This window comes from Papio anubis, chromosome 4 (assembly GCF_008728515.1).
Source record: "Papio anubis isolate 15944 chromosome 4, Panubis1.0, whole genome shotgun sequence".
Taxonomy (NCBI): domain Eukaryota; kingdom Metazoa; phylum Chordata; class Mammalia; order Primates; family Cercopithecidae; genus Papio; species Papio anubis.
Genome location: NC_044979.1, coordinates 95,147,451 through 95,291,629, shown reverse-complemented (window position 1 = coordinate 95,291,629; position 144,179 = coordinate 95,147,451). Strand labels below are relative to the sequence as shown.

Below are 144,179 nucleotides of genomic sequence, written 5' to 3'. Positions count from 1 at the left end.
AATTAACTTAGAAATAAAATTTCCTGGGCATCTGTGCAATAGACAATGAAAATACTCCTATGTTCTACACAAGCAAGCTCCTTCCCTCACAAAGTTTGCGGAGCCATGGATGGTTCAGGACAAGTCAGAGTGATAAGAGCAATGATTAGCAAAGAAAAACCAGTTATCTCTTAGAAATGGAAGTCAAGAGAGACTTTTCACAACATATCATACCTCAGCTGAGGCCCAAACAGTGAATAGGTGTGAGAAGGAGAGTGGCCAGTGGACAAACATTACATGCACCGGAAAATCATGGGCAGAGGCCTGGAGGTGAGAGAAAGCTCATCTATTTGGAGGAACAGAAAGAAGTTCATCATCAAGCAAGAAGCTGGTAGGGGGTGGCAAGAGTCCATGCGGGCAAATAAACAGAGATAAACAGAGTACAGATCATGAAGGATAGGCAACCTGAGTGATTCTGAGGGAAATGGGAAACAACTGAAAGACATTAAGAAGGAAAGTCATAAATGTACTTTGGGATGCCAAAGAGGGTGGATCACGAGGTCAGGAGATCGAGACCATCCTGGCTAACATAGTGAAACCCCATCTCTACTAAAAATACGGAAAATTAGCCAGGCGTGGTGACACGTGCCTGTAGTCTCAGCTACTTGGGAGGCTGAGGCAGGAGAATCCCTTGAACCCAGGAGGCGGAGGTTGCAGTGAGCCGAGATCACATCGCTGTACTCCAACCTGGGCAACAGAGCAAGACTCCATCTCAAAAAAAAAAAAAACTTTGTCTGATTGCACCATGGAGAAAGAATTGGAAAAGATCAGAAAGGATCTAGAGCAAGAAAAATAACAAACTAAGGTTATATGCATGAAGTGGAAAAGAAGCAAGCAGATTTAAAACCATTAGAAGTTAGGAAGAGAAACGGAAGTAGCAGTGGCTCAAGCCTAAGTCCCAGCATGCAGGAGGCCAAGACAGGTGGATCACGAGGGTCAGGAGATCAGAGACCATCCTGGCTAACACAGTGAAACCCGTCTCTACTAAAAATACAAAAAAACTAGCCGGGGCAGAGATGGCGCCTGTGAATCCCAGCTACTCAGGAGGCTGAGGCAGGAGAATGGCGTAAACCTGGGAGGCAGAGCTTGCAGTGAGCTGAGATCCGGCCACTGCACTCCAGCCTGGGCGACAGAGCGAGACCCCATCTCAAAAAAAAAAAAAAGAAGTTGGAAGAGAACAGACTTTATCAGGCAGACTAGTATAGTCATTAAGTTCAGACTGCTTGTGTTCATACCCTGGTTCTGACACTTACAGGGAAAGTTGTTTAATCCCTCTGCACCTCAGTCTCCCTTTCTGAAGAGCAGGCACAATAGTAGTAGCTGTTCATGGGATTATTATGACAGATGAGTGAGTTAATTCACAAAATACTTAGAAGAATTTGTGGAACATGATAAATGCTTTAAAAAATTGGCTTTTATTATTATTGAGTATAACAGTCCGAAACTAGAAACACAATTATCATCAACTGTAGAATAAGATGTGGGAGGAAAAAGGAGGAAATAGGGATCTCACAAGGGAATTTAGCCTGGATAAATGAATGGATGATAGTAACCTTGCCAGTTATAGACCTGTTGCTGCTCAGCTCCACAACTACCCTTCAATGCGTGCTTCGAGATAAGGGAGATGGACCCAGTAAGCATTTCTCCTTTGCATAAGGGATAATTTTAAGTTCCGTCAGTAGAACGTACTGAAGGGTTACTAAAGCAAAGAGGTACTTTTCCTGATCTAATCATGCATCCACTTGCTTGCTTCTCTGTGTGCAGTGGCCAGTAGTGCATGTGGGGTCATCCGATCGTGCTCACCCCCATCAGGTTTCAGTGAGAGATTCCTAGGAGTCTCACAGATATTCTAGAAGTTGCCTGGCCTACCTACATTCCAAAAGGTCTCCTGCTTGAGACTACAGATAAGTTCTGGCCTAGAGCAACACAGCAAACCTCCCTGCCATCACACTTTCTCCAATATGATCTAAATTCCAACCAGCTTGTTCTTTCCTTGGATATTGTCTCTCAACTGTAGTGTATTCTTCACCCCTTTATAGTTAATTTCCTGTTATGATTAATAATTATTTATATTAATCACTTTCTGTTCAAGTTACTGTGTGTTTTCTGTCTCCTGATTGGACCCTGACTGATGCAGTACTATTCATCATAATGAGAAACATAGGAGGAAAAATAGGTATGGAAAAGATAAATTCCATTTTGGACATACTGAACTTGAAATGCTTATGGGATGTCCAAACAGCACTGTCTGGTAGGAAGCTGAGTGTTTGGGGGGTTCAAAAGCTCAAGAGAAGTGACCAGACTGGAGAGATAGGCTTAGAATTGAGTAGTCCTAGAGCCACTAAAATCTTAGCAAATGAAGCGTGTATTTAAATGTCACAAGTCCGAGAGAGAGATTTTTTTTTAATTTTTCATATGCTTATATGTCTCATCAAGAGATCCTAAACCAATTAATCTGTATGTATGTATACAGTAGCACATTTCAACAAAAGATTTATGGTGATTTCATACTGTATATGTTCTATATCTGTTAACACTTTCAAAGTTAAATGAAGATATAATTGAAAAGAGCCAAGCCCCATTTTGTTTGTTTGTTTTTTCTTTTTATTGAGATAGAGTCTCACTCTGTCACCCAGGCTGGAGTGCAATGGTGTGATCTCAGTTCACAGCAACCTCCGCCTCCCGAGCTCAAGCGATTCTCCTGCCTCAGCCTCCCGAGTAGCTAGGATTACAGGCATGTGCCACCACTCCTGGCTAATTTTTGTATTTTTAATAGAGATGAAGTTTCAGCATGTTGACCAGGCTGGTCTCGAACTCCTGACCTCAGGTGATCTGCCCACCTCAGCCTCCCAAAGTGCTGGGATTACAAGCATGAGCCACATGCCTGGTCCAAGCCCCATATTAATAAGAGAATTCTAATTACCTTCCAAACTTGGAGGCCCAACCTGGTGAAGGCAGGGAGCAATTAGTCATATGTGGATGCTGACCGTAATCAGGAAAACTCTAATGGATATGCCAACACCCCAAGTAGCAGCACTGAAAACTGGTGAGCTGCTAAATTTGCATTTTATTTGAAAATGACAACTAGATAAAAATATATTTTGAAAAAGACCCAGGCTGATGCCTTCTGCTTTTTCTGGGGTATGAATTCAGTCAATAAAACTTGCCCCTTGATTCATCCATTTCTCAAAAGTTTGGATCTACTGACTACACACACACACACACACACACACACACACACACACACACAGAAATTCCATCAGCATTTTGCAAAAGAACAATTTGGAAGAGGAATGTATTAAATCCTCAGGGAAATTAAACCCAAATAATCCAATAATGGCATTACAAAATTAACACTAGACTATGAATTGAATTAATTGCCTCCTACTGTGGGGTTCTTGGCTACCACAGACCAAAACAAATGAAGCCAATGATGTCAAATGCCTTAAGAGAGACCACAGGCAAGTTTGTATCACAAGAGTTCACCCACTGTAGTTTTTCAACTTTCTGGCTTGTTCTGGAGATCAATACGAAGAAAGATCTTCACTTCTGCCATCTCATGTCTCAAATTACATACGGTAGGTTGGTGAGAGATGTGAGAGGTGGCCCAGTGCTAGACACAACAGAGCAATTTTACAACTCTTTGTGAATTACCCCTAACTGTCTGTGTCTAGAAGTAGCTGGACTGTTGGAAATCCATGCAAGTCTTTTTCTCCTGAAAGGGCTGAGGGACTGGTGGGAACAAGTAAAGGTGTCTCTAGAACCCAGGCAGTCTAGTGATAAGGCAGATATTTAAGAACAATCAGCTGCTCCAAAAGAGATTCGCTTTGGCATTTCAGTAAATACGCATTTATTTCTGTAAATTCTCTTTTAATGCCATGATGTCAGCATGCCTTTGGCAATACGTGATTACCTTTGGCAATACGTGACCAACAAAATTAGCATGTATATGACTTACCAGGCCCCTGCTCATCTTCCTAAGGACTTTGAGAGGGAAGGAAGGATGCAGCATCTTGATGGAAAGAAAATTTTGGTGATTTACACAGCTTTACAAAATAAGACCCCTAGAGCAAATACAGAGGGTCTGACTGCCTCCAGCTTCTCCTGAGACTCCAGTTTGTCAAAATGCCTCTCGAGTATTTGCTCGTATACACATCCTTCACGTTACAGCTGACACTGACCCCTGAAGCTTTTTAATTACCAAATAGCATTTTACAAAAAACTAATTCATGGCATTTTGTTGGGATATTATAATTTTTTCACATTCTTAATTTTGCTTGACATTTTGAAAATACTATGCCTGACTCTTTTGTGCAGATTAAAGAAAAAAAAAAAAACATCGCTAGCATGGATTAAATACTTCTTTTTCCTTCCCTCAAGAATTGACACAAACACCAAAAACAAAATACTTTTTGTTTAAGCTTAGAGAAATGAAGCATTCTGTTTGTTTGGAATCTTAATTACTATCGCCCCAAACTTACCTAATTAGAAACTCTTTTATAATGAGGAAAATTATTTTCAAAGTTAATGAATTTGCAAGCACAAACATTGCTGTCTTCCCAGAATGAATTATTCACATTCCTTACATGCATATTTTAGTTGTACACTCTAATTAATATTAGTACTTAAAATGTGTGAGATGGATTTCACTGTTAAAAAAAAAAACTTGCCTTTGTTTTTAGACGATATAAAAACACCACAATTTTTTTCTCCTCTCATAAACATTGGGCTGCACATAGAGACTTAATTTTAGATTTGGACAAAATGGAAATTATTTCATCAAAACTATTCATTTTATTGACTTTAGCCACTTCAAGCTTGTTAACATCAAACATTTCTTGTGCAGATGAATTAATGATGTCCAGTCTTCACAGCAAAGAAAATTATGACAAATATTCTGAGGTAAGTTTTTAAAGTCTCTCTGAGTAGCATTAATTATATAATATTAATCCTAAGTCTAATGATTTTGTAAAGAGTAAGAAGTAAGTTGGTGTGTACTCTGTTTTATTGTCAAACTTCAGCCTTCCTCTGACAATGTATACATGTAACTTGTATTATTTAGCACAGCAGCGATCAGGCTGGCTTCTGTCATAACAATTGTACTGGTGAGTATGGTACTTAGCAAGCATACAGCACATTAATAATTTTCAATCAACTCACAAGTGCATATTTGTAGTGAATGGTTGGCAGAACTAAGATTTGGATACATTTCAGCTGGACATTCAAAGTGTTTTAAACTGAAAACAAACAAAAAAAACACATTTATTTTGGGCTTAGCAATGACAAACTGGCCAATGTGTACTAAATCTATACCTTAATAAAGTGTCTACCCCTAGATGGTAAAATTGCAAATCATTTTTATTTTCTTTTACATGTTTTGCAAATCTGCTGAAATTAGTGTGTATACTCATTTTACTCAAGCAATAATCAGAAAACAATCATTTAAAAATCTCCATATGGACAAGCTCCTACGGTAAAGACTAAATCTAATTAAATATTCTCTGTATTTGAGATGGTTCCTACAAAGTTGGCATATTTGTGATGCAGTAACCCATAAACCAATGGGTTCTTTACTAAAAATGTATTTTGTATTCTAATAAAAATGCAATTGGTTTCTTGAGAAAGCTTTAGAGTGGAACCCTCAGTAAGATGGAATAAAAAAAAGAAATTCACTGGGCCTCCTACAACTATACCCCAAAAACTGGCCAGCATCTCTGTTTCGATGTACCATGTTTCCATGTGCCACTTTGGCCTTTAAAGAGAACCATGAAAAAGGAGTGGGAAGTTTCTCCAAAATCAAATTACAAAAATATATAAAATATTCCATAAACAACATGAATCAAAAAAAAAACAAAAGAGAATAACTGCATGAAATAAACTTTTGCCTTATTTCAGAACTTCATTATGTTCCTGCTGCTTGAACTCATTGTTGTATTCACTATATATATTTTATAAATATTTTATGGTTGTCTTACAATAGTCTAGGGACAGAGAAACTAGATTGCTTTAAAAAGCTTAACACAAATTATTTATTAAAAAAATTCTGCACATAAGAACACAAATTTTGTTTATAGCTTTAACAATTCTGCAGATTAAAGTCTAGATTTCAGTTAATTGGGGGCTTAAATCTATTACTTATAACAACAGTATGTTATTGTAATGGTCATTTCTAATTATAGCCTAGAGGCTACCCAAAAAGGGAAAGAAGCCTTAATTTTGAGGAATTAAAAGATTGGGGACCAAAAAATGTCATTAAGATGAGTACACCTGCAGTCAACAAAATGCCACACTCAGTCACCAACTTGCCATTGAGATTTGGGAGGACCACTGAAGAAGAAAGAAGCGCTGGAGCAACAGCCAACCTGCCTCTGAGATCTGGAAGAAATATGGAGGTGAGCCTCGTGAGACGGGTTCTTAACCTGCCCCAAAGGTTTGGGAGAATGACAACAGCCAAAAGTGTCTGCAGGACGCTGAGTGATTTATGTCAAGGATCCTTGCATTCACCATGTGCCAATGACTTATTTTACTCCATGACCTGCCAGCACCAAGAAATCCAGAATCCCGATCAAAAACGATCAAGGTAAATACCTGAAAACCAGTCAAAGTGCATGGGCAGTTATATAGAGGTGGTCTAGAAACTTTAAAAATGACTACACCTTTTCAACATAAGTTTCTAAGACAGTAAGTTTCCTAGAAGGAGAGGCAAAGACACAAGGAACTGAATACCTGTACATTGGGAACTATAGAAGGCCAGGTATAATAAGCATGGCTCAAGGTATAAAATCATAAGATGGCTTCCCCTAAGCCACATATGAGCATTAGTCTCATTATCCTATAGCTGCTCACTGAGTCCATGCAATGACAGGATATTGTCTGACACGGGACCTCTCCCACATAAAAAGCCTCACAGGAGAGAGTCGTTCAGGTGTAAAGGACCCCATCTCAATAACCCAGGTCTCAAATGCAGCGGGTTTTCTTTCCTGACTTTTAATCAAAGTGTTTTCTTTTTTCTGGATCTCATCTTATAAACTCTGTTATAATCATTATTTATATTAATTAAGAAATATGTATTATCTCCTATGTATACATCAGAATGTAAGATTTAAAAATTAATAAGCTACCTATCTATTATTTTACAGTAGAGAGTGTATGCTTTAAAAAAAAATTTTTTTATATGAAGTAGAACATGATGCTTTAGTTAAGACTTGAAGAAAGTACAGTGGCAGACTGTGTCACCTTATCTGAGAGACCTTCTCAGGACACTCCAGGTTTGTTTTTTTTCCATGGTACTTATCCCCATCTGACATATATTTAGGGTCCATGTCTTTTCCATTTCTTTTCCATGTGACTTATCCCTATCTGACATATATTTAGGGTGCATTGCCTTTATTAGAATTTCAGTCTTACAAATCCCATAATTTTAGTCCACTGCCATATCCCCAGAGCCTAAGAACTGTGTCTGCCACATAGTAAGCCCTCAATATTTGACAGAATAAATGAAATAAGAGAGGCACTAATAAGGTCCTGCAGAGTCAGAAAGGTCAGAAAAAAAGAGGATGTTTCTGTATGTGGAAACCTGCCTTTGAGAAGCAGCTTTCTCTTGAACATTCGGAGACTGGTGGGAAGAGGGAGGTCATTTTTAGGCACTAAAGCAAGGTGAGCCAAGAACAGCCGAGGCACCCTTTGGCAAGAGCAAAATGTATGCGAAGAGGAGAGAAAGAAGGCTAGACAGAGTAAGAACAGAGAGCGCAGATATTGAGGACCTGGACAAGGACTTGGGGCACCATTCATCAGGAGAGGGAGAACCACTAACTTTTCTGCTGAGGTTCTGGGGTGTCATACAGAGGCACAATTGACAGCTAATCAGATGTTGGGAGTGGGGCGGTATGGAGGGAGAGAGATGAATCAATGATAAGTGTTTGGGCCTGAGTGCCCATCACAGATTCAGCATCTCCCCAATATCTCACTCATGTCAAGTGCAACACAATTCAACTCAAGTATAATTAGGCAGTTAGGACTACGGCTTGTATTTGTATGGACTCTTGCATGCTGTTGTTCTGATGGGTGAGAACATTTTGCACTGCTTACATTTTAGGAGACTGGTATTCCAGAAAATGGATGATGCAGAATTGAAACAAGAAAAATAAGAAACCTGGAGCCTGTCCCTAAAGCTGTGGCCTGTAATCTACAAATGGCTCTATAGCGAAGACCACAAGGAAGAGCAGCTACTTACATTTCATCAGCTATGGATCATCAACGGCAATTTTTCCTTGTCAGTACGACTATAATAGTATCTTGAAAGTTGTAAAACTTTAAAGCATATTTGTTATGTAAAGTTAAAAGGATTTTTGTCTGAATAAAAAAGAGCATTGCAAATACTTTAGAAATCTCTGGTAATTGAGAGAGAGAGACAGAAGACCCTCCTCACTACCCTATATAAAAATCATAGACACAGTTACACTTAATTAAAAAAAAATTAAACAGAAGAGCACCCTGAAAAACATTATGATGGAAATTAAATAATTTTCCAGAATAACATGGTTGACAAATAAGTGAACAAGGATTACAAATCACTTATAAACATGTTTCTGTACACCCTTTCTATCATGTCAAATGTTAATGAATCTGTGATCAATTGAAATGTAAATATCATGTAATACTACAAAATAAAAACTCTTAGACTTTAGGGAGATAAAAGAAAAAGGCAACTATGAGTTACCTCTTTCAGTGTCTCCTCTGTCTACATCCAGAAATTTGCTTCTGGTGAGTTTCTTTTCTCCTCATTTAACATTTCAAGTTTTTGGTTTGCAAAAAGATCTGGCTATTCCTCAACTAAGAATTTATAAATTCAGTACCCCACAACACAAATGCACAGTGACGTGCCTTTAATCCTAAGGTTATGAAGTCCTTAATCAGATATAACTAGTTTATTGAACAGTCTCAACTCCACTGGGCGCACACAGGAAATGGTTTTATTTTTCTCCCATTGTGCCCCCCGCTGGGCTGTGTTGAATCTCCTGCCCCTGCTGATCAAAGTTCCCTTAATGATACCCTGGACATACTGCATAACTCCCTCAGTCACTTCCTGATATTAAAAAACTTTGTCAAGTCCAGTTGAAGACACCAACCTCATATACAAAAATAAAATGTCCCCACCCACCCCCATGGCTGGCTGGGCTGGAGGAAGGGCCTAAAGTGGGAAAGGGGCAGGTCTGCTCTTTCTCCCTTCCTCCCCTTTCTCGCCTGAGAGGTAGGGTGCTGGGAGGGAACACGGTAGGCTCTGAAAAACAATCTCCCCTCCTATCTTCTCCAGGGCACAGGAGGAATGGGGATAGTGGGGATGGTCAAGAGAAGCGGTCTCCTCCTCTCTATATAAAGTTGCTGCTTCTACAAAAGCGTTCTTCGGGAAGACTTGCAGGGGCCTTCACACAGGTCACCTACCTGGGGGCTCTGGATGCTACTTGATCTCTTCCACTACCCCCATCTCATCTGTTCTCCCCATAGTTTTTATTGCCAGACAGAAAGGCTCAAGCCAGCCACCCTCCCAGTGCCCGCTTGATGCATAGAGAATGCAGATATCCCAGCCAGCCCAAGGGTGGACTGCAGGTTGCCACTCCACTGCCCCCCATTGTCTCCACCCCTCTTGTCCCTGTTTAGGAGGGGGCAGGCCGGTCATAAGTCTACTGCCTAAGCAAGCAGCCAGTCAGAAGTAGCATGCAGTGCGCCTGTCAAAACCCCATATTCTAGAAGTGGTTTTCTAGGAACCACTCTTACTTGGCTTCTTGGGGGAGCAGCAACTGCAGCAGGCCCCCTCCAGGGCAGATTCTCATACCTGCACATGTTGGAAGGGCACGGCCAAGGCAGGGAGGGCTGCTGTGGCTCTGCCAGGTCTTAGCAAACCACGAGCGGGTGTCTGGCTCCTGCCATCCATGGTTCTCTTTACTTAGCATCTCTTCTAAAGTATTTAGCCTCTCTGCACACCTCCAGTTGTGGTCCCCAGTTGCCAATTCTGAGTGACAGAGAGAGTATCCTGCAACATCCTGCTACACTAATAAATAAAAGACCACCTGGTCCCGTGAGAGTGTATGACACAGGGAAACTTCTTGTTATAAAAATGGATTCTTTATCTAAGCCCCTAATCTACGGGAAATGTTAGCTGAATAGCCAACTGTTGGCTGTCCCCTCATCTGCTTGGCTTACTCTGTTGTGCCACCACAGCGGCTCCTTCACCAGCTTCCATAAGAACCCCACTCACGTAACTCAATGTGGAGCTTGCGATTTTGCAGAGGATTTGCGGGATTGCATGGTGCAGCATTTCACTGGGAAAGTCTCCATCAGGCCTCTTCCGGGTCCCTCATTAACTGGACCACTGGCAAGTTCCCCTCCTCTCTGACCTCTGTTATTCACTCCAGAGTGGCTTCATGGGTGTGCAATCCCTGCAGTCACACAAAGCCCCACGCTTGGCTCAGTGCTCTGCTGTCACTGTCTTGAATTTCTTAAGTATTTCAAGGGGCCCCACATTTATATTTGCACTGAACCCTGCATATCATGTAGCCTGTCTTGCTTTCCCCAGACTCGGCCCTGCTGGATCCCACAACACCCGTGTTTGTTAATCAGAGCAGCTTCCATTTTCTACATCAAACCCAAAAGCCAGCTTCATGCAGGCCTGCGAGGTCTGTTCCATCCTACAGTGGGTATCAAATACAACTGTATGATTCATGAAGTGTGCTCAAAATGCAAATTTATTTTTGTGCCCCACTGCCGCTTTCTAATACAAGGGATGGGGAAGAGGGTGTGCAGAAATCTTCCTCTGACCCTCAGTGAAAACTTGGCCAGATGCCATGAACTTCACCTCTCTCTTAAGTAATGTCAAGCCTTTGGCCTCTCTGAGTCAAAAACACACAGTCTCAATTCCATTGTCATCAACCTTTCAGCCTGAATTCAGCTGCTCATACATTCATTCTGCACCCTTCCCTTGTTGAGGCCTAAGTCTGGAGACAGGACCGTGGTTGGCTTCTGTTCTCTCTTCCACCCTCATCTGCTGCTTCTCTCCCTGGCTGCCTTTTTGGACTGCACTGGGAGTTAAGAGAATTTGGGATGAGAGGAGAGGGGATGAGATAGTTCTCACCTGGATGGACTCACTCTCAGGACTCAGGGGATGGCGCTGCCAACCATTACCAGACCCTCTCCCTGCCATTCTGTCGTACTGTGAAACCTTCCAGGCCCCACCATGGCCTCGGCCCTCAGCCCTGGGGCATGGGCATCCACTCCATACATGCTTATTTCTCTTCCGGGGTCCTCCTGAGTAGGACTTGAAACATCTCCAGTAACTCTCTGCCTGCCGCAGCCTGTGGCTGGTTGTGCGCAGCTCACCCTCCACACCTGGCTGTGATCCCAAATGGCTCCTCTGTCCTGCTGCCCCCAGGCTCTTCAGCCTTTTTGGCTTTTGTTTTTCTCAACCTCATAGAATACATTTCCTTATCTTGTGGAAGCCCCTCCCTGATGAAGGGTGAGGAAGCAGTAATTCCAGACCCCTGGGCAGGGACACAGGTACCAGCTCACAGCGACCATGTAACAGCTCTCTCCAAAGGAATCTCTCCTGAACCCAAACACTATCCTTTTATTGTCTCCAAGTCAGCGAAGGAAATGAGGACTGGTGGAACCAGTTTCCAACCACATCCTTTAGAAAGTCTGCAAATAGTGATCTGACTTCGGAATTGTGTATCTATTAGTTTTGGGGGTTTTGGTTAAAACTTCACTTTTCACATCCTTTGCAACAAAGATGAATCTCTCCGTAAGCAGAGTGCTCACGGCTGCTAAAATGATGTTTTGTCTGAATCCATAAGCGTATATATACATTTTTCTGGAGAGTTCATAATTCTTGTGGAGATTCTCAAAGGGGTTTGTAAACCCATAAAGTTTAAGAATCACTATAATAAAATATTATGTCTAGAATTATTTTAAGTTAATATCTAATCCAACTTACAGACGAATACTGTTATCTGATTGGCCATTTAGGTGTTGAGAACATAATACCAGAACAATCAAAATCATTTCAGTAATTTAGCTTGAACTTCCTCCAAATACTGGTATTGACAGTGGGATAAAATAGAAGTGAGGTGGTCATTGTGTTTTTCTCCTTAATGTGCTTTTCCAGGCACTTCCTTCCAAATATCCATTCCACCCTTCTCTTCTCTTCCAACACTTCCCTTTCCCAAGGAAACTCCATCTGGACTGGTCCTAACCCAAGCTTCAGCTGGCCTGTGAAGGCAGCAGAGTGCGGGGCTTCAGAGGGACGCTGGGATGGGACACACCAATACACAGCAAGGGTTTTCATGGAAGGTGGCTTTCACGTGCTCTCAGGTCCGCATTTCATACATCACACTATGACAATGACCTTGAGAAATACAAAAAGGAAAAAAAAAGTATTGACTCTGGGACAAATTTCTCAGTGAGAAAAATGAAAGGTCAGTGTTCACCTGACTGTGACCAACAAAATGAAATGGACAGGGAAGGTGAGTGTGTTGCCCTCCGTGTGTTTATTCCTTTTTTCCCCTTGAAGAGCTTCTTGGGAACATTATGTGAGGCTCTGTGACCCAAGTTTTCTTATTACATAATTAACACACCAATCCACAAGTTATTTCCTGAAAACATACACTTTCACATTTCCGTGCCTTCGTTCCTGCTAGTTCCTTCAGCTCAAAGGTCTTTTTTCTACCAATCAAAATCCTTTGAGACACAGGTCAAATTTGGATGTAACTGCATATAATAAAAACCTAAATAATACTGTTTTAACCAAGAGAAACTTTTTTTTCTCCTCACACCAAATGGTCGGGAAGGAAGCAGTTCTGGGCTGGCATGGGAATTCCACACCCTCATCCAGGATCCAGACCCTCCCATCCTGCTGCTGCACCGGCCCAAGTACACGGCTCCACCAGGCCGGCACGTCCCTTTCCAGGCAGTAGAAACAAAGGGGCCGGGTAAAGGGGTGCTCTTGCCTTAAAAAAAAAAAAAAAAAAAAAAGCCTGTTTAAAGAGGACCATCCAGTGGGGTGGAGAGCAAGGGGAAGGAGAGCATTAGGACAAATAGCTAACACACGCAGGGCTTAAAACCTAGATAATGGGTTGACGGGTGCAGCAAACCACCATGGCATATATATACCTATGTAACAAACCTGCACGTTCTGCACATGTATCCCAGAACTTACAATAAAATAAAATAAATAAAGCGCACCATCTGACTACTTCCTCTTTCATGTAATTGATCACCCCACTCTGCAGGTGAGACTGGGAAATGTCGTTTCTCCATTAGGCACATTGTCTCAACCACCATTATATGAAAAAAGAGCATGAATATCAAGTGGACAACTTAATGGGTCCCCCCCCCCAATACGCACTCACTGCTTTGTTATAGAAAATATGAAACATATATTAATGGTTTTTCTTCACTAAACCAGGGTTAACAGTGGTTCTATGGACATCTGGGACTGTGTCATTCTTTGTTGTGGGGACTTCCTGGTGTATCGTAGGATGCTTAGCAGCATCAGAAGCCTCTAACCACCAGAGGCCAGTAGGATCATTCACCTATTGTGACAACCAAAAATATCTCCGGACATTGCCAAATGCTCCTGAGGGTGGAGTTGGGGGTCATCCTTAATTAGAAACCACTGCACTAGACTCCTGTAATCATCTTTGACTCCCCTCCCCCCAGCTTAATAATAATAGTGATTATTAATTGTTATGATAACTATATATTTTAGCATTTAAGGCTATTTTAACCACTTCTGTTAATACTCATTTTTATGCATGAAAACTGAGCTCAGAAAGAACTTTCCCAAGAAATGAGAGCTAACAAGTGGGTTCAACCAAGGTCTGATTTTTAAGTGTTTCTCTTCTGAACCATCATCCACTGCCCTGTTCACTACCACACAACCACCTGCCATCCAACCCTGCAGCATAATAAGCATTCAGGAAACATGCATTGAATTATGTTTAAATAAGAAAAAAATAGATACACTGAAGCCCAGGAGTAAATCCCTGGCATTTTAAAACACTATATAAAGATTTTAGAAGGAAGGGAGGCAGGCAGGAGCGGCAGGGGAGAAAGGAAGAGAGGAGGCAAGGTACGAAGAGGGAGAAGAAGGAAGAGAGGGGAAGGGAGGAAGAATGGGAAGAAAGAAGGACCATAGATTCCTGAAGAGCTTTAGTTTAGTTGTTCTTTAAGGTATCTACTTCTACAGCAGGCAAGGAGATGCCTAACTTACCAGTCATGAGTGATTGTAAAAGGTAAAAGCATCACAGAATACAAGCCTGACCACTTTTATCTTGGACTCTCAAGGAGCAAGTCATGTTTCTTGATTTTTATCCTTTAGCAAACAAGGTGCTATTGTTGATGATAAAATGTGACTGTCAGTTTCTGCTTCAGTAGTAAAACTGAAGTGGTCCAAGCCAGGCACGGTGGCTCACGCCTGTAGTCCCAGCACTTTGGGAGGCTGTTGGGTAGATCACTTGAAACCAGGAGTTCGAGACCAGCCTGGGCAACATAGTGAGATTCCATCTTTATTTTTTTTTTTTTAATTTTGTAATAAAAGGAAATTGCAGCCATCCAGAGAGCCACTGAAATATGCAGTCATGGCAAATGGAGTGAAGGCAAAGGCAGTCAGTAGGTAAACTTCTGCCTGGATGGGTCTTGCCTCCCTGGCTTATTTGCGGTCTGCTACAGATCTCACTTATGAATTAGGACAAAGCAGTAAAGGAATTAAAATCAATCAGAAGTAAGTTTGCTCCTGCGCACTGGCATGAATCGTAGCAGCCGTCCCCTCCCTCTCACTCAGATGGGCGTGCGAAGCTGAATGCTCTGTGGAAAACAGAATCACTTGCTTCTTGGAGTCAGGCCTGTATTCGGAAAATAGTATGTGGTGAGCATTTGTCCCTCTTTGTTATATCCAGTGTTTACCTGGATTTCTTATTAAGTGGCCCAGAGTTCCTGAAATGTTTATTAGATGTTGCACATTTTATTCACCATTGCTAGAAATATTAAAAATCAGAAAGATTTCATTTGCCCTTTTCAAATTTTTTTAATTGTAGTAAAATATATATAACATAAAGTTTACCATTGTAACCATATTGATGTGTAAAATTCAGTGGCATTAAGTACATTTCACTTGCCTTTTTACATAGTCTGATGCTATTCACTAATTATGCTCACACTATTAATACCTACAAAATCACACCCAAAGCTTAAGTGCTATTTTAGCTACCACACACACACACACACACAAAATCCTATGAGAAAAATAAGGATTTATAAATGACAGACTCTTATTTAGTAATGTCACATTTTTCACCAGAACTTTACATTTTTCCTACAGCCCTGTTAAGCTTGTCTTAAAAGGCGGTAGTTGTTGCTAATCTTTTTCTCTCCTGAATTCTTTTATCATCTCACCAGTTTATAATGTATTAGATTCACCTGAGACCAGAGCGACTGCTTCTTTGGAAATGCCTGAGACAGCAAAGGTTTCTGTTAGCAGTCAGAGATGCACACACATTAATTTCAGCACAGTAATGAAAATGAAGAGTTGATTAGTTTAATTTTCCTAAGAAATGAAGAATGGTCAACAATCACTCATCTGCTATTTTATAGCACTTTTCTTTGACCTTCTGGGCTCCTTCACATTCTTCCTAATAGCCTATTTGTACTTTGCTTCTCATCTGCTTCCCTGATCTTTTTACATTGCAGTCAATAAAATTTAGAACCTTTGCACTTAATATCTTAGAATATATAATAATAATAATTAGTCAAATAGATGCCCAAGGATAACTAATAAAAATTATTGCTCATAAAACATGCCAGAGCATTTTCCTTTCATAATATAACACGAATGTGATACATATAATCCTATGTGTAGCTTAGGAAATAGAAAGTATTATCACCCATTATTCTCTTCCTAAATATAGGAACTAAAGTATGAAAGAAGCCAAACAGGAAAATCACGACTAGAATCAGGAGTGGAATTAAATTATAACCAGATTAATGTCAAATTAATACTCTCTTTGTAGAAGTAGAGAAATATTATTTTAATCCTGAAGAAAAATTATCTTAAAATTTATTTCCCTTCTTGCCAGATTTCTAAGCATTGGTATATTGTGGTTAATAAAACATAAAACTATTGTTTCTCTTTCTTAAAATATGCAACAACAATAATTAGCTACAGCAATGCACCAACATAATTTGCAAACTGCTTTTAAAATATCACCTAGCTTCCTCCTTTGTAATTGAAAGCACTAAGATGTAACCAATATTGCAAAATTACTTTTAACCACTAGAGGGCAGAAAATACTCCATATTTGTGCATAATTAATTTTAAATTCTTAGACCAAAACAACAATAAACACCACCAGCACAACAAAAAGACCTTCTTGTTTTATACTGTACACTTAAGGCTCAGTTAATAACCTTAAAACTTTTTAAATTTTAAACTAAAATATAATTCCAACAGTTTAAAGAAGGCAAAAGTAAACATGTTTGTTGCATCTTAAGTCTAGTTACACATTAAGGATCATTTCTTAGCGGCAAGGAATCAGCACATCCTCTAGAAAAGGCAGAGGACTTAAAACAGCACCCACTGAGAATAAGCAAGACTATTTTTACATTAAAATATCTGCAGTGGAATGTAAAGGTGGTATTTATTATAAAATTGAAAGTCACCAAAGTCACAAAGCAATCTAATGCGAAAATACTTACATTTGAATCTTTAATGTCTATATGTATTCTCTTTTACTACAAACCAACTAATTGTGGCAAAGATCTAATTGTGGCAAAGATAGTTTTAGCTTCCTCCTAATTTATCTATGTGACCTAATTAACTTTTGCTTCCCTCCCAATGAAGCCATTTGCATTTCAGTAACTAAGGCATTACTTTGTTTGATTAGAAAGTACAACCTCTTCACTTTTTCACTCTCATTAATTAAAACACATCATGGTAAATTAAGCCATTTGGATTTCAGTGTGGGTGGGTGACATTTTAACTACTGCCCCTTCAACCTTCTCTCTCTGTCAATCTCAGCTATGTCCTACATCATGGGAGAGTGAGAGGGCAATGGCAGCAGGCTGATGGGGGAACGGAGCCAGCAGGGAGCCAGGGGTTATACATCACTGCAGACGGTGACTTCTCTGATGCATGAGGCACTCACTTGCCAATCAAACCTGATACAGCTTTTACCTTGTAGGGTTATGCGTGACTTTATCCAAGACATTAAATCATTTCTGAGGTCTGGTTTCTTAACCTACACAAACCTGCTCTCCCCACTTTTCAAGTCTCCCCGCTCTTCACTCTAACACTAATAAACACAGCACAGTGCTACAGCTAAGGTGGGGTTGGGACAGGGTGGAGGTGTCACTCCTTGCGGACTAAGAAAAGCAATGCACTTTTAAAAGCAGGGCTAGTCACAGAAGAGAAAAGCTTCTGTATTATCATCTATTGGTGGCAGTTACAAACTGACAAATTTGAAAGAATCTTCTAACAATTATAGCTGCCCAGAAATAGATCTAACATGAGCCACAGGAAGGTGTTCCAGGATGGTTATACAACAGGAATATCACACATGTCATTTCTGCATGAAATGTGAAGATTTATGAGTTGACTTCTAAACCCTTATAATTCTTCTTTTAAAATTAATGTTATCTTTCACAAAGAAATACATGTATAAAGATTTAAAATTCCAAAGAATTCCACAAGGCGAATCACCCCAGTTTCCCAGGGACAGTTTGGATGTATATGAGTCAGCTTGAGCTGCCACAACAAATACTGTAGACTGGGGGGCTTAAACAACAGACATTTATGTATTTTTCACCATTCTGGAGAATGGAAGTCTGAGATTGGGATGCCAGCATGGTGGAGTTCTGGCGAGGGCTGTCTTCCTGGCTTGCAGATGGCCACTTCTCACTATACGTTCGCATATCTTTTCCTTGGTGCATGTGCATGAAGAGATCGCTACCTCTCTCTTCTTCTTCTTAGGAGGACACAGTCCTACAGGATTAGGGACCCATCATTATGACCTCATTGAACCCTAAGTACTTCCTAAAGACCATCTTTCCAGATACAATCACATTGGAGGTCAGGGCTTCAACATACGAACTTGGGGCGGTGGGGTGGGGAGAGGCACGACTTAATTAATAGCACAATTTATGCCTATTATCCCAGTGTAATTATTAACAGTGATCCCTTTCACTCTCAAAAATGTCTCAGTTGGATGGAAAATGACCATCCCAAGTCCCAACTTCATCCAATCCCAATTCCTCTTCCCCAGAAGCAACTACTTGCCATTTGTTATGGCTTCCTCTATTTGGCTACAATCGTCTAAAAATCATTATTATACCAGGTGCATCAGTTGAAAATTGCATTTGGATGGCCAGGCATGGTGGCTTGCATCTGTAATCCCAGCACTTTGGGAGGCCGAGGCGGATGGATCACCTGAGGTCAGGAGTTCGAGACCAGCCTGGCCAACAGGTGAAACCCTGTCTCTACTAAAAATACAAAAAATTAGCTAGGTGTGGTGGCAGGCACCTGCAATCCCAGTTACTCAGGAGGCTGAGGCAGGAGAATCGCGTGAATCTGGGAGGCAGAGGCTGCAGTGAGCTGAGGTTGTGCCATTGCACTCCAGCCTGGACAACAAGAATGAAACTCCGTCTCAAAAAAAAAAAAAAAAACTAATTGCATTTGGATACTAATTTAGAGACCAAGGGGGAATATCATTGACTTAAAGAGAAAGGAGTTCCCGAGAGGTAAGTTTCATGAAGATTTATTTATCTGAAAATAAATTGTCCTACCTCTAAATTTTGTTAGAATTTTATACCCAACCAAATTCTCAGCAAAGTGAGGGGATAGGAAAACTTGTGTCCTTGTTAAGACATGATACCTACACCTCCCTTCACAGTAGGATTTTCTACCCAAGCTGTCAGATTTAGCGGGGAATGTTCAGCTGCGAAGAGCTACCTGGCCCACCAGAATGCCTTCCCAGGTCAATGGCATCCAATACCTTGTCAAAAAAGGGGTATAAAGGCCATTTACACCCATCCGGATTGCTCTGGCAGGCCATATGTGCTCCGGAGCGTCACAGAGGGTTAGCCAAGGTCTTGCCAAGGTTTCCTCACAGATGGACTTCTTTTTCTGCCCAGTTCTTCTCTTCCTTATCTTTCTTCCTCAGGTGTTGATCTTCAATAAACATCTTGTACTCCAAACTGCATCTCAGCATCTGCTTCCAGAAAGACCAACCTGTACCAAATGAGCAACACAGTTCAAAATTCAAAAGGTGCAAAAAAAACACCAACACGGCACATGTATACATATGCAACAAGCCTGCACATTGTGTACATGTACCCTAGAACTTAAAGAATAACATATATATATATGTAGTGAAACCTCTCCCTCTCTCCATTCAATTCTAATTACCAATTCCCCTGGCCAAAGTCAACCCATGTGGCCAGGTTCTTGTGCATATTTCCAGAAATTTTCTATGGGCATATAAGAAATTGTGTGTGTATGTAATTTATAAGAAAATATGACTCTCTCCTCCTGCCACCCAAGATGCCGAAAGGAAAGAAGGCCAAGGGGAAGAAGGCAGCTCCCGCCCCCGCTGTCATGAAGCAGTAGGAGGTTAAGAAAGTGGTGAGTCTCCTGTTTGAGAAAAGGCCTAAGAATTTTGGCATTGGACAGGACATCCAGCCCAAAAGAGACCTCACCTGCTTCATGAAATGGTCCCACTATATCAGGTTGCAGCGGCAGAGAGTCATCCTCTATAAGCGGCTGAAAGTGCCTCCTGCAATTAACCAGTTCACCCAGGCCCTGCACCGCCAAACAGCTGCTCAGCTGCTTAAACTGGCCCACAACTACAGACCAGAGACAAAGCAAGAGAAGAAGCAGAGGCTGTTGGTCCAGGCTGCGAAGAAAGCTGCCAGCAAAGGGGACATCTCCACTAAGAGACCACTTGTCCTTCAAGCAGGAGTTTACACCGTCGCCACCTTGGTGGAGAACAAGAAGGCTCAGCTGGTGGTGACTGCACACGATGTGGACCCCGTCGAGTTGGTTGTCTTCCTGCCTGCCTTGTGTCATAAAATGGGGGTCTCTTCCCCTGCATTATCACGAGGAAGGCAAGACTGAGACATATAGTCCACAGGAAGACCTGGACCACTGTCGCCTTCACACAGGTGAACTCGGAAGACAAAGGAGCTTTGGCTAAGCTGGTGAAAGCTATCAGGGCCAACTACAACAACAGATACGATGAGATCTGCCATCACTGGGGAGGCAATGTCCTGGGTCCCAAGTCTATGGCTCACATTGCCAAGCTTGAAAAGGCAAAGGTTAAAGAGCTTGCCGGCCAGGCACGGTGGCTTACGCCTGTAATTCCAGCACTTTGGGAGGCCGAGGTGGGCAGATCACCAGGTCAGGAGATCCAGACCATCCCGGCTAACACGTGAAACCGCATCTCTACTAAAAATACAACAAATTAGCCGGGTGTGGTGGTGGGCGCCTGTAGTCCCAGCTACTCCGGAGGCTGAGGAAGGAGAATGGCGTGAACCCGGGAGGCGGAGCTTGCAGTGAGCCAAGATCGCACTACTGCACTCCAGCCTGGGTGACAGAGTGAGACCCTCTCTCAAAAAAAAAAAAAAAAAAAAAGAACTTGCCACTAAACTGAGTTAAATGTACACTGTTGAGTTTTCTGTACATAAAAATAATTAAAATAATACAAATTTTCCTTCAAAAAAAAGAAAGTACGTAATTATTTTATTATCCAAATGGTAGCATACCCTATGACTATTCTATACCTTAATTTTTTTTTCCGTTAAGATATATCTTGGAGGCCAGGAGCGGTGGCTCACACTTGTAATCCCAGCACTGTGGGAGGCCAAGGTGGGCAGATCACCTGAGGTCAGGAATTTGAACCAGCCTGGCCAACATGGCGAAACCCCATCTCTACTAAAAATACAAAAATTAGCCAGACGTGGTGGCTCACACTTGTAATCCCAGCTATTCTGGAGGCTGAGGTAGGAGAATCACTTGAACCTGGGACGAGGAGGTTGCAATGAGCCGAGATCACGCCACTGCACTCCAGCCTGGGAGACAGAGTGAGATTCCATTAAAAAAAAAAAAAAAAAAAAAGTATATATATATATATGGGAGGTTTCACATTAGTACATAAAATGTATCATCAATAACGCAACCTATGGGATACAACAAAAGCTTTCCTAAGAGGAAACTTTATAACAACACACACCTACAACAAAAAAGAAGAAAGACTGTGTAAAATTTGTGACAGTGAAAAAAAATGTTTTTAAGGGGAAGACCCTAAATAAACCACCTAACATTACACCACAAGGAACTAGAAGAAGAACAAAACACAAATTTTTGTTTTCTTTGAGACATGGTTTCACTCTGTCACCCAAGCTGGTGTGCAATAGTGCAATTGGCTCACTGCAGCCTCTACCTTCCAGGTTCAAGCGATCCTCCTACTTCAGTCTCCCAAATAGCTAAGACCACAGGTGTGTGCCACCATGTCCAGCTAACTTTTTATTTTTTGTAAAGACAGGATCTTGCTGTGTTCCCCAGGCAGATGTTGAACTCCTGGGCTCAAGAGATCTTCCCACCTCAGCCTCCCAAAGCACTAGGAATACAGGTGTGAGCCAGTGTGCCTGGCCTAAACACGAAATTAAACAGAGGGAAGAAAATAATGAAAAACAGAACAGAAATAAATCAAATTAAGCACAGAAAAGCCATAGAAAGAATTGACAAAGCTAAAAGTTTTTTTGAAAAAATAAACAAAATTGACAAACCCTTAGCTAATTTAACTAAGGGAAAAGAAAGAAGACTCAAATAAATAAATCAAAAATGAAAGTGAAGAAATTGCAATAGATGACTCAGAAATAAAAAGGATTATAAGAGACTATTTTGAACAATTATTTGCCCACAAACTGAATAACCAGAGGAAATAAAGTCTTAGAAACATACAACCTACTAAGACTGACTCAGGAAGAAACAGAAAACCTGGACAGACCAATAATAAAGAGAGAGATTGAAGAAGTAATCAGAAACCTCCCAACAAAGAAAAGCCAGGATCTGATGGCTTCACAGCTGAATTCTACCAAACATTCTAAGAGGAATTAATACCAGTACTTCTTAAACTCTTCTGAAAAATAGAACCCAAAGAAATATTTGCAAACTCATTTTATGAGGCCTGCATCACCTTGATACTTATGCCAGACAAAGATATCACAAGAAAATAAAACTACAGACCAATTTGTCTGATGAAAATTCATGCAAAAATTCTCAATAAAATATTAGCAAACCCAATCCAACAACACATCAAAACAATTATACATCATGATCAAGTAGGATTTATCCCTGGCATGCATGGCTGGTTCAACATATGCAAATCAATCAATGTTATACATAACATTAACAGAATGAAAGACAATCACATGATCATTTCAAATGGTACAGAAAAAGCATTGGACAAAGGCCAACATCCTTTCTTGATAAAAGTTCTCAACAGTTTGGGTATAGAAAAAAGCTTTCAACATAATAAAGGCAACTTACCAAAAATTCACAGCTAACATTATAATCAATGGGGAATAATGAAATCTTTACCACTAAGACCTGCTACAAGGCAAGGATGCCCACTCCCCTTGCCTTATAAAAACAATCCTAAAATTCAAATAGAACCATAAAAGACCCCAGACATCCAAAACAATTCTGAAGAGGAAAAACACAGTTGGGGGCATCACACTCCTGACTTAAAACTATATTGCAAAGCTATAGTAATCAAAACAGTAGGGTACTGGCATAAAAGTAGACACATATAGTAGGAGAACAGAATGGAGAGCCCAGAAATAAATCTAAACATATACAGTCAACTAATTTCTAACAAGGACACCAACAAGGCACAATGGAGAGAAGATAGTTGCTTCACTGAATGATGCCTGGGAAAACTAGAGTTCTACATGCAAAAGAACAAAATTAGACCCATATCCATCATACACCATACACCAAAATCAACTCAAAATGGATAAATGACATAAATATAGGAACAGAAAGTATAAAACTCCTGGGAGAGAACATAGGGGGAAATCTCCTGGATATTGGCCTCAGCAATAGCTTTTTGTATAGCATACCAAAATCTCAGACCTAAAAAGTAAAACTAAATAAATGGTATTCTTCCATTTGTTTGTGTCCTCTTTTATTTCACTGAGCAGTGGTTTGTAGTTCTCCTTGAAGAGGTCCTTTACATCCCTTGTAAGTTGGATTCCTAGGTATTTTATTCTCTCTGAAGCAACTATGAATGGAAGTTCATTCATGATTTGCTCTCTGTTTGTCTGTTACTGGTGTATAAGAATGCTTGTGATTTTGCACATTAATTTGTATCCTGAGACTTTGCTAAAGCTGCTTATCAGCTTAAGGAGATTTTGACTGATGATGGGGTTTTCTAAATATACAATCATATCATCTGCAAACAGGGACAATTTGACTTCTTTTCCTAATTGAATACCCTTGCTTCTTTCTCTTGCCTGATTGCCCTGGCAGCCAGAACTTCCAACACTATGTTGAATAGGAGTGGTAAGAGAGGGCATCCCTGTCTTGTGCCAGTTTTCAAAGGAATCCTTCCAGTTTTTGCCCATTCAGTATGATATTGGCTGTGGGTTTGTCATAAATAGCTCTTTATTATTTTGAGATACAGGCCATCAATACCGTAATTTATTGAGAGAGAGTTTTAGTATGAAGGGCTGTTGAATTTTGTCAAAGGTCTTTTTCTGCATCTATTGAGATAAATCATGTGTTTTGTCTTTGGTCTGTTTATATGCTGGATTACATTTTATTGATTTGCATATGTTGAACTCAGCCTTGCATCCCAGGATGCAGCTTCCACTTGATCATGGTGGATAAGCTTTTGATGTGCTGCTGATTTGGTTTGCCAGTATTTTATTGAGGATTTTTTGCATCATGTTCATCAGGATATTGGTCTAAAATTCTTTGTTGTTGTGTTCTGCCAGGTGAATATAGCATGCCTGGGCGGATAGAAGAATCAATATCGTGGAAAACGCCATACTGCCCAAGGTAATTTATAGATTCAATGCTACCTCTATCAAGCTACCAAATGACTTTCGCCAGAATTGAAAAAAACTGCTTTAAAGTCTATGCGGAACCAAAAGAGCCCGCATTGCCAAGACAATCTTAAATCAAAAGAACAAAGCTGGAGGCATCACACTACCTGACTTCAAACTATACTACAAGGCTACAGTAACCAAAACAGCATGGTAAATTGGTACCAAACAGATAAGAGACCAATGGAACAGAACAGAGTCCTCAGAAATAATACCACACATCTACAGCCATCTGATCTTTGATAAAACCTGGAGAAAAACAAGAAAAAATGGGGAAAAAGGTTCCCCTATTCAATAAATGGTGCTGTGAAAATTGGCTAGCCATAAGTAGAAAGTTGAAACTGGATCCTTTCCGCCTTTATATGAAAATTAATTCAAGATGGATTAGAGACTTAAATGTTAGACTTAATACTCATAAAACCCTAGAAGAAAACCTAGGTAATACCGGGGTTTGTGACATGAAAATGGCAAGGACTTCATGTCTAAAACACCAAAAGCAACGGCAACAAAAGCCTAAATTGACAAATGGATCTTATTAAACTAAAGAGCTTGCACAAGCAAAAGAAACTACCATCAGAATGAACAGGCAACCTACAGAATGGGGAGAAAATTTTACACCCACTCATCTGACAAAGGGCTAATATCCAGAACCTACAAAGAACTCAAACAAAATTCTACAAAAAAAACAAACAACCCCATCAAAAAGTGGGCAAGGGATATGAACAGACATTTCTCAAAAGAAGACATGCATACAGCCAACAGACACATGAAAAATGCTCGGCCATCACTGGCCATCAGAGAAATGCAAATCAAAACCATTAATGAGATACCATCTCACACCAGTTAGAATGGCAATCATTAAAAAGTTAGGAAACAACAGGTGCTGAGAGGATGGGAGAAATAGGAACACTTTAAACTGTTGGTGGATTGTAAACTAGTTCTCACCATTATGGAAAAACAGTATGACATTCCTCAAGGATCTAGAACTAGTACCATATGACCAGCCATCCCATTACTGGGTATATACCCAAAGGATTATAAATTATGCTGCTGCTATAAAGACACATGCACACATATATTCACTGCAGCACTATTCACAATAGCAAAGACTTGAATCAACCCGGTGATGTCCATCAGTGACAGACTAGGATTAAGAAAATGTGGCAATTATTGGCTACACCATGGAATACCATGCAGCCATAAAAAAGGATGAGTTTGTGTCCTAGGACATGGATGCAGCTGAAACCATCATCTCCAGCAAACTATTGGTAAAGAACAGAAAACCAACACCACATGTTCTCACCATAGGTGGAACTGAACAATGAGATCACTTGGACTCCTGGAAAGGGAACATCACACACCAGGGTCTTATTATGGGAGGGGGAGGGATTGCATTGGGAGTTATAACACCTGATGTAAATGAAGAGTTGATGGGTAAAGGACGAAAGTTGATGGGTGCAGCACAATTCAACATGGCACATGTATACATATGTAACAAACCTGTATGTTATGCACATGTACCCTAGAACTTAAAGTATAATAATAAAAAAGAAAGAAAGAAAATGAGTGACTCTACACCACAGGATCATTTCAAATATTGAAGAAATAAGATTGAAGAAAAAAAGTTATTTGGAAAGAACATTTTTAAAAACTGAGGAATAAATAATTTTGAAAATTTTGCTTCAAAAAAATAAAAATAAAAGGTATTATATCAAACTATTTAAAAAATTTTTAAAAAATGAAACAGCAGCCTATGGACTGGGAAAAAGTATTTGCAAACCATATATCTGATAAGGGGTTAATAATCAAAACTCATAAAAAACTCATACAACTAAATAGGGGGGGAAACAAATAACCTGATTGTAAACTGGGCAAAAGAGGTGAATAGCCATCTCTCTAAAGGAGAAATAAGAATTGCCAATAGGTATATGAAAAGGTGCTCAATATCATTAATTATCAGGGAACTGCAAATGAAAACCACTGTGAGATACCACCTCACACCTGTTAGGATGGCTATTATCAAAAAGTTAAAAGATAACAAATGTTTGCAAGGGTGTGGAGAAAAGAAAATTTTTGTACACTGTTGGGGGATTGCAGATTGGTGCAGCCATTATGGAAAAGAGTACAGAGGTTTCTAAATAAATTAAAAATATAACTACCACATGAGCCCACAATCCCTCTTCTGGGCATATGATACACCTCAAAGAAATAAAATTGCCACCTCATAAAGATGTCTACACTCCCGTGTTTAGTGCAGCATTAGAATAGCCAAGCTACGGAAACAACCTAAGTCTCTGTGAACAGTCAAATGGATAAAGAAACTGTGGTACACATATACAGTGGAATATTATTCTACCCTAAAATGGAATAAGATCTTGCCATTTATCACACATGGATGAACCTGGAGGACATTATACAAAGTGAAGTAAGCCAGACACAAAAAGAAAACTATGGCATGACCCTGATCTCACTTACATGTAGAATAAAAAAAATAAGTTAAATATATAGAGATAGGGAACAAAACAGTGGTTAACAGAGACGGGGTGGGGAGGACATGGGGAGACATAGGTCCAAAGGCACAAAATGGCAGATATGTGGGGCAAACAAATTTAGAGATCTCATGTACAACATGAGGACTATAGGTAACAAAATTGTACTGGGTATGAGATTCATGCTAAGACTGTAGATTTTAGCTGCTCTTGTCAAAAAAGCAAAAGAAAATGGGTAACTCTGAAATGATGGATGTGTTAATTTGCTTCACTATAAGAACTTCTTTATTTTGTATATATATAACCAGAATAACATCATGTTATATGTCTTACACATGCACAATACAATTTTTTAAGTATCTTTATTTTTAATTGATATTCCATTACATAGACGTAATGTAATTTATTTGGTGGACATTTAAGTTATATCAAAGCTTTTCCTGTTACACACAATGCTGAACTAAATAATCTGTGTGTTCCCACATGTTCTCACTCATAGGTGGGAATTGAACAATGAGAACACTTGGACACAGGAAGGGGAACATCACACACAGGGGCCTGTGGTGGGGTGGGGGCAAGGGGGAGGGATAGCATTAGGAGATATACCTAATGTAAATGACGAGTTAATGGGTGAAGCACACCAACATGGCACATGTATACATATGTAACAAACCTGCACGTTGTGCACATGTACCCTAGAACGTAAAGTATAATAATAAAAAAAAATCTGTGTGTGTTCAAGCCCTGTGAGCGTGTGTGTAAAAGAAAAATTCCTAGAAGGGTAATTTATAGGTCAAAATGCTATACAGTCGTAACTTTGATAGATATTGGTAAATTGCCCTCCATCTACACTGTACTGATTCACACTCCCTTGGAAAACATATGAGAGCCTATTTCTCCATACCCTTCCTTTATGTGTATAACTGAATTAAGAAAGTACCATATTAAATATAAACAAAAACTAGCCAAGTGCAGTGGCTCACACCTATAATCCCAATGCTTTGGGAGGCCAAAGCAGGAGAATTGCTTGAGGCCAAGAGTTCAAGACTAGCCTGAGCAATATAGTTAGACTCCATCTCTAAAAAAAATTTTTTTAATGAGCCAGGAGTTGTGGTGTGCACCTTTAGACCTAGCTACTCAGGAGGCTGAGGCAGGAGGATTGCTTGTGCCCAGAAGTTCAAGGCTGCAGTGAGCTCTGATCATACCACTGCACTCCAGCATGGACAACAGAATGAGACTCTGTCTCTATATAATAAGAATAATATAATAAAGATATAAATTTAAATATAACTTTAAGTGTTTTAAAATTAAAATATAAATTTAAAGTGTTGGGATAAAATTTAAAGTGTTGGGATAAAAAATATATAGTATTCTAATACTTTCTTTCCATGCCCTATTAAGTCATCTTGTGTCATCTTGGTTATGTCTCACCTTGCTTTGGAAGCCAATGGTTTACTAAACTGAAGAGTTTTCTGGAATCAGGGATCAGGCCTGAACAGTAGTTGTTCAAGTAACACTTATGAAATGAACAAAGTAATGGCAAAAAAAGAAAGAAACCAGGTAGCCATAAATGCAAATATATAGTACGCCTCATTGTAATGTACATATTTTATTACCAATATGTGTAAGAGTTGTGTCCATATGTATAGTTTATATTAGTAAAGCGATATGTGTGTGACTAAAACACACACACACACACACATATGCAGGACCTAATGCACAAATTCTTTTACTGAGTATATAATCAAAACATTTTAAACATCTCTTTGCCCACATCAATAAATTTCTATCAATCTTGCTTCCTGGGAGTCAAAATCTGTGATGTGCCTCTTTAGATTAAATAGATTTTTATAAAACCTCTCCACCTATTCTGCCAAAAACTACTCCCATCTTCAGCATATTCCACTGAAATACACATCACTTTGCCATCCACACTTGACATATGTCCAGTTCATTTTTGATCAGCAAAGATTTCTTAAGCTTCTACTATGTATGCTACCTTGGGGATTCATCTGCATAATAAAAACCTTGGTGTTCCTAACCCCTTATCTTAACCCAGACACTAATAATTCCAGGTCTTTAGATAAACTCTTTCAACCAACTGCCAATCAATAAATACCACTCCCTGGAGTTGTCCCGCCTTTCTGGGCCAAACCAGGGTACGTCTTGCATGTACTGATTGATGTATTATGTCTCCCTAAAACATGTAAAACTGAACTGTAGCCTAACCACTTTGGGCACGCATTCTCAGGACCTCCTGTGTCACAGGCCTGCCCTTAACCTTGGCAAAATAAACTCCTAAGTTGATTGAGACCTGGCTCAAATATTTGGTTTACAGCTTCAATGCTGGCAAACTGACCATATTCAGTACCTCGCTATTGTTTTTCTATCTTGACATTTGATTACATGATTATTACATGTAAAGTGATTATGCTCGAATTTTCGTCAATTATAAAATATATGGCCATTCTCCCATCTGCTTTTCTTTTTCTCTTCCATCTCTATTCACTTTGTCACGTAAAAGGATTGATCCTGCAAAAAGATGTACGTGGCTAATATTGTGAGATATTAATTTACATATTTAGCCCTCCCAGTATTTCTCCTTTGCTCTTTCCTATGCTGCATGCCTCAGGGGAGGTATGTGGTAAGGTGCAAAGTAAAGAACTAACTTTCTAGCCCTGTTTCCTAAACTATATGCCTCAGAGCAAGGATAGCATTTTTCTGTTTGTATGTTTGTTTGTTTTTTAAGAAGAAGCAGCAGAATGTCTGAAAAGAGGAGGATGGAGCAAAGCATCCCTTCAAGCTGAGAGGAGCAGAAAGAAACTCGTGGATCCTGAAGCAGTGGGAACCAGGGCACTGGAGTGAGGCCACAGCCAGTTGGGTTTCCTGTGCATCATAGAGTGAAGACATACAAATATAGAAAATTGACATCACAGTGAAAATTGCCAACTTGACTACCAGAATGGTCCTTCTGGTCACTGCACAACACCCTCCACCATCTCCATGAAACCCTGATGAGGGAGGATATACCCAAGTTACTGATGTAAAATCCTCCCATGGCCTGCAGGCTGACAGCTCAGAAACAAAATTAAATTTATATATAAAAAAAGATACAGTTTGGTTTTGAGCTCCTGAATGTTGTATCCTAAAAGATATACCCCCTACAATAGAAATAACTGAGTTGCTCTGGACACAGAAAGTCAAGATTGTGTCTTGGTGCTATTATTTTCCTCCATGGCACAAGAGACAATGTGGATAGTCCTGATGTGGAATTAAGCAATGAACAATGATGCTTGCATTTTCCATATCAGGCAATCGAAAATCATTCCCTTCTCACTTTACCCATGACCTGCATCGGATAAGATGCTTTTGTTATAGCTTTGCATATGAGTCAGATTTGCTGACAATAATGTTGATAATTTGGCTAGCTACTCTTAAATTTGCCATTTTCCTCATTGGAGCACCTATTCACCAAAGGCCATTAGTTTAATAATTAGTGGCCGGTTCTCGACCCTGATGTGGCCATTCATTTATCTTTTAGAATAGTTTAAATGTTTTGAGATAAATGGTTTTCTTTTCCTTTTCTGACATCTGATCTTTATCTTTCTTGCAGAGAATTGCCTTTCCAAAAAGACAAATCACCCGAACATCTGTCAGAAGAATAGCACTTTTTGGTTGTTATTGTTTTGCTTTCTTTTATTTTGGACATCAGGCGCTTGCAGACAGTTGGGTTACTTGTACTCCTGAATTCAGGGCATGCTATCATGCCCCTCTCATTTTATATTCTTCCCTTTATCACTGACTACCACTTCCACTCCCTCTTTCCCCCAAAGGCTCTAAATAGATTCGATATAAGTCTTCGAATATGCATGCATCCTAAATCTGTGTGTGTTTAATTCAACTCAGTGATACAGTGCTTTAGATCGCATTCTGTTTCTTACTGTTTCAGTCAACATTGTTTTCTATCTATCCATGGTGCAATATGCACAGTTAGGAAAACAGAAACCAAACTAGGCATTTCAGCAGAGAGAATTTAATACAGAAAATTGGTTATACAGATGTTAGAGGCCTAAAAGAAAAGCAAAAAGAGGACACAGGAAACCAGAAATAATAATGACAGTAAGCAGATAATACCCATACAGCTGGGGAAGCAGAGGAAAAACTAGAAATTAGCAAATCCTAGAAGCTCAGAGAAGATGCACGGAGCTTAGATTCAGACCTCTTGGGGTATAGGATCTCAAACGTAGAGCAAGACTCCAGGAGCCTGAGAAGAGAACAGCTGCTGGGAGCACGAGTGTTAAGCAGAGATTCTGGACACTTAACAGTGCTGAGGTGACAGAGGGGTTCAGGCACAGCCAGAGGGACTTTGATGAACATCCTGACCCTTTAGTTGAGATCCTTTTGTAAAAGGCCATGTCCTAGAAGTGGGGCAAAACTGAAAAAAACCCACCCTAAAGCCTAAAATGAAGCCTCAACAGAATCAAAGCAATGTGCTGGTGATTTAACTGCTGCCAAAACAAAACTCAACACTTCTTAGAGAATCATAGCATAATCCAAAGCTTCTACAGTCTATATCAATAATATTTGCAGTACAATTTTTAAAAACTTCTAGACATGCAAAGAAGAAAAACATGTCTGATAAGAGATAAAGCAATCACTGAAGCAGACCCAGGAACAATCCATATATCAGGTATTAAAATAACTGTGATTAATAGCTTTTAAATAAATTAGACTCCTAATTCCAGCTCTGACATGTGAAGAGAGTAAAAGATGTCATTCCTGTTCTTACAATAACAGAAAAAAAAGCTGAAAAAATAGAAAATTAATGACTTTTCTTGGACCCATTAGACAATTGAGGCGACAGGGAAAACCACCATCCTGAAATCTAAAGAGACATTTGAATACAAACACACACACACACAACTAAGGTTATGCTTACCTGGAGCAGAAGCCACTGGAGCTGTAAACAGGTAGTAACACACCAGTAGTAATTTTGACAAACTGTTGAGAGCTGAGTGTAGATTAGCATAAGAGTGAAAAATTCCTGAGGGCTACAGTCTGAGATATAACCTTTTGTAGATTTTACCTCCTCAAACCCAACCAAGTTCTTATGGTCCACAGTCAAGAAAGATCCCCTTGTGGCTCTAGCAGGAGAAGGGGAATTATAACCATTTATAACCATACGCCCAATCCTTGTCTAGCATTTCTGTCTCACCTACTCGGGGGAGGAGAGTGATGGCTAAGTAATACTCCTGAAGGACATTGTCCAGGAACACAGGCCCACTATAAAAATGAAATTCAATTATAATATTATTGATAACTTCCCCTCCCCTACACCATACCACCACATCAACAGCCTCCAGTATAATAACAATGAATTATATCTGAAAGAGCTGCAAGGTGCAGATTCTATTTAAGAAGGCATTGTGGCCGGGTGTGGTGGCTCACACCTGTAATCCCAGCACTTTGGGAGGCCGAGGCAGTCACATCACTTTAGCCCAGGAGTTCAAGACCAGCCTGGGCAACATAACGAAACCCCATCTCCATTAAAAGTACAAAAATTAGCCAAGCATGGTGGCACATGCCTGTAGTCCCAGCTAGTGGGGAGGCTGAGGTGGTAAGATCCCTTGAACCTAGGAGGTTGAGGCTGCAGTGATCTGAGATTGCACCACTGCACTCCAGCCTTGGCAACAGAGTGAGATGTTGTCAAAAAAAAAAAAAAAAAAAAAGAGGGAGTTCTTAGAGAAGGCCAAAGACAACAGAGGAGAAATCATGGACACTGGAGTAATTTGAAGCCTCTGGCATGTACAGCTACAGAAGCATTAAATACACTCCACCTGTTAGCCAGATTAACATAAAACTTCACAATAAAGAACTATTTAACCTCAATTCCTATTATCCAACCTAACATAGCTAACTTTAAACAAAAACTTACAAGACATGTTGAAAGAAAGAAAAAAAAACACAGTCTGAAAAGACAAAACAAGCATCAGAACCAGACACAGATATGGCACAGACTTTGGAATTATCATATAGGGAATTTTAAATAACTATGATTAATGTGTCAAGGGCTCTAATGAAAAAAGTAGACAACATGAAAAGCAGATGTAAGCAGAGATATAATTTAATGTAAGTAGAGGGAGAGAAACTCTAAGAAAGAATCAAAAAAGAAATGCTAGCAAAAGAAAAAAAACACTGTAACAGAAATGAAGAATGATCTTGATGGGCTCACTAGTACACTGGAGATGAATAAGGAAGAACCAGTGAGTTTGAAGATAGGTCAACAAAAACTTCCCAAACTGAAATGCAAAGAGAAAAAAGAATAGGAAAAAAAAAAAAAAAAAAAAGAATAGAACATCGAAAAACATGGGATAATTGCAAAAGGTGAAATACATGCATAATTGAATAACAGAAGAAAAAAGAGAGAATGGAGCAGAAGAAATATTTGAAATAATCATAGTCAAGAACTTTCCAAAATGAATGACAGACACCAAACCACAGATCCAGAAAGTTCAGAGAACATCAAGCAGTACCCAAAAAGTCTACACCTAGGCATCGCATACTCAAACTGCCAAAAACCAAACACTTGAAAAGAGCCAGGGAAGACAAATAAATTTTTAATGGGTAGAACGAATAAAAACATGGAGTATTTTGAAACATAATTTAAATCTATAAAAAATCAAATTATAAACTGCAAAATATGAAATCTGAAATTTAAAATACTCTGGAAGGAGCTTAACAGCTGACTAAACTCAGCAGAAGACAGCATGGGTAAAATTCAAGCAGATCAATAGACAGTATTGAAACAAGAGCAGAGATGACAAATAACAAAAATAGAACAGAGCAGAAGAGAACTGTGAGACGCAATCAGAAGATCTCCAAAGGGTAGGAGAGAATTTGATAAAGCCAGTACTTAAAGAAATCCTGGCTGAGAACAATCCAAAACTGATTAACTACATCAATCTAGAGAGTCAAGAAGTTCGAAGAACCCTAAGCAGAAAAAATAAAAACAGACCTACACCTATACACATTATAATCAAAGTGGAGAAAAACAAAGTTGTAGAGGAAATCTTAAAAGTAGGTTGGGCAGGGTGGCTCACGTCTATAATCCCAGCACTTTGGGAGGCTGAGGCAGGTGGATCACCTGAGGTCAGGAGTTCAAGAGCAGCCTGGCCAACATGGCAAAACCCTGTCTCTACTAAAAACACAAAAATTAGCTAGGCATGGTGGTGTGCTCCTGTAATCCCAGCTACACTGGAGGTTGAGACAGGAAAATTGCTTGAACCTGGGAGACAGGGGTTACAGTGAGCTGAGATCGTGCCATTACATTCCAGCCTGGGTCATAGAGCAAGAGTCTGCTAAAAATTACATGTTATTTTCAGTGGGAAAATGTAAATTACAGTTAACTTCTCAACAGAAACAATGGAAGCCAGAAGACAATGAAGAGATACCTTAATGTGTAGAAAGAAACAGTCAACCTATACAGTGAAAACATCTTTCAAAAATCAAGGCAGTCTCCACTCCTGTAATCCCAGCACTTTGGGAGGTAAAGGCTGGTGGATGGCTTGAGCCCAAGAGTTTGAATGCAGCCTGGCCAACATGGTGAAACCTCATTTCTACAAAAAATACAAAAATTAGCCGGGCATGGCAGCACACACCTGTAGTCACAGCTACTCAGAGGAGGAGGAAAGAAGAGGAAGAAGAAAGCGGCAAAGTAAATAAGTTGTCAGACATTCTCAGACAGACAAAGGCTTAAAGAGCTCTTCAGCAGTGTGCTTAGTCTACGAGGAATACTAAATTCTTCAGGCTAAAAGATCATGTTAGATTGAAGCATGGAAATGCAAGAGGGAGTACATGCCAGAAAAGGAAAGTATGTGAGTAAATTTAAGATTATTGATCATTTAGAGAAACAATAATAGCAATGTCATGTGAGCTGTATAACAGAAGTCAAATCAATGAAAACCATAGCAAACAAGATGAGGTTGAGGGCAAATGGAATTAAACTTTTGCAAATTTTCTGCATTGTTCAGGATGCAGGAAAAGCACTAATTACTAATGCAAACAAACTGTAATAAAGATATGTTTTGTAATTTATTTTGCAGCCCTAACAAAATGACACTGAAAGATATAATAAAAAGGTTAATGGAGGAGACAAATTGAATAACACAATCTAGATTAATACAAACGGCAGCAAAACAGGCATGAAGGAATACAGAAGAGATGAGCTAGAAAATTAAGAGCAAGATAATAGACCTAAAAGTATCACTTTGACTTTTGAGTGGAATACAGGCTGTAGATGGCAAAACAGGAAGCAAGGAGACTAGTTAGGAGACTTTAAAAATAACACAGAGAGGCCGGGCGCGGTGGCTCAAGCCTGTAATCCCAGCACTTTGGGAGGCCGAGGCGGGTGGATCACGAGGTCAGGAGATCGAGACCATCCTGGCTAACATGGTGAAACCCCGTCTCTACTAAAAATACAAAAAACTAGCCGGGCGAGGTGGCGGGCGCCTGTAGTCCCAGCTACTCGGAGGCTGAGGCAGGAGAATGGCGTGAACCTGGGAGGCGGAGCTTGCAGTGAGCCGAGATCGCCACTGCACTCCAGCCTGGGTGACACAGCGCGAGACTCCGTCTCAAAAAAAAAAAAAATAACACAGAGAATAGATAATGGGAAGTTGGATCAGGTTGGCATTGTCAGAGGTTGTGTAAAATGGCCAGATTCTGAGTGTATTTTGAAGGTAGAACTAATAGGACATGCTATAAATTGGATGAGGGATATGAGAAAAAGAGAGGTGTTGAGGATGACTCCAAAATTTTCTACTTGAATAACTAAAAAAGATAGAATGTGAATCTAAAAGAAATTTAACGGAATGATCAAGAATAGAATCTATCCATGAGTGTGAACCAAATGGTGCTATTATGCTGTGGGCCATTATTTTGAAGGAAATCAAAGCTTTGTTAAACACAAAAACATATCAAAGATATTTGAAATTGATAGAATTTTTTTAACATTTTATAATATTAATAAATAAACCAAACCACAAAAAATAAAAATAAAAAAAGGAATTTCCAGCTTTCCCTATTCCCAAGACTCAACAAGAGCTGACTTGCTCAATCCAATGGCAAATACTCAACTCAATGCAACGGATTTATTAAGCACCTACAGTCGTGTTTCCAGAGTTACTTGCCTCACTGACATTAACTGCAAAGGTAAAACATCCAACCAGTTGTTCTTTTGGTGGACATTTAAGTGCCTGTTAGGTACCAAGCACTAATCATAGGCATTTGAAACCCAAAATGAATAGAAAAACACAGTTCCTGCTTTCTAGGTACTCCTGGATAAACTCCATATAAACTGGCCTGCAGCCAGGAGCAGTGGCTCACACTTGTAATTCCAGTATTGTGGGAGGCCAAGGTGGTACGATCTTGACTCACCGCGACCTCCACCTCCTGGGCCTCAGCCTCCCGAGTAGCTGGGATTACAGGCGTATGCCACCATGCCTGGCTAAATTTTTTTGTAATTTTAGTAGAGATGGGGTTTCACCATGTTAACCAGACTGGTCTCGAACTTCTGACCTCAAGTGATCCACCCACCTCAGCCTCCCAAAGTGCTGGAATTACAGGCGTGAGCCACCACACCCGGCCAGTCTTAACATTTCAGAAGAAATCAAAAACAGGTTGGTCAGGCGTTGGAGCATAGAAAAAAAGGTTGCAGAAGCATCAATAGGGACCATGCAAGCTTCTTGGTGAAGGAGGAGCCTTAGCAATGACTTCAAATATTGCAATCCCATAAGAAGACCTGCACCATCGTAGCTAGAGACCATTAACTTCCCTAAAACCATTAACTCTTCACATCAGCCAACCCCCATGCCCTGGTTCCATACTCACAAAGCAACCTCTGACAATTATTTGGCTTCTCGTGGGGGTCTGTGTCCAGGGATGGAGTGCTCGAGAACAAAACAAACATTAAAAATTCTCATTTCCCATGGCAAAATGAAACAAAAATGGTAATATTATACATAAGTACTGGCCAGGTGCAGTGGCTCACATCTGTAATCCCAGCACTTTGGGAGGCTGAGGTGGGTGGATTACATTAGGTCAGGAGTTTGAGACCAGCCTGATCAACATGGTGAAACCCCGTCTCTACTAAAAATACAAAAATTAGTGGGGCATGATGGTGGGCACCTGTAATCCCAGCTACTCAGGAGGCTGAGGCAGGAGAACTACTTGGACCCAGGAGGCAGAGATTGCAGTGAGCTGAGAACATACCACTGCACTGTAGTCCGGAAGAGAGAGCAAACTCCATCTCAAATAACTAAATAAATAAACAGGCCTGCTCATGTCACAAGGGGGAAGACAAGAGGGAATATTTAACTTTCCAAAGAGAGGAAAGGAAAATCAGGATAGCAGAGTGGACAAGAGCACAGCTTTGATGCCCAGACAAACCTGGACCATTTTTCTCACATGTCACATGGTAATAATATCTATCTCACAGGGCTGTTATACAATTTAAAGCTACATATACTTACACATTTACAGACATATAATTGTATCACAGCACCTGGCATGGGTATACATTAAATCAACTATCATTATTGTTACAGTGTGTGAGTTATCTGTTTATTGGCTCTCAGCTCCAAATCAACTCTTCTTCACTCTGCTTTGTGAGACTCTGCAAATGTTTCTCTTTTCTCAGCTGGAAGAATTTTAAGCTTCACCAAAAGACAGCACTGGAGTGACCTTAAAAGGCAAAGTTAACAGGAAGACACCTCAGTTTCAGGTTCTCATCTTCTAATGTTTTTATTATTACTCTTATTATTATTATTATTATTAATTATTCAGCATGGGAGCCCGGTGGCCTCATGGTAGAGTTCCAGTTCTGCCCTCAGGCCACTCCCTCCACCAGCAGCCACATCCACCCACACCCTCCAGCAATGGCAGGCCACATCTACAGACCAGTTCTGCTCGGCTCACACCCTCCAACAACAGCGTACCACTTCTAGAGACCAGTGCCACCTGCACCCTGGCAAGTTTCTTCTCCATCTGAAGACTTGGAAGCCATGCTGTCTTCCAAGAAGTTTGCATCTCAGCCTTGATTGAAGCAGGGAGACCCTTCTGGTCCTAAGTTTCTTTATTGTTTACTCTACCTCCAGCCTACAAGTTATAGCTCCTTAAAGTCCTCTTTGGCTCCTCTGAGTAGTTAATCACTTTTCTCTAGTAAACAAGCCTTTACTTATTAAGTTTGTCCTATTCAAATATGGGGTTTCTGTCTCCTTACTGAACACAGATTGATACATAAGGTTTACCAAAGAGAATGAAACTTGGTATGAGTGAATAGCAGGTGGAAAGGTGTAGAGACAAGAAAAAGACTGTCAGGAAATTGCAAGTAGGTGGTTCCATAGAACTGGAGGGTGGACTGTGGGTGAGACAGGGCTGTTGAAGACAGATCTGATTCTGAAGGAATTTTTTTAAGTTATGAATTCAGCTTTCATCCTGTAAACAGGGATCCATGGTAGATTTCAAGCAAGATTCATGACAGATTCGCATTTTAGAAAAATCTCCCTGGTGGCAGTGTAAGAATAACAGCATGAGTATAAAACGTAGACATAGGCAGAGCAGTAAAAAATACTGACTGACATTTCTAGAACTCACGAACCCCTCCACTGCCTCTATTCCCAGGACACAGGAACATTATACTTCCCAGACTGTTAATGTTATGCATGGCCCCATAATTTCCTTTGGCTGCTGAATTATGAAGAAACTGTGTAATTATGTGAATTACTTATGAGTCAAAGCAGTTAAGAACTGGTGCTTAATTATCCATGCTCCCTTCTTCTGCTGATACAAACCCTGAAGCCTCATATTGAGAAGACAGAGTAAGGAGACGGTGGACTTCACACCAACCTGGGCCCTGAATGACACAATGTGACAATACACAGCCCCTTGCTGTCTTGGTTTAAGGAGCATAAGGAGAAACAACCCATTGGGATTTTAGGCCACTTAGATTTGGGACTACATGTTCCTGCAGCATGAACTCGTCTATCCTGACTCCAGACAGAGACTTTCTTCTCTCTCTTTCCAGCCAGAATGATAGTTAAACATGGAGTTTGTGACACAGATGACAAACTCTTAGATGAATACACTGAAGTGTCCCTGAGGTTAATACAGAGTTCTGTCCCTCTCAATATGGAAACCAGTCTTGAAAGAGTAAACATCAACTTCTTGGCACTTCACAGCCTTGATTCAGTCATGGTTGTCATCATTTGCCATCACATCAGTTCACACAAAGATCAAATACTGGTGAGCCACACCAGCTTAAAATCATCTTCTATATATACATATACATATGTATGTTTTTTCTATATACTATTGTTATTAGGAGAAGAATTTTACAGACAGCTTTAACTTGAAGAGAGCAAAAAAATCATCCAAGCTGAGTACTGTCAAAAGAATTTCCCCTATAGCTCACAAACACTGTCCTTAGAGCACTGCTATTCAAATTGTGGTCTCTGTCCAGTAATAAATACAGATCCATGACACAATAAGTAAAGAAATTGAGCTGACTATTGGTGGCCGGGCACAGCAGCTCACGCTTACAATCCCAGCACTTTGGGAGGCCGAGGCAGGGGGATCACTTGAGGTCAAGAGTTTGAAACTAGCCTGACCAACATGGTGAAATCCTGTCTCTACTAAAAACACAAAAATTAGCTGGCCGTGGTGGTGGGCACCTGTAATCCCAGCTACTCGGGAGGCTGAGGCAGGAGAATCACTTGAACCAGGAGGGGGAAGTTGCAGTGAGCAGAGATCGTGCCATTGCACTCCAGCCTGGGCAACAAGAGTGAAACTCTGTCACAAAAAACAAAACAAAAAAAACTGTTGACCATCATCTCTCCAAACTGTTTATGTTGTCCCACAGCTTTGGTGCCCTATTTTTTTGTTTTGTCTTGTTTTTACTCTTTTCTTTGTGTCTCAGTTTAGGTTGTTTGTTTGTTTATTTATTTATTGTTTTGAGACAGGGTCTCACTCTGTCACAGTTTAGGTAATTTCAATCAACCTTTACATTCACTGCTTTGTTCTTCAGTTGTGTTTGACAGAGCAGGAACACCATCATTTCAGACAAACACCATCACTTTAAATCCTAGCTCCCTTTCTAGCCTCATGCATTTCAAGGAAATCACTTCCCTTCTAACTACTATCAACCAGAAAGAGCAAACAGTAAAACAGAGATAACACAGCTCACAGAGGAAAGTAGGGGAAAGTCTCTTGGGTAACTGCCAAACTTCACTCTCATACAATGGGTCCAGTAAAACAGTGGGCCTTAATAAGCACATTCCTTTCCCTTCAGGTGCACTAAGCTAGGGAAGCTAAACGCAAACTCAGGGGGTAGGCCTGCAGCTGCAAAAAAAAAAAATGTGTGGAAACAAACTCACAACTCTCCCCCCCAAATAAACACAACAAAAAAAACACAAGAGTCCAAGCCTCCAATAAACTCTCCTACCCTAAATCCTTAAACACTCTTAGTCTGTAAAAAAAAGTGCCTCCAACCTAACTCATCCAAAAGCCCCTCTCAAGTTCGTTTTCTCTAAAATAAACCTGTCCTTAACTGCCAAGCCACCTTTCGTGCTTCTTTCCTTTTTCTTTAATTCTTACAGGGTTGAGTCTACTGATAGGCCTGTCAAATGCATACTTCATCTCTGCTACCATCGCTTTTTTTTCTTCTGGCATTCCCGTTAGATTCTTCTTTACAACTTCCATCTCTCAGTTGACATTCCCCATCTATTCATGTGTGTGGTCCACCTGAGTCTGGTTCTGTTGATTGATTTTTCTCCTGATAGTGTTTTTAGTTGCTCTTGTGTGTCCTGTGATCTTTGATTGAACGTTTGACATGTGTAAGACAGTAGAGACTGAAGCAAGAAGTATTTATACCTGGAAATGGGCATGCCTTTCCTTCTACTACCTGCTGGTGTGAGGGGTTGAGTTGATCTAGTGATGAGTTGAACTGGGTCTGCGTTTTGCTGTTGCCATTTTAGTTCAGTGCACCACTGGCTTCAAATCCCCCTAGTGCTACTGGGTCCCTGGTAAGGGCTGGGCTCACAATATTCATGCTCCACCCTCAGCTTTGTACCTTCCCTGTGTGCCCATCCACATTTTTTGGCTGTCCCTTGCTGTAGACTGCTATTACTTATTACCTGGTGCTTGCTGACCTGGTGTGGGGTCAGGGCCACTGTCCATCATTTTGTTCCAGTCTCAGCATGAGGCAGGCCCAGTGTTTCAGAGTCCAGAGAATGACGCTTTTTTATCCATCCTTCCTTCCCCAAGAGGAGGGGCACTCTAATGGACTGGGACAATTTCCTGCCTGCAATTGCAGTGGGGGTTTTTCTTTTCCTTCCCAGTGTGAACCCCAAAAATCTGAGACAGGTCTCAGTTAATTTAGAAAGTTTGTTTTGCCAAGGTTGAGGATGAGCCCCCATGACACTGCCTCAGGAAGTTCTGATGACATGTGCACAAGGTGGTAGGGTCAGTGCCTGGTTTTACACCTTTTAGGGAGACTTAAGACATCAATCAATATGTGTAAGAGGTACATTGGTTCAGTCTGGAAAGGTGAGATAACTCAAGGTGAAGATGGGACAACTCAAAGCAGGGAGGGTTCTTCCAGGTCATAGGTATATAAGAGACAAATGGTTGTATTCTTTTGAGTTTATGATTAGCCTCTCCAAATAAGGCAATCAGATATGCATTCATGTCAGTGAGCAGAGGGGTGACTTTGAACAGAATGGGAGGCAGGTTTGCCCTAAGCAGTTCCCAGCTTGACTTTTCCTTTTAGCTTAGTGATTCTGGGGCACCAAGATTTATTTTCCTTTCACACCACCAACCTCAGTGGGATTTTTCCTGCAGCCTGAGGCCAGCAGGGTTTGCTGCCCTTTCCCCAGAAGGTATGGCTTTTTTGTTGTTGTTGTTCTGGAAGAAGAGTCTGGAAGAGCTTTGTGCATTTCTTGCAGTGGCAGCTGCTCCCCTGCCCCAGGCTGGCACTGTTGTGGGAGGCTCTCTCTGGTCTCCCACTCTGTGCCCAATACATTCATGTATGAGGAAGGCTCAGTGACCATCTATAGAGAAGCACCTGCAAGCAAGTGTGAACTCCACTGTCCAAAAATCCCAGGAGGTCCACACTTCCATGCTGACTCACACACAGCCTTCAGTGATTCTTTAAAGGCATCGACTGAGCCAGTCTTCCCCACCTGTGTGGCAGGGCTGTCTCCTTCTCATGTTTGGCCATAGGGAGCCGTGTTCACACCTCCTCTCCTCAGAGGCTCCTGCCTTCCTTCAGCCTCAGGCTGAGTGTTTGCCCTGTGTCTTCAGCTTCTGATAGGTTCAGGGAAAGGTATGATCTTGTAGATTATCCGTTGTTTTACTGTTACCAGAGGAGTGAGGCCCATTCTGATTTTCTACTCCTAGGTGACAACTGGAAGCCAGAGCAATGTTTGCAAACATCAGTCAGATTACATCTCCTCATTGCTGAAAACCATGCTGAACACGATCAGAATGAAATCTCCATTTGGTGCAGGGAAGCTTTCAAGCTCCACATGGCCTGGCCCTGGTGTCCTTTCAACCTCAGCCCTCCTGACTCTCCAGGGCCCACTGTCCCAGAACATATGAAGCTTATTCTCAGAGAAGTCCTCCACTTCTCATTCCTGCCCTGAGGGCTTTGGCTGGCTTTTCCCTCTGCCAGGAATGCTATTTCCTCCTTTCTCACTCAGGTCAGGGGGGATGTTCCTTATCCTGGAATCCTCAGTTTGAACATTACCCTCTCTGAGAGCCCTCCCCTCTTTCTAAAGTTTCCCCTCTCCCTGATCCCATAAAAGTTCAAACATCTTACCATATTACATATGATTTTGGAAACTTCCCAAAATTTATTTTTGGAATAAAGGAGATGGATGAGGACAAGGTTTCTCCCAGCCATATTTATTTGGTCCTCAATATTTTGCTCAAATTATCCAGGTTGGTAGTTCTCAGCCTTAGCTGAGACAACAACGTCCACCTGCCGAGGGTGAAGGCCCACGATAGGCTGTTCTGGGCACCTGGAGGCAAATGGGGTCAGGGACCAGACGTCTTTATAGGATCAGCCTCCTGGGATCATTCAGGGACCACGAAGATATCATTTTCTGTAGGAAGCAAGACATCTGGTGACTGCTGTATTCTACTTCAATCCTCACTCACTCTCACCAGTGAAGCTGCCTTAGGAACAACACCAGCCAAGCAAGGAGGGTGTTTGGTTTGGGGAAAAAATGATCTATTGATCCAAAGCAATCTCTGTGCTAGTGGAGACCCTGTCTCAAGAGGAGGGATGGCAGACTCCACAGTTCCCAGCTATCAATATAGGAGGGGGCTTCGTTTTCCTGGGTCACTGAAAAAGAACAGGAGAACTCTGGCGCCTTGGTCCTGGAGAAGACCCGGGGGAACGTCCCTCTCAGAAACACTCTGGGCAAAGGTTGTGGAGTTGTTTTTATCTATAAATGTCCATATCTGATAGTTCAGGATTTCTTGCTTTTTAGGGTTTCACTGAAGTTTTAGGTGACTAAGAATAAAAATTCTAGTTAATACATACTTCTGTATACAAAATATGCTAGAAAGGGTTATGTTATAGGTGAAAAAAAGAATAATTTTGTCTAATTCAGAAGTTATCTAAAAGTTAGTTCAAATTACAGTTTTGAAAAGGTTATGAAACAATGTAGTAAGGAATCATTAAGTAAGGGAGAAAGATGCGAAAAAAGTTTAAATAATAAAACATTCTTCAAAACCTGATAGAGAATTGGAGATATTTGGCTAATTAACACTTTCATTGTTAAAGCCAAGTCTTGATTAAAGTAAAATAAAAGTATTGTAAAGAAATGAATCAGCAGTTTGACAATTCTTTTTTAAATATAGTTAAGCATGAAGCTGAATTGAGTGTGGAGCCAAATTTCACATCCATGCTTGCATTGCTTCGTGCTGTTTACCACTTTGCTTGGATAGTGCTGGAGTACTTGTTGGTCATGTGCCTAAAGTGAATTTCTTGATTGCACAGAATTTATAATAATATTGATGAACTTAAGGATATTAAATTGTGTATCAGGAATAAAATACGTAATATGTGGGTTTTGGGGGTAGGTAACACTGTAGCCTCCAAGGTATACTGAGTAGGAAAATTTAGGGTTGGTCTCCTGTTTTTTGTTTCTGCTTCTAGTTTTCATTCATTTGCGTTTATTCTCCTCTAGCTTTGTATGTATGTATATGTGTATGCATATATGTATAACCAATTTTTTTTTTAGTTCCTAGTGGAAGGCTTTTACTTGGTTCTGTGAATAGTTATTTTGTTTCCTATGCATTTCTAGCAAATCATTATTTGTTCCATTTATCTGGAATTTCTATGCTGCCTTTGTTGGGCCACAGGAGTTAATGGAGCACACCAGCTTCCTATCCTTAAACTAATTTTTTGGATTCTAGGCTCCCTGATACTTTAAGTGTGTTGAGTGTACTCTAATAAATAGAATTTGAGTCACATTTCTCTCTCTCTCTGCCTAATTTCTCCAAAATTTGTAAACTATTTGTGAATATTCTTAATTCATGGCAACGTGTTTGTTTGCATACAGTCAAGCGGGGTCAACTAGGGCTGGTCAGGGAGAGAGAACCCAGAAATGTGGCATGCTGGCAAAAGGGTAAGAATTTCTTACCAGCCAGTCACTGGCCTCTTTCTCTCTGTACAAACTGGTTAAACAAATAGTAAAAGTCACTGTTTATCTTCTCTGTAAAGTTTTAATTAATATAAAAGAGCTTTAATTAATTGGTTTAATAATAATAAGAGCTTAAAACAAATATTTTGTCAGAAAAGTGAAAAATGTAATGCCTTTTAGTTCATGTGACTTGAGTAATCTTTGGGAAATAAAGACAGTTTTAAAGATTATTGGTAAAATACAAATGTCTTCAAAATGTAAACATGTGGCCTAAGTTATGTTCAAATATCAGGTTTGCTAAATGCTTTAAGGTCATAAACTGCTTCTTTAGCTTTTGAAAATTATTTAACTTGTCTGCTTTCCTCCAGGTGAGGCCTGAGGACATGTGGAGTTGGCCACACCCCTAGCTAATGCTGGAAATAGTCAACCCTTATCAGAACATAAGTTACCAGGTTTCACATTAAAATTAAAATTGCTGAGAGTCACCATTATAACACGTAATTAAGACTACTAGAAACAGTTTTACATGCAAGGTGTGTAAGAACATTAGAATTTTTTGTAAAAGATTATAAAAGTTTTTTGCTTCTTTAAAATTTCTGAGTTACAATTTTGGCAAAATAAATAATTTATGGTAATCTGGAATTCCAAAATTAAACTTCAATTTTAAAATTTTCTTTCCTAATGCCTAGTTTTTTGAATGGATCAGGGGGGCCCTTGAAAACATCTGGAAAAGAAGTAAACAAGATTATTTGACATGGTTAGGCATATGGGATTGCCAAAATCATGTTCAATCTTCTTTAGGTTATATTTTTGTGAATAATACTAATATATATTCCAAAATTATATGGGATTTCTAAAATTCTAATGTGTAAGTATATGCTACCAATTATAATTATGGTTATTGTGTTAAGTTACTGTAAACCACAGAAAGAACTAAATTTCCTAATATAAAGGAAATTTGTTCTACCCAAGTAGAACAAAAAAAAATTAAATACCAAGAAAAGTCAGATTTTCATGTTAAACCAGCTGATACTGAAATTGTTTAGATATACAATTTGAATAAATTCACAGCTTAAGTCAAATTACCTTTGATAACTCATCGGTTATCAGTGCTATGCACCTAATTTAGAAAAACAACTGGTATTCAAGAGGATATACATCTGATGTTAATAAGCATGGACTCATGGAGAACCGGGATGACCACCTTGTCCTTTTTGAGTCCTTAAAGCTTTTATTATTAAAAGTTCTGCATTCCATGACTCATCATGGAAAAGATAAAACAATCCAAAGTGAACACATTCATGTAGTAACTTATAAATTACTAAAATAGTTTATAACCAATGTTTGGCTCTATATTCGTGGGAAAACTATTAAAGCTTCAGGTACATTTGGTCACCTGGTGGGCCATTTGAACATTTTATAAAGGGATTTCACTCAATTGTTATTTTCAGTGCATGTTTTCTGGTTGTATAAAAGTTTTCCTGGACAGGCAAGGTGGCTCACACCTGTAATCCCAGCACTTTGGGAGGCTGAGGATCACCTCAGGTCAGGAGTTCGAGACCAGCCTGGCCAACATGGTGAAATCCTGCCTCTACTAAAAGTACAAAAAGTTAGCCGGGCATGGTGGTGGGTGCCTGTAGTCCCAGCTACTCAGGAGGATGAGGCAGGAGAATCACTTGAGCCTAGGAGGCAGGGGTTGCAGTGAGCTGAGATCACACCATTGCACTCCAGCCTGGGTGACACAGCAAGACTCTGTTTCAAAAAAAAAAAAAAAAGCTTTCCCATGCCAGAGGGCTAATGTTTTCACAGCAGATTATTATGCTACAGTGTAGTTTCATCTGGTAAAGAAAACTTTTTATGGTTTGGATCTTCTGAGTACGTCAAAGAAAAACTGTCCTTGCCATCCACACTATTACAAAACTTCAGGACCTTGAACTTTGGGTTCATAATCTCACAACTGAGAAGCGTCCCTCTCACTCTTGGAACTGTACACCCATTGAAATCCTTAAGGTAAAACTAGCCAGGAAAGTTTCTCCCCAGAAGAAGATGGCATCCTTGATGTGAACTGCTTTTTCCACGTTCACAGATTAAGACTTCTATTATCATGAAACTCTTTTCTTTGAATGTTTTTTCTTGCTTATGCCTCTATAAACAATAGAAGTGAAAAGGGAGTCAGTCTGTTATGTGCACTTACTGGGTATAGTTTTATTTGTGAGGAAGTTTACAGCCAGCCCTATACATGGAAAAAGTTATACTTTGATAGATAAAAGATGAAGGCCTAATGTAGATACAAAACTTTAATGGTACATACATTGCCTCATATTCAGTTATAAACAAAACATTGATTCATTCCTTTTAACCCACATCATGGGTTAAAAAGAACACTGCCAGGAGGTCTTCACTCTTCTAGAAGGGCATCGTTTGTTAGGTCCTTTTTCCATGGTTTAAAGTAAAAGAAGCAATGATTAGAAATGTATCCCTCATGATAGACTCAATAGCAAATTATACAGTAAAGGACACAGCAAACTTTAAATTCTCTTGTGAAAGTTATAATAGAATTGGCTGAACAAGAAGTATCTGTTCCGCTGCTGGCACTTGTGGCCTATGGAAAAATACATCAGGTGAAAATTATGGAAATTCAGTGGCAGGGGATTAACAAAGAGACTACTTATTAAGTGAGTAGACTCTTTATCTAGCTCATTCTTTGCTCTATTTGATTTTAGGAGGTTTGACTTATGGAGACCCTCGGTAAGGACCATACTCCAAACTCTTTGTACTGTCCTCCCAATAGTCATGAGAATAGTCTCCCTGGTGCACTGGATTCTCTCGAAGTTTTTATTGCTTGCATGCAGACATCTCTAGAACATCATATGGTCTCTCTTCAACCAGAATGACAAGAGTTGAAAGAAATGTGCAACTTTGAGGACACCGCAACCTATCAATGAAGTGCTGAGACCGGAAACCCAAAATGATGGTAACTGAGAGTGGCGCTAAGGCCCTAAGTTTTGGCCACACTCTCACCTAAGAGAGAACCTGACCAAAAAGGGGGAATATTTTTAAACAAAATTCTGGGATGCCATTGTTTTAGACTAAGATCATGCACTAGGCCCCAGCAGACCAAACCAAGCCAAAAGGGAGTTATCTGTGCTAAGAGTTTAAGGAAACACATAGATTCTAGAACAGACCAGGTTTTGTCTTTTCTCCTGCAATAACAAACATTCCTGACAACATAGATATCCATCCCCTGAAGTTCCCATTACATCTTTTAACCAAATTCATTTCCTCTCGCCTAGAGACCATCAAGCTTCAGATAGTTATGCAACAAAGGTTCCAGCCAGTTCTAGGTGAAGACACCACCCCTGGCCATCAAGGAGCTACTCTGCCTCCACTAGACAGAGCAGGGCGAGAGTTCTGTGATCGCCAACAGGTAGGGACTATGCCCCAAGCCAGCATGAAGCAGTAACAGAAGAAAGACCATTGGTCCTTCTGCCTCCCACAAAGATTTATGGGAATCACATCTCCCAGGGGGAAAATGAGGCAGGAAAATAGGGACAGGAGGCAGGGAACATAAGGCTGATTCACACTTCAGCTACAACAGCAAATATCCTCTCCATAGGGTGTACACCAAGTAAATGACTTTGTAACTTTAATTCATCCTCTTCATTACATAAAGCATATACCATGTAACCAATGGAATCCTCTAAAGGATATTTAAACTCCCAAAAATTCTGTAACGGGGCCCTGGAGCCCCCATCCTTGGGCCCTCGCCCAGACTGTAGAATGTACTTTCATTTTCAATAAATCCCTTCATTCCTTCCTGGCTTTGTTTGTCCATTTTGTCCAATTCTTTGTTCAAGACGCCAAGAACCTAGACACCCTCCGCCAGTGACACTACCTGGAGCTTCCTTCTGCACTTCTTCTTCCTCCTCTACTCAAAGACAGTCACATGGGTCTGCTGGTCCTCAGGGCAGGTGCTGAGCACATGTGTGCTGGACATGCTGGATGCTGGGCAGACGGGTTGGGGGTCTGTGGGCAGGACCCTCCCCAATACCCCTTCTCCACTTTCCACTTTGTCCCCCTCTTCCCTTCGAAGGGCCCTGAAGAGCACTGGGGCAGTCGGACCCATCTGTGGAAGCCCCAACTCCTACCTCCTTAGAGAGCAGCAGGGACCCCTCACTCTCGAGTGCCCCTCCAAGGCTGGCAAGACAACAAGCCCGGGAGACAAGAGAATCAGTGCTCCTGGCCCAGAGAGGATATGGGCAGAGGGCATGGGAAGATCCCCTGGCCCGGAGCCAGAAACAAGAGTTCAGCCAGGTGTGGGACGGGTCCAGCCCCGGCATGGAGCGGACAGCCTGGAGGGCAGAGGGGGCCCCGTGCCCAGGGCCTTCTCACCCACTGTGGAGACAGGCCCCCATGTGAGGTGGCAAGCGGGCTGGGTGACAGTGAAGGCCTCTTCCGTCTGAGATATGAATCAGGGCTGCCGAACCAGGAGTGACCTGAGGCTCCCCGACTCCAAAAAGCTCCCCAACCCCAGACTGCACACAGCACTCCCTCTGGGATCAGCAGCCTGCAGGGGTGTCCTCAGTCACAGACCAGGGGGCCACACAGGGACTCCGAGGACTCCAGAGGCCCAGGCCTGTGGGGCTCATCCCTGAGGGGCCCCGGTGGGCTCGGTGAAGATGCTGACCATGTCTGTTTCTTTTATTCTCAGCCAAACTGGAGCGAGGGTCCTCAAGGGCATCCCCTGGCATTGGGCCATCTGTGAGGGAGACAGACCGGCCCTCCCCGGCCCAGCAGCTCAGCTCCAGGAGCCCATGTCATCAGCCCTCCTGGGACAGAAGCCTTGTCCTGTCCGGCCTGTATTGTACCAAATGTCTCAGTCACAAAGTTTTCCTATTTCTGTCCTGGAGAAATGGAGATTTACTGGTTTGAAGGTCTTAGGGCCCATGTAGAGTGAAGCCTCCCAGAGGGCACACAAAAAATGGTTGCATTTAACATGGAGACCGCATTAAGTCTGGAAGCTGGGACATTCTCTGGTGCCCCTTAGTGTTTCCATGTAAAGGAAGTCAAATAACTTGCCATAGAGGTTTGCAACAGAGGCACCTGAACATGGAGGGGAGGGCTATTTAACTCTCAGAGGCTGACTGAAGATGAGGCCAAGCAGGAGAGTCCTGACTCACTGAGGGCAGGGGAAATGTGTGGGGGCAGGTAGGAGAGCACTTCATAGACATACACCATGGCCTTGTGACCTGTCACAGAACCGTGCACTTAACTAGCTGTGCACATTTTCTCTCCACTCCATTTGCTACTCTCCAATCATGCAGGGAGCTTGCTATAAAATGCACATTGCTATACCACAGCACAGGTCTTGCAATCCAAGTCTGGCAAGGATTCCTGCACATCAATGGCCTCGGTGACTTTCATGCACACCCAAGTCTGAAGGTCCATGGCTGTCCTGACTCCTGGATGTCATCACGTGACCATGAAAAAAGGAACAAGGGTCAGCAGCAGCAGGCCAGTCACAGAAAGGGAAGAAATGTGAGTGCATGGCCTTCTCGACACCCAAACCAGTCTTTGGGCACAAATTGAGACTGCAGCTCTGGCCACTGACTCAGACCAGGGACATCCCCATCCAGGTCGGTCTGCGCTGGCTCTTCTTCCTCCTGCCACCCTCTCTTTGACTGCTTGTGTCAATAAAAGGAGAAGCAGCCAGTTTTCAGAATAAAGTGTAGCTTAATTATGACATAGGAAAGACTGCAAGCCACTAGGGGAGGAGGAGAAGTTAAAAGGCTCCTGAAAATGAGAAGGGAAAGGAAGGGGCAAACATCTTGGTAAATAAAGTCTCCAACCACAGCACAGTCACTGGAATTTTTTTCTTAATTTTTATTTTCAAACTTACAGTAAACAAAGCAGTCAAACTGTCAAAAGAACAGCAATTTTACACAATGAAAAGCATACACACCAAGCCAAAATACAACAGCTCTCGGGTCTATATGTTGCAGTGGTGCTGGCACAAGAGGGAACATCCAGGAAGGTTCCAGTGCCTGCCAGGGAGACCAGCCCCACGGAGGGCCCCGGGGCTGGAGGGAGGCCACTCACACTCCCAACACATCACCCACCTCAAAGTATTCCCTTCAGGCATCTGAAGCAGGAAAGCCCATTTGACTTCCTGTGAAGCACTGAAAGGACAGCCAGCATCTCAGACATGCAGGTGATTTTTAATACACTGGTGGGAATGTGTTGGGGGGGTCACCCAGGGGGTCCCTAAGTGGTCAGATACACTTTGTCACAATTTACACCTACATGAGGTGATTACTGGGCAACAGGAGAACAGGTTTCCTGAATTTCATAACCAGATAGGGAGCTAAAAGGAGAGATTTCCTGAACCTAGAAATGGCAATGTCACAGTGAATAGGGGATTAACTTGCATACAAAAGTTTAGAATAATGCCCACCAGGAATGCATGTAGCTCCATCTCTCTTCCCAGTTCCAGTGTTCTCAGAGCAACAGCCACCCTTGAATCCATAAGGAGACAGGAAGGGGCCCAGGGGGACGTGGGGAGGCAAGGTTTGGCCAAACCACAGCAGCTACCAGAAAGGCCCAAGGCCCTCACACCTGCCTTCCACACTCTTCAGAGGACATCCCTGTAAACCGGGGTGACCCGAGGTGGCAAGCCTTCAAGAAAGGCGCTACCCGGCTTCCAATCCTGCAGGCCAACTTCAGTCAACTCTCTTTTTCATTAGATTTGTTCCTGATTAAAAGAGAGCTCTTGCCCCCAAAAGAGATCTTTATAGCAATGTCACACAAACAGCAGAACTTGGTTATGTAGAGCCTCTTCTGAAAATCTGGGCCCATCCTATTTCTCTGATAATTCTTGTTTTAAAGCATGCTTCCTCTTGAATTCTTTAAATGCAGAAAAACAACAGAAAATGAACTGATCTCATGAGTACCCTAAGGCTTCTGCCACACGTGATGGTTCTGCCAGGTATGATCGTCGTGTCCTGTGTTCTGGTGTTCTCTCCACTGAGCAGTGAGTTCTGTCACTGCCCCCTCCCCAGCCTAACCAGCTAAAGAGCTGGACGTGGTCCCCACCAGCTTCCCTGTGCCTGTGAGCTAAGAATAATTTTCACATTGTTTAATAGTTCTTAAAAATCGAAGTTTCTTGACACTGAACATTATATGCAATTCAGATTTCTGTGTCTAAGAGTTGTACCAGACACAGCCATACTTCTGTAGTTTATGGCAGAGACCATACAGCCCCCAGAGCTGACAGTGTTCGCTACCTGGCTGTCTATGAAAACATCTGCCCACCCCCGAAACAGGGGATCCTATTCTCTGCAGGACTGAAGAGCCCTCAGTTCAGATGCAGACAGGGCTCCCAGACAAGCACAGCTTGAGACACGGTTGTTTCATAAATTATATTAAATATTTTTCCTCCTCCTTGTCCCTAGTTTGCAATTTCACAGTGGACAAATGGACAAACCACCATGTTTGAATTTGAATACATAGATACACGCAAGATATCTTACAAAGAACAACGCACATCCTTCTGCTTCCTCTTTCGGCTCTGCTGACAAGTTTGGTCATGATGTCATTGTACCCCCACTATGCCTGAAAGTACACCAAATGTAAAGCAGAGGCAGACACCACAAGATGCAGGCTCCACCTGAGGCCACTCCAGCTTTGCAACCAACACACTGGCCACCAGGCAGCGGCAGCCAGACAGTGGGACAGAAAGCCGAGAAGGAAAATACAAGAGGAGGATCGCTCAGACACCAGCAACGCTGCATTTACTCCAGACTGAGATGACAGAGACACGTTGTGAGTTGCAGCCCGACTCCTTCACTGCGCCCACTGCCAGCCACCAGCAGACACCAAGGTGGCCAGAGGGGAGCCAGGTGCACAGGGCAGAGGCAACATAAGCAGCACCGATTTAAAAGCAAGACTTGCTCTCAGGACTAAAGGAGAAGCTATCTAAATTTCAGTATCAACAGTAATTCACTCATTTCACTAGTGTTACATGTATGAAGTTCACCTCTGTGGAAAAAGAGAGGAAGGGGCAGTGATGAGAAAATGCCTTTTTAGGCCGGGAGCGATGGCTCACACTTGTAATCCCAGCACTTTGGGAGGCCGAGGTGCACCTGAGGTCAGGAGCTCGAGACCAGCCTGGCCAACGTGGTGAAACACTGTCTCTACTAAAAATACAAAAATTGGCCAGGTACCTGTGATCCCAGCTACTCAGGAGGCTGAGGCAGGAGAGAATCACTTGAACCCAGGAGACGGAGGTTACACCGAGCCGAGATCGTGCCACTGCACTCCAGCCTGGGCAACGAGAATGAAACTCCATCTCAAAAAACAAAAAAAGAAAGAAAGAAAATGCCTGTTTCTAGAAATCTGTGAGAAGCTTCCACCTGCAGCTTGATGCTAAGTTACCTGCAGAGCAGACACACTTGGAAACCCAATGTAGTGTCCTCAGTTGCAGAGCTCTGGGGGCTGCTTCACAGCCGCTGAGAAAACCGAGGCGAAGAGTTCCATACTCTCCGTATTTAACACTAAAAGTCATGAACAAGGTCCTCTGTCCCGCACACTGCATCTCTGTCTTCAACTTACTTCTTAAGGAACCCATAATCTTACAGCACACAGGGGCCTTTCCATACCCAGTGCTAGGGAATGCCAGGCAGAGGTCACTCCACGCTGTGAGGCTCCCATCGCCCACCCCCACTCCTCCGCCATATTATGAGGAGCACAGAAGATGTCCTGGTGATGGGTGCACATTGCTCCTCCCACCTAGAGCACAACCCTCACCTGATCCATCTTCAGTGCAGTTCCTGGAGCCTCCCCATCCATGTGGTCTATCCTGACCCCATGGGTCCCAGGTGCACAGGGGCCACATCTGCATGGGAGACAATGTCACCAGGCCGGGAGGTGTGGGGTGGATGGGGGTATCACTTGGTGAGGCTTGCCAATGTGTTGCCTGAATTTTTTCTGACCAGCTGCAGATAAGTCTACTCTATTCCAGGAACTGTGATCGAACAGCAAGTACCTGCAGAGGCAGAGAGAGGGAGGATGCCCGCATCTAATTCCTAAGACGAGAAAGCCAGAACAACCTGCCTTACATAAGAGCACGCATGCTCTGCACTCTGCACAGGTCTGCCGGGCCTGATTTCATGGCCGGAAGGTTTTGGCTTTTCAGTCCCCAAGGAGGAACAAGTGTGTAGCTGGCTGGTGGCACTGGCCCTGCCCATCACCACAGCTTGACCACCACCCCCACCTGCCACAACGTCACCCATTGCCTCACCTGACCTCACACAGCCTCTCCCCCACCCGTGACAGCCCTGCCCTTGTGTGGGGCCTGCTGTTGTCAAGGATCACGGGGGTCCAGTCCACATCCACCTTGTTGCCCTGAAGGCTGTCCAGTATACCACAGAGCCTTCCAGATGAAACCTCTCAAGAGGGCGTCCATGTTGCTCTGAATGTGAAGTGCAAAGGCCTCAGGGAGTTCCTGACAGCTGGGGTCCCCTTGATCCCTGGAGGGTCAACGGGTTTCTGTGCCATGAAAGAATGAAACTGGGAAAGAAGAGAGGAGCTGATAAAAAAACTGATGTGTCCAGGTCATGTGGTTAAAAACACAACTGCCCGGGTGTTCTCTGCATTAAGGGAACACCGCCAGAGAGGGCCTTCAGTCAGGCACCTTCTCTCCCTCCTGCGAGCTCGTCAGGGCTGGCATCCTATCCAGAGCAGGCCCTCATACTTCAGCAAATGAAGGTCAACACCTTCGAGCAGTTCTACGCTCACATGTGGGTTGGTCTCAGCTATACCAGAGGGGAAGCAGCACTGCCACCACGGGGCCTCCCCTGCCCCAGGGCCTTCCTCCCACCCCACAGGACACACCCTTTGCTGTCCAGCAAGTCTTTGATGCTGGCCTTGGTGATAATGGCATCGTCACACTTGAACCACTGGTCTTTGTGCTGCGGGATAAAGCTGGTGTGGTGGCCGCTCTCCAAGGTCCTTTGATGGTTAATGTCAGCAAATAAGGAAAACGTAGTGCAGGAGAAAGGAGAGGGAGCGCAGCGGACTCAATGCTGTCACTCACCACCTCCAGAAACCAGGCAGCCTGGGAGAGGGAGCGCAGCGGACTCAATGCTGTCACTCATCACCGTCAGCAACCAGGCAGCCCGGGCAGGGAGGGGAGGCCTGTCAATCCCCAGGGACTCAGGCTGATGTACAGAAGGCTACAGGGATAAGGAGAGCCTGGTCACCCCACTTGGCTCTCACCCAGGTCCAGCTGCTACCTGGAACCGTATCTAGTGGGAGTGGTGACTGCAGTCAGCAGCGGGGATCCTGGAACATCCCAGCCTTTCATTCTTTCTACAACCCCAAGGCAAGAAGAATGGACACTGAGCTTTCCAGATGGAACCTCCCTTCTCCCATAGGCCAGGAGTTGAGATGGGCTCCTCCAATAGGAGGGAGCATCTGTGGCCCCGCATGGAGCAGCCTCTCCTAGCAGAGCCACGGGCAGCCAGGCGGGAAGCTGGTCAGTGGCAGGAGCTCTGCTGGGTGCCCTGCAGGGCAGACAGGGGCCCATCGCTGGCTCTCCGCCAGAGGCCCCTGACACCCACACCGCTGAGCACCTCTTACTTGTTGTTATTGAGACTGTCCATGGGCTGCTGGGACTGTCCATTCATCCTGCTCTCTTTGCTATAACAAACGACAGCAGAATTCAGCATCATTCAAAATCATCAGACACAGAGACACAAGGCTCTCGTGATACCAACACTTATCTAGGTCCGACCACGCAGACACTGTACTGGGGTGCACTTTATGTTTCAGGTAGAAATCAACCCACATTTTGTGAGGATACCAAGGCAGAGCACACCTGGGTCCCCAAGTCACCTGGCCTGGCCCCTGGCCCTCCCAGGGTGGGTCCTGAATGGGCTTGGTGATGGGAGTTGGATCTGGGACAAACGTGAGTTTGGTTTGTGACACAGAGATGGTGAGGGCACTCTTCCTCACACATGTAAAGGGTTTGTTTGAAAAGCGTAAGTCAAATCCATTCCACAACCTAGACAGCTGCTTCCTCAAAAGGGGCAAAGATTGCTGCTCATTATTTCATGACCAGCACTTCTCCTGGTGAGATGGGGGAGACACGGGTACTGGGAATAGGAAGTCCCAGGCGTTATTTACTGTGTTTTCCCATGGTTGTGGTAGGCTGAAAACACAAGATCTTTGTGACCCTGACCTTAGCAACAGTACTATCACCTCCCTCGGTACATGACATCATGGTCAGGCTGACAACACGGAGCTCTGACTCTGGTGATCTTGTTTTATTCAAGAGGTCATCTGTGTGCCACAAGACAGGTGGGACAGTCATGAGAAAGGACACCAGGAAGAGGCCGATAACTAACCAAAGGCAACATGCTTTCCACAGTGCTGGCACTGGGATGGTGGCCCTCTAAAAAACAACATCCTCCAAATCATAACATCCACGTCTCAACCCTCAGAACCTGAGACTGGGACCTCATTTGTGAAAACAGTCTTTGCAGCTGGAATCAAGGTAAGGATGTCGAGATGAGATACTCCTGGAATGATCTGCCTGGGCCCCAAATCCAATGACCACTGTTTCTGACAGAGAAGCAGAGGGAGATTGGACACACACTCAGAGGAGCCGGCCCTGTGACCAGGAAGCCAGGGAAGGGACATGGCCACAGAAGGTATATATAGAACCACTGGCAGCTGGAGGCAGTGAGGAATGGAATCCCCCTAGACCCTTTGTAGGAAGTGGGGCCCTGCCAACCCCTTGATTTCAGATTTCCGACCTCTAGAACTGTGAGAAAATTAATTTCTGTGGTTCTAAGCTTCCAAGTTTTTGGTTGTTTGTCACAGATCTGTAGGAAACTCATATGTGTCTCACACATTAGTGAGCAGCATGGTATTCTGGAGGCTTAAATTCCAAGGGCCCCACGATATTACAGATCTGAAAAGGAAAATGCAATCTACAACTACAAAAGCAACGATGTCTGTCTGTACTTCAACACCTGTTCCACCAATTGAAGTGCTGACTTCTCGCTGTGATCCCACCTGACTTTGCCAGTTTGAAAGTGGATCAAAAATTGTTAGAAAAACATTCAAAGCAAAATCAGTATATCTGGCAAAAACAACTCATTAAAGTGTGTCTTATCTTAAGATCAGGATAAATAGGTTTTTGGAAGGTGGGGTTTATATTAATATCAACAGTCATCTTATCACAGGAGCTCCGAGCGGGGTTCCTGTCCTGACCACAGCCCCTCCAGACACAGAACAGGCCAACACCCCCGCCTAGACCTGGAGGCCATGAAAGGGGCCATGTCCAGCTCCAGGGGAAAGAACATGTATGTGGCGATCTTCCGTCACAGCTTGGCTGAGTGTTCACATCACTGCAGAAACAGGAAAAAGGCAGAGAAGAGGAAAGAAGAACAGAAATGTCACTGGAGGCTTCAGGGGCTTCCTTCAATAACATGTGTCTGTGTATCTCATTGTATTTTATGGAATTGCCTTTTAGCTACATCTAGAATTACAGATTCCATAACAATGATAACCCATACAAGTCCTCTTTTACAGGGTTCCAGTCAAGGCTTCAAATGATGGAATTGTTCCGTGATAACACCAAGGGTACAAAAAGTAATTTCACAGCAAACCCAGCAAAGCATAGACAAGCAAAGATCCACGACCCGTAGCAGAATAAATAAACAATTTGTTTCTTTCAGCAGACAGAAGACAGTCTTTTGCCTAGATCAGGAGTCACGCATTCCAGGCAGTGAGCTAGGAATGGGTGCTTTCCACATTTAAAGAGTTGTAAAATGAAACAAAGAACATGCAACAGAGATTGTGTGATCGCATGTGGCCCGTGGAGCCTGGTATCTTCACAGTCTGGGCCTTTAGAGAAAGAGCTTGCCAACTCCTGGACTGGATCTGAATGCTGAGGGCCTTCGTTCTAAAATAAAAGAACAATGTAAAATCTGAGGTGGGAGTAGCTGGAGGAATTTGGGTAGAAGTAATAAAAACGTCACAACCACTCCCTCACAACCACTCCCCTCCCCTAGAAGAGCAGCTCACATCCTACTTTCACTGTAAGACCACTGCTTTTGTTTACCACAGCACAGAGAGAAGGACAATTCACTCACACCCTCTTGTTTCCTCTGTGTTCTTGCTGACTTGCTGCAATTATAAAAAATGTTGGCCAGGCGTGGTGGCTCACGCCTGTAATCCCAGCACTTTGGGAGGCCGAGGCGGGCAGATCACCGGGAGTCAGGAGTTCAAGACCAGCCTGGCCAACATGGCGAAACCCCATCTCTAATAAAACAAAAATTAGCCAGGCATGGTGGTGCACGTCTGCAATTCCAGCTACTCAGGAGGCTGAGGCAGAAAAATCGCTTGAACCCAGGAGGCAAAGGTTGCAGTGAGCCGGATCGCGCCACTGTACTCCAGCATGGGTGAAAGACTGAGACTGTGTCTCAAAAAACAACAACAACAAACAAACAAAAAAAAAACTCTGCACATCAAACCAAACCAAGAGGCTGCAAGTTGTACTATGGGCTAAAAATCGAGTCTGCCACTAGAGTTGGCTTTCTGGAAAACCAACTATTTTGAGATAGGAACAGGCTACGATGGGCAGTTTCTTCATGTTGAGCTGAGCCGTGGACTCCTGGTAGTTATGGCAATCACTGTGCTTGATCTTGGCACTGCTGCCCAAGTACTCTGGTCTGGTGAATCTACAAGGTGTTTTAAAAAGATAGGAGTGGTAAGGGAGATATGAGAGACAGGAAAAAGTGAGGAAAGGGGTATTTTATCTCTTTCAATAGGTTGATTTTTCCTACCAAAAACACCCATATACAACTATGAATGGTTACAATTTCACAATGAAAAAAAGAGAAAATGTTTCCACCTTTGCTGCCTATCTCTTTAGAGAATATTGATCATAAATGTTTTGTTTCAGGGAAAGAGCTGGGGAAATGATAATAATGTTCTAAGTACCACATGACCCAGCAGTCAAATTTGAGCCAGAAAAATGAAAACTAATGTTCACACAAAAACTGTCCACAAATGTGTACCAGTGTTACTCATAATCATCACAGAACTGGAAACAACCTCATTTCTTCCCATGGATGAATAAAGAAACTGTGGAACATCTGTACCATGGAACACAAGTCAGCAGCGAAAAGGAAGAAACTACTAACCGCAGCCGCACCCTGGATGCATCCTCAGAGAGTTATTATGAGCAAGAAAAGCCAACCCAAAGGGCTCCCTGTTGTATGATTCAGTTGACATGACATTCTGGAAATGTCAGGTTTATGGAAATGGAGAAGGAGTCCCCGATGGCTGGGGTTACAGAGCGAGTGGTGAGGAAGGAGGTGATGAAGATGCTGGGTACTTTCTGCATGAATGTCTCTCTATCCTGGCTAGGGCGCCGCACCACAGCACTGCAGGATGTCACCATCAGGGAACCAGGACAAGGGGCAGCAGATTGCTTCTTACAACTGTATGTGAATCTATAATGATCTCAACATGAGCAGTTTAATGTAGAGAGACGAGAGGTCTGGGAAAGGTAATTTCCTGACGGTGCAGAGGCAAGAAGTAGGAGGGCTATGTTAGAAGTGCATCTGGCACAGGTGGCAGCTGCCACCAACAAAACCCACGGAACAGATGATTCAACAAAGCACACATCAAATTTTAAAGCTGAAACACTAGCAAAAATCTCAATCTTTTCACAGCCAGGTATGGAAAGCCTTTGTTTATGGTTTGGAAATTCTGCCATCTCACCTAGGGCAAGATGAAAAGACCCCCGGGCAAAGTGGCACCTGTTTCCTTGCTAGCTTTGGGATCTGTTCTCCACAAGACTCAAAAGGAGCCTTTGCTTGTAATACAAAGTGGGGAAGGGCGCACTCTCCCTCTCCTCCACCTTCCCAGGAGCCAGCACCATGCCAGGTCTCTCCTAACAACACAGGCTTCCTACACATTGTAGTTTGTGAAGTGCGGTTTCTCCTTCATGGCCCACTGTTTTAGCAATGCTTTTTTTTTTTTTTTTTTTTTTTTTTTTGAGACGGAGTCTCACTCTGTTGCCCAGGCTGGCATGCAGTGGCACAGTCTCAGCTCACTGCAACCCCCGCCTCCCAGGTTCAAGTGATTCTCCTGCCTCAGCCTCCCGAGTAGCTGGGATTACAGGTGCCTGCCACCACACCTGGCTAACTTTTTGTATTTTTAGTAGAAGCAGGGTTTCGCCATGTTGGCCAGGCTTGTCTCGAACTCCTGACCTTGTGATCCACCCGCCTCGGCCTCCAAAAGCACTGGGATTACAGGAGTGAGCCACCGTGCCTGGTCAACACTTTCACTTTATTGGAATTTATGACGAAGTTTAATTTAGTTGCAAAGGCCTTCTTTAAGAAGGTTTTGGTTTCCATCGTTTATTTACTAGTTTTCTGAATTTAGAACGTGATACCCCATTTTAGTATGTGGACTTAGTGTTACAAAGTTGATGCTTTCAAAATTCTAAACATGCAAACTTTTGGCAGGGCACAGTGGCTCATGTCTGTAATACCAGCATTTTGGGAGGCTATGTTGAAAGGATCACTTGAGCTCAGAAGTTCAAGGCCAGCCTGAGCAATGTGGCAAGACTCTGTCTCGACCAAAAAAAATGAAAAATTTTTTTAATCACAAAATTATCTGGGCATGGTGGCACGCACCTGTGGTCCCAACTACTGGGGAGGCTGAGGCAAGAGGACGGTGTGAGCCCAAGAGATTGAGGCTGCAGTGAGCTATGATCATGCCACTGCACTCCAGCCTGTGCAACAGAGCAAGACCCTATCTCAAAAAATAAAATAAACATGCAACTTTGGTCCTATTGACTATGCAGCCAGACAGAAACCAAAAGCTTATACCTCTTCTAAGGAATACTTCCACTCAACAAGGACTCTTCTGTATTACCTTTAATTAATGCAAATAAAACAAGGACTATAAAACACTAGACAAAGTTTAGGAAGGTTTTCTGCTCCTTTTACAATTGTATGCTACGGCTACTTAAATACATTTAAAAGAAAAAAAAAAAAAAGCTTCCTAAATGTTATTACTTATCCCAAATAAAGCAGTAAATGAACAATTTCAAAAATGGCCCTAAGCACAGAACATCACAACTAAGTTTTAATCACGTGTAGGGAAGGCTGTGGACCAGAGGGAGAGAGCTGGACGTTTCTCAGCTCACACTCCAGGGTCGGTGTCTACTACAAAGGCTAAAGGAGCATCCAGTTTGGCTCTCAACTTATTTACATGAGGAGGTTGGAATATCAGCTGCTGACAGCAACATCCGGCACTGTGCAAAACTGGGGAACAGAAATATCAGCTGCTGACAGCAACATCCGGCACTGTGCAAAACTGGCCAAAACAGAAGACAAACTAGCCAACCCAGGCTAGTGCTGCATCTTTGCTCAGGCTCTGTCCTGGGCATGTAGAAGAAAAGCCCTCTTTTGGTTCTGATCAAGTACAGCCTACCCGCCAGGAAGACGAGCCCCTTCCACGTGGGTGCAGGCAGGCTTCTCACCTTCGAGGCAGTCCATGATTGTGGTGGCTCCCAGACACGTGGCTTTCCTTGTTCACCATGCTGCCCTTGCTCCCTGGGCTCAGGGGCCAGAATGGGGTGGAACAGCTGGGCAGATGCAAGCTGATGTCCCAGAAGGGATCTATGGTAGTGGAGACACTGCTGGAAGCAAAGAGAGGGAACGATGCCCGTGAGGACTGATGCCCTCCCAGTTCCAGAGGCATCCTGGGGAGGAGGCTGCGCCCACACCCCTTCCCCATGGTGCCCTTTGTCTCAGGGACACTTGGGACTTGGGATCAAGAGCAGGAGAGCTCATACCCGACCTGTCTTGGCTCCCAAGGTGGCCCTGGGGAGGGATGTGTATGAACCCTGAAGCCAAGGGCTGCTCCTCAAGCAAGGGCTTCCCAGCCTGGAGACCATCATAGTCACTAAAGGGCTTTGGAAGAGGATAAACTCATGGGCCCCATCAGAGGCTCTGAATCCACCGGTCTATTTTACAGCTGCATCTGGAATCTGGGGCCTGCGATCTAGGTGACACTGGAGACTTCCTTGCACACTTCACAGAGAGTGTGCCCCAGCCAGGCTGGACTTTTCTTTTCTTTTTTTTTTTTTTGACAGAGTCTCGCTCCATCACCCAGGCTGGAGTGCAGTGGTGCCATCTTGACTCACTGCAACCTCCGCCTCCTGGGTACAAGTGATTCTTCTGCCTCAGCCTCCTGAGTAGCTGGGATTACAGGTGCCTGCCACCACGCCCAGCTAATTTTTTGTATTTTTAGTAAAGACAGGGTTTCACCATGTTGGCCAAGCTAGTCTTGAACTCCTGACCTCAAGTGATAGGCCTGCCTCGGCCTCCCAAAGTGCTGGGATTACAGGCGTGAACCACTGCGTCCAGCCCCCAGCTGGACTTTTTTTTTTTTTTTAATACTTTAAGTTCTAGGGTACATGTGCACAATGTGCAGGTTTGTTATATGTATACATGTGCCATGTTAGTGTGCTGCACCCATTAACTCACCATTCACATTAGGTATATCTCCTAATGCTATCCCTCCCCCCACCCCCTCCCCACAATAGGACCCGGTGTGTGATGCTCCCCTTCCTGTGTCCAGGTGATCTCATTGTTCAATTCCCACCTATGAGTGAGAACATGCAGTGTTTGGTTTTCTGTTCTTGCGATAGTTTGCTGAGAATGATGGTTTCCAGCTGCATCCATGTCCCTACAAAGGACACAAACTCATCCTTTTTTATGGCTGCATAGTATTCCATGGTGTATATGTGCCACATTTTCCAGCTGGACATTTAATGCTGCATTTCACAAGACCAGTTCCTTGCTAGAGATTTATTTGACAACACTAAAAACAAAAACTCACAGACTGGGAAATTTGCTCTCGATATTTATACAAGATTTAAATCTGAGACAATTTCCTGCTGACGGAATTCAGTAGTTGAGGGTCAGCAAGGAGGTCTAAACTGCTCAGAGCAAACTCAGTTCCTAATGCTTAGAGCCAAGGCCTCTAACAGTCTATGCTCCTTACAGAAAATTGCGTCCGTGACACAGCCAGCAGTGGCCTTTCCTGTTTTTCACTGGTCTTATGCAGACTACAGGTGGCAATCCATTATGGGTTCTGAAATTGTTTTAGTGGATCATGTCCAGGGTTTTTAAAACTTCAACTGCAGTAAAGAACAGAGCCAGGCACCGTGGCGCACACCTGTAGTCCCAGCTATTTGGGAGGCTGAGGTGGGAGGATTGCTTGAGCCCAGGGGTTCAAGGCTAGCCTGGGCAACATAAGACCCCATACCTAAAAATAAAACAAAACCCAGCAGCGTGCACTAAGGTTAGTTGAGAGGGTTCCTCTAATCTAACAAAACAGTAGATTCTTCCTGCACTCAATGCTTGGAGCTATAAGCAAAGACCACACCTCAAAAGAATTAGGGCCACTACATAGAGAAAATGGAACAGGAAACCATAAAATAATGAGAACTAACACACTTCAAAGCACATATGTAAATAATCTGCCATACGTGATCCAACCTTTCTTGAAGGGGGTTATTTTTTGTTTGTTTGTTTCCTGGTCAAGGACTAAAAGAAGAGAAATGTTGGGGGAAGCTTCCAAGAACACACTACTGGCTGTGGACAACACCAAGACCTCCACACAGAGGTCTCGCATCCCACCGGGACACCCACCCCAGGATCTCCCCAAGAGGAAGCACCTCTACCCCACGACCTTCGCTCTCAGGGCGTCTGTTAACCATTTCTCTTGTAGCCTCCTTAAAGACCTCTCAGAGCACACACAGTTCTGGAGACTGGCAGCTCTAGAGACTGGGAGATATCAGCACAGCCCTGGTGGGTTTCAACGCCACGAAGCACACGGCCTGTCACTTACTGGCAGACTTGGCAGGTGACGTCCAACTGCAGCCCACCAGTGAAGATCTGATCTATGATGCAGCTGCAGTGTTTGGGGTTGTTGGCCTTCTTCCTGTTGTCGTCACCTGGGGACAGAGCACGGCTCTGGGATTAACGTCTGTGCGCTCCAAAGATGGGGAGTCTCCAAGGGAAGAGCACGTTCACCCAGCAGAGACCCGAGGAACCCTGGGCCGATGCTTTGAAGGGCCACATGAGGCCGGGCGTGGTGGCTCTCGCCTGTAATCCCAGCACTTTGGGAGGCCAAGGCGGGCGGATCATAAGGTCAAGAGATCGAGACCATCCTGGCCAACATGGTGAAACCCCGTCTCTACTAAAAATACAAAAATTAGCTGGGCGTGGTGGCACGTGCCTGTGGTCCCACCTACTCAGGAGGTTGAGGCAGGAGAATCGCTTGAACCCGGGAGGCAGAGGCTGCAGTGAGCCAAGATCACACCACTGCACTCCAGCCTGGTGACAGAGCGAGACTCTGTCTCAAAACAAAACAAAACAAAAAAGCCACGTGAGGACACTCCTCATTTCAGCAGAGGGTCTCCTCATTATTTTAACATGATGAGAAATCACAGCACTTGGATTTGTAATGTTTCTTTTTCTCATTCCCTAAGAAGAGCCCCACAGCTTCAATCTTGCCAAGAAAGCCCTCATAATACCCAAATGACTGAGTATAGGGTAACTGAGCACCTTTTTCATATAGAGAATGATTGAGTCAATATTTTTCTGGTAAGACAGCTAAACATATGGTGGGCCAGGTACACCCAAGGAAGCCCCTACAACCTCCCTCCCTGACTAGGTATCACAGTGCCCTGAGCGCAGAATGCGACACCGCAGGATGCTCTGGAACTGTCCTCATCAGCTGGAGCCCCCGGGGGACAGCATGTCTTCCTGTTAGTTGCATCTGGAAGTGCCATGCCCACCCTCTCTATCCAATACACGTTTAATTCATATCTGTGTGTGTGGGTAAGTGAAGAAGAAACTTAAGTAGTGGAACTTAATACCTAATGTGGAATACATATTCTACATAACTTCACTCAACGAGACAGTAGGGATAGTGCATGGGGCCGTCTGTTTATAGGTCACAGTTCAAAGATGTTGAATCATGACAGAGGAAGAGAGACTGATCACTGAGTCTTCTGAGCAGAGGTTTAAGATTAGAAAGAAAAATGCTACCCAGAAGGAACTCAAATTCATGGGACAAAATGTTAGAATATCCATGTAGGAAGATGCAAAGAAAGATAAATGGAAAGATGCCATGGAGGTCACAAGGACAAACAACTGCATGTAACCAAGGGCACATGGCCAGGTCACCTTGCTAAAGGGTTTCGACGATCATGTTTCTAAATGGAAGAATCTTACATTTCTTTTCAGACATTTCCAAGGGGATGAAATCAGAAGCACAAGAATCTTGGTTAGGAGACTGTGTACCGCTACAGCAAGAGTGCTGGCCCCAGTCAAGCACTTACCTCACTGATTACAACTGTCCACGGCTCCATGTCCCCATAGACTGTAGGTGCTAGGACAACCCCTGATGCATTCTAGGTAACTGGTAACTGTTTACTAAATAGCACATTTTATAAATGTGTGCATCAACGTCACTTCAGTGTTCACTACTAAATGACCACCTCATTCCTTAGCTACTCAAGCCAAAAATAATAATAATATTATTATTGTTTTTCACATAGTAAATTTTTTATTGGAGGGGGAGAACAGCTAAAATCTACATTCTTAGAAAAATTTTAGGCCGGGCGCGGTGGCTCAAGCCTGTAATCCCAGCACTTTGGGAGGCCGAGACGGGCGGATCACGAGGTCAGGAGATCGAGACCATCCTGGCGAACATGGTGAAACCCCGTCTCTACTAAAAAATACAAAAAACTAGCCGGGCAAGGTGGCGGGTGCCTGTGGTCCCAGCTACTCGGGAGGCTGAGGCAGGAGAATGGCGTAAGCCCAGGAGGCGGAGCTTGCAGTGAGCCGAGATCGCGCCACTGCACTCCAGCCTGGGCGACAGAGCGAGACTCCGTCTCAAAAAAAAAAAGAAAAATTTTAGTATGCAACACAAATTTTGAATTATAATCCTTGTGCTGCACATTATATTTCTAGGCTTATTTAATCGATCATAGTTGGCACGACTACAACCATAAAGACTGTTGAGATTACAATGCTCTTTACAAATAACTGTATTCAAGAAAAAAATTGAAATGACACCCACAAAAAAAGCTGATTGCGTTTTTATAATAAACAACAATGAAAGAAAGAAAATATGTTTTGAGAAGAATTTAAAGTACTGAACTTAGGTTAAATTATTTAATACAAAAAAGTATTAAAGTGTCATTTAACTCATTTGTAATTTAAAGCCAGCAGAATATACATACTTCTAATTGTCATCCTACTAAGAAGATACATATACTGAAATCAACAAAGTTTTAAGTTCTTCAGTTTTTAAAGATGCATAGTTTAACATTACTGAGACACTTTCCAACACATCTTCTAAGCAAGGCACCAGACTCCAAATTTTTTTTTTCACTTAAAAAATATTCACTGGGCTGGGTGCATGACTCACGCCTGTAATCCCAGCACTTTGGGAGGCCGAGGCGGATGGATCACCTAAGATCAGGAGTCTGAGACCAGCCTAGCCAACGTGGCAAAACCCCATCTCTACTAAAAATACAGAAAATCAGCCAGGCGTGGTGGCGAGTGCCCGCAATCCCAACTACTTGGGAGGCTGAGGCAGGAGAAGTGCTTGAACCAGGGAGGCAGAGGTTGCAGTGAGCCGAGATCATACCATTGCACGCCAGCCTGGGCGACAGAGACTCTGTTTCAAAAAAAAAAAAAATCATTTTACTAGTCTCTTCATTCATTTTACTGGTCTCTATAACAGATTTGAAGGAAAGTTTATAGACTGTAAGTCATGCTTTCTGTTATTATCTACCTCCTACTTACTCTTTACCTGAAGGTGAAATGTCTAACTGTGACTTGGAACTGTCATTGACCCACAGTATTCTAAGCATATATTATTTTCATTACCAAATTTCATCTTCCCAGCTTGAAGGACTACTAGCAAACTGAGGTAGTGACAAGATTGACATGTGAGAAGTCAAAAGAAGGCAATCTGAGGCTACTGACCCGCTGGCCATGTTATACCTAAGAAGTCAGTCACTTGAGCATCCCTGGGTAGGAGGCTACTGTGTGTTGTTGAGGTCACATCCACATCACCTGCTGGCTGAGATGGAGTGAGTTAAATCACAAAAGTTAAGAGTAAAGAGTGTTGGTCAAACGAATAGACCTAATCCTGATATCCCTGAGAATTTCAGATGGAGAAGCATTTTCAAAGAAAACAATTGTTTCACAATGATCTGACAATGAATTTTTCTTGCCTGTAAATTTTATTTGAAAAATGATAAAGATAAAAATAATTACATTTTTCTTCCTTTTACACTTATTTGACCTAAAATAAAATTTCAAACCCCCTAGAACCTGGAGGCTATCACCACATATCCTGATCATTCAACCTGGAGTTGACATACCTTTTCCGGTGTCACCACCATCCATGTACATACATGGCTAATGATGCATCTTCATCATATGCCTCTGATTAAATCTATCATGCTCAGTTACTCCTCCCAGGAAGAATCAAGCCATAGGAAAATAGGACTAAGGCTGAGGATGAGAAAAAGGTGAAGTATGGAAAGTACTGGAAGACTGGGGACATGAAGTGGGCTGGGGAGACAAGGAATTTAATGGGAGATCCTGAACACACAGGAGCAGAAAAGGGACAAAAGCTTACAATGAACTACCAGAAATTGGAGGGGAAATAAAGATGTCAAAGATAAAAGCCAATTTCACCTAATGCACAACTCTGTCTCCAGCAGGATCTACTCCTCCAGGCTTAGTGGGTGGTAACTATTGGAAGGTTGGCAGAGATGCGGGGACTAAGAAATAAACCAAGACTACAAAATTACCACTGTGCCTACTTCAATACACCTTTCTTCCCCCACTCCAGGTAACACTCACATAGAAAGCACAGCACAAAATGAATGCCCACTGGTTGGTTAGTAAAAAGTTGTAAAGTAGGCAGAGAATGGAAAAGGCACCATCGTACTGTTACCAAGCAAAGGAGGCTCGCTGCCCAAGGCACTGGAAGTCAATACTGTAACACTGGGTTTTTGATAAAATAAAAACTGTTATTGCATGTCAACCTACAAAGAAATAGGAAGTCCAGCTCAAATCTGTCTCCCTGTTAGGGCAATTATTAGAAATGGTTTTGAGTGTGGATTCCGGGATTAGCAGGTGCGCAGTGGAAGGAAAGAGGAAGTCTGGGAAGTCCATGGGCATGTGCTCCCGTCTCTTCATGCTACCTAAGGGTTCCACGTGCAAATTCAGTGAGGAGTTACTATGAAACATGCCATAGAAATTCAGCTGTAAGGTCAGCAAGCTGGGTCTGTGCAGACTCTAGTTGGCCTTATAGGTTCCAATGGATTTCAGCCAGTTTTATTAACCTACAAGCCCAGGCATTTCAGCATTTCAGCAATTTGTTTCTTTTATCTGCCATCCTGTAAACGCAAGAATTTCTATGACTGTTTTCTTTAACTCTTTGGCACACAGTTTCAACTCCCTTCTTCTCAGAGGTTGTCATTCTCACCCTCACCTTCTGGTTCCTGCAGGCTCAGTTCTAGCCTCCCACATTGTATTAGTTTTTTCTCACAATGCTATAAAGAACTGCCCAAGACTGGGTAATTTATAAAGGAAAGAGGTTTAGTTGACTCACAATCTCACGTGACTGGGGAGGCCTCAGGAAACTTACAATCATGGCAGAAGGCCAAGGAGAAGCAGTTACCTTCTTCACAAGGCGGCAGAAAGGAGACGTGCTAAGAGAAGGGGAAAGAGCACCTTATAAAACCATCAGATCTCGTGAGAATTCACTCACTATTGCGAGAACAACATGGGGGAAACTGCCCCCATGATCCAATTACTTCCACCTGGTCTCTCCTTTGACATGCGGGGATTATGGGGATTACAATTCAAGATGAGATTCGGGTGGGGACACAAAGCCTTACCATATCACACATATCATACACAGAGCCTAACCTCCCCACATCCCATTCCTTGATGGGGCGGGGGGGGGGCAAGTGGGGAGGGGGGTGACATCCCTGTTCTCAGCCATCACAGGAAGTCATGACCCTGCAGGTGCAGAGACGTGGCTCACATTTGTATCTTTTGGGGAAACTGAGATAATCAAGGTGGGGCTAGGCTCTGGGGACGAGGCAAGTAAGGGACTTTGCCACGTCCGCACCCACCAGGCAAGGAGCAGAGGCTCTGTTAGGGCGCCATGCCAGGGGCTGCAGTTTCAAAATCCTGCAGACTCCACCCTCGATCTGGCCGCACTGTCCTCAATCCTGCGAGGTGACCTGGGGAGGGAGGACAGGTCGCATGCTCCGACCTCACCAGGAACTCCACTGGACCAGAGTTCTTCCTCCGCCCAGTCCACATGAGAACACTCCGTGGCCGGCCGGGAGACAGCTGCAGACCTGGAAGCCCTGGAAAAAGAAACTGATATCGCCATCGCCGCCGCCGCTAGAGGGCGCCTGGGGGCGAGGCGCGGGTGGGGCCAGGCGGTGTCCTACAGGAGGCAGGGCGGCGAGCCGAGAGGGGCGGGGCAAGGGACCGGGAGGCGGGGCCAGCGGCCGCAAGGCGGAAGAGCCCCTCTCACCTCTGACCCAGCGCCTCCCGCTCTCTTCACTCTCAGTCCTTCTTCGCGTTGTTGCCAGTGTCGCATCGCTGGGCTCGCTTCCTCCGAGGTCTCTAAGAGCCGCCTACTGCGCCCCGCCCGCCACCCGGAAGCTCCCAGCCCCTCAAGGACGCATCACTTAGTGCCGCGCTCACGGCTACCGTCACAAGCGCCCCCAGCCCCACCCTACCCCGGCCTGCCCGCCGTCCTTCTCCCGCCCCCGCCCCTGCCTGCCAGCTCCACCGGGCCGCAGGTGCGGACGACCTCAAAATTCCTCGGCCAGCGAAGGCCGCCAGCTGCAGGGAGCGGAGGGGAGGCGCGGTCCCGCAGCGCCCCCAGACTCATGTCCCAGGTGTGTCCAGACCCCCGAGGCACGGCTCGCAGGGCGATGACAGCCCGCGAGGCTCGGCCTCGGCCCCCCGCACCCTTGGTCCCAGCTACGCCGCCTCCTGGCCTTCCCCCAAGTCCGAGGGAGAGGTGGGATTCTCCCCGACGCAGTGGAAACCTGGAATCCCCTTTAGAGTCCCTTTCGTGCTGCACCCTTGACTCCACCATCTGCAAACGGATTCTTGTCCGGAATCCCCAAAGCCTTTAGGACAGCTCTTATTCTGTTGAATGAAGAGTCCCTAATTTTCGGAAAGACCACAGGCTAGAAGTCAACTGAGTTTTCTTGATTAGTTATAGTTAAATTTGAGGCAGGAATTGAATTTCAGTTGATAGCCACAAAGCGGACTGGTACGAACCTACTGGATGGTCATTCTGGTGACTACTTGGAGGCACCTTCCACTTTGTGGATTTGTTTCAGTTGAAATTCATTTCCATAGAACTTACTTAGGTCTCTATTACTGATTTGACCGCTTTCAGTGCAGAGGGAAGCCTGTGATTTCTGTGCAGCGTCAGGTTGAACAATTTAACAGTGTAAAATGTGTTTTCTGCCTGCCTTGAGTCGACAAGCCAAATGTCCCCTCCTTTACTTTTCCAGGTTGTGCCTTTTTAGCCAAGAAGCATGGAGGTCATTCACGGCAGGCCCTACTGTTGCAGGGAGCTTGAAGGAGCTGACATACTGTCCAACACCTTTTACTCTAATGAATTGCACACCCCCCTCCAAACGACTACTCGCCCAACTGCCTCAGAGGACAGGTAAAACAAAAACTAGAAAAAGCAAAAAAGAAAAAGCAGTTTTAATGTATTAGTGTATTTTATTATGTGATGAAAAACGTATTGTTCTGGGGCTCTTCTGTTTTTTGTTTGTTTGATTTTGAGACGGAGTCTCACTCTTGTCACTCAGGCTGGAGTGCAGGTGTGATCTCGACTCACCCGGACCTTCGCCTCCCAGGTTGAAGTGATTCTCCTGCCTCACCTTCCAGAGTATCTGGGATTACAGGCATGCTCCACCATGCCCAGCTAATTTTTTTGCATTTCTAGTAGAGACAGGGTTTCACTATGTTGGCCAGGCTGGTCTCAAACTCCTGACCTCAAATGATCCACCCACCTCGGCCACCCAAAGTGCTGGGATTACAGGCGTGACCACTGCACCGGGCTGGGGCTCTTCTGCTTATCATATCACAGGGAAGGCAAAACGTGGCAATTAACTGAACCGTCAAGTGTCTGTAAGGAACTCGAGAAGTAAGTATAAAAGCCAGACATCATATTCATCCACTACATTCTAAAATCGTAGAATGGCCCGTTCCTTCATTGGGAAATTAATATGTTGTAATCAAAAACTATTATAAAGAGTACTGTATTGGTTCCCTAACATGCCCTTCTACCGTCTAGAATTTGCTGCTTATAGTTGTGCAAATTTTTGCTTCACCAAATTCCCTGTAGCACATTAATTACACATTATGATTTAATTTATGAAAAGCAGTTTGGTGATTTCTCCAAGAACTCAAAACAGAGTTACCATTTGACCCAGCAATCCCATTATTGGATTCTAAGTTGTTCTTATAAGTTGTTCTATCAAAGGAATATAAGTTGTTCTACCATAAAGACACAGGTATGTTCATCGAAGCACTATTCACAATAGCAAAGATATGGAATCAGCCTAAATGCCCATCAATGGTTGACTGGATAAAGAAAATGTGGTACATATACACCATGGAACACTATGCAGCCATAAAAAACGAGATCATGTCCTTTGCAGCAACATGGATGGAGCTGGAGGCCGTTATTCTAAAGCAAACTAACACAGGAACAGAAAACCAAATATCACCTATTCTCACTTATAAGTGGGAGCTAAACATTGAGTACACATGGAGACAAAGAAGGGAACCACAGACACCAAGGCCTACTTGAGGGTGGAGAGAGGGAGGAAGGCGAGGACCAGAAAACTACCTCTTGGGTACTGTGCTTATCACCTGGGTGACAAAATAATTTGTACACCCAACCACTGCAACGTGTAATTTACCCGTATAACAAACCTGCATATGTACCCCTGAACCTAGAAAAAAAGTTTTTAAAAAAAATTACAATGAAAAATATTGCACCTAACATATCTAATGATTACTATGTGTCAGCACTCTACCAAATGCTTTGTGTGTAGTAATTCGTTTAATCCTCATGACAACCCTATAAGTACTACTGTTATCTGCATTTTACATATGAAATAACAGATACACACAAGGAGTTTGCCAAGATCTTAGTGTCAGCATTTCCTCTATTGTATTTACTTGAATCATTTTGAGGAAAGGAAAAGAAAAAAACACCTCAAAACACCTGGACAATGAAAAAATGACTGGTTGTCTACTTGTTTTGTGGAGTTCTTTTCTTTCTTTTTTTTTTTTTTTTTTTTTTTTTAGACGGAGTCTCGCTCTGTTGCCAGGCTGGAGTGCAGTGGCACAATCTCGGCTCACTGCAACCTCCGCCTCCTGGGTTCAAGCAATTCTCCTGCCTCAGCCTCCCGAGTAGCTGAGACTATAGGCGCACACCACCACACCCAGCTAATTTTTTTGTATTTTTAGTAGAAACGGGATTTCACCATGTTGGCCAGGATGGTCTCGATCTCCTGACCTCGTGATCCATCCACCTCAGCCTCGCAATCATTTAAGAATTCTTTAGGAAACCAGGCAGGCAGTCACCCAACCTCAGTTTAAACACTTCCAAAAAGGACAGCACTTCCACACCAGGCAGTCCATTCCACTTTTGGATGCTCCTGATTGTTAGATCATTTTCTTTCTAATGAGAACAATTTTTTCCCTTGTAATTTCTGCCTGCTGATTCTGGTTCTTCCCTCTGAAGCTATGCAAATAGTAATTCATCGTCCCATGCTAGCAGCCCTTCAAAATCTGAAGATTCTCTTGGCCCCTCTGAGAGTTCTGTTTGCCAGACTAAACACTGATTCTCACAGATTCAGCTCCTTTTTCTTCTTGCACTTAGCCTTTCACCATCTCGATCAGACTTCCACAGGTCTTCTCCAGTTTACAAACATGCTGTTTATATTAATAAAGAAAAAGAATGATTTTTCCATAATTATAAAACTAACACACATTCCTCATAATGTAGAAATCATAGAAATCTGTAAGGAAAACAAATTCTTTCCGTTTTCAACAGAAAAATTATGAAAATGAGGCACAGGAAAGAAACCCTCTGTACTTCCTTTATCCAGAGATAATAACTACTGTGTTAACATCTTAATATGTGTCCTCTCCAATTTTTTTAAATGTAAAGATCATATTCAACATTTTTTAAATCAATTGCTATTTTCACTTAATGAAAAGAAATATTCTTATATTGGGGGAAGAGGAGCTCTTGTCACTTCTGGGTCAGTCCTGGCTGCCCCTACTCCTCTACTGTTGACCTGATTCACAAGAGTGGTTTTCAGCCCTTAATTCCCGTTCAGCTCCAAGGGCTGTCACATTAGGCAGAGCTTCACTTGAGTCAAATGAAATTCTTAGTGGATTGTGTGTGATCTGGGAATGGGCAGTTGTCCCTGGCTCAAAAACAGCAATGTGAGGTTTTATATTTGGCCTAAAGGAATCCAAGAATTTAGGGCTGCCATATCTGAATGCACCACCAAAAAGCACTGTCAAAGGCTTCTCACTGAAATGTTGATCCCCTCTACCTAAAAGGTCCTGTAGTTGGTTAGTGATCGACTCCAAAACCCTTTAACTGGCATGAAATTTAAGAGAAGCACATTTTTTGTTAACTGACTATAAAATTCAACACGATATATGGTCAACTATAAACTACAAAAAGGTATTATTTGAAGCTCTGTCTAGGTACAACCATGTCCCTGGCTACTAATAACTACAATTTGCTTTCCCTTTTATTTCACGTGAATTATTTCCTTTCACAATCCCCAGACTGAGAAAACCAGGATGATCATGTGTTCTCAGAACCCCTCCTCTTAACCCCCTCTTAAAAAGCCGCCAGACAGCTTACAAAAGAGTCTCTTCTCTCAGTGTTAGTGATGGAACGGCTCTGGGCGGTGATCGCAGGATACCGGTGGTCCGTCTGTTCTATCATTGCTGAGGCTCACTTCTCCAGACCAGGTGCAGGGTCCGTGGCTCCCAATTTGAATCACAAGGTATCTCAGCAGCAAAATAAAACAATACAAAACAGAAAGCCCCTGGTTTTTCAGGATTACCTTCATAATGGTAAGGATGAATGTGAGCCCTAGCATACGTCTGCACTCAGCAGCTTAATTTTCTAAACATGGATATACTTAAAGGGACACTCTTTGTAAATACCGTGATGTATCCAGGTACAACGTAAATCATGTAGGCTGTACCTACAGCTTAGATGCAGCCATCATGGCCCTCACTTGGCAGTTTTAACAGTGACGCAAAACAATTTCCTCACATCAGCCTACTTTTTTTTTCTTTTCACGATAGGTGAGGTGAATACAAAAATTAGCCAGGTGTGGGGGCTCACACCTGTGGTCCCAGCTACTTGGGAGGCTGAGGTGGGAGGATCACTTGAGCTTAGAGGCAGAGGTTGTAGTATGCCAAGATCACACCACAGCACTCCCGACTGGGCAACAGAGCGAGACCCTGTCTCAAAAATCAAAACAAAATAAAACAAGACAAAAATAGGTGACGCAGTCTAGCTGCCCTGTTACCCAGGACTGGTCTGCAGACAGGGTACTTCAAAATCACCTGAGGAACTTCCTAGAAAGACAGATTCCCAGGCTTCCTCTGTGGACATGCTGACTCCCCAGGTCTGAGGTGGGGCAAGGGAATCTGCATTTTTAAGTTTTTCAGCTTACATTGAGAACTACTGGGCTAGCAGCACTGAAAATGTAAGAAAACCAGGACTACGGTTCTGGCTTACCTGATGACCAAGAGTAAGTTAGTTGTTACACTTTAATGACTTTATTCAAGTGGATTTTTTAGAACAATTATGCTAGCCACTATTTTATATAAACTTGCTTATCTCCATTAAAAATATTAAGTATATAAACAGGTGGTTTTTTGTTCTCATTTCTTCTGTTGAAAATTTAAGTGTGGCAGGAACAGCTACTCAAAATCATCAAGATCCCTATCCCCTTCTTCATTCAGCTGACTTCTCCTTACTTCTAGCAAGTTCTCTTAGCTCACAGGGCAAACATATCCATTAAGGAAGTGCCTTGAGAACTGCTTAGGATTTCATTATATAATAGAATTTCATTATAGAACTTGATTATCAGTTCCCATTTTGTTTCTGGATTCACTTTGCTGTTTTCTGACTCTTAAAACATTTTTTAAAATAATAGTTATCTGCCAACTAAAAATGAGGGTTATGTTTATTTCAAGCTTTTCTTTAATCATGCCTCCCAGTAATTACTGGCTAAATTACTGAATTTGGGACTTGATGCACAAAATCTTGTACAGTGATTTTAAAATGAAATATTGGTTCATCTATAGGGAATGTACCTTTTCAAAAACAAGTAAACAATTTTCTATTGCTAGAGATGGTAGCACCAATAATTTGATAATTATTCTCTTTGTTATAGAGATGTATTTTATTTACATTGAGAACTACTGGGCTAGCAGAAAGGGAGAGAGAGGGAGAGATAGAGGGAGAAAGAGGTGAGAGAGACAGTGAGAGAGAGGGGGAGGAAAAGAGGTAGAGAAAAAGGGAAGCGGAGACAGAGAGGAAAAAAGAAAGGTTTAAAATTTCATTAAAATTATTAAAACATAACCCTCATTTTTAGTTGGCAGATAACTATCATTTTTAAAAAATGTTTAAGAATCAGAAAGCAACGAAGTGAATCCAGAAACAAATGGGAGCCTATAATGAAATCCTAAAATTATTACATCCTAAAATGTCAATTTTTATTTTAATTTGGTTCCTTCTCTACAATTCTGTGAGTATTAAGGCTAAGGGGAGGGAGACGTGATACCTTAAAGTAAGAGGGAAATATGACTTATTTATGCATTGTCTTTTATTTTAAATGATTTCCTGCAACTTTCCAGCTTTAGGTGGATGCCAGTCCAAATGATTGATTAGCATTTTCTACCGGCTCATCTTCCGGGGACAATGTAATATACGGGGGTCAGATGTTGAGAAATTGACTCATTTAGGTTTTGAATGTAACTTTTACAAACTTAGATATTAAAGCTTAGGTTGTCATTAATCAAATGCATTTAAATATTTTTAACTTGTCATGTCCCCGAAACCATGTCTCTTGATCGTTTTCAGACAGCTAGAGAGGACGTAGAGGTCTGAGAGCTGAATGCCAGCATCCCTTCTACAGCACCCCAAATCAGTGGGCCCAGGACTCTCCTTGCCTAGCTAGTGCAGGGTTAGCAAACTTTTTCTGTAAAGAGCCAGATGCTAGGCTTTACCGTCTCTGTCCAACTCTTCAACTCTGCCATTGTGGGGCAAAAGCAGCCACAGACTGTAGATAGTTCATAAATGAATGGTCATGGCTGTATTCCAATAGACTTTTATTTACAAAAACAGGCAGGGAGTTGGATTTGGCTCATGGGCCATGCCTTGCCAACCCTCAATCTAGTGACTTCACAGGATAATACATTCCACTTACAAGACAGTCCTGAGTGTTGCTTCTTCATTCTATTCAACAATTATTCCAGGTGGAGGAGAGGGGGCTTATGTTAAGCCAAGCACTGCACTGGTAAAGAGAAAAAAGTTGCTCCACAGTTCATACGTCTTTCTCCTTCCCTCTCTCTCTCTCCCTGTCTCTCCCCTTCTCTCTCCCTATCTACCTATCTCCCCTTCTCTTTCTCACTCTCTCTCCCTTTCTCTCCCTCCCTTTTTCTCCCTCTTTCTTCCCCCTTCCTCCTCTCACCCTCCTCCCCAACCCTTCACCCCACCCCCCTTCCTCTCCTCCATGTTTCTGAGTGGCTGCCACTGTTCTCACAGTATAGTCCAGAGGATTTTGAAGGATAGGATACTGTCCTTGTTTTCCTCTCATGCTCCACCTCTCACCATAGCCCTTCTCTACATGCCCCAAGTTCTGGAATTCTATATCAACTCTTCTAATATAGTTCAAAATTCAACTGTATTTTCTCAACCCCTAAGATCTGGGTAAGTTCTACTCAAATCTTTACTCATGCCTTGTAGAATACCTCCAGATTTATCCAAGTTCCCAGGATAAGGATAGGGATAGCATTTGAAAGTCTCATGGTCACTCCTGACTTTGGGTTCCTGGTGGCACTTAAAAGAACACACTGGCCCAGATGTGAAACTCAGTCATCCCTCATTTTTCTCTAAAGACCTTGTCCATGCAGAGCATTTGTGAGCCTGGTAAACTTCACTGAACTGTTGGGGATCAGGAGGGAGAGTCACACCATGCCATGCTACATGTAACCAAAACACCTTATAGCCATAACTTCCACATTCTTAAAAGGTCTTTAACCAGCTGTCACCAAGGGTTTCTCCCTGGGTTTCCAACCAGTGCAGTCCCCAGTAGCCTCACCATCCTGCTGGCTCCTCTCATCTCCCTCTTCCCTTACTCCCCTTTCCTCTCCTCTCCCTCTTTCAAGAGCAAACACACACATTTCTCCCACTGCAGAGCAGTTTAATCAGTCTGAGCTTGCCTGAGCTCCTACCAACACCCATACTTTCAGAGTCTGTGTCTACACCAAGTGGCTTAGCAGAATATTTTACCAAACAAAAGTAATTCTTCCCTAAGAGAGATTCTAGACTAAAGCCAACACTGTCAAGAATTTTCCAGTCTGTTAAACTCTAGGCCTTGCTACCTGCTATTCCCTTGCATGCCCCAGTATTTCCTCTCTTTCCTCTAGATAACTCCTACTCATCCTTTAGAACGCATCTTGTGATTCCCCCAAGAATCCTTCCTCCTGAAAGGATTCCTGTTTGTCCTGCAAAGTGCCTTATAGGTATATACCATAATACCAATCCAGGACCACTTAAATCCAAGCTTAAGTTTAGGGTAGATGCAAACTGGGGCCACAGGGGAACTGGTTAACTTCCGACTCACCTTGAACAGGAGAGGGTAAGCATTTTAAGGTCCCAGCTTCTTGTGTAGATGGTCTCCTTTAGTTTCCTCACTTGGCTGATTTCCATATCCCTCACCTTAAAACAAAAATGTAAATTTGCCAGGATTGACCCTACCCTAAGGGCAGAAGTGGCTTCCCTGCTTGCTTACTTCACTGGGTTCCTATTTACCCTCTAGTACTCATCCCTTTCTGTCTTGTCAAAAAGTTAGTTGTTTTTAAGATTTTTTTTTCTCCTCCCAGTATTTTTAGTTGTTTTCAGTGGGAAGTTTGGTCCAAATAACCTAGGCCGCCATTACTGGAAACTGAAAGTCATTAAATCCTTCCTAATTAGGAAGCAGAACTTTTGCCAGATACATTTGCAGGTGTTTTTGTGAGGCTGTGTTCCTAACCAGATTTCATTCCTCTCTCACAGAAAGCAGTACAGGAAACAAATCCACCTCTTTGGCCTTACTCATTTATTCAGTAGTATTTATTGGGTACTTCCTGTGTGCCAGGCACTGGGGTAAAGCCTGGTTGCAACAGTGAGCCAATAGAATCCCTGCCCTTCACTCCTTTGTTAAGAAAAAGCAGAGAGAATCATCTGAGCTACCAGTTTCAAGATTAGATAAGCCCTACCAACCAATTTAGGAAACCCCCATATCTCCAGTCCACTGCATAGTACTGTTGTAAGGGGTGGGACTTGGAGATATGATTACCATACAAGGTAACTGTTGAATAGAATAGTGTTTCCAAAACTTTAGTATGCACAAGAATCACCTGGAGGGCTTCTTAAAACATTACTGCACCCCATCCCCAGAGATTCTGATTCTTAGGTTCTGAGATGGAGCCTGAGAATTAGCATTTCTAAGAAGCTCTTAGGAGATGCTTATGCTACTAGTCTAGGGACCACTATTTGAGAACCATTGTTGTAGTAGCCCTAGATAAAACTTATGAGCAAGTAGCTCCTTTAGAAGATTAGAAATACTCCTTTACAATACTCTCCGTTTTTAAAAATCCGAAAATAATCTGTAGCCAAGACCATTTAATGAGGAAGAAGGATTTTCAACAAATAGAGCTAGGACAACTGGATATTCACATGCAAAAGAACAGATGCATGAGATCCCTTATCTCATATTATATCCAAAATTAACTCATCCTGAATCAAAGACCTAAGCGTAAGGGCTAAACTGTAAAATACTTAGAAGAAAACATAGCAGTAAATCTTCATGGCCTTGGATTTGCAACTGTGTTCTCAGATATGACATCAAAAGCATAAGCAATGAAAGGAAAAACAGATCAAGTGAACTTCATCAAAATTAAAAACCTTTTTTTCTTCAAAGGACACTATCAAGTAAGTAAAAAGAAAATGCACAGAATAGGAGAAAATATTTGCCTATTATACCTGACAAGGGACTTGTAAGTAGGATATATAAAGAACTCTTATAACTCAAAAATAAGACAAATAACAAAAAATGCAAAGGATCTGAATAGATATTTCTCCAATAAAGATATTACCAATAGGAACATGGAAAAAAATGCTCAATATCATTAGTCATTGGGGAAATGCAAATCAAAACTACAATTAGATACCACTTCACATCCACTAGAATGGCAATAATTCTTTTAAATTTTAACAGAAAATAACAAGTGTTGGCAAAGATGTGGAGATATTGGAATCCTCATACAATGTTGGTAAGAATGTAAAATGGAGCAGCTACTGTAGAAAACAGTTTGGCAGTTCCTCAACAAATTAAACAGAATTACCATATGATCCACTTCTAATTTAATTCCCCAAAGAATTAAAAACAGATATTCAAACCAAAATTTGGACATGAATATTCACAGCAGTATTATTCACAAGAGTAAAAAGTGAAAATAACCCAAATGTCCATCAACTGATAAATGGTGAAACAAAACGTGATATATCTATATGGTAGAATATTACATAGCCATTAAAAGGAATGAAGGGCTGGGTGCTGTGGCTCATACCTGTAATCCTAACACTTTGGGAGGCCGAGGTCGGGGGGGATCACCTGAGGTCAGGAGTTCAAGACCAATCTGGCCAACATGGTGAAACCATGTCTCTACTAAAAATACAAAAAATTAGCCAGGCGTGGTGGCGGGCAGCTGTAATCCCAGGCACTGGGGGGGCTGAGGCAGGAGAATCACTTGAACCCGTGAGGTGGAGGCTGCAGTGAGCCAAGATCACACCATTGCACTCCAGCCTGGGCAACAAGAGTGAAACTCCATCTTAAAAAACAAATAAATAAATAAATGGAATGAAGTATGGACACATACTACAAAATGGATGAACCTTGAAAATATCATTATCCCAAGTCGAAGCCCATCATAAAAGGCCATGTGTTATATTATTCTATTTACAGGAAATGAGGGATAGACTGAGGGTGGGGAGTATAAGGGATAATGGCTTAGGAATACAGGGTATTCTTGAGATGATGAAAATGTTGTAAAGTTGACTGTGGGGATGCTCGCACCTATCTGTGAATAAACTTTAAGGCCATTGAATTATACACTTTATTTTTAAATTAATTATAAATTTATAAAATAGTGACAGGGTCTTGCTATGTTGCCCAGAGTGGTCTTGAACTCCTGAGCTTGAGTAGTCCTCCCGCCTCAGCCTCCCAAAGTGCTGGGATTATCGGTATGAGCCACTGCACCTGGCCTGAATTGTACACTTTAAATGGATGAATTGTGTGGCAAGTTAATTCAATCTCAATAAAGCTGTTTTTAAAAATAAACACATGGGCAGACGCAGTGGCTCACACCTGTAATCTCAAGCACTTTGGGAGGCCGAGGCAGGTGAATCACCTGAGGTCAGGAGTTCAAGACAAACCTGGCCAACGTGATGAGACCCCCCCCATCCCTACTAAAAATGCAAAAATTACCTGAGTATGGTGGCACGCCCCTGTAATCTCAGCTACTTGGGAGGCTGAGGTGGGAGAATTGCTTGAACCCAGGAGGCAGAGGCTGCAGTGAGCCAAGATCATGCCACTGCATTCCAGCCTGGGCAACAGAGTGAGACCCTGTCTCAAAAAAATAAATAAATAAAATTTAAAAAATAAAAAATAAACACACTACAACGGATGGCCAAAAAAAGGGTAATCTGTAAGTCCTCCGAAATTTAACCTCATTCTTTCAGCAGTCCCATGATGCCTAAATAACCAGTATCATAATCTACCTGACACTGAGAATTCTGTGTTCTGAAGATTTAATCTGAAAATTCTTATGAAGTGGTAGGAATTTTATGCAATCCGTTATGCAGTTTTGTGCATCTGTTTTGTTGCTGAGGCTGTTTAAAGTCTGTCTTTTTCCACAGGTATCAGGAATTAAGGGAGTCACTTCAACAATGTAGGCTTCCTTGGGGCGCTGAAAGAGAGTATGGTGGGATAATACCGATTTCACTCCCCGAGGACCACAGGCCAAAGTGTGAGCCTCCTCGTGTCATGGGCAAAGGACATCAGCATTACGGATTTGGTGGAGAAACCTGGCCAAGGTAAATAAACTTTCTGCCATTCACAGAAAGTGTCTTTATTATCCATTTTTCTTTATTTCTATTGTGAGTCCTTTGTTTGCTTAAATCTGTCTTCAAAGTTATTTCTTTTACTATTTATGAAAAGACACAGAATGAAAGTAATTTCTAATTGTGAAATAATAATAAATGAATGGTTTTTGCTGTCCTTAGTGATGTTAAAATATTGTGATCAGAAATTTTGATTCATTTAATTCCTTTACTTATCATATCTTACCTAAAACTAAATGGGAATGTTCCTGAGATAGAAAGAGAGAAAAACAATTAAATGTTAAATATTTTTGAGCAAAGACCTGGCCTAATTTGTACAGATGCTCTTGGTTTTTGGAACTTTTGATTTGTAATTTGTCAGTCTTTTTGATAATCACTAGAATCTGCTGGGCGTTGTTTTCGAGTGTTAAAACCTTTCAATAATAGTCTATAAATCTTAAAGTCACTCAGCAACTCTGTTCAAAACATATTAAAATTCAAGAGAAAGCAAAAAAAGAAAAATCTGAATAGCAAATGTCATATTAAATATTTCCTAAGGATTAAGACATTTACTCAGAGCAGAGTCTATCCTACACTTGGCACAGAGCCTGCTTCCCCCTGCTTTATCTAACAATCCTGATTATCTGGCTCATGAACACTTTAGTTAACTAATTCTTTGTTCTAAAGCAGGTAAAAGAAATAAATTAAGGAAGACAAACCACAGCAAGAGAGAGAAACATTAACAACAGGGACATGTGCCGCCGGTGACCTTGTCAAAGCCTTAGAAAAGCAATAAAAAGCAGACAAATAAAAAGTCACAGGCCAATTAGAAAGATTCAGACATCAACACACATAGATAGTGAGGACCTCACGTTCGTTCATTCACTCAACAGACGTGTTGAAGCCCATGCTCTCATGGAACTGCAATCTCTTTGTGAGGCAGATGCTGCCATCCTTGTTTTACAGTGAATGAACAGACCCGAGAGATTCAGCACCTTTCCTTGGGTCAGACAATTATAAAGTTGTTAAATAGGGATTTGAGTCCAGATTTATTGACTCCAACACCCCAACTTCTTTTCATCTGTTCATTTTATTTATGCAATCTGTTTATTCATTTATCTGCCCTGTAATTTAAGTATAGGAAGCATTGTTCTGGAGACTGGGGAGATAGCTCTGTATGGAATTTACAGCTACTGCCCTCCCAAAATCTAAATATTAAAAAATGCACAATGCTTTGTAAGAATTAGAAGTATTCATACAGAATTCCAGTGTGTAAAAAGAAAGCCAAAGCGTTGTTTCTTAAGGGCAATCTACTTCGAAATGAGATTGGTGCATGATCTCTTACTGAATGTGCAGGGAGAGAGAGAATACTTGTTCCACTCAGAATGCCAGTTATACCTGGCATATCTCTTAATTTTTTTTTTTTTTTTTTGAGATGGAGTTTCACTCTTGTTGCCCAGGCTGGAGTGCAGTGGCGTGATCTCAGCTCACTGCAACCTCCCCCTTCTGGGTTCAAGTAATTCTTCTGCCTCAGCCTCCCAGCCTAGCTGGGATTACAGGTGTGCGCCACCATACCCGGCTAATTTTGTATTTTTAGTAGAGACAGGTTTTCTCCATGTTGATCAGACTGGTCTCGAACTCCTGACCTCAAGTGATCCACCTGCCTCGGCCTCCCAAAGTGCTGAGATTACAGACGTGAGCCACCGCGCCTGGCCAATCCTGTTCTTCTTAAACTAACCATTGCTCTCCAGTCTGGGCAACAAGAGTGAAACTCTGTCTCAGGAAAAAAAAAAAAAGAGAGAGAGAGAGAAAAGAACAAGATTATGGGAGGATATTAGATTAGCTCACAAAACTGTGGGATGCCTAGAGAAATAGGCTCATTTTCGGCATCCAGGAATAGTGGCCAACTCACTCCCAGGACTGGCCTCATCAGGGAGGAAGTGCCTCTTTAACTGGACACCTCTGCTGCCACCTTATTGGCAGTTTGGATGCCCCTCATGAAGCTCATATTCTCAGGCTACTCACAGTCAAATCAAAGTCTAGTATAGATGGGGATGATTGGCAGAACTTAGGGCACATTTGCACCCTGGCTGCTAGGAAGGCTGGGAAATGGGGTGTTCCAAATGTGGGAAACTAGCAAAATGTAGACAGGGTATTGTAAGGATGATAGTCTTGAGTGCCAGTGGACTGTCACTCTGAACAACAGCTGCAACAATAACATGCTTTTCTATTCAATACACGGTACCTGGGCCAGCAGCATCAGCATCATCTAGGAAATGGTGAATGCCACATCTCAGCCTCCACCCAGATTTACTGAAACAGAATCTTCATTTTAACAAGATACCTCAGATAATTCCAACATGCAGCAAAGCTGGAGAACTGTTGCTTCAATGTAAGAAAATGCAGCTGGGCGCGGTGGCTCACTCTTGTAATCCCAGCACCTTGGGAGGCCAAGGTGGGTGGATCACAAGGTCAGGAGGCTGAGACAGGAGAATCACTTGAACCCAGGAGGCGGAGGTTGTAGTGAGCCAAGATTGTGCCACTGCACTGCAGCCTGGGCAACAGAGTGAGACTCTGTCTTAAAAAAAAAAAAAAAAAAAAAAAAAGCAATAATTTTCATACAAATGAAAATACACTGACCTCCCCAAAAGCAGAGGCCAAAGGAAAGCGGTTTCCAACTTTACTATATCCAAATCCAAGTGCTCACTCCTGTCTAGTTCAGTTGTAATCTTGTCCCAGTATTCTATACCCATGCCCTCTAATAAAGCTAACCATCACCAATGCATCCTATATGAAATAATAAGGAAAATGAAGAGGAAAAAAGAAGATACATAAGGCAGAATACACAGCAAGGCAGCAAATAGGAGAAGCGACTATAGTCCTCATTCCTGCACCTGGTCATGAGGCTATCATGGGTGTTATAATTTCCTTCCTCTAGAAAAGAAGTCATTATATGAAAAAGACACTTGCACATACATGTTTATAGCAGCACAATTCGCAATTGCAAAAATATGGAACCAGCCCAAGTGCCCATTAACCAAGTGGATGGAGAACATGTGGCATGGATATACCATGGAATACTACTCAGCCATAAAAAGAAATGAAATAACGGTATTCACAGCAACCTGGAGGGAGTTGGAGACCATTATTCTAAGTGAAGTGACTCAGGATTGGAAAATCAGACATTGTATGTTCTCACCTATAAGTTGGAGCTAAGCTATGAGGATACAAAAGCATAAGAATGATACAGTGGACTCTGGGGACTCGGGAGGAAGGTTGGGAAAGGGGTGAGGGATGAAAGACTACACATTAGGTACAGTGTACACTACTTCGGTGATGATTACACCAAAATCTCAGAAATTACCAGTAAAGAATTTATTCATGTAACCAAACACCACCCATTCCCCAAAAGCTATTGAAATTAAAAATGCTTTTATAAATAATAATAATTTCCTTCCTTCACTACCTATTCCAAGTTCCCTTGCCCTCAGCCAATACCTGAGCTGGTAGGAGTATGTTACTTGATACAACAACCCAAAAGTATGTTTTGAGAGATCTTAGCTCTTAGTGGTTCTGCCTGTGTAAGGCTGCTATAGTGTTTCATTAACTCCATGCTACTGAAGACAATACTAGGTGTTCAGAAGGTTCCCTAGGTTCCAGAAATACTCCTTTCCCCCATCATTGTATAATATCCCCTGGTGCTTGATATTCAGGATCAGTCATCCTGCCCAAAATTACCACATCATCATCAATTCAGCTTCCAGTGCAATTGGGACCACTGTTGTATCCCCGGATGGAAGCGTTTCTCCCTTGACCTCTAAACCACCAAAGCTCAAGGTGGCTGGGGAGGGAGTCAAATTTTCTCAAGTGTAACCATAAGTATAACAGTAAGAGGCACCACTCCCACTTTCACCCTTTGGTTTTCAGACCATGCATTCTGGCCAAGGGGGAATCTATTTATTGGTCACTGGTTCAGAGCGTGTCCTGCACTCTTTAGGACAACACTCAGCCGTAATTGAATATTCAGTAAGCCATTCTAACGTTCTGTAAGTATGCCAAAATATGACATTCTGTATATATGGTGAATCATTTGAATGCAACCAACTGTTGCCCAATGTCTTTTGTGGTAAATTGAGTTCCTTAATCAAAAATAATATTGTTTAAGACGGCATGGCAACAAATGAGACATTTAGTAAGTTTACTGATGATGTTACTTGCAGAGGCATGGTGAGAAGGGAAGGGAAATCCCTATTTTGAAGAAGTGTCTAATCTTATGAGTATAAGTTATCTCTTTGATGATGGAAGGGGTTCAGTGTAATTATCCTACCACCAGATGGCTGACTAGTACATCCAGGGATAAGTCACCCTATCAAACACTTAGGATTGGTCACTTCTGCTGGCAAACTCAAATGCGCCAACAGCCAGGTGAGTCTTAGTGAGGGAAGTTCATGTCGCTGAGTCCATATGTGATAATTTCTGTGTGCCGCCATGATCACTTCGTTACGAAGCCACTGAGCAAGCACCGGAGTGACAAGAAAACCTGACACGCACAGAGCTGGTCGTTGTATCTGCCTAATTATTGAGAACATCCTCAGTGGTGGGGTTCTCTAGGTGAACATTCTTGTGGGATACAAATAACCCTCACACTCCAGGGCCATTCGGAGGCTGGAAAAAGCAAGTTTCTTGGAGTCTGCATTGGGTAGATGACATTCACAGTACACGCACTACAAAAATGTAGGCTGGGGCCAGGCGCGGTGGCTCACACCTGTAATCTCAACACTTTGGGAGGCCGAGGCAGGTGGATCACCTGAGGTCAGGAGTTTGAGACCAACCTGGCCAACATGGTGAAACCCCGTCTCTACCAAAAATGCAAAAAAACTAGACAGGCATGGTGGCAGGTGCTTGTAATCCCAGCTACTCAGGAGGCTGAAGCGGGAGGATTGCTTGAACCTGGGAGGCAGAGGTTGCAGTGAGCCGAGATTGCACCACTGCACTCAAGCCTGGGCAAAGAGTGAGACTCCATCACAAAAAAAAAAAAAAAAAAATGTAAGCTGCATGTTCAAAAGATAATTGGGCAGCCACAAGTTGCAGGTGAGCATAGTATACATGAAAACATTAAAAGGTTACAGATGAGGTCCATTGTCTTTTGACCACTACCCCGCAGTCTCACTCTCCTTCCTAGAGGAGAACCACTGTTACCATTTTGGTATCTCCTTCCATGCCTTTTGTTATGCACTTAACGCTATTATACATGTACCCATTGAAAATGTACAGTGTTATTTCATATATATGTGGAATCACTTGATACATAGTATTAGGCAATTTGGGTTTTTTTTCTCTGTACAATCTAGAAATGGTCACGTCTGTAAATGCAGATAAACATAGATCTACATCATTCTTTTTAATTTCTCACAGTATTCTACAATATGGATGCATCATAGTTTAGCCATCATGTATTGTTTCTTTTCTCTCTGTTTCTTTTTACATTAACCATATTTAAAAAGCATCCTTGTACAAGGCTTCTTGAGCTCATGCTCAAAGGTTTCTAAAAGGCAAATCCAGCTGGGCGCAGTAGCTCACGCCTGTAATCCCAGCACTTTGGAGGCTGAGGTGGGTGGATCACCTGAGGTCAGGAGTTCGAGACCAGCCTGGCCAACATGGTGAAACCATCTCTACAAAAATTAGCCAGGTATGATGGTGGGTGCCTGTAATCCCAGCTACTCGGGAGGCTGAGGCAGGAGAATCACTTGAACCCAGGAGATGGGAGTTGCAGTGAGCTGAGATCACGCCATTGCACTCCAGCCTGGGTGATAGAGCAAGACTCCATCTCAAAAAAAGTTAAATAAATAAATAAATGCCAGATCCTAAGTGGGTCACAGTATAGGGATTTTTTTAAATTTTAGTGCATGTAACCCAAATGATTTATATTGTCATGGTAGTATCTAAAAGTATTCATTTCCTCACACTCTCAGCCATCTATATTTTCAAAATGTATAGCTTTTACCCATCTAATGAGTATAAAGGGTATCATGGTTATGAGAATGTATTTCTCTGCTTACTAGTTGGCCTTTTAGGTATGGCCATTCACATTTCCTTCTCTATGTTTATTCTTCGCCTATTTTTATTGTTTGTATTTTACTTATAGATTCTTTTTTTTTTTTTTTTTTTTGAGACGGAGTCTCTCTCTGTCGCCCAGGCTGGAGTGCAGTGGCCGGATCTCAGCTCACTGCAAGCTCCGCCTCCCGGGTTCACGCCATTCTCCGGCCTCAGCCTCCCAAGTAGCTGGGACTACAGGCGCCCGCCACCTCGCCCGGCTAGTTTTTTGTATTTCTTAATAGAGACGGGGTTTCACCGTGTTAGCCAGGATGGTCTCGATCTCCTGACCTCGTGATCCGCCCGTCTCGGCCTCCCAAAGTGCTGGGATTACAGGCTTGAGCCACCGCGCCCGGCTGCTTATAGATTCTTGTTGGTTCTTTATGTTCTGGAAACAATCCTTTACGTGTTATCTTTGTTAATATTTGCAAGTAATTCTTCTAATTTTTATTTTATTTAAACTTTTATGGGTTTTGTCTGAAAATTAAATTTGGGTTTTTTAGTTTTTTATTTTTTATTTTTTTAAATTTTTATTTATTCTTTTTTGTTTGAGACAGAGTTTCACTCTGTTGCCCAGGCTGGAGTGAAGTGGCATGGTCTCAGTTCAGTGCAACCTCTGCTTCCCAGGTTTAAGCAATTCTCATACCTCAGCCTCCCGAGTAGCTGGGAGTACAGGCATGCACCAACATGCCCAACAAATTTTTTTCTATTTTTAGTAGAGATGGGGTTTCACTTTGTTGGCCAGGCTGGTCTCAAACTCCTGGCCTCAAGTCATCTGCCCACCTCGGCCTCCCACAGTGCCAAGATTAGAGGTGTGAGCTCCCGGCCTTATGATTAAATCTGATAATCAAATTTTCTTTCAGGTTTTTGACTTTTAAAATAAAGTTATTGTTTTAAAGGTCCTTCTTACCACCAAAGAAAAAGCATATTCCTATACATTTTATTTTTGTATAGGTTTTTCTCTAAATTCTTTAGATTTTTAAATCCACCTGAAATTATCTTTCTGAATAGTGTAAATAGAAATGGATTATTTTTCAAATGAATACTGAATTTTTTTCTATATTAAAAAATATATCCTGGCTGTACGTGGTGGCTCATGCCTATAATCCCAGCACTTTGGGAGGCTGAGGCAGGAGAATCATTTGAAGCCAGGAGTTTGAGACTAGCCTGGGCAACATAGCAAGACTGTGTTTCTTAAAAAAAAAAAGAAAAAAAAAATCAATCAATAAAATATATAAAAAGTTTTAAAATTTTAAAAAAGAAAACTGCATCTTTTTTCCCCTGGTTTAAAATGACACCTTTGGTCAGGCACAGTAGCTCATGCCTATAATCCCAGCATTTTGAGAGACCAAGGCAGGAAGATCTCTTGAGCCCAGGAGTTCAAGATAAGCCTGAGCAACATAGCAAGACCTCATCTCCATTTATTATAAAATAATAATAAATAAAATAAAATGACACCTTTTCATATATTGAATTTCTACATGTACATGGATGTATTATTAATCTATTTGTCTTTTACTATCTCACCATTATATTGTGTTAATTTTAAAACATGTTTAATTTAATCTTTTCTTTCTTTTCAGAAAGCTTCCTATTGAACAATTTTATTATTTGACCCAGAACAAAAAAAGTGATCTCTATGGAAATGATTCTTTGTAAGTTTGGGTTTTTTTCCTTATATAAAATCAAATAACATTTTTAAGTGGAAATGAGTTATATGAGACATTTTTAAAGCCCCAAATGGGGACTTTTAGAGAAAAAAAAATTCCTTTTTTAAAATAGAGACAATTAATGCCAGAAACCAAGACCAAACAAACAAAAGCAAATAAATAACAAACCAATAGTTTTAGTGTTTAAAAAAATCAAGAAAAAAACAGGAGATGGCCGGGCGCGGTGGCTCACGCCTGTAATCCCTGCACTTTGGGAGGCCGAGGTGGGCGGATCACGAGGTCAGGAGATCGAGACCATCCTGGCTAACACGGTGAAACCCCGTCTCTACTAAAACACAAAAAATTAGCCGGGCACGGTGGCGGGCGCCTGTAGTCCCAGCTACTTGGGAGGCTGAGGCAGGAGAATGGCGCGGACCCGGGAGGCGGAGCTTGCAGTGAGCCGAGATCGCGCCACTGCACTCCAGCCTGGGCGACAGAGTGAAGACTCCGCCTCAAAAAAAAAAAAAAAAGAAAAAAACAGGAGCTGATGAATACTAATGTTCAAAGGGATTCCTAAAGGTTATATTGGTCCATTTCCCTGCCTTTGACCAACTTATATAACCTGGTAAGAATCTGTTACATTTATTGAAATATCAATAGAAAACGCCTTAGTGGCCCTCAACAAATTTGCAACCAGAATTTTACGAGGATAGAGTTTTTTTAATCATTTGCAAATAACTCCTAATAACACTTCCTAAGTATCTTTTTTAACGTAAGCCATACTTGTTAATTTACCCATCACTTAAAGGTATTCTTTTCAAGTGTATTATTTTATTATGCTTTTAAATAGTTTGTCATGTACATTACAAAAGCATACGTTTTTATTTTTAGATAAAAATAAAACACAGCTGGGCACAGTGGCTCACGCCTGTAATCCCAACACTTTGGGAGGCTGAGGTGGGTGGATCACCTGAGGTCAGGAGTTCAAGACCAGCCTGGCCAACATGGCGAAACCCTGTCTCTACTAAAAATACAAAAATTAGCCGGGCATGATGGCAGGCGCCTGTAATCCCAACTACTCGGGAGGCTGAGGCAGGAGAATCACTGGAACCCAGGAGGTGAAGGTTGCAGTGAGCCAAGATCGCGCCATTGCACTCCAGTCTGGGCGACACGAGCAAAACTCCGTCTCAAACAAACAAACAAACAAATATTAAACACGACAGCATTGAAGTAATAATGAAACTATCACTTATTAAGAAGTACTGGTTGTTGATAGGTAAAAATTTAATATAGAAGTTAGCCACTAGATGGCGCCAAAAAGACAAAATTTGTGGTTGTCTTGATTTATCCCTTTTGGATAAGTGAATTTTGCAAAGCAGATGTGAAGGATGGCAGTAAACTTAATGGACTGATTTAGGTCAAGGAAGAGGTGTCTCAGCATTTGTTACTTTCATTTTATCTTTTCAAATCTTGAAGTTTTAAAAAATATTTTATGTTTTAAATTTAAATTGTTTTTTTTTTTCATTTCAAATCAAATCAATTTTAGGCATATGCTTATCAATATTGTAGTGGAATTTGTCACATGAGAATAATTTTAGATGTTAGCTTAATTAGATATTATATATATTATATTATATATAGTTGCCAATCTATTAATAACAACTTTAGATTCCTTGGATTCATATATTCATCACTTCCCTGCCCTTTGTGCCCCCACCATCTCTCCAACTCAGTGATGTTGGTGGAAGACAGAGCATGCTTTTCTAGTTTCATGCCCACGGATTTAGAGTTGAAATTTAAAAAGATATAAACTTTTATAGTTCATGGGAATCTCGTGTTTATAATACATTACAGGATAATAAATTTATATGGCTTACATGCCACTTTCTAGGGAATATCTGCTAGCATGGAGGAACATCTAAAAAATTAAAGTGTATTCAATTTTACTGACTTTTACTATCAAATTGATAACATTCTGTTCATTTTTCACACCTGAAGCCTTTCACAATTTTATTTGCATAGGCTGAAACGAATTGTTGAAATCCAATGTAGATGGATGATTACCCGTCTTTAGTCGACCTTTTTCCAGGTCTGCAGGATTATTTCTTGGCATGCAAGGTTCGGAGTAATTAGTAAATGCACAGCCTTGGAATGAACTGCTTCGGAAAAGGCATGCTTCCAGGAACTTGGTCCGTTTTGTTTTATCCTCTCTCTGCTAACCGGGCAACATTTACTATCATGAGATATCAGCAACCCTGAGTAAAGGTAGAAAGCACACATGGTACTTAAATATCCTCTCCAGCCGGGCCACACTCGGGTCACTTTAGGCCGTGAAATTGCACCACATGTATAATGTCAGGCTTCCTCAGAGCACTTTGGCCACTGCCTGATGATTAGAGTAAAGGTCAGAAAGAACCAAAGTTGTCTTATCATTAGAAGTAGTCATCCCGGCCGGGCGCGGTGGCCCAGCACTTCGGGAGGCTGAGGTGGGCAGATCATGAGTCAGGAGATCGAGACCATCCTGGCGAACATGGTGAAACCCCATCTCTACTAAAAATGCAAAAAATTAGCTGGGCATGGTGGCAGGCGCCTGTAGTCCCAGCTACTCGGGAGGCTGAGGCAGGAGAATGGCATGAGCCCGGGAGGCAGAGCTTGCAGTGGGCCGAGATCACGCCACAGCACTCCAGCCTGGGTGACAGAGTGAGACTCCATCTCAAAAAAAAAAAAAAAAAGAAGTCATCCCATGTATCTTCACTGCAAATGGAAAATGCAGAAACAGTGGTGAGCAGGACTGAGGTTAGAATAAATGGATGGAAAAATTAATCAACAGACAACTGAGATAAGGAAACAACATCTCTGTCTTGTCAATATTCAAGGATCCAGAAAGTTAATCAAGAACATTATCTTAATGGCATTACGGTTTAAAAATGGGGTTCATCGTTATTCTTTTTTTTTTTTTTTAAGGCAGACTTTTGCTCTGTCACCCAGCAACTTCCACCTCCTGGGTAATCCTGAGTAGCTGGAATTACAGGCATGCACCACCATGCCTAGCTAATTTTCGTTTTGTATTTTTGGTATTTTTAGTATTTTTCTATTTTGTATTTTGCCCAGGCTGGTCTCGAACTCCTGAGCTCAAGCAATCGCCTACCTTGGCCTCCCAAAGGGCTGGGATTACAGGCGTGAGCCACCATGCCCAGCCTATATCATTAATCAAGTTTCTAATAGGAATATAAACCTTTAAAAGCCCTTAATATAAGTTAGAACTTATTTCCTGTTTTTATTCTAGGATACCCAAACCGCCGAATTCAACAGTAGGGTAAGTAAATAACTTATCTTTTCCTTCTCTTTTATAATCAAAGAAAAAAAATTGACATTTCTTATGTCTCAGAAGTGTGAAAACAAGTGAGACTTTCCATGAAAACTTTTCTTTTGTTTGTTTTTTTGTTTTGTTTTGTTTTTGTTTTTGTTTCTGAGACGGAGTCTTACTTTGTCGCCCAGGCTGGAGTACAGTGGTGCCATCACAGCTCACTGCAGCCTTGACCTCCCCGGGATCAGGCGATCCTTCCACCTCCCAAGTAGCTGGGACTACAGGTGTGCACCACTATGCCTGACTAATTTTTGTAGAGATGGATTCTTGCCATGTCGCCCAGACTGGTCTTGAACCCCTGGGCTCAAGTGATCCGCCCACCTCGGCCTCCCAAAGTACTGGATTACAGGTGTGAGCCACAGTGCCTGGCCTGAAAACTATGTTTTAATAGTTGGAAGGAAAGGCTGGTGCAAGTCCAGGGTAACATTACTTTTATTTCTCTCCTATGATATCCCCTGCAAATCTTTTTTAGTACATGTTTTATTTTCATATAATTTTAGATTTATAGAATTATTGTGAAGATAGTGTGGAGAGTTCCCATATACATCACACGCAGTTTCCCCTATTGTTAACATCTCACATTAATATGGCACATTTGTCACAATTAATGAACCATTGCTGATGCATTACAATGACCCATGCTTTATCCATGCTTTATCCAGATTTCCTCAGTTTTTCCCTCATGTCCTCCTTCTGTGTCAGGATCCCATCCAGAGTACCGCATTACATTTAGTCATCATCTCTCCTTAGGTTCCTCTTGGCTGTGACAGTTTCTCAGACTTCCCTTGTTTTAATGACCTTGACAGTGATTAGGATTATTAGTTAGATATTTTGTAGAATGCCCCCAAATTGGGCTTTGACTGATACTTTTCTTATGGTTAGAGTTGGATGATGTATTTGCGGAAGGAAGACCACGGAGCTAAAGTGCTGTTTTCATGACATCGTAGCAAGGGTACATGCCATCAGCATGATCTATCCCTGGTAATGCTAACCCTGACCGCCCCGCACAGGTGTCCTCAGCAGGTTTCCCTGCTGCACACACACTCCTTCTTCCCTCCTTTCCCCACTGCACTCTAGAAGAAGCTCTCTGTGTGTCTGCGTGCAGCCCACACTTAAGGCATCTGGATTTATACTCCACCTTCTTGAAAGCAGAGTACCTGCATAAATTATTTGGCATTCTACTCCATTTATTTATTTATTCAATCACTTATTTCTCTCAGTATAGACTCATGGACATTTATTTTGTACTTTAGTACTTAGGTAGCAATCCAATACCACTTTCTTTTGTTACTAAGATTGGCAATAAGGAGCTCTTTGAGTTCGCTCCTATATTCCTTTGACATTTCCCCATCATTGTGGGGTTTTGACTTTTTTTTTTTTTTCCTTTTAGCATTTCCTTTCTTTCTGTCACTCTAAGATAATCCAGGCTCATCTTATATAATAGCTCCCAGAGTGGCCGGGCACAGTGGCTCACACCTGTAATCCTAGCACTTTGGGAGGCCGAGGCGGGCAGATCACAAGCTCAGGAGTTCAAGACCAGCCTGGCCAACATGGTGAAACCCTGTCTCTACTAAAGATACAAAAAATTAGTCTGGCATGGCAAGTGCCTGTAATCCCAGCTACTCGGGAGGCTGAGGCAGGAGAATCGCTTGAACCCAGGAAGCAGAGGTTGCAGTGAGCCGAGATCACGCCATTACACTCCAGCCTGGGTAACAGAGCAAGACTCCGTCTCAAAAATAATAATAATAATAATAACTCCCAGAAACCCTAGCTCCTTTGATTGAAGATAGGTGTTAGAAGCCGAGATCTGAGCACCCAGTGTCCTCCGTGCCACTGGAGTCCTCTATCAAGCTTAACAGAAATTATTAAGCTGCCATTTAAAAAGTTGTGTTTCAGCTAAAGACCTATTCAAAAGGCTATTAAAATTAATGTCTAGGTTTTTTTGATTTTTCTATTTTTTAAAAAATGACGAAGTGAAGAACCCTTGTCTTGGGCTTTTCAAATTCTCTTCATAAACAGTTTGAAAAGTAAAGTCCTTTTTGTTAGGTCACATTTCTTGGATTCACCTTTCTGCTTGCAGCCTGGCAAGTTCCAAGGTGGGGGGCCAGAAGTCTGAGATCAAGGCGTCAGCCGGGTTGGTTCCTTCTGAGGACTGTGATAGAGACTCTGTCCCATGCCTCTCCCCTGGCTTTTGGGCTTTGCTGGTGATCTTTGGTTCTCCTTGGCTTGTAGATGCATCATCCCAATCTCTGCCTCATCTTCACATGGCATTCTTCTCGGGTGTTTGTCTGTGTCCAACTTTCCATTTCTTAAAAGGATACCAGGCGTGTTGGGTTAGGGGCCCACCCTGCTCCAGTATGGAGTAACTTGGTCTTAACTAAGTATATCTATAATGACCCTATTTCCATACAAGGTTACAGTATGTGGCCCTGGAGATTATGGATGGGGGTGGAGGGGAGGAATTCAACACATAACACTTGGTCTTGCTTTTTTCTACTTAATTTTCTTGTTATGAATAACATTTCTCTATCCCATGGACTTCCTAATTTTGCTTTTCTTCTGGTTTAGACAGCTCCCACATGGTTTGTTTGTTTTTTGTTTTTTGTTTTGTTTTTTTTTTTACCTCTGCCAATTCTCCAAATGATAGGAAAATTATACCCCTATGCTCTCTTTAACATGTTTATTTTTTCCTTCAGTGTGCTAGCTGTTTTTGGCTTTTTGATTTTGAAGTAGTACTGTGTACATAAACAGGAAGTATATTTTGTTGATTGATTGCTTAAAGAAACAGATGCCCTGGGTTGAAAGTTCATTCCAAGATGGTTAGAGATCACTTTGCTGAAGCAGAATGCCCAAAACAATTCATGGGAACCTCTTGAAATAAGACACAGTAATTAAAAGCAACTAGAAATTCTTCCTATATACCATTCTAAAAACACGGGCCGGGCGCGGTGGCTCAAGCCTGTAATCTCAGCACTTTGGGAGGCCGAGACGGGCGGATCACGAGGTCAGGAGATCGAGACCATCCTGGCTAACATGGTGAAACCCCGTCTCTACTAAAAAATACAAAAACCTAGCCAGGCGAGGTGGCGGCGCCTGTAGTCCCAGCTACTCAGGAGGCTGAGGCAGGAGAATGGCGTGAACCCGGGAGGCGGAGCTTGCAGTGAGCTGAGATCGCGCCACTGCACTCCAGCCTGGGCGACAGAGCCAGACTCCGTCTCAAAAAAAAAAAAAAAAAAAAACACAAAACAAAAAAACACAAAACTCGTTTATTTTCTGCTTTATACTTTTTATACCAGTTATGAAACTTATTCACTGATAAAGAATTAAGTATGATTTATTTTAAAATTAAATTTAGTTTTATCTAGCAAAATTAAGAAAATGTCCTGTTTTATGGTATACATTCCAAGAGAATGCCAACTCCATGAGCACAGGGACATCGACTCACTGTCCTGTCCCCCAGCATTAGAACAGTTTCTGCCGTTAAAAAAGGGGTCCCAATAAATATTTGGTGATTAATTTTTTCAATCATACTTCTTTCTGTTCTTTTCATTTTGTTTTTTTTCCTCAATAAATCGTAGAGAGATCTGCTTGCCATATCCAATTGAACACCCCTACCACACACACACCTGTCGCGGCGCCATGTTCCCCACCTTCACGTCACCTGACGACCTCTACACAGGCATTAAAGCCCGCGCCCAGCAGCCCTTTCCTCCCACGGTGCCAACCAAGACTTATGATTCAACAGTTTTGAAGACAAGAGGTAAAATGTGTTCTAGAATCAGAACTGTATTAATTCTTATTATTGGGGTTTCTTCAATAATAAAATTAAAGCAAGGAGCACAAAGGACTCAAGTCACAAATGTGTGACTCAGTAGATCAGGAAACTTGTTCTCAGCTGCAACTTTACAATCAGCTGGAGCACCACCACCGACCCATCAAATCGGACTCTTTGCAAGTGCTCCCAAACTTTCCCCTAGACAAAACGTTGTAGAATTGGTGGTTTTTATTCCGCTTCTATTTTTATTTATGTCCTGCTCTCATGGTTTAGTTTTTAAAAATTTCATCCTAGCCCAGGTGATCAGCACAAGGGACAGTGTTTGGATCAATCATAGAGTCTGGATGTGGGTGCAGCAGCAGTGATAGAATTGAAAGATCCCCATTGAAATAAGATGCAGAAAGCAATGGGAGTAGTTTGTTCAGTTGTTCTTCACACCCTGGAGCACATTCTCCCAGCTGCAAACCTTAGAGTCTTTGTGAATGTGTTTTATCAGAGAGGACAGGAATCCCGTACACTAGTCATCGAATCTCTCCCACACTAGACACCTTGGTCTTTGCTGAGGAGACCTATGCATGTACATAAACAGAGAGGCCACCTCTGGAGAAAGAGTGAAAACACTCAAGAGAGAGGGATGAAAATGATACATGGTAGGCAAAGGCAAATATTTGTTGAGTGCACTTAGGTGAGGTAGAAAAGACTCAAGAATTGTCCTATTCTGCAGTTCCTCTACACATGAATATTTGGACCAAAATGCAAGGACAGAATATTGCCATCATCGGCCTCAAAACCTCAGTGTCTTATTAGCAGACAGTAACATTTTGAAAGCTAGCATAGTGGAGTATGTAAGAGCATGGATTCTGGAGTCAGATGCATGAGTAGAATTCTGGATCTGCCACTTACTTACCTGTGGTCCATGGGAGAGTTTCTGAACTTCTCTGTTCTGCTTCCCAGTTTGCAAAATGGGAATATTATTAATAGTACCCACTTATCAAATAACAGAGATAAATGTTAGCAGTTATTCTCTTACCCTGCTAGCATATAATCACTGCGGTATGTGTGTACCATGCTGAACTTTCCCATTGCCTCTCAGACCAGGCAGCATTGGAAAAAGGCAGTGAAAGCTGTATCAAGTGTACTGGCTGTTAGTGTTGGGCACCATGCTTAGCTACACAGCAGAAGTGGGGAGAGATGGTGCTGTGCAAAAGAGCGATAAATGTTCTAAAGGAAATGATAGGTATGATACCTCAACAAGTAAAATTTGTATGACTTTGTTACATAAATTGTCAAAGTAAATTTCTTTTTCTCAATGCTGAATTCAGTAATTTCTGAAATTATATGAAGTACATATAGTTAGCAAGAAATCACAGAAATATCTGTTTAATTCATATCAACACTTTTTTTTTTTTTTTTTTTTGAAACGGAGTCTTGCTCTGTTGCCCAGGCCTGGAGTGCAGTGGCACTTTCTGGAACCTCTGCTTCCTAGGTCCAAGTGATTCTCCTGCCTTAGCCTCCCAAGTAGCAGGGACTACAGGCATGTGCCACCACACCCACCTAGTTTTTGTATTTTTAGTAGAGACAGGGTTTCACCATGTTGGCCAGGCTGGTCTCGAACTCCTGACCTCAAGTGATCTGCCCACCTCAGCCTCACAAAGTGCTGGGATTACAGGTGTGAGCCACCATGGCCAGCCTATAAAAACACTTTTCAATGCAGCAGTACATAAGGAACTGAAAACACAAGTTATCCTCTTAATTTCCTGCTCTTCCAACCCTCTACCTCTCTCCAACCATTCAGTCACTCAGGGAATTTTTAAAAGATGAGCATACTCTAACAACCCTTATCAAAAAATCTTTCCAGGAACTAGTATGGCATTAGGTTTCTACTCTTTCACTTGTTTCAATTATTCTTTATTAGTAATAAGAAGCATGGGCCAAGTGTGGTGATTCATGCCTGTAATCCTAGCACTTTGGAAGGCCAAAGTGGGCAAATCACTTGAGGCCAGGAGTTCAAGACCAGCCTGGCTAATATGGCAAAACTCTAACTCTACTAAAAATACAAAAACTAGCCGGGCGTGGCGGTGCATGCCTGTAGTCCTAGCTAATTGGGCAGCTGAGGCATGAGAGTCTCTTGAACCCAGGAGACAGAGGTTACAGTGAGCTGAGATCATGCCACTGCACTCCAGCCTGGGTGACAGAGAGACTGTGTCTCAAAAAAAAAAAAAAGAGAGAGAAAAGGAAGGGAGGGAGAGAGGAGGGAGGAAGGAAGGGAAAGGAAGAGAGAGAAAGAGTAAGGGAGGGAGGGAAGAAGGAAGAGAGGGAGGGAGGGAGGGAGGGAGGAAGAAAGTTAAGAGTTCAGGCTCTAGACTCAGATTGCCTAAGTTTGAAGTCTACCTGTGAAACGGGGACAAATCACTTATTCTCTCTCTGCTTCAATTTCCTCATTTACTAAAGTTGGAATAACTATACCTTTCTTATAGTAATGTTAAAAATTGCATGTGATGATATATATAAAACAGTACAGTGACTGGCACATGGTAAGTGTTCAATAAACGCCTGCACTTGTTCTTATTACGTATGAAGATGGGTGTTCAGAACATTCTTTAACTTGAAACTTATCACGAGAGCAAAGCAAGCCATGCTGTTTGGTAAAGCTTATCAAATTATGAAACAAAATCTAAGAAGCCGTATTGTTTAAGATGTTCCCTTTCAATACCTTTTTGGTAAGCAGGTACTAACTCAGTTTCAGAAAACTTGATATTTAGGCAGAGAAAAGCCAAAACAGGTAATATAGAAATGTATTTGTTGAGCCCCCAGAGACCAGAAAAAAAGATCAGAAAGAGGATCCAGGAACACTTATTATTTACCTAAGATCTCTCTCATTAAGAAGAAAGGTGAAGTACTAGTGACTCCTATTACTACTGAGAGCACTAGGGTTAAAGACTTATTCTCACGCTGTGTGGGCCACGTGCTGCTCCTGTACGTGCTCAAGAATTCAAGAGCAACAAGCCCAGTGTGGTGGCCTGGCCTGCCCTGCCCCTGTAGTCTTAGTTACTCAGGATGCTGAGGTAGGAAGATCATTTGAGCCCAGGGGTTCAAGTCCAGCTTAGGAAACATAGCAAGATGCTATCTTAAAAAAAAATAAATAAATAAAAGAGAATTCAGGAGCAAGCTGAATCTCTCTAAAGCTGTAACTACATAGGTAAAATATACACCAACATCCATCTCTACCTTATATTATCTCATTTCTATTTATTGGACCTATTAATCCCTTAAAAGACTGTTCTTATTTATTGCTTTTCCTGAAATTTTCAGGTAATCCTTATAGATATGAACTGATTGATATTCCCATGGATTCAAAGAAGAAAGCACTGACTTGGCCAGGTCAGGGTGTATATTATGATGTAAGTATCTTTTTAAATGTGTGTTTAAAAGAAAGTAACAAATATTTTTAGTCAATACATTTATAAAAATCTAGGCTGGGCATGGTGGCACATGCCTGTAATCCCAACAATTTTTGAAGCCAAGGTGCACAGATTGCTTGAGGTCAGGAGTTTGAGACCAGCCTGACCAACATGGTGAAACCCTGTCTCTACTAGAAAATACAAAAATTAGCCGATTATGGTGGTGCATTTCTGTAGTCCCAGCTACTTGGGAGGCTGAGGCACGAGAATCACTTGAACCTGGGAGGTGAAGGTTGCAGTGAGCCAAGATCATGCCACTGCACTCCAGCCTGAGCAACAGAGTGAGACTGTGTCTCAAAAAAAAAAAAAATCTAAAAGATTGTTTTCATTTTCCATCTGAATGTAAAATTTGAGATTTTGACTGTGATTTACATTTTTCAGTTTTCTTAGCTGATTTCATGTACTGTTGGTAGTTATGGAACATTCCACAGTTACCAAAAAAAAAAAAATTGCCCCCAGGAAGATGGTGGGGGAGGGCTGCATTTCTCACACCGTGTTCCTCCAACCCTGTTCTTACAACTAATAATACATCCAGTCACTCCAAATATGCATAGAGTAAATGGAAGATTTCCAGAAAGATTTACAAGCTGTTATTGTTCCAGCCATATTATCATATTGGTGTCAAGTCTAAAATGAAATAAAACAATAGCCACCATTTATTGAGAAATTGCTACACACCTAACCACTCTAAATACATCATTTAACCCTTTCAATAACCTCCTAAGGTTAGCATCATCATTTTCATTTTATAGATAAGGAAACTGGTGACTAAGAATTTGTGACTATGTCATGATCACAGAAATCAGGTTTGTGAAGTTCTAGTCTCTGACTTTAACCTCTGCCCCATAACTCCACATGGATAAAAAGAGAAAATTATAAGTCAAGAGGGAAAATATCTAGACATTTGAAAATAATAATGGCTAACATGGTTGGTGAGAAGTAGTGCCAAGTGTTCTCCATATATTATCTCGTGGCATCCAGCAATCCATGAGATAGGCAAGTGAGAGGTTGGAAACATTTGAATTTTACTTGGCAAATCATTATGACAGACCCAGCATGTGGTCACTGCCATGTCACAGAGTCATCTATAAAGTAAGTCATTTCCTGTTTGTTTTTTAAAGTTAAACGTCAAAAAGAATTCCTAACGAGGCGTCTGTTTTACTGGATCTCTTTCAGTTTTTAAGCAAAATCTATATCTAAGCAACCCAGAAATATGAGAAGTTATTCTAGAACTCATCCTATCATTACATATTCTTATAGCCAAAGGCTCCAGATCTCTAGCTAAGTTTCTTCCTAGTCATTAAAATCCTGTTTTCCTCATGTCACATTCCTTTAGCAGCCATCCTGAATAGCTATCCTCTGCCTAAGTGTAAATCCCGATACTTTAACTGAGGTGCAGAGACCCCTCAGGATCTGCCCTTACCTCCAGCCTGCAGCCTGGCCCCACCCTCTAGTTCCCAAACAGGTTCATGCCATTTCGCTTCCTGGAAGCCCTCCTCCAGGGCCTCTCTGCCTAGTACTTGTTAATTCAAGGCCCAGCTCAACCCTCCTCGTTTCTGTTGTGTAGCAAAGAGAACCAGGTCAGGAGGCCTGTGTGCTTGCTGGTCACTCCTCTGTTGCCATTTGCTGTATAAGTTATATGAGGCAGATTATTTCCCTTTTCTGAGCTTTAATTCATAAAACATATCTGGGTAATTTCACTGAAATCTGTCCTGTAAATTTCACAAGATATGCAGATCATATGAAAGATTCAAAACCTAGAAAATACTATAATTTGTAAGGCATTATTATTACTCCAGCAGAAATGATAGCTCCCTCTTCTGACTTCTACCACACATACTGTAACCAGTAACTTTTCACATGTATTTCATATCTCACCAACCAAATTACGAGTTATTTCAGAACAGAATATGTTATGTGTATATCCCCACAGTGCATTATACATAAATATTTTTGGCTGATTATTTATTTCTTATTTCTGATGATTAATCCCACTTTCTTAATCTTTATTAACTGCTCTTAATTTTTGACCTTTCAGATTTTCTTCTGGCTCATCCCTAACTCTAACCAAGTTTTGCATTTCCCTGGACAAAGAAGTAAAAATAAAATAGATACTGAGCTTCATGGGAGTAACTCATGACTCACCTTTTTTTTCTCTAATCTCTAGGATAATACTCTCTATATTTGTCCTTCCTATTTTTCCTGCCTTTCATCATTTAATTGGGGGAGGTAATCTACGGCGTTCTGTATCTACAATGCTCTATTCCCATTAAAGGATTTTTTTTTTAAGAGACGAGGTCTCATTATGTTGCCCTGTAACCAGAAAGGAGGAATTGTTGAATATAGCCTACAGCTGCCTCCTCATGTCTTTTAAGTTTGGCCTAAAGATTTTTCCATACAGAATGAACTGTAACCTAACTGGATGCATAAACAGACTGTAACCTACTATTGTGCCGATCACCTAGTTTTAGCTGTTTCTGTGTCTCACTTCCGTTTTCTATAGGTCACTTTCCTTTTTCTGTCCATAAACCTTCTTCCACCACCTGGCAGTGGCAGAGTCTCTGAACCTATTTTGGTTTGGCAACTGCCCAGTTTATGAGTTGGTTTTTGTTTAATTAAATGCTTTAAATTCTAAAATATATAAATAAAAATGAGAAACAAAAGAAAAAGAGATAGCCAGACGCAGTGGCTCATGTCTGTAATCCCTTTGGGAGGCACTTGGGGAGGCCAAGGCGGGTGGATCACTTGAGGTCAGGGGTTCGAGACTAGCCTGACCAACATGGCGAAACCCCGTCTCTACTAAAAATACAAAAATTAGCTGGGCGTGGTGGGGCATGCCTGTAATCTCAGCTACTCAGGAGGCCGAGGCAGGAGAATCACATGAACTCGGGAGGCAGAGGCTGCCATGAACCGAGATGGCACCACTGCGCTCCAGCCTGGGTGAGAGTAAGACACTGTCTCAAAAAAAAAAAAAGAGAGAGAGAGAGACAGATTCTGTCTCATGCTGCCTTTCTCAGGTCTATTAATTATTTAACACCAGGCTGGAGTGCAGTGGCTGTTCACAGGTGCGATCATGGCACACCATATTCTCAAACTTCTGGCCTCATGCATTCTCCTGCTTCAGCCTCCTAAGTATCTAGGACTGCAGCTGTGCACCACCACACCAGTCTCAGGAGGATATTTTTTATAGTATTTACCTTTCCTATTGCCAGAGCAGTGGTCCTCAACCTTGGCTGCACATTAGAATCGCCAGGGGTGCAGGCTGCATCCCACACCAATTAAATCCTTCTCTGAGAATGGAACTCATAGCAAGAATGCCTTGTTTTTCAAGGACTTGTAACTTGCATTTCTGGGATAATAGTCTTCCCTCTCCTTCTACTGTACCCAGGAAAGGAGAAGGGACACTACCGACCTGATACACAGGTCCAAAAATGTGTCACCCAGCTGCAAAACAGAAAACTCCAGGAACCATATGTTAGTACTTTCCATCCAAGCCAATAAGAAAATCTGTATAACATACTGCTCCAACACTTATGAGTTCTGTGACCTGGGTAACAGACTTCATCCTTCAATACCTGGTTTCCTCATAGATAAAGCAGGAATAATAATAAAATCTACCTGATAGTGCCGTCCTGAGAATGAAATACACAGAAAAGCACCCAGCACAATATTTGTACATCGTAAGCTCATAATAAATATTAGCTGCTGTTATTATTATTAATTATTATTATTTCAATGGTTATAGTATTTTGTTGACCTAGCAACATAAAGAAAAGGGTAACCTTGGAAAGGAGAATATTCCACATAAGAACGTTAACCTTTTAAAAATTAATTCCCGGGGCTTCATGTTAACAGAGTGTGTTAAATGTCATTTTTCCCTCCTCCTTTCACGTTGCATGTGGATGCAGCAGCTCTGCCTTCAGCAGCTACTGAGATCAGGCGCCCCTTTCCCACCCAGACCCCAGAGCTGCCCTAGCTTTGCCTCTTTGGACTGGCCCAGTTTTCCAGAGTCATTAGTGGTCATTGCACTTACCACTCTATTCAGGGCCTCTTCTGCTACCCTTCTCTTCCTGCTGAGATCTCTTCTCACTGACCATTTCCATCCATTACCGAACCAGTCAACATTCCTTTTCCTTTTCCAATTGGCAAACATAAATAGGTTTTATTTTTGTTTTGAGATGGAGTCTCGCTCTGTCACCCACGCTGAAGTGCAGTGGCATGATCTCAGCTCACTGCAGCCTCCACCTTCTGGGTTCAAGCGATTCTCCTGCCTCAGTCTCCAGAGTTGCTGAGCCCACAGGTGTGCCCCACTACGCCCAACTAATTTTTCTATTTTTAGTAGAGACAGGGGTTCACCGTGTTGTCCAGGCTGGTCTCAAACTCCTGACCTCAAGTGATCCTCCCTCCACGGCCTCCCAAAGTCCTGGGATTACAGGTGTGAGCCACTGTGCACGGCCCATACATAGGTTTTAATACTTGACTCTTCTGGACTGTTTGTGTCATTGCTTACTCAAGTGGCTGAAGACTTTTGTCCGATTTCTCAAGAGCTTGAATGTCTAGCCTTAGCTTTTAGGATATGAGAATAGTCTCTAGGATGAAATCTACCTTGTAATAATTTTTTTGATAAGATGAGATATAATCACAAAGGTCAAGTGCTATAAGCCTCCTTACCTTGGACTTTTTGAAATGTTTTTAAGAAAACCATTTTCAAAGCCTCGCTGAGAATAACACAATGTTCATTACAACCCAGTTTTCTGCAAACCTAAATATTTGGACAGACCCTTGGCTTCCCTTTGAGAGACAGCTCACCAATATCACCCCTTCAAAGGGGAGCAGTTTTTCTTCTTGATCCACCTGCCATCTTTCCAATCTAAACTGCCCATCCCCATCCTAGAGATACTTTCCTCATTCCAGGGACAGTTCTCTCTCCAACATACCACCCATACTCCACACTCATCCTTAAGTGGCCAGAATGAATTTGGTGATCATGCGGGGACCTCCTTTAGAAAGGAGTCATCTTATCAAATAACTGGACGCCCACAGTGCACCTCTCCGTGGCCACCAGCACCCTGTGCCCCCTGCCACCTGTTCAGGCCCATTGACATACAAGGGGCCCAGAATGGGAAACAAACGGTCTGTCTCTCTCCTCATCTACCGTCTCACACCGCCAGTGTTCCCGCCATTCCATCTCAGGCAGCACTGTTATCCAACCAGGTGTCCTCTTCTCCCTTCAGCCCTCTTTCCTAAGCCCTGACTAGATGCCAAAAATAATTCTCTCTGCCAGTCTCTTATTTGCTCCCTCTCTCCGTCTCTCTCTCTCTCTCTCTTTTCATTCCAGATGTAAATGAACAAAGTGCCTTATCATAACCTGTTAGTGTAAAAATGGTGCTAATACAATAGAATTAATTAAAATATCTAATAAAGAACCAGTATTCCCAAATGCTAAGGCCTCTGCAAATGGCAATGTGGTCTCCACAGTAAACCTTTTAACCTCCCCTGTTTAACCTGGTTAAGTCCCATCATTCAAGACTAAAATAAAACAAACAAACAAAAAAACTATATTTGCTTTTTTTGTTTCATTTAATATATTACAACCATGTTATTTTAGTGATAATTTATGGAGTTTTGGTGCCTAGCACAGAACTCTCAAAACCTTATACATGGTTTTGCATGCAATAGGTATTCAGTAAGTGTTTAATAAATAGGTTATGAGTTACATATATGAGCTATGCTGGGAATGTAACCACAATTTATATAGTACTATTCCTCTGAGAATATATTCCAAATTCAAAACAACTAATGTCACTTCTTTGTAGACTGGAGTGTCTGCCTAGAAACTAACATCTCAGGAACTATAATTCCTTTCTGCTGTGGGCTTATCTTCCATATCAGATACAAACTCTACCCTGAGTTTAGTATATTGAGCCAATGAATACCTTTGGAGTGAATGGTTTCCACCACCCCTCTCTCACTATCCTCTCAGAGTAACATCCCCTTAACATACTGAAAACTGATCAGTTCCCCTCTCAAATGTTTCCTGCCTCTTTAGTCCCTTCTCAAGACATCACAGGCTACAGTAAAATTTCACATTGCTTATTTCCTTTCCCACGCCCTTGAATGTGTTTCAGTAGGTCTCTGTTGTTAGTTCAACCAGTGTAAGACACAAGATTAATCCAGCCCCGCAGCACAATATTTTTTTAAAAGTCCTTCTTGGCTGGGCATAGTGGCTCACGCCTGTCATCCCAGCATTTTGGGAGGCTGAGACAGGCAAATCACCTGAGATCAGGAGTTCAAGACCAGCCTGGCCAACCATGGTGAAACCCCATCTCTACTAAAAGTACAAAAATTAGCCAGGCGTGGTGGTGGGCACCTATAATCCTGGCTACTTGAGAGGCTGATGCAGGAGAATCACATGAACCCGGGAGGCAGAGGTTGTAGTGAGCCAAGATCGCGCCACTGCACTCCAGCCTGGGGGACAAGAGCAAGACTCCATCTCAAAAAAAAAAAAAAAAAAACAGTCCTTCTTATTTCCAAGTAAGCTGGCTCTGCAAATAATGAAAAAGATAAGGGGATCAAAGGGGGCTTTCTTTATCCCTGAATAAGTAAGACACATATTTGTTAAAGGTTTACAGGGGTAGCAGTGCCTTTTCCCATGAGTACTCTATATGTAAAATGGAATCACTTCAATCTCAAAGGGTTGCTATGACCAGCATAACCCTTAGGCCCAGGAACTTTAGAAGGCCCCACACTTTAGAGGGCCAGTTCTGGCCTTCCACTGGCTGTGGCCCTTTCTGTGGAGCAAGCGGGTATGTTCATCTGGAGCCCATGCTCCCCTGTCTCCCTCCCCTGACCATGATCTTGAACCACAGAATTCCCTGACCAAATGGCTTTGAACCCAATCCTAGGCCCTTCTTGGGGTCTATTCCTCAACTCCATCCTCCCACGGGTTAGCAGTGCTGCCAAGCTGGCATATACCTCATGGCCAAAGGAGTGACCAAAATATGACTGCATGCCTGTTTGCTAGAAGTGGGGTGGGGGATAAATGGAGCGGGTAAAGAAGAAAGCAGTCAGGGTGCTGAGGCCAGGGACCAGCGGCTGGCTTTTCCTGAACCACCCTGTCCCAGTGCAGAACTCGAAGTAGTCCAAGAAGTCCAATTTTAAACCTGGAAAGGAACATATTTTATGTAACATTTATTTACTTGATTTATAAATTAAACTATTTAGACAAATGGAATACAGACTTCCATTTTCTTTTATTTTTGAGATGGAGTCTTGCTCTGTCACCCAGGCTGGAGTGCAGTGGCGCGATCTCGACTCACTGCAAGCTCCGCCTCCCGGGTTCATGCCATTCTCCTGCCTCAGCCTCCCGAGTAGCTGGAACTACAGGCACCCGCCACCACTCCCAGCTAATTTTTTTTTTTTTTTTTTTTTTTTGTATTTTTAGTAGAAACGGGGTTTCACTGTGTTCACCAGTATGGTCTCGATCTCCTGACTCGTGATCTGCCTGCTTCAGCCTCCCATAGTGCTGGGATTACAGGCGTGAGCCACCGGGCCTGGCCCATTTGTGCTTTCATCCCAGGCCCTCAAGTGTTAAGGGTGGGCCTGGCTGTAAGGGCACCCAGCAGCCTAATGTTCAGGAAATGCTAGTTCCACACTTGCCACCACTATCCATACCTCTGCTCCTGCTGTTCCTTTGGCCTCCACATCTCTGTGCGTCATTCAAGGCCCAGTTTCTGCGTATAACATGACATGGCCTCTCATCTCCACCCTCCCTCCCTGTTTCCCAGCTCCACTTCCCCATTCAGGTGGAATCAATCTCTGCCTTCTTTGAACTTTCAAATAATTGTGTCTCATGGTCGAGCATGGTCTATAATCCTAATGCTTGATAGGCTGAAGTAAGAGGATCACTTGAGGTCAGGAGTCTGAGACCAGGCTGGGCAACATGATGAGACCCTGTCTCTACAAAAAGTATTTTTTAAAGAAAAAGCCGGGAGTGGTGGTACAGGCCTGTATTCCAGGCTGTTCAGGAGGCTGAGGCCAGAGGATCACTTGAGCCCAAGGGTTGGAGGTTTTGGTGAACTATAATTGTACCACTGCACTCCAGCCTGGGTGGCAGAGTGAGACCCTGTCTCTGGGAAAAAAAAAAAAAAGAAAGAAAAAAAAGTACTATATAAATTTCTTTCTTTTTTTTTTTTTTTTTTTTTTTTTTGAGACAGCGTCTCGCTCTGTTGCCCAGGCTGAAGTGCAGTGGTGCGATCTCCGCTCACTGCAAGCTCTGCCACCTCCCGAGTTCACACCATTCTCCTGCCTCAGCCTCCCTAGAAGCTGGGACTACAGGCACTCGCCACCACGCCCAGTAATTTTTTTGTATTTTTAGTAGAGACAGAGTTTCACCGTGTTTGCCAGGATGGTCTCGATCTCCTGACCTCGTGATCCGCCCGCCTCGGCCTCCCAAAGTGCTGGGATTACAGGCGTGAGCCACCGCGCCCAGTCCATAAATTTATTTCTTTTACAACAAAGAATTACTTTTTAAAATCTTTTTGTCATTTGTGTTTCATGCTTTATCTCCGCTACTAGCGTTCCTGGATGGCAAGATTTGTTTCGGATCCACGCTTGTTTCTAACCCCTACTGTGCACATATAGGTGCTTAGTAAATATTAAGTATCATAAGAGAGATACTGAGAAAAGGTGAATTTCTAAGTACCCAAAAAGACTGCAGTGAAACTCACTTATTCACTCATGTTTACATGCATAGCTTTTTTGAAAATATAAAATAAAACTCTATAGTTATGTCTGAAGAATGAAAATTTCATTTGAATTTGAGTGATGTAAACTTCATTGGAAATTCATAAAAGACATCAAATGGTTTCATTTCAGGCATGGAAGGAAAAGTAGAAGGCATACAATGTTAGCTAAACTTAGCCAAACGAGCACCTCAGAGCCCTTTGTATTGCTATTAAAATTTCATTGGAGGTAGAGTATTCAGGGACATTTCTCCAATACATATTATCAAAGTCCCTGCTAAGGCAAAAGACTTTTAGAAAAGACCTTACCATTTATTTGACAGAATATTGTGTTTAACTCTATATATGGTTCCAATTATAGCAATTAGTAATTAACTAGTAATTAATGACAAAAAAAACCAGTATCTGACTTCAGCCTGGAATTTCCTTTGCCTCTTTCCTGCTGAGATGATGAATCAGCTCTTATTCTACTAGATGACATTAACAGCAGTAATCTTTATGTTCATATTTTAGTTTCCTAGAGGTGTTGAGAAAAATAAGCCAGTATTCTACCCAAAACCTCCTAAAACCTTCGCTCCTAACACTTCTTTAAATTCATGGGACCGTATTTGCTCTGCCAAAGAAGCCAACATACAAAGAAATCTTGAGAGGTCCCACTGGCTCACTTCGTACACTCATGATTTTACAGGTATGAGTTCACTTTCATAACAAGTAAAAATTAGAACAAAATTGGAATATTTAACAAATGCTATGACAAGCTTTCAACTTCTCATATTTTTGTCTTTTACTCAATCTAAGTATTTAAATCCTAAGTAATAGGAATTAAGGTGGGTGGTAAATTTCTCTTCATGGGTAGCTGGGAGGTAGGGTTGGTTTTCATTTTATTGGTTCTAATTATATTACAAAGGGAATGGGTAAGTTTTCCTATAAAGGGTAATATAACTGCCGTTCTTCGTTTACCCTAACAAAATAATAAGACGATGTTTCCATTAAGGTCTGGGGCCCATGGACCCCCTTGAACTGGATGATTACCATGAAAAGGTGGTAGCAGAGTTAACAGGACAGATAGGATTTGACCCAGAGCCTGTAAGTAATTACAGTCAACTCTCAGTTATTTGGGGGGAGAGTGCTGGGCTCTTTCTTGGTTTGCCACTTTTTGTGTCATGGGTTTTAGCAACCAAGTTAGCAAATGGAAATTTTTATTCATTTTAGAAGTGAATTCTGAGCTGATTGGAACTGGTTTGAATACTGTGTCTGCTGTTTGGGAAAACAAGCAAGATTTATTTTCTTGGGCTAGGCACGGTGCCTCACACCTGTAATCCCAGCAGTTTAGGAGGCTGAGGCGGACAGATCACGAGGTCAGGAGTTCGAGACCAGCCTGGCCAATATGGTGAAACCCTGTCTCTACTAAAAATACAAAAATTAACCAGGCATGGTGGCGCTCACCTCTACTCTCAGCTACTCAGGAGGCTGAGGCAGAAGAATTGCTTGAACCCGGGAGGCAGAGATTGCAGTGATCCGAGATCGCGCCACTGCACTCCACCCTAGACGACAGAGTGAGACTTCATCTCAAAAAAAAAAAAAAAGATTTCTTTTCTTCTTCAGAGTGTTTTTGTTTTTTTTTAAAAACAGATTTTCTACTGTGCTACTGTTGCTGAAATAACTTACAAAAGAAGCAGTTTACAAAAGAATTTAATAATTTAATGAGATTCCTAGTAAATTCCGTAGATCTTTGCTTTTTTTTTTTTTCTTTTTTGAGACAGAGTCTCACTCTGTCACCAGGCTGGAGTACAGTGGCACGATATCAGCTCACTGCAACCTCCGCCTCCTGAGTTCAAGCAATTCTCGTGCCTCAGCCTCCAGAGTAGCTGGGATTACAGGCACGCAGCACCACACCCAGCTAATTTTTGTATTTGTGGTAGAGACGGAGTTTCACCATGTTGACCAGGATGGTCTCGATCTCCTGACCTCGTGATTCGCCCACCTCAGCCTCACAAAGTGCTGGGATTACAGGTGTGAGCTACTGCGCCCAGCCCCTTGCATATTTATATATCTTGTACATTACCATGCTTTTGAAGAAATAAAGGCTTCCTCTTGCTATTCATAATAATTGAGAGCTGGCTGAATTACAATTAAAAGTCAATACATTCTCTGCAGATATCATAGAGACTATTAAACTGATTATGCAAAATGGCCTGGAAGAAATAATCAAGCCCTTTAATGAGCAAAGGTGTCATCTATTGGTTTAATTACGTAAATGAGATGAAATGACCTAATAGTTTGCATATGTGTTGTTTTATTTGAGACCTAAATTTTCTTCTCGACTACAAATTTTGAAAACAAAATTAACATTTTAAAGATATATAAATTGTGAAAAACACATGGAAAAACAACTGTAAGATTATTTCAATTTGAACACTTTAAAAACTGAGCTGGGTCAGGCTTGGTGGCTCATGCCTGTAATCCTAGCACTTTGGGAGGCCAAGGTGGATGGATCGCCTGAGGTCAGGAGTTCGAGACCAGCCTAGCCAACATGGTGAGACCCCCGTCTCTACTAAAAATACAAAAATTAGCCGGGCGTGGTGGCGGGCACCTGTAATCCCAGCTACTCCGGAGGCTGAGGCGGGAGAATCGCTTGAACCAGGGGAGGGGGCGGAGGTTGCAGCGAGCCAAGATCATGATGGGCCGGGGAAAAAGAAAACAAAAAAACTGAGCTGAGGGCTGGGTGCCGTGGCTCACGCCTATAATCCCAGTGCTTTGGGAGACCCAGGCAGGTGGATCACCTGAGGTCAGGAGTTCAAGACCAGCCTGGCCAACATGGTAGAACTCTGTCTCTAGTAAAAATACAAAAATTTGTCGGGTGTGGTGGCGCATGCCTGTGGTCCCAGCTACTCAGGAGGCTAAGACGGGAGAATCGCTTGAATCTGGGAGGCAGAGGTTGCTGTGAGCCAAGGTTGTGCCACCGCACTCCAGCCTGGGCAACAGAGTGAGACTCTGTCTCAAAATAAATTAATAAAAATAAAAACTGAACTGAACATACTTATTTTACATTACCTTCAGCATTTCCTAAGTTGATATAAAATCATAATACCAGGAGCAGGTTTATAGACTGTGCTGTATCATTCACTGAAGGGTTTTTAATGATTTTTATGTGGAATTTGCAATGAGCATTCTCTACGGATAGAAAATATTATATGAGCACATATTGTCAGGTATGTTCAACAACTGTCCAGATTTCCAGAGATTCGACCCTGTATGGTATGTACAAAATACATATTCCATTATATACAGAATGTTTGCCAAATATACGCAAAATCATTGTGCAAGCAAATCAACTCTTAAATATTTATGAATAACAAGATAAAATATACCTAAGATAATTGGAAGTTTAAAAGAAAGTTTTAGTGAATCTTGCTGGTTTCTGATTAAATCATAAAGAATAGACCGGGAAAACATGTTTTAGTGGTAATAAAAATGTGTATGAAATGTTTTATTGTAGTAGTATAAAGTAAAAGCACTAAAAACTGCTTCTTGCATACAGGAATATATATGGTCAAAGTACAATATGATAAGTCCTGTCCTTTTTTATGACAAATTTAACAAAGCACGTCAAAGAGTTGAAGTTTTTTCTTTTCATCGCAGTATTTACTCAAACTTGATTAGCTATAGGCTGTAACAAACTTGTTACCTCAATATGGAAATTTCTCTATGAACAGACTAGCTTTCAAATGGATGTTCCTAAGTCCGTTTTTTGAAGTCCAAGCTACCGTGATTATTTTCTCACTAGTCTCATTTGTATTATCTCTGCTGTCAATTCCATCATCATTATACATACATTCTTTGGTAGTTTTTTTACTTTAACATATTATTATAAAATGTTTGAACATACAGAAAAGTTAAAATAATTTTATAATTAATACCCATATACTCACCACCTAGATTCTACCACTAACATTTTTACTATGCTTGTTTTATCACATAATCTATCCATCTTTCCATCCCTCTAACCATCCATCATCCAGAAATAATTAAAATATTTTATGCATTTTAGATTAAATTGCAGACATTAGTATACTTCACTCCTAAACATTCAGCATGTATATTATCAACCAGAGTTCAATATTTGTTTGCAGTTGTTTTTTCTTTTAAGGTGAAATAAAGTTCAATTGCACAAATCTTAAGTGTACATTCACTGAGTTTTAACAAATACACCTTTGTAACCCAAACCCCATCAAGATACAGAATACGATCATTCCAGAAAGTTTCCTCCTCATACCCCTTCCCAGTCAGCTGCATCCTCTTCCCACCACCCAGCGTGTATCTATTAATAGCCCTTTAAATACACTCACTACTTTCGCAGTTACCAGACATAATTGAGTTAATAATATTTATAAAACAACTTAAAAAGAAGCACAGACATGACACCTCAGACCAGTGTTTCTCAAAACATAGCACATCTCCAGCCTCACCGTCACCTGAAATGCTTGTTGAAAATTCAGCTTCCTGTGGCCCACTACAGACCTTCTCACCCACAATCTTGGAGGGTCTTAGGAGCTTAGGAATTTCATTTCATGCCAGCTCTGAAGATGATTCTGATTCAGCCAAGGTTTAAGGGCACTTGCTAAGGCCTAATAAAGGAGACTTTAGCTAAGATTAAATAACTGCACATACTGCTAATGCCATCTGTTAGTGACGGACAGAAGTTTTATTCCAGTGATTCCTTTATATCTTTGAAGTTTAAAAGCAGAATTCCCACACAGAAAGAGTTCTGTATATCCAAATAAAACACATGCCCCTTTCATATTCACTAAAACCATTAAAGGAGGAAAATGTATTTGGACCCAAATTTCAATGTCTTTAAATTAATATCAAAGAGTGTTGCAATGTACACTCCTACACCCATCTCATGTGTACTCAGACAGTGAAAATGGGTATGACTTTTGACCTACTATTTATGGCAATATCCCTGATTAATTTTTTTCTCCTTTTTATCCCACAACTACAGCAAGAAAAATTCCATCCTGTCTTCAAACCTCCCAGACCATTGGAAGGACGAATTGCCCGATTAATTCAGAACCGGCGTTCTCTGGAGGCTATAGTCCAGCAAAGACCACGTTCCTGTCCAGACTGTACTCCTAGAGTTTTGTGTAATTTTCATACCTTTGTACCCAGTTCTAAAGAAATGATGGCACTTAGTGATAACACACCAGCAGGTGTGACCCATAAAAACCAGGATATCGAAGAGAAGATTATAGAAGAACAGAGCTTGCTATCTACGTATGAACTCCCATCTTGTTACCCAACAAAAGATCTGACTAGCATTTATGACATAAAGCCATTTCCAAAAATCACAGATACTAAAAAGACAGAAGATTTATACTGGAGACAGCAGTCACTGAAAACCCAACCCACACCTTACTGTAAACCAAACCACTGGATTCACTACGAAAATCTTAAATCTCCCCTGCGTGATCAGTATAATATGTATCCAAACCCTGTTAGCCTTAGTAAACCTAGTGTTTTACAAAATAAACAAGACACGGAAGCTTTCACTTTAGAACATTTTTTAAGTAAGCCAGAAGAAGAGTTGGTTTTGAACATGGAAAACAATGAAGAAACAAGACCTATTCTTGGTTGGATTCCTAGAGCTGGAGTGACCAAGCCTCAGACCAACCTGCTGGAGCTTAAGAACTCTTTTTCAAAAACTGGTGCACAAAAGCGTTTCCATAAATCAATTCTAGAAGACCATAAAGACCTCAGGGATAATGAGCATTCAGGGATGAAGCACCAATTCTATGGCCATAATTCCTATTATTTCTATAACTGAGATACTCATTCTTCCCTTCAAAACCCAGCCTCTTGCAAGAAGCTAAAAAATATAACAGAATTTCCTTCATATTGCTGGATTTTGTTTTCTAGATTAAGCCACAAGGACCTTGTTAATGAGGTTTATGCTTTCAGGAATTTAAGTTAGTATCTGGTTGGAGGACCCCAGAAAAGGTGATGTTCTGACTTCTTGAAAAGTTTAACAATTTGGCAATAAAATATTAGAACTAGAAAAATGTATAGTCTTTAACCTCTCATCTTCAGATTATACTCTAAGGAAATTTTCCAAAATCGCAAAAAGCAATGTGTACAACAAAGTTTACATCGTTTCACCAAAAAAAAACTGAAAAGCTGGAAATAACTCAAATGATCAATAATTAATTAATGACTATACAAATTATAATATCTTAATAAAATAAATATGAGAACACTGTCCCTTTATGTAAATTTTTGTACATAGTAGCGTTAGATAGAAAAGACAAAACTCAAACACCCAGTTAATTGAGGGATGGACAGCTCTACAAACTACATTGTCTTAAAAGTATGTGGACTCTGTTCCTTTATGTAAACATATAAAGAAAATAAGTCAGCGAAAAAAATGAAACCCAAAACTCTCCGCATGTACGCATTACAAATTGAATTGTTTCCTTACTCTTAACCTTCTGACTAAGAAACATAACTATTTCTTTTATGCAGATAAAATTATTTTACTGAAGATCTAGCAATGGCTTTAATTAGCAGCTGGTGAGTTGTAATTATAGCAAGAAAGGAAGGCTTGATACCAGTTATTACAGAGTGCCAAATCTTCATTTCTGGAGTGTGTTCTCTAAGAGTTTGGCTAACTCCCATATGCAAGTCAATTCATTTAATGTGCCAAGAGGTAGATTTTAAACATAGTCTATCATGGAAGTTCAAGAGGAATTTCTTTAAGTATTTTGTGAATATTTATTTTAATTTTACGATCAACATGTCATTTGGTTATAATCTCCTTAAAACTATTCTAAAGTTGGAGAATTTTGTTCCAACTGCATTCTGTACAGCACTAGTTACATTAAGTATCACAGGAAGTAAAGGTTTATGTGGTGAAATAACACTGGGGAAATCGGATCAACAATGTCAGTTGCATGACTTGGTCACTGGGTTCTCTACAGCCTTTAATATGTAATGCAATTGGGAGTGTCTGACGTGAGGGAGATAAAGATAGTGTACACACTTTTTATCACAGAGTAGATCACTGGACTGGAATTCCAAATAATAAACTTTGGAAGATGTAACTCTCCGGTATAAAAATTTGAGGTTTTGATTGCACTCCTTGAGTTTTGTGTAATGTTCATACCTTTGTACCCAGTTTCCCTGGGTTGCATGGAAATTAGTTAGAAATTACATTCTAAATACAGTGTTCACTCTGCCTACCTCCCTGCAAGGGTGGCGCAAGGAGCCTTCTCCTTAGACATTGTCATAGTCATCCTCCTCAACTAAGAGGAGGTCAGCCTTTCCTTTAATTCTGCTGATTGTTAAAGCTAATGAATCTGCCCTTATTTGATGACAGAGAATACCAAACTCCAAGCATGCTCATCAAAAGCTCAATTTTTTTGTTTTTTGTTTTGTGTTCTTTATAAAATGTGTTAGTTTACTGACTCTTTTGTTTTTTTTTTTGTTTGTTTGTTTGTTTTTTTGTTTTGTTTTTGTTTTTGTTTTGAGTCGGAGTCTCACACTGTTGTTGCCTAGGCTGGAGTGCAATGGCACAATCTCAGCTCCCTGCAACCGCCGCCTCCTGGGTTCAAGCAATTCTCCTGCCTCAGTCTCCCAAGTAGCTGGCATTACAGGCACCTGCCACCACGCCCGGCTAATTGTTTGTATTTTTAGTAGAGAAGGGGTTTCACTATGTTGGCCAGGCTGGTCTAGAACTCCTGACCTCGTGATCCACCTGCCTCAACCTCCCAAAGTGCTGGGATTACAGCGTTAGCCACCACGCCCAGCCTACTAACTCTTATTTTTGTCCTACATTGGCAACCTCTTTAATATCCAGAGATTAGGTATTATAAAATTAAGACTGGCTTGTCTAGTACATGCACAATATATACAGTACGGAAAAGTTAAATCAAATGAACATAATGTATAGAGCGATGGATAAGCTGAAATGTTCTAGTACACATTAGCAAAACACCTTTTGTAATTTCCTCCCTCCTCCCTCAACCCAATGAATGATACAGAGAGTACACTGTTCACAGAGGTGGTATAACAATTCTATTATACTTCCAAACACAGTATTCTCCATTAATTTTTTAAAGCTATTTACAAAAAGTGTTATTCTACTACTTCTGCTTTTAAAACATCAGGCACATCCGAATATCTTCAAAGACTAGCTATTTCATATCAGAACATGTCTACTATATACACAGCAGTTAAATTACACACGTTACAAAGGTCACAATCTGAGAGATCTTCTAAATATGACCACTTTGGCCTTGAACCATTCCATCCTCACTTCCTTCTCTCTGCCTTCAATCCAGTGGACAAACATAAGCATGTGTAATGCTTAGAGATGGTTGAACAAATTCATATCCAGAAGTCATTTACAGAAGACAAGCTTGCCTATTAATTTCAACACAAAGTGTACAAAATGTGCTAATTCTACTAAGTATTTTGCATACACTGGCAACCTCTTTAACATCTAGAGACTGGATGTTGCAAAATTAGGACTCATTTGTCTATCATATACACTATATATACAGCAAAACAAAATGCACAAAACATACAGAAAAAAACAGCTCCTGAAAATATCCAAATATGAACACACTAGCATATTACCTTTTGCAATTCCTTCCCTCCTACCTCCTCAAAACCACTGAGCAGGTACAGACAATACTACACTGCTCACAGAAGTGCTGTAACAATTCCATTTCCAAAAGCCAATATTTCCTATGAATTTTAGCAAAAAGTGATATTTTACTACCTCTACATTTAACATACATAAGGAGTTAATTTGTCCACTATGTGTACAGCAGTCTTGAATAAATTGCACACATGTAAGAGTAGTTATAATTTGAAAGAGCCTTTTAAAATATGAACATTCTGGCCTAGAACACTTCCCATCTCCATCAACTCAGTGGTCAATAATGCTCAAATTTTCAGAAGGCAATCCTCTCTGGAAATTTTAAAACAAAATATATAAAACATACTCGTTTACTAACCCTACTTTTGTCATACACAAGTGACCTCTTTAACATCTAGAAAGACTAAATGTTGTAAATTAGGTATTGTTTATCCTTTATATACACAGATAAGTACAATAAAATGCATAGAAGTAAGGAACAATGGTTAATCTTGCCTCACTGTGGACACCAGCATAGAGCTCTTTGCACTTCCTTTTCCTCTCTCTTGGCCTGAAACAGTGCACAAACACAGTGTGTACTACTCAAGAGGTGGTTTGGCCATTCTCCCCCCAAACATTTCATAGGGAATTTTAACAAAAAGATATTTACAGAATGTATTATTTTACAACCTCTACTTTTAACATATGTATTAGGCACTGAATACCTACAAAGCCTAGATATTTCAAAAAAGTACTTAGCATTGTCAGTAACATATACAGTAGTGAGGAATAAAATGCACACGATGACAATGGTTATACTGAGAGACAGAACTAGCTGGATTTCCTAGGCCGACTAAAAATCCCTAAGCTTAGCTGGGAAGGTGACCGCTTCCACCTTTAAACACGGGGCTTGCAACTTAGCTCACACCCGACCAATCAGATAGTAAAGAGAACTCACTAAAATGCTAATAAGGCAAAAACAGGAGATAAAGAAATAGCCAATCATCTGTTGCAAGAAAGCACAACGGGAGGGACAATGATTGGGATATAAATGATTGGGATATAAAACCAGGCAACGGCTCCCCTCTTTGGGTCCCCTCCCTTTGTATGGCAGCTCTGTTTTCGCTCTATTTCACTCTATTAACTCTTGCAACTGCACTCTTCTGGTCCGTGTTTGTTACAGCTCGAGCTGAGCTTTCACTTGCCATCCACCACTGCTGTTTGCTGCCGTCGCAAACCCACCGCTGACTTCCATCCCTCTGGATCCAGCAGGATGGCAGGGTGTCAGCTATGCTCCTGATCCAGCGAGGCCCCCATTGCCATTCCCGATAGGGCCAAAGGCTTGCCATTGTTCCTGCATGGCTAAGTGCCTGGATTCGTCCTAATCGAGCTGAACACTAGTCACTGGGTTCCACGGTTCTCTTCTGTGACCCACGGCTTCTAATAGAGCTATAACACTCACCACATGGCCCAAGATTCCATTCCTTGGAATCCGTGAGGCCAAGAATCCCAGGTCAGAGAACACAAGGCTTGCCACCATCTTGGAACTGGCCACCGCCGTTTTGGAAGCAGCCCACCACCATCTTGGAAGCTCTGGGAGCAAGGACCCCCCCAGTAACAATAATATGAAGTGTTTTCTAAATATGACCAGTGTGGCATAGAACCTTCTTCTCTTCCTTCTCAAGTCTTCAGGCTCCATGTCCTAACCCAGCAGTCCACAACCTTTCTGGCACCAGGAACCAGTTTCATGGAGGGCAGTTTTTCCATGGACCGGGACGTGGGGGATGATGATTTCAGGATGATTCAAGTGCATTACATTTATTGTGTACTTTATTTCTATTATTATTACATTATAATATATAGTGAAATCATTATACAACTCACCACAATGTAGAATCAGTGGGAGCCCTGAGCTTGTTTGCCTGCATCTAGACGGTCCTGTGTGGGGGTGATGGGAGATGGTGACAGATCATCAGGCATTAGATTCTCATAAGGAGCATGCAACCTAGATCCCTTGCAAGTGCAGTTCACAATAGGGTTCAAGTTCCTATGAGAATCTAATGCCACCATTGATCTGACAGAAGGCGGAACTCAGGCAGTAATGTGCATAAAGGGGAAAGGCTGTAAATACAGATGAAACTTCGTTTGCTCACCCCCACTCACCTGCTTCTTTGTGGCCCTGTTCCTAACAGACCACAGAGCAGGGATTGAGGGCCCCTGCTCTAACCCACTGAACATATATGGATGTGTGTTGCTCCAAGTGTCACCAAAACTGCATTTGCAAAAATGATGAAAGTCAAATAAATCTGACATAGCTATTTCCATCTTGCTTCTAACCTCACAAGCTGTGTGTTCATTCCTGGGCATAGGCCAAGCTAACTATGGGAGGAATTTATAGTTTAACTGTAAGGCAAAGACAATAATAGCTCCTCCCTTCCCAAAACTAACTCCCTGCTTGTTCAGGAACCGAAAACCACCCTTGAAAACTAATGAAAGGTCACAAGGTTAGGATTATGGGAGGGTCCTGAATTGCTAAGAAGTAGGTATAGTTAAGTGATAACCTGCTGGGCATGGTGGCTCACACCTATAATCCCAGCACTTTGGGAGGCTAAGGTGGGCAGAACATGAGGTCAGGAGTTCAAGACCAGTCTGGCTAACATGCTGAAACCCTGTTTCTACCAAAAATACAAAAAATTAGCCAGGCATGGTGGCATGCACTTGTAATCCCAGCTACTTGGGAGACTGAGGCAGGAGAATCTCTTGAACCTGGGAGGCAGAGGTTGCAGTGAGCCGAGATCATGCAATTGTACTACAGCTTGGGCAACAAGAGCGAAACTCCATCTCAAAAAAAAAAAAAGAAGAAGAAGAAGTGATAACCAGCCACTGTCCCCTGTCCCCCAGCTTGCTTTTCATTTTTTTAGATGCGGAGTCTTGCTCTGTCGCCCAGGTTGGAGTGCAGTGCAACCTCCACCTCCCAGGTTCAAGTGATTCTCCTGCCTCAGCCTCCCAAGTAGCTGGGATTACAGACATGCACCACCACACTGGGGTAATTTTTTATATTTTTGGCAGAGACGGGGTTTCACCATGTTGGCCAGGCTGGTCTCGAACTCCTGACATCAAGTGATGTCAGGCCTCGGCCTCCCAAAGTGTTGGGATTACAGGCATGAGCCACCGCACCCGGCCACCAAACTATCCTTGAAAAACCCTAGCTTCCATTTTCTTAGGGAGGCAGATTTGAAAATCATCTCCCATCCTTCTGCTTGGCTGGCCCTCTGATAACTAAACTCTTTCTCTGCTCCAAAAACTGTTGCTCTCAATGCATTGGCATTTCTAGGCAGCGGGCAAGAAGAACCCATTGGGCTGTTACACCACTTCCAGTGACAGTCTAATAACTCCTCTCCAAAAAGTCATTTTGGTGGACAGGTGGGGCAAGATGGCCAAATGGAAACCTCCAAGAATTGCCCCCGACATAGGAACAACAAATTGAAAAACTATCCACACAAAAAAGAACCTTCATAAGAACCAAAAATCATGTGAGCAATCACAGTACCTGGTTTTCACATCATATTAAGGAAAGAGGCACTGAAGAGGGTAAAAAAAGGCAGTTTTGGATTGCCTACACCACCCCTTCCACATCCTCCAGCAGTGGCCACATGGCATAGAGAATCAGTGTGCTTGGGGGAGGGACAGTGCAGTGATTGCGGGGCCTTGCATTGGAACTCAGTGCTGCCCTGTCACAGTGAAAAACAACACTGGGCAGAATCAGTCAGTGCCGAGGGAGCATTTAGACGAGCTGTAGCCAGAGAGGAGTCTTTCACCCAAGCAGCCAGAACCTGAGTTCTAGCAGGCCCAGCTACCGTGGGCTAAAGTGCTCTGGGGGTCCCAAATAAACTTGAAAGGCAGAATAGGCCAAAAGAACTACAATTCTCTGTTGGTGGGCTTGGTGCCATGGGGCTTAGAATGTACATGACCTAGTGAGATACTAGCTGGGGAGGCCACGGAAGTGTTTGCATCACTCCTCCCCAAGTCACAGGCACTGCTGCTGACAGCACTGGGAGAGACTCCTTCCCACCACTTGAGGAGAAGAGAGGGGAGAGTAAAGAAGACATTGTCTTACAACTTGAATACCAGCTCAACCATAGTAGAATTGTGCACTAGGGGGAGGCCCCCATTTCATGCCCTAGCTCCCACATGAAATTTCTAGACACACCCTGGGCCAGAAGGGAACCCATTGCCTTAAAGGGAAGAACCCAGTCCTGGCAAGATTCATCACTTGCTGACTAACGAGCCTTTGGGCTTGAATAATCAGTAGTAGTAGCCAGCCATGCTGGCTTCAGGTGTGGTGGCTTCAGGGGAGAGACTCCTATTTGAGGAAAGGGAAGAGTAAGGAGACTTTGTCTTGCAACTTGGATACCAGCTCAGCTACTGTGGAGTAGGGCACCAAGCAGGCTCCTGGAGTCCCTGATTCCAGGCCTTGGCTCCTAGACAGCATTTCTGGACATGCCCTGGGCCAAAGAGGACCCCACTCCCCTGAAAGGAGAAACTCAGGACTAGTAGCACTTATCACAAGCTAACTGAAGAGCCCCTGTGCCTTGAGTGAACGTTGGCATAGCCAGGAAGTACTAGCCATGGGCTAGTGCAACGGTGGTCATGGAGAAGGACTTTGATGCTTGAGGAAAAAGGTGGGAAGAGTGAGAATAACTTTATCTTGTGGTTTGGGTTCCAGGTCAGCCACAGCGGAATAGAGTACCAGGTACATTCCTAAGGTTCCCGACCCCAAACCCTGACTTCCAGACAGCATCTCTGGACTTGCTTAAAGATAGAGAGAACTTGTTGCTCTGAAGGGAAGGACACAGGCTGGCTGAATTCACCAGCTTCTGAATGGAGGCCTTGAGGGAACATAGGCTACTGTAGCCAGACAGTGGTCACTGCAAGCCTTGGACCAGACCCAGTGCTGTGTTGGCATCAGGTCTCTCCCAGCACAGTCACAGTGGAGGCTGCCACAAGGGTGCTTGTGTCACCTCTCCCCTAGCTCCAGGCAGCTCAGTACAGAGACTCCATTTGTTTGAATGAAAGTAAGATAAGAGAACACAGTCTCTGCCTGGTAATCCAGGGAATTCTCCTGGATCTTACCCAAAACCACAAATGTGGTACCTCTATAAGTCTGCAAGAGCCACAGTTTTACTGGGCTTGGGATGGCCCCTAATGCAGATATGGCTGCAGTGACCAAAGACTTAGATCACAACACTTAAGTCCCTTCAAATACTTGGAAAGTCATCCCAAGAAGGGTAGATATAAAAAAATAAAAAGCCCAGACTGTGAAGACAATAATACCTAACTCTTCAATGCCCAGATACCAACAAAAATCTGCAAGCATCAAGACCACCTTGGAAAACACGACCTCACCAAACAAACTAATGAAGGCACCTGTGACCAATTCCAGAGAGAAAGAGATATGTGACTTTTCAAACAGAGAATTCAAAATAGCTGTGTTGAGGAAGTTCAACAAAATTCAAGATAACACAGAAGAAATTCAGAATTCTACATGATAAATTTAACAAACAGATTAAAGCAATTAAAAAGAATCTAGCAGAAATTCTGAAGCTGAAAAATGCAATTGACGTACTAAAAAATGCAGTTCCTTACGGGCAGAATTGATCAAGCAGAAGGAAGAATTAGTGAGCTTGAAGATGGGCTATTTGAAAATACACACTCAGAAGAGACAATAGAAAAAAGAATAAAAATGAATGAGGTACACCTATAAGATCTAGAAACTAGCTTCAAAGGGCAAATCTAAGAGTTATTGGCCATAAAGAGGAGCTAGAGAGAGAGATCAGTGTAGAAAGTTTATTCAAAGGGGTAATGACAGAGAACTTTCCAAACCTCGACAAAGATATCAATATTTAAGTACAAGAAGGTTATAGAACACCAAGCAGATTTAACCCAAAGAAGACACCCCAAGACGTTTAATAATCAAACTCCCAAAGATCCAGGATAAAGAAAGAATCCTAAAAGCAAGCAAGAGAAAAGAAACAAATAACATAAAAAGGAGTTCTCATAAGTCTGACAGCAAACTTGTCAGTGGGACTTCACAGGCCAAGAGGGAGGGGCATTACGTATTTAAAGTGCTGAGGGAAAAAACTTTTATCCTAGAATAGTACATCCAGTGAAAATATCCTTCAGATATGAGGGAGAAATAAAGACTTTCCCAGGCAAACGAAAGCTGAGGGATTTCATCAACACCAGACCTGTCCTACAAGAAAGGCTAAAGGGAGTTCCTCAGTCTGAAAGGAAAGGACATTAGTAAGCAATAAGAAACCACCTGAAGGCACGAAACTCACTACTAATAGTAAGTACACAGAAAAACACAATATTATAATACTGTAGTTGTGTGTAAACTGCTCATATCTTGAGTAGAAAGACTTAGAGATTAACCTAACCTATCAAAAATAATAGCTACAACAACTTTTCAAGACATAGTATAATAATACATAAATCGAAACAAGAAAAAGTTTTAAAAGTGGGGAGAGTGAAGTTAAAGTGCAGAGTTTTTCTTAGTTTTCTCTTTGTTTGTTAGATTTTTGTTTATGCAATCAATATCATGTCGTCATCAGTTTAAAACAGGGGGTTATAAAATATTATTTGTGCTGGACGCTGTGGCTCCCGCCTGTAATCCCAGCACTTTGGGAGGCTGAGTTAGGCGGATCACGAGGTCAGGAGGTTGAGACCAGCCTGGCCAACATGGCAAAACCCTGTCTCTACTAAAAATACAAAAATTAGCCAGGCTTGGTGACAGGTGCCTGTAGTCCCAGCTACTCGGGAGGCTGAGGCAGGAGAATCACCTGAAACTGGAAGGCAGAGGTCGCAGGGAGCCGAGATCGCATGACTGCACTGCAGCCTGGGTGAAAGGGCGAAACTCCATCTTCAAAAAAAAAAAAAAAATTACTTGCAAGCCTCATGGTAACCTTAAATCAGAAAACCTACAATAGAGGCTGGGCACAGTGGCTCACACCTGTAATCTAAGCACTTTGGGAGGCTGAGGCAGGAGGATCACTTGAGCCCAGGAGTTGAGACCAGTCTGGGCAACTTAGTGAGACCCCATCTCTACAAAAAATAAAAATAAAAAATTAGCTGGGCATGGTGGTGCATTCCTGTAGTCCCAGCTACTCAGGAGGCTAAGGTGGGAGGATTGCTTGAGCCCAGGAGGTCGAGGCTGCAGTAAGCCCTAATCATGCCACTGCTCTCCAGCCTGGATGATGGAGCAGGACCCTGCTCCCCGTCAAAAAAAAGCCCTACAACAGATACACAAAAAATAAAAAGCAACAAACTAAAACATATCAGAGAAAACCACCTTCACTGAAAGGAAGACAGGAAGAAAAGAAACAAGAGAAGACCACAAAACAACCAGAAAACAAATAATAAATAAAATGGCAGGTGTAAGTCCCTACTATCAATAATAACATTGAATGTAAATGGGCTAAACTATCCAATAAAAAAATGGAGTGGCTGAGTGGACAAAAAGCAAGTTCTAATTATCTGTTACCTACAAGAAACACACTTCACCTGTAAAGACACACATATGGTAAAAATAAAAGGATGAAAAAATATTTTCCATGCAAATAGAAACTAAAAAATAAAGGCAGGAGAGTGTGTATATATATATATATCAGACAAAATAGATTTCAGACAAAACTATGAAAAGAGATAAAGAAGATCATTATATATTGATAAAAGGGTGAATTCAGCAGGAGGATATAAATTGTAAATATGTATAGATTCAACACTGGAGCACCCAGATATATAAAGGAAATATAAGAGATCAGATCCCAATACAATAATAGCTGGAGACTTCAACACCCCCACTGTCAGCTTTGTACAGATCATCCAGACAGAAAATCAACAAAGAAACATCCGACTTAGTCTGCATTATAGAACAAATGGACCGAATAGTTATTTAAAGAACATTTTATCCAACAGTTGAAGAATATATGTTCTTCTCCACAGCACGTGGATTATTCTCAAGGACAGATGATATGTTAAGCCAAAAAACAAGTCTTTAAAAATTTTTTAAAAATAGAAATCCTATGAAATATCTTCTCTGACTCTAATAGAATAAAACTAGAAATCAATAACAAGGGGAACTTTAGAAACTATGCAAATACATGGAAATAAAACAATATGCTCCTAAATGACCAGTGGGTCAATGAAGAAATTAAGAAGGAAATTGAAAAATTTATTCAAGCAAATGAAAATGGAAACACAGCACAACAAAACCTGTGAGGTACAGCGAAAACAGTACTAAGAGGGAGTTTATAGCAATAAATGCCTACATCAAAAAGTAGAAAAACTTCAAAATAAACAACCTAATGATATATCTTAAAGAACTAGAAAAGCAAGAAGAAACCAAATCCAAAATTAGCAGAAGAAAAGAATTATTAATAAAGATCAGAGTAGAAATTAATGAAATTTAAAAGTACAAAAGATAAATGAACCAAAAAGTTAGTTTTTGATAAGATAAAATCAACAAACTTTTAGCCAGAATAAGAAAAAAAAACACTCAAAATCAGAGATGAAAAAATATACATTAAAACTAATACTACAGAATTCAAAAAGTCACTAGCGACTACTATGAGCAACTACATACCAATAAATTAGAAAACCTAGAAGAAATAGATAAATTCCTAGACACATACAATCTACCAAGATTGAGCAATAAAGAAATCCAAAACCTGAACAGACCAATAGCAGGTAATGAGATCAAAGCCATAATAAGAACTCTACCAGCAAAGAAAAGTCCAGGACTAAATTAGAATGGCTTCACTGCTGAATTTTACCAGACTGAATTGGTATTTTATTTGTTTTTGTTTTGTTTTGTTTTCTTTTGTTTTTGAAACGGAGTCTCTCACTGTCACCCGGGCTGGAGTGCAGTGGCACAATCTTGGCTCACTGCAACCTCCGCCTTCCAGGTACAAGTAATTCTCCTGCTTCAGCCCCCTAAGTAGCTGGGATTACAGGGGCCTGCCACTACACCCCGCTACTTTTTTTTCTATTTTTAGTAGAGACGGGGTTTCTTTGAATTTCCATGCAAGCCAGGACTGGTCTCGAACTCCTAACCTCGTGGATTCAAGCCCGCCGCCTCCCAAACTGCTGGGATTACAGGCATGAGCCATCATGCTCAGCCTGAATCCAGTACCATGCAGCTCACCACCATGTTCAAACCACCTTGAAAATAGAGGATGAGAGAATACTTCCAAATTCATTCCTACAAGGCCACATTACCCCCTGGATGCCAAGCAGGAAAAGAAAGAAAGAAAGAAAGAAAAGAAACATGGCAGCATGCTGTTGCTAAGCGAAAGAGAGAGGAGGAGAGAGAGGGAGGACAGGGAGGGAGGAGGAGGAGGAGAGGAAAGAAAGAAAGAAAACTACAGACCAACACCCCTGATGAACACTAATGCAAAAATTCTCGACAAAGTACTAGCAAACCAAATTCAACAATTTAAAAGATCATTCATCATGACCAAGTGGGATTTATCCCAGGAATGCAAGGATGATTCAACATACACAAATCAATCAGTGTGATACATCATCTCAACAGAATGAAAAACAAAAACCATATGATCCTTTCAATTGATGTTGAAAATCATTTGATAAAGTTCAATATCCTTCATGGCAAAAAACTGAATATAGAAGGAGCATATCTCAATACAATAAAAGCCATATATAACTGAAAGCCTCTCCTCTAAGATCTGGAACATGACAAGGATGCCTACGTTCACCACTGTTATTCAGTATGGTACTGGAATTCTTAACTAGAGCAATCAGACAAAAGAAAGAAATAAAGGGCATCCACATTGGAAAGAAAGAAGTCAAATTATCCTTTTTTGCAGATGATACTATCTTAAATTTGTAAAAACCTAAAGACTCCACCAAAGAACTATTAGAACTGATAATCAAATTCAGAAAAGTTGCGGGATACAAAATCAACAAACAAAATCAGAAGCATTTCTATATACCAAAAGCAAAACAATCTGAAAAAGACATCAAGAAAGTAATCCCATTTACAATAGCTACAAATAAAATAAAATGCCTAGTAATTATCTTAGCCAAAGATGTAAAAGATCTCTGCAGTGAAAACTATAAAATGTTGATGCAGGAAACTGAAGGGAAGACAAAAATACAGAAAGTTATTTCATGTTCCTAGATTGGAAGAATCAATATCATTAAAATGTTCATACTACCCAAAGCAATCTACAGATTCAATGCAATCCCTATCAAAATATCAATGACACTTTTTACAGGAATAACAAAAATAATCCCAAAATGCATATGGAACTATAAAAGACTCAGAACAGTCAAGGCATCCTGAACAAAAATAATCAAACTGAAGGAATCACATTACCTGACTTTAAATTATATTACAGAGCTATAGTAACCAAAACAGCAGGTACTGGCATAAAAACAGGCACATAATCCAATGGAACAGAATAAAGAATCCAGAAATGAATGTATATGTCTATAGTGAACTCATTTTCAACAAAAGTGCCAAGGACATACATTGGGTAGAGGACAGTTTCTTCAATAAATGGTGCTGGAAAAATTGCATATCCATATGCAAAAGAATGAAACTAGACCTCTATTTCTGGCCATATACAAAAATCAAATCAAAATGGATTAAAGACTTAAATCTAAGACCTCAAATTATTAAATTACTAAAAGAAAACATTAGGAAAACACTACAGGACATTGGTCTGGGCAAGGATTCCTTGAGTAATACTCCACAAGCAAAGGCAATCAAAGCAAAATGAACAAATGGGATCACATCAAGTTAAAAAGCTTCTGCACAGCAAAGGAAACTATCAACAAAGTAGAGAGACAACCCACAGAATGGGAGAAAATATGTACAAACTATCCCTCTGACAAGGTATTAATAACAAGAATATATAAGAAACTCAAACAACTCTATAGGAAAAAAAAAATCTAATCCCAATCAAAAAAGATGTGAAGAGACTTTTCTCAAAAGAAGGCCTAAAAATGGCAAACAGGTCTATGAAAAGGTACTCAACATCATTGATCAAAGAAATGCAAATCAAAAGTACAATGAGATATCATCTCACCTTAGTTAAAATGGCTTTTATCTCAAAGACAGGCAATAACAAATTCTGGCGAGGATGTGGAGAAAAAGGAATGCTCATACAGTGTTGGTGAGAATGTAAATTAATAGAACTTAATGATGGTTTGGAAGTTCCTCAAAAAACTAAAAATAGAGCTACCATATGATCCAGCCACCACCTCCCGGGTTCAACGGATTCTCCTGCCTCAGCCTCCCGAGTAGCTGGGATTAGAGGCACCCGCCATCACCCCCAGCTAATTTTTGTATTTTTAGTACAGATGGGGTTTCACTATGTTGGTCAGGCTGGTCTTGAACTCCTGACCTCAGCACCATGTGATCCATATTTAGGTATATACCCAAAAGAAAGGACATCAATTATCAAAGAGATATCTGCACTCAAATGTTTACTGCAGCACTATTCACAATAGTCAAAATTTGGAAATCTGTTGATGTCCATCAACAGATGAATGGATTTTTTAAAATGTGGTACATGTACAAAATGGGGTACTGTTCTGCTATAAAAATTAATTAGATCATGTCATTTGCGAAAACATGGATGGAACTGGAAGTCATTATGTTAAGTGAAATAAGCCAGACACAGAAAGGCAAACTTCACATGTTCTCACTTGTTTGTGGAGGCTAAAAGTCAAAGCAATTGAACTCATGGAGATAGAGAGTGGAATGATGGTTAAAAAAGTCAAAGCAATTGAACTCATGGAGATAGAGAGTGGAATGATGGTTACCAAAGGCCAGGAAGATTAGTGGTTGGGGGTAGAGGGTATTAAGAATGGCTATTGGATACAAAAATAAAGTTAGAAGAATGGGGCCAGGTGCAGTGGCTCATGCCTGTAATCCCAGCACTTTGGGAAGCCGATGCGGGTGAATCACCTGAGGTCAGGAGTTCGAGACCAGCCTGACCAATATGGTAAAACCCCATCTCTACTAGAAATATAAAAATTAGCTGGGTATAGTGGTGTGCGCCTGTAGTCCCAGCTACTTGGGAGGCTGACACATGAAATGGCACCACTGAAGAAGAATGAATAAGGTCTAGTATTTGGTAACACAACAGGGTGACTACTCTCAACAGTAATTTATTGTACATTAAACAAACTAAATGTATAATTGGATTGCTTGTAACAGAAAGAAATGATAAATGCTTGAGGTGATAGATAGACCATTTACCCTGATGTGATTATTACACATTGTATGCCTGTATGAAAATATCTCATGTACCTCTTAAGTATATATATGTGTATATATATACCTACTTTGTACTAATAAAAACTTTAAAAGGTACCTATATGTTATCATTGCATCCTCTTAATTTCATTTTTCATTTCCAGAATTTCTAATTAATTCTTTTGCAAATCTTTTCTTTTTAAACATCATAATTTCTAGTTCCCTTTAAAAATTTTCGACTTTGGCTTTTTTCTCTAGAACATCATAAACGTAACTGTATTACAGACTGCCTGATAATTCCAAAACAAGGAATCCCTATGATCTTTTTTCTTGCTTCTGCTGATTCTCTTTTTTTTTTTTTTTTTTTTTTTTATTTTGAGACGGAGTCTCGCTGTGTCACCCAGGCTGGAGTGCAGTGGCGCCATCTCGGCTCACTGCAAGCTCCGCCTCCTGGGTTTACGCCATTCTCCCACCTCAGCCTCCGAGTAGCTGGGACTATAGGCGCCCGCCACCACGCCCGGCTAGTTTTTTCTTTTTTTTTTGTATTTTTAGTAGAGACGGGGTTTCACCATGTTAGCTAGGATGGTCTCGATCTCCTGACCTCGTGATCCACCCGCCTCGGCCTCCCAAAGTGCTGGGATTACAGGCTTGAGCCACCGCGCCCGGCCCTGCTGATTCTCATTCATATTGTGTATGCAATTATTTTTCGTTGTTGGATGAATACTTTATTTGAAAATTTTATTTGTAGAAATAATTTGAAGTCTAGCTGATATTATCTTCTGCCAGAAAGAATTTTCATTTGGTTTTACCAGGTATCTGGAGGCAACAGAACTCCTTATTCCAAGTTCAAAAGTTGAGGCTTTCCTTGACCAGCCAGAAAATATGTCAGGCCGCAGACCTTGTAAGATGTGGTTTTTGGCCAGTTCACCCTCACTACCAGGGTGCAGCCTAAATGCTGGCCTAAAGTAGGGGGTGGTTTGCCAGGTTCCAAACCTCTGTAAGCCCTGAATTGATATAACAGATGGATGGAGAGAGAGAGAGACAGAGAGAGAGAGAGAGAGAGAGAGAGAGAGAGAGAGAGAGACAGACAGACAGACAGACAGATAGATAGATAATGGGAATCCTCAGTGGCCTGGACTGAGATACTCCTCTAGAGAAGATCTGTGTTTGCTTCTGCCAACCACAGGGATACACTGCCCATCCACAATGTCATTGTTCATTTTTCAGATAGAGTTTTCTCAGACTATGCGAGTAGAGTACCATCAAACCCTAAGCCTGCATGAAGGCAGACCTGTGGTTATGAATTCTTAGGGAATACTTTTTTCTGCCACTTGATACTAAGGCCAAGACAGGCAAGACTAACCTGGTTCTTCTCTTTGCTGGTGGAAAGACTGTATTTTATTCTTTAGATTTAAGTGTACCAGGATTATGCATGGATCTCTGCCAACTTTCCCCCCAACTTGCCCATTACCATTTCACATGAGCTTTACTTCCATTTTGCTGCACTGCTATTACAGCCTGATGCTCAACACAAGTCCTTAAGATGGCCATGGAGTTAGCTTATGCTTATCACACTATTATCAGTTCTTATGCCCTACCTCACCACCTGCCTCTAACCTGGAGATTTCTCTTACTTGTGTCTCAATTTTGATTGGGTAGGGTGGGGGATTTTACTAGATTTTTTTCAATCAGAAGAGTTTTTAAAAATACAGTCGTCCCCACTTACCCATAGTGGATGACTGAAACTGCAAATAGTACCAAACGCTATATATATATAGTAATGTACAACATAACAATGTTTTGATCAGTGATGATCACAAATACAATGGTGTTTTTGTTTTGTTTTGTTTTGTTTTGTTTTTTGAGATGGAGTTTTGCTCCTGTTGCCCAGGCTGGAGTGCAATGGTGCGATCTCGGCTCACTGCAACCTCTACCTCCCGGGTTCAAGTGATTCTCCTGCCTCAGCCTCCCAAATAGCTGGGTTTACAGGCACCTGCCACCATGCCCAGCTAATTCTGTATGTTCGGTAGAGATGGGGTTTCACTATTTGGCCAGGCTGGTCTCGAACTCCTGACCTCAGGCGATCCACCCGCGTTGGCCTCCCAAAGTGCTAGGATTACAGGAATGAGCCACCGCACCTGGCCAATGTTGTTGTTTTTTTTCTTCCTGTACCTCTTCTATGTTTAGGTACACAAATACCATTGCATTGCAATTGCCTACAGTATTCTGTACAGTATCATGCTGTACAGGTTTCTAGCCTAGAAGCAGTAGGCTACACCATATAGCCTAAGTGTGTAGTAGGCTTGTGTTAGTCTGTTTTCACACTGCTATAAAGAAATACCCAGACTGGGTAATTTATAAAGAAAAGAGGTTTAATCGACTTATACTTCTGCATGGCTGGAGAGGCCTCGGGAAACTTATAATCATGGCAGAAGGGGAAGTAGGCACATCTTACATGGTGGCAGGAGAGAGAGCACAGAGGAAATGCCAGACATTTATCAAACAACCAGATCTAGTGAGAACTCCCTCACTATCACAAGAACAGCATGGAGGAAACCATGCCCATGATCCAATCACCTCCTACCAGCTCCTTACCTTGACACGTGGGGGATTAGAATTCAAGATGAGATTTGTGTGAAGACACAAAGCCAAACCATATTAAGGCTATACCATCTAGGTTTGTGTAAGTACACTCTACAATGTTCACAACGACAAAATTACCTAACATCACATTTGTCAGAACATATCCCTATTGTTAAGTGATGTATGGCTGGACTATGGTTTTTGTCTATATAGTACATACATAACTATGATATAATTTAATTTATAAATTAGGCACAGTAAGAGACTAACAATAATCATGAAGTAGAACAGTTATAACAATATACTGTAATAAAAGTTATGTGAGGCCAGGCACGGTGGTTCACACCTGTAATCCCAGCACTTTGGGAGGCCGAGGTGAACACATCACAAGGTCAGGAGTTCGAGACCAGCCTGGCCAACATGGTGAAACCCTGTCTCTACTAAAGATTTAAAAAATTAGCTGGGCGTGGTTGCACGTGCCTGTAATCCCAGCTACTCAGGAGGCTGAGGCAGGAGAATTGCTTGAATCCAGGAGGTGAAGGTTGCCGTGAGCCAAGATTATGCCACCACACTCCAGCCTGGGTGACAGAGCAAGACTCTGTCTCAAAAATAAAAAAATAAATAATTTTTAAAAAGATGGAGGTGGGGGAGTAGATATAACAGAAATGAATATGAAACGAAGCGGCTTGCAGAATGTTATTGTTCTCTTCAACTAATTCTCTTAGGTACCGCAAGTAAATTGTAAGTACCATGAATCTCTTGAATACATATATAACACAAAATTTATGGTATGTGCTTTACTACAGGAAGATGCTAACTGTTCATTTTTGTGGTTGTTCTTTCTGTCTCTTCATCTTCCCATTACTTTCAGTAGCAACTCTTTATCCACAATTTCCTTAGTTAAAAAAAAAAAAAAAACTGGCCAGGCGCAGTGGTTCACACCTGTAATCCCAGCTCTTTGGGAGGCTGAGGCAGGTGGATCACGAGGTCAGGAGTTCAAGACCAGTCTGGCCAACATAGTGAAACCCCGTCTCTACTAAAAATACAAAAAATTAGCCGGGCGTGGTGGTGTGCGCCTGTAATCCCAGCTACTCAGAAGTCTGAGGCAGGAGAATCACGTGAACCTGGGAAGCAGAGGTTGCAGTGAGCTGAGATCAAACCACTGCACTCCAGCCTGGGCAAGGACAGAACGAGACTCCATCTCAAAACAAACAAACAAACAAACAAACAAACAAAAAACGCTTCCTGTTTTCTATTCTTCCTGTCATGAGAATAAATTTAAAATGGCTTCAATCCATTCATTTGGCTGACTTATTCGTACATCTGTATGATCTGCAGTATGAAACCTGCACATGAAACCTCATCAGTATGAACAGAGAGTAGTTACTTCTGATGATAGAACAGTTACCTATTTAAGGACTACATTGTCCTTAGAAGGGTATGAGTGGCAATATCAGGACCTGGCTTCATAAGGATGTGCTGAATTTTCAAGGTGTTGCTAAGCTTGGTCTTTTAAAAATTTCAATAGTTTGCCAAATAAGCCTACTTAAGAAGTTACATCCAAATGCTGACTATCTTTGTCCCCTCCAAAAAGCACAAAAGGTCTTGAATAAGTGTGGTGATTTCTGCTCTGTTTTATAGGAAGACTGTGGCTGTAGTGTGTGAAATTAGAGGGGAACTGGAAGTCAGGACAGTTCAGAAACAAAAAAATACTCGTCATATAGGGAGATGGAGGATCGGAGCAGAAATAATACGGCCAGTGGTTAGGAAGTGATCTAAGATAATCTATGTCAACCTCCTTGTATCTATCACTTAAGTTGCAGGATGGGAAAAAGGATCCTAGAATGTAAGCTCCACCAGAAAGAGTCCTCACTGATTTATAATACTCCAGGTACCTAGAAAAATACCTGGCACATAACATGCATTCGATAAACACTTTTTTTTTTTTTCTTTTTTTTTTGAGAGAGTCTCACTCTGTCGCCCAGGCTGGAGTGCAGTGGCACGATTTCGGCTCACTGCAGCCTCTGCCTCCCAGGTTCAAGCGATTCTCCTGTCTCAGCCTCATGAGCAGCTGGGATTATAGGCGCGCGCCACCACGCACGGCTAATTTTTGTATTTTTAGTAGACACGGGGTTTCGTCATGTTGGTCAGGCGGGTCTCGAACCCCTGACCTCAGTGATACACCCGCCTCGGCCTCCCAAAGTGCTGGGATTACAGGCGTGAACCACCTCACCCGGCCAATAAACACTTGACTTAATACGGCAGTGCCAGACAGAATACAAGGAGAGAGAAAAAAAAAAAAAAAAAAAACCAAGAAAGTTGGAAAAATTAATCAGAACTTGGGACCAGAATTTGAGGGGTAAAGGAGTCAAGAAAACCAGTGACAGAACAAGGCATGTCAGGAAGGGGATCTAGTTTTAAAGGATGGCTATGATAACTAAAAGCTGGGTATTAACGCCTTTATTTCCAATATGATCTTAACTGCATTAAGTTTACTTGAACATGACCTTTACCTAGGTAAGAAGGGATGCAAATCCTCTAGATTTCCAATAATTCTCTAATCATCTAAAAATGTTTCTTCCTAGATGTTGCCAGCACACATTCTGTGTTCTTTCGGCACACGAACGCGAGGGGGAGGAGGGCGTTAGCAGAAAAGACGCTGACAAGTAAGGGGTCAGAGGGATAATCCTGTTCTGCCGCAAATGCAGCACGTTCCTCAGTCTTGGGGCGTCCATCAAGCGGAGAGCTGGAAGATGACTGAAAGTAACGGAGTAGAGGTGGAACTAGAACAAGGTCACGAGCTGGTGCCCAACTCGTGTAACTCCTGGTTCCAGGCTGTCCCTCTAGGATGCTGCTGGCGCCAGCCATGGGAGCAGGACAGAGTCTGGGTAAAGGTCGCCAGCTGACAAGATGGTAGCTAGGAGACCTCTAGGTGCGCCAAAACTAGGGCGTCTTTTCCTGGACGGGCAGAACGCCCTGCTCAAAGATCATTACATCACCACGCCCAAGAACTGATACTTTAGCAGGGCAACGCGCCAACAAGGCGACTCCGCCCCACCCTCCCCGTTCCTCCAGCACACGCAAGCGCACAGAGGCCCGCGGGTGACATCACCCCTCCCGACACCACCTCGTTGTCGTACGACCAAAGGCCTGTCGTAACGGCCGGGCAAGAAAGGCCTCGAGAGGAAGGGCACGCACGCCGCACACCCTAACCTGCTCGCCTGCATGCGCGCGCAGGTCCTTTGCGCAGGCATTGGGACTGGAGCCAATGAGGTGCGGCGACGTTACTGCGTAGCCGCCAGCTCGGCCGCACGTCAGGGCGCGGGAGCGCGGAGCGAGTTTGGTTGCACTTACACCGGTACTTAAGCGCGGACCGGCGTGTCCTTGGACTTAGAGAGTGGGGACGTCCTGCTTTGGAGCGGGAATCTTCGTTGCGCCAGCGACTAAAAAGAGGTGAGAGCGGGTCGCGGAAGCCGCACCTGGTTAGAGGCAGAGCTGTGGGCGGCGCGCACTCGCGAGCGGCCGAGACCCACGCGGGGAGCCTCCGAGTGGAGCCCGCGCTGGGTGGGAGGGCCGGGAGTGAGGACCCTGGACTGTGGTCAGACCGAACCGGGCGAGTAACCGCTTGAGGTGCGGCCGCCCTAACTAGGGACAGGTATGGTCTCAGTCAGGGACTAGAGGCGGCTTAGATACAGATCCGAGGAAGACGCGGCCCCTTTCGTAGTGGTTGCTGAGGGGCTATGGAAATGATAGGCAAGACTTCCCACCCGGAAAGCCGAAGCTTAGCACTTCACGTTCTCCTTCAGAGGGCAAAAGCTGTTGCTCTTCTAATAAGGGGCCATTTCTTCACGTGGGCACGTTTCTTCCGTCAGTCGTTCTGACATCCTAGAAACAGTTTCATCAGTCACCTTGAAACCGACCTGGATGGGTGACCTCATGTTCGCCCCGGGGGATCACAGGTAGGAGAGTGGGGATGTCCTGGGGGGACCGTGCAGCCTGCTCCTGCGTTCCCATTTACAAGTTCGAGTGTCAGGCTACTCCTGTGACCTGGGCAGGTAGAAACAGCCAGTACCGCTTTTTAAACATTTGTGTGCTTTGCAATATCCTCAGGGAGAGGTAGCTTTACATGGTAGTAAGATTAAATGACTAGGCCTTCTTAAAAATTGAAATTGTGGTGATTTTGGCTTAATGTGATCGCCCTTCAGCTTCAGATCTGTGACTTAATGACCATGATTTTCTCTTCTGAAACTGGAGTTTGAATTAGGTTCCCTCTTTGCTTGCTTGGGCTTTAACGTTCCTTCACGTGTACACACGAAAATAGGTTTTTGAGGAGGTGCTCCTAAAAAATGTTTTTGGTATTAAAGAGTATTTGGTATAAAGAGTATTAAAGCAATACAAGATTAATTCTGGTATTTAATGACATAAATTACCAATGGATTGGTAATTAAGTGGCTAGAGTGGTCATTCATTTACACTGTATTTGTTACCTGAGGAAAAATTACTAAGTTGGGGCTTTCGTTTTTAGAATTAAATATGGGTGATGTTGAGAAAGGCAAGAAGATTTTTATTATGAAGTGTTCCCAGTGCCACACCGTTGAAAAGGGAGGCAAGCACAAGACTGGGCCAAATCTCCATGGTCTCTTCGGGCGGAAGACAGGTCAGGCCCCTGGATACTCTTACACAGCCGCCAATAAGAACAAAGGTAAGAGCCACTTGTTAAATAAAATAAAACAGTACAAAACGCACGAATGTCACCTGTGACACACTATGAGGAGTGTGAAATACTTAACCGATGCATTCTTTCTTGTTTAGGCATCACCTGGGGAGAGGATACACTGATGGAGTATTTGGAGAATCCCAAGAAGTACATCCCTGGAACAAAAATGATCTTTGTCGGCATTAAGAAGAAGGAAGAAAGGGCAGACTTGATAGCTTATCTCAAAAAAGCTACTAATGAGTAATAATTGGCCACTGCCTTATTTATTACAAAACAAATGTCTCATGACTTTTTTATGTGTACCATACTTTAATAGATCTCATACACCAGAATTCAGATCATGAATGACTGACAGAATATTTTGTTGGGCAGTCCTGATTTAAAACTAAGACTGGCTTGTGGTTAAATGAATATGTTCAGTTTTTGAATTTTAATAGTAATTCCAATTCAGTAAATGCTATCACTGTTTACCCCTTCTAAAGATATGATTAGACTTTGTTAGTAATGTTCAACTTTTCGCAAAGATGGTGAGTGCCATCTTAAAACTTACTGGAGATTGGTTTTATATTTAGATTTATATAGCTGGTTATGTGAATATATTTAAATACTGGGGAAATTCCTTCACTGTCTCAGAACTAAGCAAGATTCACCTGTGTTTTGTGTTCATTTGCCTCTTAAAGGCAAGGGTTGAAGATAAATAAGGTAGCAATGTCTAAAGTTTTGGCCTTAATGATGCCAATCTAATTATAATTCCCTGTATTTAAAATGGTTCCTTTTACTTACTGAAAAGCATTTTAGTATGGTTTATGTATAATATTAAAGATTATTCAACACTTCTCACATCTTACAAATCTATAAGGTCACATGCTTTTAAAATAGTAGCAAGTTAAACTTCACTCTTGAATTCTTTACAATCTAAGTCAAACTAAGTTATAATTTAGGATTGTCTTTAAACAGCCATTCAGAAACATAAAACTGTAGAACTGTGTATTTGTGATTGGGAATGGTGCTTTTGCCAACTTAAAAGGATTAAAGTAGCGGAGATATACACAAATTTTAAAATGTGTGATCGCAAGACTAAAGATAATTAAAAAGAAAACCACAGATCATGATTTTTTGACTGTGCTTGATTTCATGACTGATGCAGAAACTTTAATGATTAAAAAGTGCAGGAGCCCTAAATATCAGTGCAGCAGCATTAACCAGTCATGGTGCTAGATTGTTTACTTGGTTTTCTAGGACTGCCTGAACTAGAATAACACTTCACTAATTGACTCTTAGTTTCTTTGCCCAGATTGAGAACTGCAGCATTTATGCCAGACATGGACAGACAAATGCTTCTGGTCATAGTTTTCTGATGTGTAACAGTGTAATTACATACTGAATTATTTCATGCATAGTCTGTGCCGTACACATTTAGAATAGTCCTTGGAGATTTTATGGAGATGGTGAGCACAAGGTAAGACATAAAGAATGATGAGAAAATAAATCTGTGCTGGCGAGCTGAGAGCTGTATCTTTGTGGGACAGTGAGAAGACTGGGAAGATGTAAATCCATAGTCTCAAAGGTGATAGGGATGATTAGATAGGTGTTTAAGGCCTGAAAGCAATTTATAACATGTGAGTCTTATTTTTATTTGTAGAAGAAATGTGGAAAGCTTGCTGTAATTCATATTTGAAATCCTAGTCTGAGTTATGGTGGGGAATTTAAAGATGCATCCTGGAAATACTTTTAAGATTTCAGCCTTTAAAAGGCCTTGTAGCAGAGGACTTGGTGACTGCATAAAGTTAGTGGTATTCAGGGACAGTGTAGCAATTAACTTACAAGGGGACAATCCTGGACTAATGTGAAAGACCTAAAGTAAAGGCTAGAGAGTTGATTTTCTTTTTTTTTTTTTTGGCATTCTGGAAATGATACAGGAAACAAACATATTAAGGTAGATACAGAAATACAGAAATGTGTTCAACCTTTCATCTCGGCTAGTTGTGAGGTTTTGTTTGTTTTTTGAGACATGGTCACACTATCGCCAAGGCTGGGGTACAGTGGCGTGCTCTTGGCTAGCTGCAACCTCCACTTGCCAGACTCAAGAGATTTCTCCCACTTAAGCTTCCCAAGTAGCTGGGACTACAGGTGTTCACCACCATGCCCAGCTAGTTTTTTTGTAGAGATAGAGTTTTGCCATGTGGCCCCAGGGTGGTCTCAAACTCCTGAGCTCAAGCAATCTGTCCACCTGCCTTGGTTTCCCAAAGTGCTGGGATTACAGGCGTGAGCCATCAGGTCCTGCCTGGTTTTCAAATTCAGAAATCTTATTTAACCCAGAAGTAATCAGCCCAATAGTAACTTAGGTTTAGGTTTCATTTTTTTTCAGGTTTAAAATTTCTCTTGTTTCTTTTTTTTCTTTTTGAAACGGAGTCTCGCTCTGTCACCCAGGCTGGAGTGCAGTGGTCGGATCTCAGCTCACTGCAAGCTCTGCCTCCCGGGTTTACGCCATTCTCCCGCCTCAGCCTCCCGAGTAGCTGGGAGTACAGGCGCCCACCACCACGCCTGGCTAGTTTTTTGTGTTTTTTTAGTAGAGACGGAGTTTCACCATGTTCACCAGGATGGTCTCGATCTCCTGACCTCGTGATCCACCCGTCTCGGCCTCCCAAAGTGCTGGGATTACAGGCTTGAGCCACCGTGCCCGGCCCTCTTTTTTCTTTTCTTTTATTTTTTAGATGGAGTCTCACTCTGTCGCCTAGGCTGGAGTGCAGTGGCGCAATCTCGGCTCACTGCAACCTCCACCTTCCATTTTCAAGCGATTCTCCTGCCTCAGCCTCCCGAGTAGCTGGGATTGCAGGCACTGGCCACCATACCTGGCTGATTTTTGCGTTTTTAGTGGAGACAGCATTTCATCATGTTGGCCAGACTGGTCTTGAACTCCTGACCTTGTGATCCACCCACCTTGGCCTCCCAAAATGCTAGGATTACAGGTATGAGCCACCACATCCAACCAGTTTTTCTCATTTCTGTACCTCCTATATTAAGGTCTGTGTTGGCACAGATGAGTAACTGCTGTGTTCTAGGTCAGTTATGCCCAAGTACTTCTGGTGGTTTAAAATGTAAGTGATTCTGTAACTTTTTATTTTATTTTATTTTATTTATTTGTTTGTTTATTTATTTATTTATTTATTTATTTTTTGAGACAGAGTTTCACTCTTGTTGCCCAGGCTGGAGTGCAATGGCGCAATCTCTGCTCACCGCAACCTCCGCCTCCCAGGTTCAGGTGAAGATTCTCCTGACTCAGCCTCTCGAGTAGCTGGGATTACAGGCATGTGCTACCACGCCCGGCTTGTTTTGTATTTTTAGTAGAGATGGGGTTTCTCCATGCTGGACAGGCTGGTCTCGAACTCCCGACCTCAGGTAATCCACCCGCCTTGGCCTCCCAAAGTGTTGGGATTACAGGCGTGAGCCACTGCGCCCGGTCGATTCTGTAATTTTTTAAAAAGAACGTTTCTATCAGGGATATATACTTTCAGAAATAAGGAAACTGGAGAAGAAAGAGCTAGCACTAGAACCCACATGTTTTCATTTCTAATGCTTCACTGTAGGTGGCTCGGTTGGTAGAACCAAAAGTAAGAGCCAGATTTATTTAAGGGATATTCAAATGCCACCTACACTCTATTTTGTCTAGAACAGTGCTGTCTAATAGAACTTTCTGTGACGATGGATATTTTCTAGGCTTTTGCTTTTACAGTAGCCACTAACTACATGTGGCTATTAGGCCCTTGAAATACAGCTAGCGTGACTAGAAAGTATTTTATTTTAAATTTACATAGGCACAAGTGGCTAGTGGCTAATGTATTGACAGTCTGAGTCTAGGACTAGAACCAGTGGTCTGTAACAAAAGTACTTCCCCTGTGCTCTTATCAAATCTAGAATTAGCTGGGTGTGGTTACTCACGCGTGTAATCCCAGCACTTTGGGAGGCCAAGGCAGGCAGATACTTGAGGTCAGGAGTTTGAGACCAGCCTGGCCAGCATGGCAAAATATAAAAATTAGCCAGGTGTGGTGGCGGGCACCTGTAATCTCAGCTACTTGGGAGGCTGAGGCACAAGAATCACTTGAACCTGGGAGGTGGAGGTTGCAGTGAGCCAAGATTGTGCCACTGCATTCCAGCCTGGGTGACAAGAGTGAAACTGTCTCCAAAAACAAAAAAATCTAGAATTCTTGCAAGTACGTTATATTGTCCTTCAGAACAGATTCCAGTTCCTGTTGTGCTCACCTTTATAATTTTACCGTATGTTTTACCTGTTCGTAAGTTGGCAGTTCATTTTAGATAGGTAACATTCTGGTGGTAGCTAGGGATGTACCTTTTGTCATCCTTTTCCTGCATTTTTCTCAGATTCTTTTATAGATACACATTTTTGCTTTAACCACTGAAGATTGCTGTAAATTATAAAAGGTGTGATAGAATCCACATGGCTGTCAAGAAGGAGGTCGTACTAAGGACAGTTGGCTGACTAGTCTCAGATTGTTTAATATCATTTAAACTTGGGCAAGAGTAAACTAAATAACTGGGTGTCGTGGTGCACACCTGTAGTCCCAGCCACTCTGAGGCAGGAGGACTGCTTGTGCCCAGAAGTTTGAGACTGCAGTGTAGCTATGAGTGTGCTACTACACTCCAGCCTGGGCAACAGAGTAAAGCAAACTCCATCTCTTAAAAAGGAAAAAACAATGTGGTCTGCGTGTGGTGGCTCATGCCTGCAATCCCAGCACTTTGGGAGACCGAGGCAGGCAGATCACCTGAAGTCAGGAGTTTGAGACCAGCCTGACCAACATGGTGAAACCCCATCTCCACCAAAAATATAAAAACTAGCTGGATGTGGTGGCAGGCACCTGTAATTGCAGCTATTTGGGAGGCTGAGGCAGGAGAATCGCTTGAACCTGCGTACCATCGCACTCCAGCATGGGCAACAATAGTAAAACTCCATCTCAAAAAAAAAAAATTAGTTTTCTTAGAATGGAAGATATTCATTCATGAGCTCTTTTGGCAATCCGTCATCTTACCAGAATATTCTGAAAACCAGTAAGATGTTGCCAAGTTGGGGGTGAGAGCTATGTAATCCAAGGCATATGCCTGACCGAGTATACAAATACACCTGACCAGAAACTTTGTCTCCCACATTAGTCTCTTCTAGGCACTGCCGGGGTACATACTGAGCTGCTGCTTTGGCTGTATTTTCTGTGCCTCAGAATAACCATTGTCCTGGTGTTCATATCCTTAGAGTTTAGTACAAAATACTGGATATCCATTTACTAGGTTCCAGGTTATCTTAGTTGGAGTTTGGGGTATTTGAAAACATCATACCCTCAGGCTATCATTTCCCACAGAAAGCTAAGTAAATTTACTGCGTCTATTTCTCAAAGAGTAAATGTGTAGGTTGTATGTGTCTATGAAGATTTAAACATGTTAAATTTAACATTTTAAATGTAAACATTTAAATATGTCTGTAGCTTGAACAGTGTAGTTTTAAGAAAGGACCGCTGGACTACTGTAATGCAGAAAGCGCTGGGTCTAGGATTAGGAGAAAATTGTGTTTAGTGTGTGTCAATAAACAGCCCGTGGACCCAGTCTGACCAGATGCCTGTTTTTTAAAGAAAACTTTATTGGGCCAGGTGCAGTGGCTCACACCTGTAATCCCAGCACTTTGGGATGCCGGGGCAGGCAGATCACGAGGTCAGGAGTTTGAGACCAGCCTGACCAACATGGTGAAAGCCCGTCTCTACTAAAATACAAAAATTAGCTGGGGGTAGTGGTGGGCACCTGAAATCCAGCTTCTTGGGAGACTGAGGCAGGAGAATCGCTGGAACCTGGGAGGCAGAGGTTGCAATGAGCCAAGATCAGGCCACTGCACTCCAGCCTGGGTGACAGAGCAAGATTGTCTCAAAAAAAAAAAAAAACTATTGGATCACAGTCACATTCATTAGTGTATTGTTTAGGGTTGCTTTGGGCTACAACATTAGAGGTTAGTGGTTGTGACAAAGCCTAAAATATTTAGTGTGGCATTTTACAGTTTCTCAGTCCTGTGTTTAGAGCTTTGCTTTGCCAATCTGTGATTAACACAACCCCGTATTTGTGGAGAATGGGAATAAGCACCTCAAAAGATTCATTGAATGATGTGTGAAGAAGGCCTGTAACTGGCAAGCACAGAAAAATTTGTTCATATCTATGTCAAATTCCTTGAAAGTCACATAGTGAAAAATCACTACTTCCAAGATTAGCAATAACCTGTAAGTCGATGTTTTCTATTCTCAATTGACTCAATCTGTGTGACATCTGACATGCTTGACTGCTCTTATTTTCTCACTTCCTTCGGTTTAAGTTAGTTTCACATTCACATAGAATGAAACAGACATCATAAAAATCCTTATGTATGTGTAGCTGTAATAATATGTTGATAACCCACATACTTCAGCATGACATTTTGCCTAAATTCTAGTCCCTGAACTTAAATTGCTTTGTGGTTATAAAGTGCATTCACATCTCAATTCATTCTCAGCACCTTGTAAGGCACTGGGGACAGGCTCAGAGGTTGTTACTGCTAAAGGTCACACAGGTACACTACCTTGTTAGCAGTACCAGATGTACTGACACCAGCCCTTCCTCGGTGTCTTCTGAAACTCCACATAAACTGGGTCATCTCTTTTAGCCTCTTGACAGAACATACACACTTTGTTAATAGAAACTGGGCTTTCTCCAGGCCCTCACAAATAGACACTGCTTCCACATGGTCCACAAAAGAGGCCATGTAGTCTTGGCATCTTTCAAATCACTCTTCTCTCACAGGCGGAACTACTTGTGTAGTGTTCTGACATCTGCACAGACCTTTGGACCTTTTGCTGTCATCTGTGTACTTCTAGACCATTACATTCACTGAGCACTTCGCCTGGCTTATGATCTCTACCCCAACCCTTTTTTATTTTTAAAAGTTACCCTGGTAATAGCTGTGTACAATCAAAAGACCTATACTTAATGCCACTGTAGCCTCAATTTTTTACTTGATTTTAACTCTTCTGAGGGCTTTCCCATCATTATAATTTAGACTTATCAGTACTCCAGAACTACTCCACCTCTGAAATTAGAAATCTCAAAACACCAATCTTTGATCACAACCTCATACTGTTCCACGTCTCATTCTTATTTCTGCTGTATCTCCTTGAACTCATCAAAACCCCCAGGTCCTGATCATACTCTTCAGCCTGCCTTCCTCAGCCAGCCTCTCAGTGTATCTTTTCAATCACTGCATTGCCTGCATCCTCTACCTTTGTCACTTGTGTTTCCTTTTGTGTCATCTGTTCTGCAAACAGCCTGAGAACAGCCCAGCCATCTTTCTCTGCTTCCATACCTGATCTGAACACCGTAGGAGAAAGTCACACTGCCATCTGTCAGCACCACTGTAAACTTACCATCTCTGATTCAGTTGAACCAGCAGAAACCTTGTGCAGCTGTCCTTTTATGTATCCATTCTTATCCCAGTCTTCATTGTTATTTTAGATGTTCATCGTGCTCCTCATGATTCTTACCTCATCCCCACTGCCTTTCTTATAGCAGATGGCCTTGCCTCCCATTTCAGATACAAATTCTCTACTTCCTGACTACGAGGAAGATTTCTGTTGTTCCCTATCCTTCACTTTGAATGTTGTTCTTCATTCAGATATGTTTCAGAATGGTCAATCACATCAGAACAGTCGCTCTACATACTACACCCCAACACGGTCATTCTAACACCAATTCCCAACCCCCTTGTCCTCTGCCTCCCTCTCCCATAAAAGTTGGAAGGACTACATGTCTACTTTCTTTTTAGCACAGGAACTTTGCATGGGGAGCCA

The 144,179-nt window shown here is 42.0% G+C and overlaps 4 protein-coding genes, 2 long non-coding RNA genes and 1 pseudogene across 8 annotated transcripts; 4 read left to right on the top strand and 3 right to left on the bottom strand.

The window, feature by feature from the left end:
* Nucleotides 1–4,762: 4,762 nt before the first annotated feature.
* Nucleotides 4,763–13,040, top strand: NPVF (neuropeptide VF precursor). The gene is made up of 2 exons (XM_021935947.2): nucleotides 4,763–4,941; nucleotides 6,219–13,040. The coding sequence occupies exons 1-2, from the start codon at nucleotides 4,804–4,806 to the stop codon at nucleotides 6,621–6,623; spliced, it is 543 nt and encodes a 180-aa protein (XP_021791639.1). The 5' UTR covers nucleotides 4,763–4,803; the 3' UTR covers nucleotides 6,624–13,040.
* Nucleotides 13,041–19,215: 6,175 nt separating this feature from the next.
* LOC110742842 lies at nucleotides 19,216–20,281 on the top strand (annotated as a pseudogene).
* Nucleotides 20,282–57,096: 36,815 nt separating this feature from the next.
* Nucleotides 57,097–57,668, bottom strand: LOC108585045. Its single transcript, XR_001900865.3, has 2 exons — nucleotides 57,479–57,668; nucleotides 57,097–57,356 (listed from the first exon to the last, which is right to left on the bottom strand). It is a non-coding gene; the product is annotated as an uncharacterized LOC108585045 (long non-coding RNA).
* A 267-nt stretch (nucleotides 57,669–57,935) lies between these two features.
* LOC100998923 (ubiquitin carboxyl-terminal hydrolase 22-like) lies at nucleotides 57,936–68,923 on the bottom strand. Its single transcript, XM_021935948.2, has 5 exons — nucleotides 68,729–68,923; nucleotides 68,165–68,198; nucleotides 63,332–63,437; nucleotides 60,954–61,112; nucleotides 57,936–58,134 (listed from the first exon to the last, which is right to left on the bottom strand). Exons 1-5 carry the CDS (start codon nucleotides 68,921–68,923, stop codon nucleotides 57,978–57,980), a joined length of 651 nt encoding a protein of 216 aa, XP_021791640.2. The 3' UTR covers nucleotides 57,936–57,977.
* LOC110742843 lies at nucleotides 68,195–69,174 on the bottom strand. The gene is made up of 3 exons (XR_002521012.2): nucleotides 69,071–69,174; nucleotides 68,806–68,897; nucleotides 68,195–68,228 (listed from the first exon to the last, which is right to left on the bottom strand). It is a non-coding gene; the product is annotated as an uncharacterized LOC110742843 (long non-coding RNA).
* On the top strand, nucleotides 69,054–115,181 carry C4H7orf31 (chromosome 4 C7orf31 homolog). 3 transcript variants are annotated; one of them, XM_009203210.4, is made up of 10 exons: nucleotides 69,054–69,158; nucleotides 70,071–70,228; nucleotides 80,810–80,986; nucleotides 88,669–88,740; nucleotides 92,021–92,050; nucleotides 95,680–95,861; nucleotides 99,189–99,277; nucleotides 108,595–108,769; nucleotides 109,076–109,167; nucleotides 113,087–115,181. In XM_009203210.4, exons 2-10 carry the CDS (start codon nucleotides 70,095–70,097, stop codon nucleotides 113,906–113,908), a joined length of 1,773 nt encoding a protein of 590 aa, XP_009201474.3. In that variant the 5' UTR covers nucleotides 69,054–69,158; nucleotides 70,071–70,094; the 3' UTR covers nucleotides 113,909–115,181. The 3 variants fall into 3 exon arrangements, with proteins under 3 accessions (XP_009201474.3, XP_003896230.3, XP_017812334.3); XM_003896181.4 differs by having other exon boundaries at nucleotides 69,060–69,440; XM_017956845.3 differs by having other exon boundaries at nucleotides 69,078–69,162.
* A 19,688-nt stretch (nucleotides 115,182–134,869) lies between these two features.
* Nucleotides 134,870–137,423, top strand: LOC100997529 (cytochrome c). Its single transcript, XM_003896182.3, has 3 exons — nucleotides 134,870–135,047; nucleotides 136,120–136,296; nucleotides 136,407–137,423. Exons 2-3 carry the CDS (start codon nucleotides 136,128–136,130, stop codon nucleotides 136,553–136,555), a joined length of 318 nt encoding a protein of 105 aa, XP_003896231.1. The 5' UTR covers nucleotides 134,870–135,047; nucleotides 136,120–136,127; the 3' UTR covers nucleotides 136,556–137,423.
* Nucleotides 137,424–144,179: the final 6,756 nt, after the last annotated feature.

Bases quoted from the DNA above. Each gene is read 5' to 3' on its own strand.
- LOC100997529 (XM_003896182.3), top strand. From the start codon at position 136,128: ATGGGTGATGTTGAGAAAGGCAAGAAGATTTTTATTATGAAGTGTTCC. The intron at 136,297-136,406 runs GTAAGAGCCACT...TTTCTTGTTTAG, and splicing joins AGCCGCCAATAAGAACAAAG to GCATCACCTGGGGAGAGGAT.
- NPVF (XM_021935947.2), top strand. From the start codon at position 4,804: ATGGAAATTATTTCATCAAAACTATTCATTTTATTGACTTTAGCCACT. The intron at 4,942-6,218 runs GTAAGTTTTTAA...TTCTAATTATAG, and splicing joins ATTATGACAAATATTCTGAG to CCTAGAGGCTACCCAAAAAG.
- LOC100998923 (XM_021935948.2), bottom strand. From the start codon at position 68,923: ATGGCGATATCAGTTTCTTTTTCCAGGGCTTCCAGGTCTGCAGCTGTC. The intron at 63,438-68,164 runs GTAAGTTTCCTG...CTCTGTCCCCAG, and splicing joins CTTGGCCTTCTGCCATGATT to GTGACGACAACAGGAAGAAG. The intron at 61,113-63,331 runs GTAAGTGACAGG...CTTTGCTTCCAG, and splicing joins GTCACCTGCCAAGTCTGCCA to CAGTGTCTCCACTACCATAG.
- C4H7orf31 (XM_009203210.4), top strand. From the start codon at position 70,095: ATGGAGGTCATTCACGGCAGGCCCTACTGTTGCAGGGAGCTTGAAGGA. The intron at 70,229-80,809 runs GTAAAACAAAAA...CTTTTTCCACAG, and splicing joins CCAACTGCCTCAGAGGACAG to GTATCAGGAATTAAGGGAGT. The intron at 108,770-109,075 runs GTATGAGTTCAC...GTTTCCATTAAG, and splicing joins GTACACTCATGATTTTACAG to GTCTGGGGCCCATGGACCCC.